Raw genomic sequence first — 124450 nt, 5'->3', positions numbered from 1 at the left:
AACTCATACAGGCCTGCTTTTCCCTCTGCGTGAGTTTCTTATGATAGCTACATAATGTATTGTCCTCTTGTACAGTGGTATTTGAAAACCATTGCAGCAGAAGGCTATGTGCCCATTTTTAAACCAAAATGGTTTCAACCCAGTTCTACAGTGTTTTTGATCTGTGCTTTCTAGAAGGAAAACATTTTCTGGCACTCTTTGTTTAAAGGGGCAGTGCAGTCAAAAACTAGATTTCCTATGTTTTACATATACAGTACCAGTCAAAAGTTTGGACACGTTCAAGGGTTTTTCTTTATTTGTACTATTTTCTACATTGTAGAATAATAGTGAAGACATCAAAACTATGAAATAACACATATGCAATCATATAGTAACCAAAAAAGTGTTAAGAAAATCTAAATATATTTTATATTTGAGATTCTTCAAGGTAGACACCGTTTGCCTTGATAACAGCTTTGCACACTCTTGGCATTCTCTCAACCAGCTTCATGAGGTGGTCACCTGGAATGCATTTCAATTAACAGGTGTGCCTTGTTAAAAGTTAATTTGTGGAATTCCTTTCCTTCTTAATGCGTTTTAGCCAATCAGTTCTGCTGTGACAAGGTGCTATACAGAAGAGAGCCCTATTTGGTAAAATAACAAGTCCATATTATTGCAAGAACAGCTCAAATAAGCAAAGAGAAACGACAGTCCATCATTACTTTAAGACATGAAAATCAGTCAATGAGGAAAATGTCAAGAACTTTCAAAGTTTCTTCAAGTGCAGTTGCAAAAAACATCAAACGTTATGATGAAACTGTCTTGAGGACCATCACAGGAAAGGAAGACCCAGAGTTACCTCTGCTGCAGAGGATAAGTTCATTAGAGTTACTAGCCTCAGAAATTGTAGCCCAAATAAACACTTCACAGAGTTCAAGTAACAGACACATCTCTACATCAACTGTTCAGAGGAGACTGCGTGAATCAGGCCATCATGGTTGAATTGCTGCAAAGAAACCACTACTAAAGGACACCAATAAGAAGAGGAGGCTTGCTTGGGCCAAGAACCACGAGCAATGAACATTAGACTGGTGGAAATCTGTCCTTTGGTCTGATGAGTTCAAATTTGAGATTTTTGGTTCCAACCTCCGTGTCCTTGTGGGATGCAGAGTAGGTGAACGGATGAATGTCACATGTGTGGTTCCTACCGTGAAGCAAGGAGGAGGAGGTGTGATGGTGTTTTGCTGGTGACACTGTCTGTGATTTATTTAGAATTCAAGGCACACTTAACCAGCATGGCTACCACAGCATTTTGTAGTGATACATTTGCACTTTTAAATGTGTTTGATTTGTAAATCTGAGATGTGCTCAGGTGTTCCGCAAGGTTCTATTTTGGGCCCACTGTTGTTCATTTTGTATATCAACAACATTGGGGATCTTATTGAGACAGCGGATGTTCATTTTTATGCAGATTATACTGTTCTTTATTCAAGAGGTAGTAGTTTATCTTTAACTTTTGAAAATGCCCAAAGAGCATTTAACATCCTACAACAGAATCTGTATGATTTAAAGCTGATTCTAAATTTGGGTAAAACAAAATGCATGGTATTTTCAAATGCCAGGCATGTTACAAATCATGTCATTGCTACATTGGATGGACATACTATAGAGCAAGTTAAAGTGTACAAATATTTGGGTGTGTGGGTTGATGATAAGCTGAGCTTCATTGTGCATGTAGAGAACTTGATAAGGAAGCTCAAACTGAGAATAGGATTTTATTACCGGCTTGTTTTTCTTTTGAGGCCAGGAAGGAGCTGGTACGATGTACATTACTGTCAGTTTTAGATTTTAGTGATGTTATACATATGCAGGCCTCAGCCACTACCCTGAGAGCACTTGATTCAGTGTATCATGCAGCCCTCAAGTTAATTTCAAATCAGAAACGTCTAACACATCATTGGGATCTCTACAGTGCTGTTGGCTGGTCGTCATTGACCTTGTGTAGGCTTAAACACTGGTATACACTGATTTATAAGGCCATATTGGGGAAAATGCCATTTTATATCTGTTCTTTTTTAGTCAGGTCAGTAAATAAATATCAATTACGGTCCCATTCTGATTTGCTTCTAACAGTACCAAAAATTAGAACAGGTCATGGTAGAAATAGTTTTAGTTACTTAGCTCCGTGGTCCTGGAATTCTGTCATGATCTAGTTTCGTTGGTGGAGTTTAAACACTTGATCGATGTATATATCATAGAAGAGTGTAATTGTTTTTAGGCCAGCTGTTTTTAGTCAAGACGTTTGTGTTTTTAATGTGCAATCTTTTTGTTGTACTGTATGTGTGTTTATAGTTTTGTTTAATGTTGTGTTAGTGTATGTAAATTGTTTTGTCTGAAACGTTGTTCCCTTTGCTGCTATTGGACCAGGTCTCTCTTGGAAAAGAGATGTTATCTCAATGAGAAAAACCTGTATACATAAAGGTAAAATAAATAAAAAAATTGTACCTTTATTTAACTAGGCAAATCAGCTAAGAATAAATTCTTATTTACAATGACGCCCTACACCCGGACAACGCTGGGCCAATTGTGCACCGCCCTAGGGGACTCCCAATCACGGCCAGTTGTGATCCAGTTGTGATACAGCCTGGAATCAAACCAGGGTGTCTGTAGTGACGCCTCATGCACTGAGATGCAGTGCCTTAGACCCCTGTGCCACTCGGGAGCAGCGGGAATGCCATTTGTGTTTCAACAGGACAATGACCCAACACACCTGCAGGCTGATGGAGTGCTGTATCAGATGACCTGGCCTCCACAATCACCCAACCTCAACCCAACGGAGATGGTTTGGGATGAGTTAAACCGCACAGCGAAGGAAAAGCAGCCAACAACTGCTCATCATATGTGGGAACTCCTTCAAGACTGTTGGAAAACCATTCCACTTGAAGCAGGTTAAGAGAATGCAAAGAGTGTGCAAACCTGTCATCAAGGCAAAGGGTGGCTACTTTGAAGAATGTAAAATCTAAAATATATTTTTTATAAGCTTCCTTCCATCCAGGACCTCTATACCAGGCGGTGTTAGAGGAAGGCCCTAAAAATTGTCAAAGACTCCAGCCACCCTAGTCATAGACTGTTCTCCCTGCTACCACATGGCAACCGGAACCAGAGCTCCAAGTCTAGGTCCAAGAGGCTTCTAAACAGCTTCTACCCCCAAGCCATAAGACTCCTGAACATTTAGTCAAATGGCTGCCCAGACTATTTGCATTGCCCCCCCCCCCCCCAATCCCCCTCTCCACACCACTGCCACTCTCTGTTGTCATCTATGCATAGTCACTTTAAATACTCTACCTACATGTACATACTACCTCAACTAACCGGTGCCGCCACACATTGACTCTGTACCGGCATCCCCCTGTATATATTGTTATTTTTTACTGCTGCTCTTTAATTACTTGATACTTTTATCTCTTATTCTTATCTGTATTTTTTTAAACTGCACTATGGTTTAAGGGCTTGTAAGTAAGCATTTCACTGTAAGGTCTACACCTATTGTATTCGGTGCATGTGACTAATACATTTTGATATGATTTGATTTGAAAAGACTGGCTGTAATTTCAGCCTGTAATAAATGTTCAGTTGAGTTTTGGCCTTGTATGGTGACACCACCATGCAGTAAATGAGTTAACACGCCAATAAAAAAGACAATTCCAAACCTCTCTGCCAATAGCAGCAAATATTCAGTTTTCCTCTCCTCACTCAGACCACTCCCAGACAGTCCTAGCAAAAGCTAAGAAGCTTAATTTAAAAAAAAAAAAAATAGTTTGAATTGAAAACAATCACAGTCCAAATGTGAGATGTTTGTTCTGAAAGGAGCTGTCAATCCATCAGATTGTAACATCTCTGAAAAAGATACTGTAACCTAATTCGGTGTAAAGATCACCAAAAATCTTAAGGTTGTGAATGATCTTAATTTGAACCCTGTAACGGAATCTGTCAAAAAATATATATATCCTCATCCTTAGGGAGGGATTTAAGTCTTCAAGGAAGGGTGCTTTTATCCAAAGCTGAGGGGCTATCTCGTGCATCCTATCTTTTTTCATCTGTTGACATTCCCAAATCCCCTTGCTGTACCTTAGATAGGCTTTTGTACAACTTCATATGGAAAAACAAGCCACATAAGATAAAAAGAGATGTTATCACCAACAGGGTTTGTGACGGTGGTCTAAATGTCTTAGACTTCACTCTCGTCAATCAGATATCAAAGGTCAAACTGGATTAAAAGGTACATAAAAAATCCTCATCGTTTCTGGAATATTATACCTCATTTTGTTTTTCAGAAGCTCAAAGGGCTTACATTTTTTACTACAATGTCCCTATATTGAGGGTAAACTTCCTGTGAAATTGTTGGCTTTTCACAAGCAGGCTTTAATGTGCTGGGCTTTGCTATATAAACACAACTTTTCACCTCATAAATGTTTTATATGGACTAATGGGTTGATATTACATGGAAACAAGATGTTATTTAACCGTATCTGGTTCTCAAAAAACATTGTCCTTGTCAGCCAATTAGTTAGTATTAGTGGGAATCTATTTACGTGGTGAGAATTTATGGAAAGATATAACTTTGAGGTTTCAAACAAGGAATATAAGACACTGTTATAAAAACTATACCTAGTGGGATAAAAGCTTTACTTCAGAGTAATGCGTACTTTGGAATATCTCCTATTGTAAGCGAGATCCAGGTGAATGGCATAGGCTTACTAGATAAGAAATTCAACAATTGTTTATTAAGGAATGTTTTCTATAGGAAGTCTATTCCCTCTGCGATATTTTGCTGTTTTTCATCGTTTGATGTAAACTGGAGCCGTGCTTGGCTCACTCCACACACATTTATGGTGACCAATAAAGTAAAGGAGATCTCCTTTCAGATTATCCATAGATTCTATCCGTGTAATAGCTTGATTTCTAAGTATATACCTGATGTTACCAGTGAATGCAGTTTTTGTGAACTAGAAACTGAATCTATTGAACACTTATTCTGTCATTGTTTACATAGTGAAGTATTCTGGGCTGATGCAAAACTATATATTGGCAACAAAATGCACACGAACTTTGAAATATCTAACTTTGACATATAATTTTACTACACTGATTCCACAATTGAACGTGAGATGTCATAAATCTCTTTATGTTATTAATAAAAATGTTTCATACACAAATCAAAATGTATGAAGAAAAAGGCCCTTTTCTTATTTAAAAAAAATCTGATTTGGAAAACTATTTAGAATCATTGAAACGTATACAGAACAACATGTCTAACACATGTATTCCCTACATGTCTGTATTTTAATTGATATAATGTGGATTTGTATTTTCATTATTTTTTCTCTTGCTTATTTGTGGAATCCCTCTGGCTGTTCTGTTTCTGGGGTTTTGCACGTTACTGTTTAATAATACAAATAATACAAATAAAATAAAGGTATTTTTAAACGGCTGCATTGGTATAATTTAGGGACAGTCCTCTCCGTGGTTTTTGTCCAATCAAATGTACGATTAACCAAGAGGTTGTCTTTCTATGGGTGGATCTTTGACATGTACATAGAGCAATGAGAGAAAGTCACTCTTGATTTTTAAAGACCAATAGGGATGAAGATGTATGTACTGAATGTAGTTATTGGTCAGAATGAATATAGACTGACACGTATTTCAACCAACTGCCATCGAAACATTCCCCTTTGTTTTGAGTAGTTTATGGTTCTGCAAGTGGGTGGGTCAACTCTGCGTGCCAGATGTGCGTTCAGTTCGCTTGAACGTTTGCTACGTTACGGAACGGTTTGTACTTAACGACTCGTTTCCCCAAAACGTTCGTGTACGTTCTTGAACAGACTTTGATGATCGTTTGCTCGCGTTTGGTGGGTGTGGCGAGGTGTGGCTTGAAGCAATGACTGACGAATTTGCGAATTTAAATGGCAGTGGCTATGCTGACAGCGTTCCCCAACCCTTCCCGACAACTGGTCGTTCAGTACGATCGTCACTAGTTACCACTCCCAGAAAGTCAGAAACCCCTCTTATTTCAACAATTTATCTTCCTATAATGTGATTTTAACCTGAACTCTAACCCTAAATTAAGAATTAAAAGCAATTATATTTATTTATGAATTGTTTTGCTATAGTCACATGTTCCGTTCAATTGAACGTTCCAAACGTAAAAGCGTACTGAACGCAGCCCAGGCAGCGGTGTGTTCAGAGCTGATGGCGGTGGTGGCGGGTAGCGGACCGCAGAACTGGCCGGTGGAGAGGAGGGGATAACGTAGTTTTTTTAGTCCACAAGTTGTGAGATCGAAAATTAACTTCGACAAGGCTTGACCAGATTACATTCACTAAATGATTTGAAACTCCCCGGCTTTGATTTCTTTATCAAGCGGGTAGCTACGTTAGTGTAGGCCTCAAGCCTCGGATAAAGTTGTCGTCTGATCCTGGGATTGGGAATCCAAGAAAGATCTCTCACGCCAGTCCCATCTCGGACAATTGGGAATCCCTGTTCGGAAACTATTGGGGATCCATGCTTGGAAGAACTAGCTAGTGGCATATGAGTGGAGTAGTTTTTTTTCTTTAAATGATTGTTTAAACGGCAGCTCCGGAGGCGTTGATGCATATTGGCAAAGTTATTAAAGGGACGAGCTAACTAGTTAATCTATCCTACAGACAATGTTCCATTGCTGCTAGCTGATTTCGCAAAGGAATGATGAATGGGCAACCGCTTGTAATGCTCGGATTTAAACAGCTGCTTGATTACCTCAGTGTTACAAATAATTCGTTTCGTTAGTTAGCAACCCTGTAAATAATAGAGCATAGAGCACTCGAACAAACATCGATTTTTATTTTGCTGTGCAGCCAGCAATCTGATTCATGGTGCGGACGGAGCACACACTCAGATGGCCAGGGTTGCAATTTATTGACATTACTGGTCAACAATTTAGTTGACCATTTACGTGTTTCTCTCATCTCTGTTTTAATTACAGATGTGTTTTTTTTTTAATCCTAGGACTTGTAGCTGAATCATAGGTTTATGTAATGTATGTATGCAGCAGTAAAGCTAAATATCTGGCATCCTTGATTTGAAGGAACTTTGCACTACTTAATTAGTGTTGAGGTTATCCCTGGTTTGGAATGGGGAATACGGTTTCATGCTGCGTGTCGCCCGAGGAGAGCCCAAAGCTACCAAGGCAACCGGTGGACCGCCACGAAGACTACCAAATAATTACGGACGTGAGTGACGACACCGGCCCGTACCTGCAGCACATCAGCGACAGAGAAGTCCCTGACGGTAGGTGTCACACACCCGGCAGCATAGCTAGGATTGGAAATATTTACAGAATGTGACTGGTTACGAGAAAGACAGAACCGGTAAGGGTTGTGTTTGGTTGGTTTCCTCCAAATCTACATTCTCATTGGCTGTGGTAGTTGAAGCAGTAGAGATGCAGTACTAAAATATACAACATCCATTTAGTCTTTTTAACACACTCTTTCTCATACACCTCCGAGGCCTGTAGCCAACTGAATTACATGCAAATAAAGTTAGGTGAGATGAGGCTATCAATTGGGAAGGAGGGGTATTTGATCTATAGCCCCCTGGTGTCCGGCCCCTCCCTCTCAGCAGGGTTTGATGTTGCTGGTTGTTTACAGCTTTAGACTACTGTTGATTTTAGGCCCTGCATTGTGTTACATTCCTGGGGTAAAACCACACACACACACACTTCCTGCTGCTGCAACACCAGGCATCGTGCACTCATCCATTCAGACCCCCAATGACTGAGAGCAGAGGAGCTCAGACTGTTGTTGCCACCATCATTGATCTCAGTGATAAGGGCATTCCACAGTACCAGCCCAACTAGCTCAGCCAAATCAAATTGTATGTCACACGCCGAATACAACAGGTGTAGACTTTACCAGGATATGCTTACTTACGAGCCCTCCCCCAGCAATGCAGAGTTAAAAAGTAAGACAAAATTATCAAACAAGGAAATGGTAACACAATAAAATAAGACTATATACAAGGAGTACCAGTACTGAGTCAATGTGTAGGGGTAGGAGGTAATATGTACATATAGGTAGGTGTAAAAGTGACTAGGCAATCATTAGTTGCCATACCAAGCCAGTCAAGATGCTCTCAATGGTGCAGTTCTAGAAACTTTTAAGGATCTGGGGACCATGAGACATTTTTTTCAGCCTCCTGAGGGGGAAGAGGTGTTGTCGTGCCCTCTTCAAATCAAATTTGATTGGTCGCGTACATTTTGTGACGTGTTTGTTTGTAAAATTGCACGACTAAGAGCTCCTCTGCAAAAATGTAAATTAATGATCGATTTATTGAGTTATCTCAGAATAATTCTGACTTTTGAGGAAGTGTATACTGGCTACAGCGTCTCAAAATGGACAAACCGTACTATTGCCTCTTTATTTATTTTTTCTTCTCGTTTTTCAAGCAAAGGTCTTTCAAGGAAATGTTTGAGCACATTCGTTCGGTTGGGATAAGCGAGTTGGGCTAAGCGCCAGTTGAACTGAAGCATGCTGACGCCTTAACATGCCAACCAGGCCTCGCCCACCCTTAGTGCTGCAAGGTATTCTCCCGGCAGGAAGACTCCAGTCCAGGGAAAGGCCAGGGAGTGATTGATGGAGGTTGGTGGAGAGTGGAGCTGTGTGGCTGGGGAGGGGAGCTGAGGCTCCATCTTATCTAGGCTGGAGTAATCCCATGATGTTGTCTGACCGACTCATCTTAGTGGATCTGATAGGCTGAATAACTTTGTGTTGCACCATGGTTTGTGTAAAAGACTACATGTTGGCTAGTCTACCTGCTAGTCGCTGCCCTATGCTCTGTATAGAACACACTGTTTGGTTCGGTAGCCTGTCTGCAGATGGGTTGGCATGACTACTCCCACTTCCTGTTTCTCAGCGTGCTGGCCAGTGTGGGAGGGGTGTAGAGTGAGGACTGTGTTTTCCACAGAGACCCCAGACAAAGGTCTCCTTGTTGCCCCCACCCTGCCAGTCCCATACCACCATCCCCACAGCCTGAGTGGGCAGGGGGCACACGCTGCCAAGCCAACCCGTCTGGCCTCGCATCCCCCTGGCCCTGCCTGCCACGTCTGATCCAGACCAGGAGCACCCAATCCCAGACAGAGGTAGCTGTTAATACGTTAGGGTAGGATGAGGCTGTCTAATAGCTCCACCTGACCATTGAGCCTGTAATGTGGTGTGGTTGCAAAGGAGGTCATCAGATTCATCTGCATCATTAGAATCCGACGCTCCTGCTGTCCAAGTGTGTTTTGTTACATAGCCTGGCTGCTGTGCACACGTACTCACTCATTCATCTATCTAACTGGGTAAAAGTAGGCCTGGGAATTGCCAGGGATCTCACGATACAATAGTATCACCATCCTTAGCTGCTGATATGTGTCAAGGTCTCTGAATGTGCTAACTGTATCCATTTTCCCCATCACTGGGTACTGTAATGGCATGCATTCCTTCCAGGTACTGCAGCACAGGGATAGTTCTAATGGTTGAGTGACATCCTGCACCATACGCTACATTATAGAACAGGTTGTGCTGATTGGTTGATATGGGACAACTCCCACAAAATACAATTTCTTGTTAATGTCATAATTCTACTGTCTGTAGCCCAGGCAGGAAATTCATAAACTTCATCTCACTCGTGGGGAGAGTCTACACATTTTTCCATGCTACTATTTGGTTTGCAACAGTTGGGGGTTATAAACTTAGCTGTCTGCCTCTGACCTGGGCAACAATGTATAATTTTACATATGCGAAGAGGCAAGCTAAGCACTGGCTGTCACCAAGCAGCACCAGGACAGTGGCTAGTTCTCCCAGTCCTGTGCTATCAACGGAAACGTCACTGTTAACATCCCCAACTAGCTTGGTTAGCTCGGGCTCACCAACCATAAGTTGTTGCCTATTGGATATTTATTAAATTCATTATTGAAGTTCTTGTCTCATCATCATTGAGTCTCTGCTAGCTATCTACATGTCAATGATTTGTTTAGCATAGCAACGTTGAATGAATCGAAAGATTAGAACCAACGACTGGGTCAACAAGAGAAAATAACTAAGAAGACCAGCCCTCTTGGGTAGCAAACTTTAGAATGTAAAAACAATTTTACGTTTTAAAATGTTTAATTAATATTTTCATAAATATGTTGGCAACATATAGCCTTCAAACCCTGGAATTATCATGTGATAACTTCTCCTCAGAACAGCCCTTGTCGGGAGTTGTCATGATAATTCCCGGGTTCTCAGGCATTATTGTTTAGGGTCAGTAAGCTACAGGTCACTGTTCTGTCTGACAGGTCTCATTTTCCACTCACCAGCTTCAAGTCAACATACTCACCTCAGGTGAACTAAGGTAGTTTACCCCATAAACAGGCGGTTTTCTGGATCACCACCTTTCCAAGTCAGGTTCTTCTGTTTCTTAGTCTGCCATTACTCTTGTTGTCTACTTTGTCTCTAATGGTCAGCGGTGTCTTTGTGTTCCAGAACTGGCCCAGGAGTCCAACCCATCAGACCATGCCCGAGCCAGCACCATCTTCCTCTGCAAGTCCCAGACAGACAGCGAATGTAAGTACTCTACCCTGGTCACAACACATCACACAGCAGAAATGATCATAACGCCATGTCAGCAAATACGGAACACATCTCAAACTCTCGTCTTACACACTTTAGCTACTTGGTATGGTGGTAAACCAACCTTGTCTCTGCTCTAGCAAGCTATGTAGAGAGATCAGTCACTTCCAGTAGCCTTTCTCAGAAGCACAATGTGACTCAGTATCATTCCTAATTTTCTGTTTTGTCTGGGTCTGTAATGGCCTATTTTGTTTTTCCTTCCAGTGCGAGACAAGAGGAAAAGCAATCACATAAACCATGTTAGTCATGTAAGTATTTCAATACGAAGTTTTAATTTTGTGTTAACCAACAATAAATAATGAATTGTGTGGGCCTACTGTGTGGGCCTACTGTGTGGGCCTACTGTGTGGGCCTACTGTGTGGGCCTACTGTGTGGGCCTACTGTGTTGGCGTGCATGTGAGAATACATCTGTAATCTAATTTTCCTCGTAACTTGGGTCACTGGAGGACAATTTGGGTCACGGGAGGATGGTCAATTTGTCATTTGGGTCTCGAGCTGAAACAGGTTTAAGAACCTCTGCTCTAGAGGACAACACCAAGCTCATGTATATGCAAATGCCACTCTGACCATCACACCTTATTGGTCAGCTCTTATAGGATGTAGCCCTTATACTGGTTGAAAAGGACAGATTGTTCCAATTTAGTGTCCCACAGTGTCTGTACAGTAACATGCTATACATGATGTCAGTGTCTGTACAGTAACATGCTATACATGACATCAGAGCTCAGTGTCTGTACAGTAACATGCTATACATGATGTCAGAGCTCAGTGTCTGTACAGTAACATGCTATACATGACGTCAGAGCTCAGTGTCTGTACAGTAACATGCTATACATGACGTCAGAGCTCAGTGTCTGTACAGTAACACGCTATACATGACGTCAGAGCTCAGTGGCTGTACAGTAACATGCTATACATGACGTCAGAGCTCAGTGGCTGTACAGTAACATGCTATACATGATGTCAGTGTCTGTACAGTAACATGCTATACATGACGTCAGAGCTCAGTGTCTGTACAGTAACATGCTATACATGATGTCAGAGCTCAGTGGCTGTACAGTAACATGCTATACATGATGTCAGTGTCTGTACAGTAACATGCTATACATGATGTCAGTGTCTGTACAGTAACATGCTATACATGACATCAGAGCTCTGTCTGTACAGTAACATGCTATACATGATGTCAGAGCTCAGTGTCTGTACAGTAACATGCTATACATGACGTCAGAGCTCAGTGGCTGTACAGTAACATGCTATACATGACGTCAGAGCTCAGTGTCTGTACAGTAACATGCTATACATGACGTCAGAGCTCAGTGTCTGTACAGTAACATGCTATACATGACATCAGAGCTCAGTGTCTGTACAGTAACATGCTATACATGACGTCAGAGCTCAGTGTCTGTACAGTAACACGCTATACATGACGTCAGAGCTCAGTGTCTTCACTGCTCTCTGACAGCCGTTCTGAAATAGAACATCACACGACAGGAAGTTGCCCCCAATCCTTTGGCTGTTTGAGTGAGGGGGAAATGCTGTAAATTACGAGGACTCGATGTATTTTGAAAGATGAGACGTTGAAGATTATAATCAATACCGTTTTGAGTCCAAATGTGCACTTCACATTTCCATATCATAAAACTCATGTGATATACAGTGTGAAGGTTCATGATCACTATGTCTGATGTATAGTTACAGGATGACATGGCGTTATACCCTGGGTTGTCCTGAACAGAAAGAGACCATGTTGGTTGTATTGTGAAGAGAATTTGCAATATTTTTCTTATGTTGCACCTACCCCAAATTTTCAAAGAATTTTCTCATGTTGCTGATTGTATCCAGAGTATTTTCAGATTTTGTTATCAACAAATGTGGCGATAAGTACAGTAACTGTAAAATGCACCAAATCAACGGTGTAATGTTTTGGATTCAGTCCTGTCAGGTGAACTGTTGTCCTCACCTTTCCTCTAATCATTTCCCATAATCCCCAAACTGTTCCCTTTTTAATTGCTGCCATGGTTATTCTTTTTTTTTATTTTACCTTTATTTAACTAGGCAAGTTTGTTAAGAACAAATTCTTATTTACAATGACGGCCTACCCCGGCCAAACCCGGACGACGCTGGGCCAATTGTGCACCGCCCTATGGGACTCTCAATCACGGCCGGATATGATACATCCTGGATTCGAACCAAGGACTGTAGTGACGCCACTTGCACTGAGATGCAGTCCCTTAGACAGCTGCGCCACTCTGGAGCCCATATGCTTTCCATAATTCTTCTGTAAGAAACATTTCAATTTAGCCCGTTCCATATAGGTGAATTCCCACCCGTGTAAGTAGTTAAGCAGAGGGTTGGCTGGGGTTATGGCTGCCTTCTTTTACACCAACCTCTAATAATATAACTAGCTAAGTGCCAAGACCTTTGACCTGGTCAAATAAAAGGCAGGGCTCCTTGCCTGCTACTATTCTGTGTGTGTTCATGTAGCTTGAGTTGACCACAATAGAACAGGCTGTAACCCCTGTGGTGTCCTGTCAGCTAGAAGACAGACACAGATAAAGAGGAGACCTGGTGAATGTTTAGCGAGTGTTCACCCTCAACTCCACCTCATCTCCTTCTCTCTGTATTATAGAGCAACGGCCAGTTTAGCCACATTTCAAACCTTTTACCTTGGAAATAGTTCATGACCCAGGAGTGACTTATTGGTGATGTCATTATTTGGCTAAGGCCACCACAGGCTAACGTTAGCATCAATTACCTCAGAAGGATTGGGTTCAACAGGGCCCACATTGGCAGCGTCTGACTTCCATGTCACATGTTTAATTTTGCAGACCTCTCCTGGCCCTCTCTCTAAGAAGTACAGTTCCTGTTCCACCATCTTTATAGATGACAGCACGGTCAGCCAGCCTAACTTGAAAAGCACAATTAAATGGTGTGTACCCACTACCTTCATATAGGCACAAACAGGAAACCTTTTGTAGTTGAACTCTGGCCTAATGAATTCTGTCTGTCTTTGTTTTCCAGTGTTACATTAGCAATATACTACCACATTAAAAACAGGTGAGTGGCAGTGTTTTGACTTGTTCAGTCTGAGTATGTACAGGTATTACTTTAAATGGGGGATCAGAAGGTGCCTTCGAGGCCTGGCAGAATGTCTGTATTGGACAGTATTTGGCTCGTAGCGGAGACATTTCCTCTGTTCCTCTGTCTCTCTCAGGGACTCAGACAGGTCACTGGACATTTTTGATGAGAAGATGCACCCCTTATCGGTGAGTGGTCGGTTCAATTTAACCATAATCCACTCAGGGTTTACAGGAAGTGAATAGCTGTTATGGGTTTACAGGAAGTGAATAGCTGTTATGGGTTTACAGGAAGTGAATAGCTGTTATGGGTTTACAGGAAGTGAATAGCTGTTATGGGTTTACAGGAAGTGAATAGCTGTTATGGGTTTACAGGAAGTGAATAGCTGTTATGGGTTTACAGGAAGTGAATAGCTGTTATGGGTTTACAGGAAGTGAATAGCTGTTATGTACTCCAAAGACCTGCTAATACAGGTTTACATCAAAACAGAGGTCTGCAGAAGATGTGGCAGTATTGGTTTCTCAGCCCTTGTCTACATCAATATCTGGCATCAGCCACCTTCCTCACTCCCTTCTAGACCTTACGCTGCAACTTGATATGCCCCATAGCACATACCACTGCTCTTAGCTCCAACTTCAGCATAGCACATACCACTGCAGGGGGAATGAAGAAGTTAGTTTAGCTCTGGTAGGAAAGTCGATATAAAACCATTAGGAAATTGAGAAATTACTTAAATGTTTCCTTATCTTGTTGGGGGGGTAGTCTTTTATGTGCTATTCAAGACATGAATGTGTGTTTTGTGTTGTCTCTGGGCTGGTATGTGTTGTCTAACACTGTCTTCTCCCTGCAGAGAGAGCAGGTCCCTGACAACTACTCTGTTATGGACCCTGAGCACAAACTCATCTACCGCTTTGTCAGAACTCTGTTCAGCGCTGCACAGCTCACTGCAGAGTGTGCCATCGTCACCTTGGTGAGGAGTTCAGTCAGCAACCATCAAAACACATACAGTTGAAGTCAGAAGTTTACATACAACTTAGTGAAATACATTTAAACTCAGTTTTTCACAATTCCTGACATTTAATCCTAGTAAAATTCCCTGTCTTAAGGTCAGTTAGGATCACCACTTTATTTTAAGAATGTGAAATGTCAGAATAATAGTGATTTGTTTCAGCTTTTATTTCTTTCATCACATTCCCAGTGGGTCAGAAGTTTACATATTAGCATTTGGTAGCATTGCCTTTTAAATTGTTTAACTTGGGTCAAATATTTCGGGTAGCCTTCCACAAGCTTCCCACAATAAGTTGGGTGAATTTTGACCCATTCCTCCTGACAGAGCTGGTGTAACTGAGTTAGGTTTGTCGGCCTCCTTGCTCGCACACGCTTTTTCAGTTCTGCCCACAAATGTTCTATAGGATTGAGGTCATTGCTTTGTGATGGCCACTCCAACACCTTGACTTGTTGTCCTTAAGCCATTTTGCCACAACTTTGGAAGTATGCTTGGGGTCATTGTCCATTTGGAAGACCCATTTGCGGCCAAGCTTTAACTTCCTGACTGATGTCTTGAGATGTTGCTTCAATATTTCCACATCATTTTCCGTCCTCATGAAGCCATCTATTTTGTGAAGTGCACCAGTCCCTGAGTTTGGAGGTATGTCTTGAAATATATCCACAGGTACACCTCCAATTGACTCAAATATCAATTAGAAGCTTCTGATAGGCTAAAGCCATGACATCAATTTCTGGAATTTTCCAAGCTATTTAAAGGCACAGTCAACTTAGTGTATGTAAACTTCTGACACAGTGAAAATTATAAGTGGAATAACCTGTCTGTAAACAATTGTCGGAAAAGTTGCTTGTGTCATGCCCAAAGTAGATGTCCTATTGTCCATTTGTGGACTGGTTGAAAAAAAATATAGTTTTAACGACTTCAACCTAAGTGTATGTAAACTTCCGACTTCAACTGTACATGTATTGTAGCTCAGTTGGTAGAGCATGGCACTTGTAATGCCAGGGTTGTGGGTTTGATTCCTGGGACCACCCATACCTAAAATGTACGCACGCATGACTAAGTCACTTTGGATGAAAGCGTCTGCTAAATTATAATGTACTGTATTATTCACTAGGTGTTGCGGGGTTGTATTAACCTACATGAGACGCTAGAATACATCTGCACTAATGCACCACCGGGGGGCAGCAGAGTAATAGAAACCATTGACGAAGTACATTTAAAAAAACATTTTATCTAGGCAAGTCAGTTAAGAACAAATTCTTATTTACAATGACGGCCTACCCCGGCCAAACCCTAACCCGGATGACGCTGGGCCAATTGTGCTATGGGACTCCCAATCACAGCCGATTGTGATACGGCCTGGAATCGAACCAGGGTTAGTAGTGAGGCCTCTAGCACTGAGATGCAGTGCATTAAACCGCTGCGCCACTCAGGAGCCCAAGTGAACAGAGCCTAGTTTCAATTTAAACAGACAGTAGACCTGCATTTGATTAATATGATTGGTCCTAATATATCAAGCATTCCTTATTTCCTGGACTCCAACCATAACAAAGTAGTATTTCTCACTTGTGTGTGTATATAGGATAAATAATCAATAACATGCCCTTTTCCCTACTGGTTTTCTATGTTCGGCACATGGTATTTCTGAATGGAAATAACCAGCTCAGGTTTATCAAAGAACTCTAACCTCACCAGGTGTACCTGGAGCGTCTGCTGACCTACGCTGAGATAGACATCTGTCCCTGCAACTGGAAGCGTATCGTACTGGGAGCCATCCTGCTGGCGTCCAAGGTGTGGGACGACCAGGCCGTGTGGAACGTAGACTACTGCCAGATCCTCAAAGACATCACCGTGGAGGACATGTGAGTGGACAGGACACACACACACTCAAGATACACCTTTCTCACTATTGTGCCAACCTAAACCGTTTGGGGGCTGGTTTGGTAGTGATTTGGGGGCTGGTTTGGTAGTGATTTGGGGGCTGGTTTGGTAGTGATTTGGGGGCTGGTTTGGTAGTGATTTGGGGGCTGGTTTGGTAGTGATTTGGGGGCTGGTTTGGTAGTGATTTGGGGGCTGGTTTGGTAGTGATTTGGGGGCTGGTTTGGTAGTGATTTGGGGGCTGGTTTGGTAGTGATTTGGGGGCTGGTTTGGTAGTGATTCATCATGACCATGTTTCAGGTGGAGAACAGATGTAGACTGGAGCCTTCTTCCCCCCTGGTCTGATAATCATTCATTGGGCTGTATTAGACTGGTACAGTCTCTAGCTCTCATCAGGGCTGTGTGAGATGAAGACCCTGCTTTGGGCACCAAAGGAGTGAAGACTTGGCCCAGAGAGGGACATTGAGGGAGGCGGAGTACTGGTTGTATACAGGATCTCCAAGCCATCAGTAGGCTGCTCCTTACTAAACTACTGGCTGAAATTCTAGTAGCTTTTAGTGGGTTGGAGTTGGCTGTTGTCTCTTAAGTTAGGTTGTTGTTGGAGTGTGTACATGTGTCAAATAAGGGGTGCTTATATTTGTCCTGTTTCACACATGACAGTGTATTATGAAATATAAATGTTTTTTTTTTTTTTTTGCATCTCCCAACTCCTTCTCAGACACCCTCAGAGTGGGGTCACGTCCAGGGTCAGCCATTATCAACGGCAACCTGGGAGAAATTGGGGTTAAGTGCCTTGCTCAAGGGCAGATTGACATTTAAAAAAATATCTATATCTGGTCAGCTCTGGAATTCTAGCTACGGTTACTGGCCCAATGCTCTGGGCTACCTGCCACCCTGTGTGTGTGAGCCTATGTCCCTCCCGCTCTTCTTTGGATTTGCAGTCTACTGTCATGTCTTTGTGAGCTGGGGAGTCTGGAGTGGCTCTCATCTCTCCTACATAATGGCAGTAGCCCTCACACACTCCATTAGTTGCCCTGGGAGACCAGCCTTCCAACACACACCCTCCAGCCACCCTGGCCCTCATGTCTCCTCTCCCACAAAGCATCCTGGATGTTGTCTCCGTGGTGACTGGCATGCAGCTCTTTTATTGTCATGGTGATAAGGATGATGAGGCGAATCTGTTCAGGAGAGACATGAAGCGAGCCGTATGGGTCTTCATTGTAGTTAGAATGAATAGGCCAGCCCTCAGTTGCTCTAGTTGGTTGAGTTGTATTTTTATATGTAATTCCTGTTTGTCCTTTTGGGTAATTACTTGGGAAAAATATATTTTTAATTTTTTAAATAATAAACATTTTAATAAGATGGGTTGAATAGCAGTCCTGTAGACCTGCACCCTTCTCCTTGCTGCTGTAAGGGAAAGACAAGGTTTTGCTATTGGTTAGACTCTCGCCCTAGTCAGTGGTTGACGACGTTACCCCTATCGTTGATCTATTTGGCATTTCTCCCTCACTCATTGTCAGGGTTGATCCTAGATCTGTGCCTGAGAGCAACTTTTTTGTTGTATTAGAAGTCTCTATTAACCGTTTAATCCGCTCTCCTTCCGTCAGGAACGAGATGGAGCGTCACTTCCTGGAACTTCTGCAGTTCAACATCAACGTACCGGCCAGTGTTTATGCTAAGTACTACTTTGACCTGCGATCTCTGGCCGAGGACAACAACCTCCTCTTTCCCCTCGAGCCACTCAGCAACGAGAGGGCACAGAAACTGGAGGTAAGGTGGTGAAGGGTGGTGGGTATGATGGTGAAGGATATGATGGTGAAGGGTGGTGGGTATGGTGGTGAAGGATATGATGGTGAAGGGTGGTGGGTATGGTGGTGAAGGATATGATGGTGAAGGATATGATGGTGAAGGGTGGTGGGTATGGTGGTGAAGGATATGATGGTGAAGGGTGGTGGGTATGGTGGTGAAGGGTGGTGGGTATGGTGGTGAAGGATATGATGGTGAAGGGTGGTGGGTATGATGGTGAAGGATAGGGTGGTGGGTATGATGGTGAAGGATATGATGGTGAAGGATATGATGGTGAAGGATATGATGGTGAAGGGTGGTGGGTATGGTGGTGAAGGATAGGGTGGTGGGTATGGTGGTGGTGGGTATGATGGTGGTGGGTATGATGGTGAAGGATATGATGGTGAAGGGTGGTGGGTATGATGGTGGTGGGTATGATGGTGAAGGATATGATGGTGAAGGGTGGTGGGTATGGTGGTGAAGGATATGATGGTGAAGGGTGGTGGGTATGATGGTGAAGGATATGATGGTGAAGGATATGGTGGTGAAGGATAGGGTGGTGGGTATGGTGGTGAAGGATATGATGGTGAAGGATATGGTGGTGAAGGATATGATGGTGGTGGGTATGATGGTGAAGGATATGATGGTGAAGGGTGGTGGGTATGATGGTGAAGGATATGATGGTGAAGGATATGATGGTGAAGGGTGGTGGGTATGGTGGTGAAGGATATGATGGTGAAGGGTGGTGGGTATGGTGGTGAAGGATATGATGGTGAAGGATATGATGGTGAAGGGTGGTGGTATGGTGGTGAAGGATATGATGGTGAAGGGTGGTGGGTATGATGGTGGTGGGTATGATGGTGAAGGATATGATGGTGAAGGGTGGTGGGTATGGTGGTGAAGGATATGATGGTGAAGGGTGGTGGGTATGATGGTGAAGGATATGATGGTGAAGGATATGGTGGTGAAGGATAGGGTGGTGGGTATGGTGGTGAAGGATATGATGGTGAAGGATATGGTGGTGAAGGATATGATGGTGGTGGGTATGATGGTGAAGGATATGATGGTGAAGGGTGGTGGGTATGATGGTGAAGGATATGATGGTGAAGGATATGATGGTGAAGGGTGGTGGGTATGGTGGTGAAGGATATGATGGTGAAGGGTGGTGGGTATGGTGGTGAAGGATATGATGGTGAAGGATATGATGGTGAAGGGTGGTGGTATGGTGGTGAAGGATATGATGGTGAAGGGTGGTGGGTATGGTGGTGAAGGATATGATGGTGAAGGGTGGTGGGTATGATGGTGAAGGATAGGGTGGTGGGTATGATGGTGAAGGATATGATGGTGGTGGGTATGGTGGTGAAGGATATGATGGAGCTTTACAGGTAGCAGAAAAGATGGCTGCTGAGACTTGAATGGTCAAAAGGGAAGTGTTGTTATTAACCAGTGCATCAGGTATGAAGCCAATGAGCCTGTGTATTGTGTTGTCCAGGCCATCTCCAGACTGTGTGAAGACAAGTACAAGGACCTGAGCCGAGCGGCCATGAGGAGGTCCTTCAGCGCTGACAACCTGGTGGGCATCCGCCGTTCCAACGCTGTGCTCTCATAGGCCAGCCACACTTCAGCGTTGTGCTCTCATTAGTCAGCGACAAATCTGTCACTCCAATACTGCTCTCTCATAGGACAGCCACACTCCAACATTGTGCTCTCACTGGACAGACACAATGGTGGAGTTAATTTCACATGGCCCTGTGCCCCGAATGGGGGAAGATTGCTCATTTTAGACTTCCATTGGTCCTTAAGTGAAAAGTCCACCCGCCTGGAGCACTGAGCCATGCAAAATTAACTGCACCAATATCTGACCTCTACAGCCCAACCAACACCCCAGGATACCTGCCACAAACCCAGCCCCTCAGAGACTGGTCGAGGCAGCACCATAGGCCCTGTCCCGTCCCAGACCCTCAGAGACTGGTCGAGACAGCACCATAGGCCCTGTCCCGTCCCAGACCCTAAGCGCAAAATAACTTCTTCACTACATAGAAAGAAGGGGATAAATACTTTTTTTTGGTGCTTACTATGTAGGCTACTAGCTGTGAAATGTACCTGTTTTTAAATTGAAAATAATTTGGAGATGGAGTATTTTAAATAAACACTAAACATGTAACAAATCATTGTCTTTCATTGGAGTGGAGATGAGAAACATGTGGGAGCGCATTGTAAACATTTTACTTTAGACATCAAATGACGCATACTCAGAAACAGATTGGTCCACAGTTTAATTCTCTAGCAGTGAGAGCTAAATGAAATGAGAGTAGGGGAGAGCTGCATCTTCAGAAATAAATCTTTCTTGCAAAATTTAGCAATGAATTTGCCACATTGAATGTAGTACACACACAAAGCTGCAGTCCAGACTACTGAAGGACGCCAACGCAGGGTAGAACTCTCACACTGAACGTCAGGAAACAGGCTAATAAATTAGACACTGGAACATTTACACACTAGTCTGGTTAGAAAAACTCTGAAGCATAACAAAGTAGAAAGGCAGAAACCAGCAACTGGACAAGGTTTTAGTTCACCCAGAGTTAACCATGTTCTAGTCTAGCTGTCCACCAGTTCATCTTGTGAGAAGTCAGTTTGATGTGTAGGCCTATGCCTGCGGGATACCTTTTGAAGAGAAATATTTTGACCATTTTGTAAACGTCTGACTCAATGTGAGTACTGACGCGGTCATTGAAAATGTATACAGAGCCGTAGGTGATGTGTCCCAGGGTTCAGTGCAGTTTACAGGTGATCGAAATCATCAAATCAAATTTATAAAGCCCTTCTTACATCAGCTGATATCTCAAAGTGCTGTACAGAAATCCAGCCTAAAACCCCAAACAGGTTTTTTTTGGCCTGGAATGGCCAAAACCTAGAAAGGAACCAGGCTCTGAGGGGTGGCCAGTCCTCTTCTGGCTGGAGATTATAACAGAACATGGCCAAGATGTTCATAAACAACCAGCATGGTCAAATAATAATAATCACAGTAGTTGTCTATCTCTACCGAAACCTGTACATTTACCATTGGGTTGGTGTGAACAGTTCCAGTGTGTACCAGCAGGGGGTGTAACACAGAACTCAGAGGGAGGCCAGGTGCACTTTGGCCATGCCTTCTCTTCTGGCCTGTGAGACTGATCTACAAACAGACAGTCCCTCTAAACCACTTTACAACATGATCATATCAAAACTATTCCAAAGCATTAAACTCCCTACAACTGCTATTAGTGTTTTCTAGAGGCTACTTTTGACCACGAGTTCTAACACAAAATACTGGTTGAGAAAAAGAGGCCCTTGTTTATTGATATACTAGTAGGCTACACATCCATCCAGTCCAGAATCTGGTCAACAGTTCGGCTAGAGATCTTCATCCTACTACTATAAAGACCGGCTAGGGTGTTCACAGACCAGTTGGTCAACCAAACTGGATTTTACCGGGCAGGATAGGGCAGATTGTACGTACTGGATTAATTGAACTGGAGCAGCATACAAACACATCCATACCACAGATACACCACACATTTACTAGATTCATACTGAATAGTGATTCAAACCACTGGGATTGCAACGAAACACAAGAAATATTTTCTTCATTCTGTTCCTAGATTTGTTTTCATCCATTAAGGACCCAGTGTCCACACTGAATAATGGTGGCATTCTGGGTAAGCAAAATCCATAGTCTTTTATAGAGCATCATATATACAGGAATAAATAGTGAGTCATCTAATGGTCCAGATGTGCAGGTTATACATCAATCCACAGTCTGACGAAAACACAACTCCCTTTTTCCCCTCAGAGAATGTTCTAGTGCCCTCAAACTCAACTCTGGCCAGCGAAGCCAGTGTCACTGCATTTTTTCGTTGTTCCCCTCTAATCAGGAACTGATTGAGACCTGGGACACCAGGTGGGTGCAATTAATTATCAGGTAGAACAGAAAACCAGCAGGCTTCAAGCCTTGTAGGGTAAAAGTTGAATACCTCTGTGGGTCTGTTGAAGTAGTGGTACTTTGCCAAGGCAACGATGAGTACCAGTTGTACCAAAGAGCTCATATGATACAAACGTCCCATTTCATTCAAAGAAATTCACTTTGTGATTTCTACAATATCCCTCTTTTCTGTTAAAAACACGTGTTCTATGTTCCATGAAAAGAGTCAGTGAGGCAGGTTTGTTGATAAATGTTGTATTTACAACCTGTGGAATGACTTGGTTCATCTCCTGGTTGTCCTCTGACCCTTTTGCTTCCAGAGAACTGCTTTATCACATTCACCATCTTGTCCAACGTCAAGGTGAGGCCCGTTCTCACATATGACAGAGCTATCACTGGACACCATTAGGGGCTCCTCTATCCTCTAGGGTCCCATTCACACGTGTGAGGGCGGGGCAGGTTTGTGGTAGGACCCTGGTGGCAGAGCTGCCCCGGGGTGTCCCGTGAGGACCGTGCTGGCCTCAATGTACATGGAGGGGGGCACGGTGGGCTTGGAGACCCAACAGGGGCAGCAGCGAGCAGTGAACCTCCTCCAGGACTCCAAGGTCTTCCCAGACCAGATCCACACCCCTGACGTGATGCCCACCACCAGACACATGAAGTACTTCAACATGAAAACGGCGTAGTCGGGCCCCAGGCCCAGCCTCTGTCTCTCAGCCTGACAGGAGCAGGATAGAGCCCGGTCCCAGCCCGGCCTGTAGTGCTGTTCGTACACCAGGCAGGCTACTACTATAGTAGCAGGAACGGTGTAAAGCACCGTAAACAACCCAATCCTGATCATCAGCTTCTCCAGTTTGTCGGTCTTGGTCCCTCCCTGTTTGATGATGCTGCGGATGCGGAACAGAGACACAAAGCCCGCTAGGAGGAACAGGGAGCCGGTGAAGAGGTAGACCACCAGGGGAGCTAACACAAACCCCCGCAGGCTCTCCAGACTCTGGTTCCCCACGTAGCAGATCCCCACCACCGGGTCTCCGTCCACAGAGCTCAGAGCGAGGACCGCAATGGACTTGACGCTGGGGATCAGCCAGGCAGCCAGGTGGAAGTACTGGGAGTAACCAGCAATCGCCTCGTTGCCCCACTTCATGCCCGCGGCCAGGAACCAGGTGAGGGAGAGCACCACCCACCAGATGGAGCTGGCCATGCTGAAGAAGTAGATGAGCAGGAAGACCAGGGTACACAGGGGTGGGCCGGTGGTGTCATACAGGATGTGCTGCTGGTCTCCGCTCCCAGCGCACGCCACCCTCTCGTGACCCGCCACTAGTCGTATAATGTAGCCCAGGGAGACAAAGAGGTAGCAGGCAGCCAGGAAGATGATGGGTCTCTCAGGGTACTGGAAGCGCTCCATGTCGATGAGGAAGGTGGCCACGGTGGTCAGGGTGGAGACGAAGCACAGGATGGACCACAGGCCGATCCAGAAGGTGGTGAAGGTGCGTTCGTCCTGGGAGAAGTAAGGGTGGTGGCAGGGCTGGGCACAGTTATCCACAGGGCCAGTGTGGACCCGGTTGTATAAGGGATGGGCGTCTTTCTTGATGGGCACCAGAGGGTCCCGACAGCGGCAGTCCCGGTCACACTCCTGGGGGGCAGGGGGCTTGGGGGCAGGCTGCCTGCGGCGGGTGCCCTTGGGGGTGGGTTTGGGGAAGGAAGGGGCGAGGGTGGTGGTCTCGCTACTGTTCTGGTCCATACACAGAGTCTCGTCTCCCAGCTGAGGCAGCTGCTCACAGCTCATCCTCTCTGGCCACTCAAAACCATACTGGATCATGAGGGGGGAGCAGCCTCGCTTGGCCCGCTCACACACAGAGCGGCAGGGGGGCAGGGGCTTCTTGTAGTCCTGCAGACAGATAGGGGTGTACATGGAACACAGGAAGAAGAGCAGGTCTGGGGAGCAGCGGATGCGGACTAAGGGCCAGAACTGATGTACCTCAAGCCCCACCTCCTCCTGGGTGTCATGGTTGAACTGGTTGGGCATGTAGGTGAGGTTGTACCCAATGCCCTTACACATGGGAACCGTGATGGGCTCGCACACTATGTCCTTGGAGGCAGCGTGCGCGAGCAGGGGCAGCTGGGAGAGGAGCAGCGCGAGCAGCCAGCGGACGACACCACACAGAGGGGGTTTGACTGTGGTCGCCATGGGGAAGTGGGATATTTCCATAAAAAGAATATAGGTAGAAAAATGACAGAAATTGCGTTGTGGACTTCAGTATTTGCTAAGCTCAGGCTTTCCTTTCATTTATGACTGCATCTCCGACATATGAAATCCCATGAGAGCGTAATTGCTCCAGCAGCATGTCCACAGTCCTCTGTTCTATAAATCACAGACAAGTTTCATCCCAGACTGCAGGACGCTCATTCTCTTCCAACAGCATGAGCACCTTTCGAATGAACCATGGTGATTGTAAATACAGCAGCCAAGATCCGAAAAACCCCGAAATAAAGTGCCAATGTTTTATCCAATAAAGCTTGTGAGGATTTCGGGAAGATGGACTATGAACACCAAGCCGACCGAGGCTCTAAATAGGTTGCATTCAATTGTAAATCATTCACCAAGCTTTGCAATTACTTGAGTTGACAATTAATTGACCCTTTCCTTACATGTCGGCCACGCGTCAATAAATGTAGTAACTGTAACCACAGGCTTAAACAAGAAGCAATTTTATATTCCTCCAGTTTGTATTCCGCATGACAGGTGAAGTCGCCTGTGCCTTGAAAAGAGGAACCCCTCTCGCCGCGTCTCTCTGAACAATAAAAGCACTTGGAAGCAAAACTGTTAGAAAAATAATCTCAATGTTTCTCTCCGCTATGGTGCCTCATTTAAAGTCCACATTCAAATCCAATTAAAACAGACGCCCCTCTTCATGCAACCGCTCTCGGGGTCTGAACCTCGGGGTAGAAAACAGGTTTCGGATAAACGTCCACTTACGCTCCTCTCGCTCCAAAGTTTGGGAAACTCGTTACTCTTTCCTTTGTCCAACCAAATGTATCACTTGGACAACCCCAGAGTCGTCTCATTCAAAACTTCAGCACTTGTTTTCCAAATTTATCTCCAATGATTGTAAGCATGTATCGCTGTGTCTCGCTACACATCTCAAAGTGCTTGCCAAAATAACTCGCTCCGCTGCCCAAGAGGAAGAGACCCCTCCTGCTGCAGAACGCCCACCTCGTCCACAGCGCCAGCCCTCGAGCACTCAGTTCTATTGACCAAGGACTGTTTGAATAGCTTCACCACGCCTACTCGCACTCCGCCGCGCTCCTTGTACCTTTTGGACTAATGAGGACCAGAGTTTGAGCTACAGCGTTGACCAAATCTGTTCATTTATGGATGACCAAAATGTACCGGATGTGGAGGGACAGGTGGCATTTGGAGACATTAACGCACCTGCACCTCAAGCTGTATACTGTATATGCACCGTGGATAAAATAAATAAATAGAGTCAATGTAGGGACAAATGAAAGGTGGGGATCATATTGAAAAGTGTTTTGACGGGTTCCTGTACTGCATAGATGTTTACCAGGGTTGGGTGGGTTACTTTCTAAATGCAATCCGTCAAAAAGTTACTAGTTAATTAACTGTCCTAAATTGTAATCAGTAATGTAACTTTTGGATTACCCAAACTCAGTAACGTAATCTGATTACATTTAGTTACTTTTATATTACTTTCCCCTTAAGAGGCGTTAGAAGAAGACCAAAATGTCTGTTACCAATTGAAAGACATCTATTGATTGCAGGATAAATCAATGTTAAAGTTTACATAGCTGGCTATATATGGATGTTAAATTTGACTTTATGGGTTGGTTATGTAGGCTTCTTCTAACACATCATTTTCTACTACATATAATAATACGATTCAATTATATCTTTACATTAAAACACTAAGTCTATCAGAATTCCAGAAATATTGGAAATATGGAAGTATAGATTAGCCAAATTGTTTTACCTGAGCATGACCCAGTGGTGATTTTAGCATGCAAATCTTGGTGGGGCAAACAAATAAAAGAATGATGCATGCCAGCAATGCCTCTATACAACACTAAACAATACATTAATTGCACTATAACAGTGCCAAACGGTGCCCACAAACTGTTAGGGCCTACATAAAGCTGTCCCAACAGCAGTCCCAACACCTTACCACTGCTACACCTGGCTATCAGGGGAACCTTGTCTGGCAGCGATTCAGCCTCATTTACTGCCTTTTTTTAAAAACATAGCTGATATGGCTGACTTGTTTAAACAAATGTGGTTTCTACTGACAATTGACATGTACAAACTATGGCATAAGAGAACGATGAGCAGATAAGATGCAATCCGATGAAGACATTAATGAGCGCGCTAGGACGGACGTTGTCAATATAACTATTTGTTCAGCACTTTTGAAATGTACAGTGACAGAATTCAGAACATGGGCCGTTCTTACAGTGTTCTCCCTGTACATCAAGTCAGAACCGTAGGATAAATAACGGGGGCATATATGCAGACATTGAAAGCTCTTACAATATGCAAAATTATTTGCATGAGGCACATGGGCTACTAACAGCTTACTACATAACAGAGCAAGTAACGTTATTACTTTCTTAGCTACAGTATACATATCTCCATGGCATATTACATCATTTATGCAGCAACATTTTTGGACTCACCTTGTGCTGTGCTCACTTCCTTCCAAACCACTCATTGTTGAATTTGCAATTTCCATAATGTTTATGTCCAATGACACCGATACGTTTTATCTATAGTTTCTCTTCATTATTTATCTTCACATGACAAGGATTGAAAAGTATTTGCCAACATATTGTAGACTTGATTCATGATGATGACTGCTAGCTAAGATTTTGAAAGTATAATGTTGACATGATCAGTCCAATCAAAGCTACTGTACATATAACGTGATTTGACGCCATTCTATCTGTGTGTGGCCAACGACCTTGAGCCTTCTTGGATGGGCACTTCTAATGTAACGCTATGACAGCAGCCAAAGGGTTCGAATTTTCGAGGCCTCCCCTTACACTTCACAATGACGTAGTTTCCCCATGAGTGACAGAACACTGAGCCAATCACGGCGCAATGCTCCACATTTTCTGCTGGCTTGCCCCACCACCACAGAAAGCACTGAGCTAGGCTGAAACACCTGTATTTTGGAGCTGCATTAGTCAAGAAAACAAAAAAGAGACAATGTTTGTATGCGGCTTTATTAACTAAATTATATATATATACATTGTTTGCAAACTGATATGTGACATGTATTAATGCCAAAATAAAAGCCTCACTTGTATTCCGTAGGCTTGGATCCGCACTGCAGCAAGACCGCATTTTTCACTGGCTGTCCACTGGTTTCAAAAACAATGATTGATAGGCAGCTTAAACTTCTTGAATTCAACCATTATTGGGTTCAAATCCACATTTAGATTTGTGAACAGCCATCCACAACAACCACAATCCGTACGGCGCAAATAGCTAAATGAGAGAGCAGCAGTGTGATTCACATCAATGCGCTATGTAGATATCAATAAGAAGTGATATCCGTATCACCGTAGACTACACCACTGCTGTCATCTTCACCTCCAAGCTTTTATTCAAGTTGGATAATCTTTGGATGCCGACAGCAGTCGCACCATTGGAAGACATAGCTTGGACTGTAGCCTACAAAAGCCTATTTGTGCTCTTTTCCCGCGATCCATCAAACACATTTGGTGTGTCATCACAGTGGTCTCTGACATCATAGTGGTCTCTGACATCATAGTGGTCTCTGACATCATAGTGGTCTCTGACTTGTTGTCAGACTCGCTCAGGTGGAACAAATTTAAACTTGGGCCTTTTTTCAATGTCGATTTGAATGTCATTGAGAAAACAGAAATGTAAAAAAAAAAAAAAAATCACAAACATCCTTTCTGAATTTAAAAGTAATCCTCGAAGTAATCATCTAGTTTTTCAAAAGTATCTGTAATTCAATTACAATATTTTTGCTGGTAACATAATGGATTACAGTTACCATTTTTTGTAATCCCTTAAATGTAATGGATAACATGTAATCCGTGAGTGTTTACCCTAGAGGTCATAATGGATTACAGTTACTGTTTTTTGTAATAGCTTACATGTAATGGATTATGGTATCATTGGTATAATAGGGATTATGGCATCAAATACATCAAAACACATGGTTTCCAGGCGTTATTATGATCTGTTCTCCCCTCAGCAGCCTCCTGTGCAAGGGACCCATTCCTGCAGCCTGAATCATCAACACACACCTGTAGAAAAAAAACATAGGTAGGGAGGTAGATTGGGAGAGAGGTTGGTAGGTAGGTTGGTAGGGAGGGAGAGAGGTTGGTAGGTAGGTTGGGTAGTTAGGTAGGTTGGTAGGTAGGTAGGGAGAGAGAGAGAGAGGTAGGTAGGTAGGTAGGTAGGTAGGTAGGTAGATAGGTAGGTAGGTAGGTAGGTAGGTAGGTAGGTAGGTCAAATCAAATTTATTTATATAGCCCTTTGTACATCAGCTGATATCTCAAAGTGCTGTACAAAAACCCAGCCTAAAACCCCAAACAGCAAGCAATACAGGTGTAGAAGCACGGTGGCTAGGAAAAACTCCATAGAAAGGCCAAAACCTAGGAAGAAACCTAGAGAGGAACCAGGCTATGTGGGGTGGCCAGTCCTCTTCTGGAGATTTTAACAGAACATGGCCAAGATGTTCAAATGTTCATAAATGACCAGCATGGTCAAATAATAATAATCACAGGCAGAACAGTTGAAACTGGAGCAGCAGCACAGCCAGGTGGACTGGGGACAGCAAGGAGTCATCATGCCAGGTAGTCCTGAGGCATGGTCCTAGGGCTCAGGTCCTCCGAGAGAGAGAAAGAAAGAGAAAGAGAGAATTAGAGAGAGCATACTTAAATTCACACAGGACACCGGATAGGACAGGAGAAGTACTCCAGATATAACAAACTGACCCTAGCCCCCCGACACATAAACTACTGCAGCATAAATACTGGAGGCTGAGACAGGAGGGATCAGGAGACACTGTGGCCCTATCCGATGAAACCCCCGGACAGGGCCAAACAGGAAGGATATAACCCCACCCACTTTGCCAAAGCACAGCCCCCACACCACTAGAGGGATATCTTCAACCACCAACTTACCATCCTGAGACAAGGCCGAGTATAGCCCACAAATATTTCCGCCACGGCACAACCCAAGGGGGGGCGCCAACCCAGACAGGAAAATCACATCAGTGACTCAACCCACTCAAGTGACGCACCCCTCCTAGGGACGGTATGAAAGAGCCCTAGTAAGCCAGTGACTCAGGGAGGGAGGGAGGGAGGTAGGTAGGTAGGTAGGTAGGTAGGGAGGGAGGGAGGGAGGGAGGGAGGGAGGGAGGGAGGGAGGGAGGGAGGGAGGGAGGGAGGGAGGGAGGGAGGGAGGGAGGGAGGGAGGGAGGGAGGGAGGGAGGGAGTTTGGTAGGTGGGTAGGTAGGTAGGTAGGTAGGGAGGGAGGGAGGTAGGTAGGTGGGTAGGTAGGGCGATAGGTTGGTAGGGAGGAAGGGAGGGAGAGAAAGAAGGAAGGAAGGAGGTAGGTAGGTAGGGAGATATATTGGTTGGGAGGGAGGGAGGGAGGGAGGGAGGGAGGGAGGGAGGGAGGGAGGGAGGGAGGGAGGGAGGGAGGGAGGGAGGGAGGGAGGGAGGGAGGGAGGGAGGTAGGTAGGTAGGTAGGTAGGTTGGTCAGTCGGTAGATAGGTAGGTAGGGAGAGAGGTTGGTAGGTAGCGAGAGAGATAGGTAGGTAGGGAGAGAGGTTGGTAGGGAGGGAGGGAGGGAGGTTGGTAGGTAGGTAGGGAGAGAGATTGGTAGGTAGGGAGGGAGGTTGGTAGGTAGGGAGAGAGATTGGTAGGTAGGGAGGGAGCTTGGTAGGTAGGTAGGGAGAGAGATTGGTAGGTAGGGAGGGAGGTTGGTAGGTAGGGAGAGAGATTGGTAGGTATGGAGGGAGGTTGGTAGGTAGGTAGGTAGGTAGGGAGGGAGGGAGGGAGGGAGGGAGGGAGTTTGGTAGGTGGGTAGGTAGGTAGGTAGGTAGGGAGGGAGGTAGGTAGGTGGGTAGGTAGGGCGATAGGTTGGTAGGGAGGAAGGGAGGGAGAGAAAGAAGGAAGGAAGGAGGTAGGTAGGTAGGGAGATATATTGGTTGGGAGGGAGGGAGGGAGGGAGGGAGGGAGGTAGGTAGGTAGGTAGGTTGGTCAGTCGGTAGATAGGTAGGTAGGGAGAGAGGTTGGTAGGTAGGGAGAGAGATAGGTAGGTAGGGAGAGAGGTTGGTAGGGAGGGAGGGAGGGAGGTTGGTAGGGAGAGAGATTGGTAGGTAGGGAGGTTGGTAGGTAGGGAGGGAGGTTGGTAGGTAGGTAGGGAGAGAGATTGGTAGGTAGGGAGGGAGGTTGGTAGGTAGGGAGAGAGATTGGTAGGTAGGGAGGGAGGTTGGTAGGTAGGTAGGGAGATTGGTAGGTAGGGAGGGAGGTTGGTAGGTAGGGAGAGAGATTGGTAGGTATGGAGGGAGGTTGGTAGGTAGGTAGGCCTATAGGTAAGGTAAACAACAGGCATGCTTTGTGTGTTGACCTAGCAGGACTGAGTCTAAACATGCATGACAATGGGTCCAACACGCAAGAACACTGCCCTGTGTTCACATGGAGGGGCTCTTCCACAAAGCATGGCTGTGTCCCAAATGGCTCCCTATTCAGTACACTCTATTCGTGCACTATATAGGGAAGATGGGGGCCATTTGGGACGAAGGCCATGTTTTCACTCGCCTGTTTCTCTTGACCTGTCTCTTTAAGGTCAGGGAACATTCATACAGGATAGGGTTGATATTTTCTCACACAACTAGATTTGCTCTCCTTGTCCTATCACTCAAACAGACTCCATCTATAACCATGGTTTGCTACTCTGATATAAACTGACTGTACAATGTTTACCTAATTGCTTTGAAATACAAAGTACACCACATACCATAGGTGTAGATAGATAGCATTAGCATGGGTGTGGTGTGGTTGATGTGTGGGTACTAGAGTATACCCCACCTACAACACTACATTGCTCAGGAGAATAGTTATGGTTTCTTTACTATGTGCAGTCAAACAAACACAAGTAGACTCTCTCTCTCTCTCTCTCTACCTCCCTACCTCTCTAAGAGTGTTGAGGCTTTCTGAAGTCCTAAGATTTTTGACTAAGACTTAACACTGAAGGAACACATTCAAACCAACCCTGACCTGCATCATTGACAAATCTGCTAACCAATGGTTACAGAGCACAGCATATCAACAGATCTGACAGCTAGGCACACCTAGTCATCAACTGCCCACACAGGCAGTGCTGCTCTGTGATCAGACAGAGTGACCCAACAACCAATCACTTGATTGTCACTTCTTCTTTCTCTGGAATCAAAACAACCACCTGAACTCACCTACAAAAAAACACACGGTAATGATTGTGGGCTCCATTTCAGTTAGCTTGGGTATGTGAACGAAATGGAGGGCTGTGTCCACACTCCTCCCTGACCCCCCCCCCCCCCCCCCTCTCTCACCACCTTCCTCCTTCCAGAACCAGGGATGAGCCTGCGTGCCCGTACAGGTGTCTACACAAAAGCCTTTATCCTACTCCTCATTCAGCCCCCTCCATACAAAACACACACACACACACACACACACAAAAGGCTGATGACACAATGTTACAAATGTTCACGTTTGTAAATCATTCTCATTTTCCAGTCTCCACTCTTCCTTCCTCTCTCTGGTTTATCCTTTATGTACAGAGACATGAGGTCAGGGTTACACAATACCAGACACAATTACTCATAAACACCCCTAATCCCACGTTTAGGGACCAACAACCATGTGTAAATCCCACATTTTGTGTGATAAAATGATGTAAACCCAATCTCATCTTTATAATAGCAGTATTTATAAGTAGGGCCAGATCTTTTCCTGGTTAGTTGACATGGTAAAAGGTAGGAAAAAAACCTGGGCCTATTTATAAAACATAACTAGGGCCAGGAATATACCCTGACTAAATGTCTCTATCCATGAGCCTGGGCATATTTAGAAGACATACAGTGCCTTGCGAAAGTATTCGGCCCCCTTGAACTTTGCGACCTTTTGACACATTTCAGGCTTCAAACATAAAGATATAAAACTGTATTTTTTTGTGAAGAATCATAAACAAGTGGGACACAATCATGAAGTGGAACGACATTTATTGGATATTTAAAACTTTTTTAACAAATCAAAAACCGAAAAATTGGGCGTGCAAAATTATTCAGCCCCCTTAAGTTAATACTTTGTAGCGCCACCTTTTGCTGCGATTACAGCTGTAAGTCGCTTGGGGTAGGTCTCTATCAGTTTTGCACATCGAGAGACTGACATTTTTTCCCATTCCTCATTGCAAAACAGCTCGAGCTCAGTGAGGTTGGATGGAGAGCATTTGTGAACAGCAGTTTTCAGTTCTTTCCACAGATTCTCGATTGGATTCAGGTCTGGACTTTGACTTGGCCATTCTAACACCTGGATATGTTTATTTTTGAACCATTCCATTGTAGATTTTGCTTTATGTTTTGGATCATTGTCTTGTTGGAAGACAAATCTCCGTCCCAGTCTCAGGTCTTTTGCAGACTCCATCAGGTTTTCTTCCAGAATGGTCCTGTATTTGGCTCCATCCATCTTCCCATCAATTTTAACCATCTTCCCTGTCCCCGCTGAAGAAAAGCAGGCCCAAACCATGATGCTGCCACCACCATGTTTGACAGTGGGGATGGTGTGTTCAGCTGTGTTGCTTTTACGCCAAACATAACGTTTTGCATTGTTGCCAAAAAGTTCAATTTTGGTTTCATCTGACCAGAGCACCTTCTTCCACATGTTTGGTGTGTCTCCCAGGTGGCTTGTGGCAAACTTTAAACGACACTTTTTATGGATATCTTTAAGAAATGGCTTTCTTCTTGCCACTCTTCCATAAAGGCCAGATTTGTGCAATATACGACTGATTGTTGTCCTATGGACAGAGTCTCCCACCTCAGCTGTAGATCTCTGCAGTTCATCCAGAGTGATCATGGGCCTCTTGGCTGCATCTCTGATCAGTCTTTTCCTTGTATGAGCTGAAAGTTTAGAGAGACGGCCAGGTCTTGGTAGATTTGCAGTGGTCTGATACTCCTTCCATTTCAATATTATCGCTTGCACAGTGCTCCTTGGGATGTTTAAAGCTTGGGAAATCTTTTTGTATCCAAATCCGGCTTTAAACTTCTTCACAACAGTATCTCGGACCTGCCTGGTGTGTTCCTTGTTCTTCATGATGCTCTCTGCGCTTTTAACGGACCTCTGAGACTATCACAGTGCGGGTGCATTTATACGGAGACTTGATTACACACAGGTGGATTGTATTTATCATCATTAGTCATTTAGGTCAACATTGGATCATTCAGAGATCCTCACTGAACTTCTGGAGAGAGTTTGCTGCACTGAAAGTAAAGGGGCTGAATAATTTTGCACGCCCAATTTTTCAGTTTTTGATTTGTTAAAAAAGTTTGAAATATCCAATAAATGTCGTTCCACTTCATGATTGTGTCCCACTTGTTGTTGATTCTTCACAAAAAAATACAGTTTTATATCTTTATGTTTGAAGCCTGAAATGTGGCAAAAGGTCGCAAAGTTCAAGGGGGCCGCATACTTTCGCAAGGCACTGTAACTAGGGCCAGGAATATACCCTGACTAAATGTCTCTATCCATGAGCCTGGGCCTATTTATAAAACATAACTAGGGCCAGGAATATACCCTGACTAAATGTCTCTATCCATGAGCCTGGGCCTATTTAGAAAACATAACTAGGGCCAGGAATATACCCTGACTAAATGTCTCTATCCATGAGCCTGGGCCTATTTAGAAAACATAACTAGGGCCAGGAATATACCCTGACTAAATGTCTCTATCCATGAGCGTGGGCTCTGCAAACGACTCAATAACATGTTCAGACTTCTAGTCAGAGGGCAAAGAGAGCATCAGTCGACTGAGAGGGCTGTGACAGGTTATAGAGGGGGTTGGGTTGGGTTGTGGCAGGTTATAGAGGGGGTTGGGTTGGGTTGTGACAGGTTATAGAGGGGGTTGGGACGGGTTAGAGAGGGGGTTGGGTTGTGACAGGTTAGAGGGGGGTTGGGTTGTGACAGGTTAGAGAGGGGGTTGGGTTGGGACAGGTTAGAGAGGGGGTTGGGTTGTGACAGGTTAGAGAGGGGGTTGGGTTGTGACAGGTTAGAGAGGGGGTTGGGTTGTGACAGGTTATAGAGGGGGTTGGGTTGTGACAGGTTAGAGAGGGGGTTGGGTTGTGACAGGTTAGAGAGGGGGTTGGGTTGTGACAGGTTATAGAGTGGGTTGGGTTATGACAGGTTAGAGAGGGGGTTGGGTTGGGACAGGTTATAGAGGGGGTTGGGTTGGGTTGGGACAGGTTATAGAGGGGGTTGGGTTGGGTTGTGACAGGTTAGAGAGGGGGTTGGGTTGGGTTGTGACAGGTTAGAGAGGGGGTTAGGTTGTGACAGGTTAGAGAGGGGGTTGGGTTGTGACAGGTTAGAGAGGGGGTTGGGTTGTGACAGGTTATAGAGGGGGTTGGGTTGGGACAGGTTATAGAGGGGGTTGGGTTGGGTTGGGACAGGTTATAGAGGGGGTTGGGTTGGGTTGTGACAGGTTAGAGAGGGGGTTGGGCTGGTTTGTGACAGGTTAGAGAGGGGGTTGGGTTGTGACAGGTTAGAGAGGGGGTTGGGTTGTTACGGGTTAGAGAGGGGGTTGGGCTGTGACGGGTTAGAGAGGGGGTTGGATTGTGACGGGTTATAGAGGGGGTTGGGTTGGGACAGATTATAGAGGGGGTTGGGTTGTGACAGGTTAGAGAGGGGGTTGGGTTGTGACGGGTTAGAGAGGGGGTTGGGTTGGGACAGGTTATAGAGGGGGTTGGGTTGGGACAGGTTATAGAGGGGGTTGGGTTGGGTTGGGACAGGTTATAGAGGGGGTTGGGTTGGGTTGTGACAGGTTAGAGAGGGGGTTGGGTTGTGACAGGTTAGAGAGGGGGTTGGGTTGGGACAGGTTATAGAGGGGGTTGGGTTGGGTTGTGACAGGTTAGAGAGGGGGTTGGGTTGGGTTGTGACAGGTTAGAGAGGGGGTTGGGTTGTTACGGGTTAGAGAGGGGTTATAGAGGGGGTTGGGTTGGGTTGGGACAGGTTATAGAGGGGGTTGGGTTGGGTTTTGACGGGTTAGAGAGGGGGTTGGGTTGTGACAGGTTAGGGTTGGGTTGGGTTGTGACAGGTTAGAGAGGGGGTTGGGTTGGGTTGTGACAGGTTAGAGAGGGGGTTGGGTTGGGTTGTGACAGGTTAGAGAGGGGGTTGGGTTGTTACGGGTTAGAGAGGGGGTTGGGTTGGGACAGGTTATAGAGGGGGTTGGGTTGTGACAGGTTAGAGAGGGGGTTGGGTTGGGTTGTGACAGGTTATAGAGGGGGTTGGGTTGTGACAGGTTAGAGAGGGGTTTGGGTTGGGACAGGTTATAGAGGGGGTTGGGTTGTGACAGGTTATAGAGGGGGTTGGGTTGGGTTGTGACAGGTTAGAGAGGGGGTTGGGTTGGGTTGTGACAGGTTATAGAGGGGGTTGGGTTGTGATAGGTTAGAGAGGGGGTTGGGTTGTGACAGGTTAGAGAGGGGGTTGGGTTGTGACAGGTTATAGAGGGGGTTGGGTTGTGACAGGTTATAGAGGGGGTTGGGTTGTGACAGGTTATAGAGGGGGTTGGGTTGTGACAGGTTATAGAGGGGGTTGGGTTGTGACAGGTTAGAGAGGGGGTTGGGTTGTGACAGGTTAGAGAGGGGGTTGGGTTGTGACAGGTTATAGAGGGGGTTGGGTTGTGACAGGTTATAGAGGGGGTTGGGTTGGGACAGGTTATAGAGGGGGTTGGGTTGGGACAGGTTAGAGAGAGGGGGTTGGGTTGTGACAGGTTAGAGAGGGGGTTGGGTTGGGTTGTGACAGGTTAGAGAGGGGGTTGGGTTGTGACGGGTTAGAGAGGGGGTTGGGTTGGGACAGGTTATAGAGGGGGTTGGGTTGTGACAGGTTAGAGAGGGGGTTGGGTTGGGTTGTGACAGGTTATAGAGGGGGTTGGGTTGTGACAGGTTAGAGAGGGGGTTGGGTTGGGACAGGTTATAGAGGGGGTTGGGTTGTGACAGGTTATAGAGGGGGTTGGGTTGGGTTGTGACAGGTTAGAGAGGGGGTTGGGTTGGGTTGTGACAGGTTATAGAGGGGGTTGGGTTGTGACAGGTTAGAGAGGGGGTTGGGTTGTGACAGGTTAGAGAGGGGGTTGGGTTGTGACAGGTTATAGAGGGGGTTGGGTTGGGTTGGGACAGGTTATAGAGGGGGTTGGGTTGTGACAGGTTATAGAGGGGGTTGGGTTGTGACAGGTTAGAGAGGGGGTTGGGTTGTGACAGGTTAGAGAGGGGGTTGGGTTGTGACAGGTTATAGAGGGGGTTGGGTTGTGACAGGTTATAGAGCGGGTTGGGTTGGGTTTTGACGGGTTAGAGAGGGGGTTGGGTTGTGACAGGTTAGAGAGGGGGTTGGGTTGGGTTGTGACAGGTTAGAGAGGGGGTTGGGTTGGGACAGGTTATAGAGGGGGTTGGGTTGTGACAGGTTAGAGAGAGGGGGTTGGGTTGTGACAGGTTAGAGAGAGGGGGTTGGGTTGTGACAGGTTAGAGAGGGGGTTGGGTTGGGACAGGTTATAGAGGGGGTTGTGTTGGGACAGGTTATAGAGGGGGTTGGGTTGGGATAGGTTAGAGAGGGGGTTGGGTTGGGACAGGTTATAGAGGGGGTTGGGCTGTGACAGGTTAGAGAGGGGGTTGGGTTGTGACAGGTTAGAGAGGGGGTTGGGTTGGGACAGGTTATAGAGGGGGTTGGGCTGTGACAGGTTAGAGAGGGGGTTGGGTTGTGACAGATTAGAGAGGGGGTTGAGTTGGGTTGTGACGGGTTAGAGAGGGGGTTGGGGTGGGTTGTGATGGGTTAGAGAGGGGGTTGGGGTGGGTTGTGACAGGTTAGAGAGGGGGTTGGGTTGGGTTGTGACAGGTTATAGAGGGGGTTGGGTTGTGACAGGTTAGAGAGGGGGTTGGGTTGGGACAGGTTATAGAGGGGGTTGGGTTGTGACAGGTTATAGAGGGGGTTGGGTTGGGTTGTGACAGGTTAGAGAGGGGGTTGGGTTGGGTTGTGACAGGTTATAGAGGGGGTTGGGTTGTGACAGGTTAGAGAGGGGGTTGGGTTGTGACAGGTTAGAGAGGGGGTTGGGTTGTGACAGGTTATAGAGGGGGTTGGGTTGGGTTGGGACAGGTTATAGAGGGGGTTGGGTTGTGACAGGTTATAGAGGGGGTTGGGTTGTGACAGGTTAGAGAGGGGGTTGGGTTGTGACAGGTTAGAGAGGGGGTTGGGTTGTGACAGGTTATAGAGGGGGTTGGGTTGTGACAGGTTATAGAGCGGGTTGGGTTGGGTTTTGACGGGTTAGAGAGGGGGTTGGGTTGTGACAGGTTAGAGAGGGGGTTGGGTTGGGTTGTGACAGGTTAGAGAGGGGGTTGGGTTGGGACAGGTTATAGAGGGGGTTGGGTTGTGACAGGTTAGAGAGAGGGGGTTGGGTTGTGACAGGTTAGAGAGAGGGGGTTGGGTTGTGACAGGTTAGAGAGGGGGTTGGGTTGGGACAGGTTATAGAGGGGGTTGTGTTGGGACAGGTTATAGAGGGGGTTGGGTTGGGATAGGTTAGAGAGGGGGTTGGGTTGGGACAGGTTATAGAGGGGGTTGGGCTGTGACAGGTTAGAGAGGGGGTTGGGTTGTGACAGGTTAGAGAGGGGGTTGGGTTGGGACAGGTTATAGAGGGGGTTGGGCTGTGACAGGTTAGAGAGGGGGTTGGGTTGTGACAGATTAGAGAGGGGGTTGAGTTGGGTTGTGACGGGTTAGAGAGGGGGTTGGGGTGGGTTGTGATGGGTTAGAGAGGGGGTTGGGGTGGGTTGTGATGGGTTAGAGAGGGGATTGGGTTGTGACAGGTTATAGAGGGGGTTGGGTTGGGTTGTGACGGGTTATAGGTCAACTCCATCTTTCTTCAGTCAACTAAGGAAGTGGATTGGAATTCCACTTAATGAATATAAAATTCCTCTTTGAAAATAAACGGCCTCTTAAATTCTTAAATTTTAATTTAAACCCAAACCGATCTACTAACTTAAGTAAAGCAATTTTTTTCTGAACAGACCAACTATCTAAAATGTAGATTCATAGGCTTTCACACAAGGACATAGGTCCAAACTAGAGGCCCCAGTCTGAATATACCATGAGGCAACAGTTGTAATTCTCCAGAGCAGCAGTACTAGCTACTCTCTCTCTGATCCAGGTCACCCGGAACAGCAGGGTCCAGTGTGCCTTTGTATGGCTGCTCAACGTCAGGGGGCCAGGGTGTGTGTGTGTCAGAGAACGGGGGGGATGGTGGAGGGGGGGGGGTTTCAAAGCCACTATTTTCCTCCTTTCACAAGCACCGACCCTCACCCCTCGCGTTCCATCCCATGTTACCCCCTCCTCCCTCTCCCTTTGCACCCATCATCTCTCCCATCGTCTTTTTCTCCTTAAACCATCTTTTGTTTTCTTTTTCTGATGGCATTTCTCCTCTCTTGTTGTCAAGGCCCTAAATGAGTCTTGACCGGCCCCCGGGCCACTGGAGAAGCACAAAGGATCGTGTTCCGCTCGCTACAGTTGAGCCATTGTGGCCGCTGACAACGCACTAATTGGCAATGACAATTAAGCGCGGTCGACACTCAGGTTCAATTTGCCTGCTCCTCAATACAAATCACAGGCAAATGAGTCAGGCGATACACAGTTTGAACACACACACATTGTTCTGTTACAGTTTTCTCTTGCCTTGTTTGGAACTTGTGGGAAGCCTGCTGACTTGCATGGTTTTGGACTGGTTGGAAAGCCTGCAGACTCTTGCCTTGTTTGTGACTGGTTGGGAAGCCTGCAGACTCTTGCCTTGTTTGTGACTGGTTGGGAAGCCTGCAGGCTCTTGCCTTGTTAGGGACTGGTTGGGAAGCCTGCAGACTCTTGCCTTGTTTGTGACTGGTTGGGAAGCCTGCAGACTCTTGCCTTGTTTGTGACTGGTTGGGAAGCCTGCAGGCTCTTGCCTTGTTAGGGACTGGTTGGGAAGCCTGCAGGCTCTTGCCTTGTTTGGGAAGCCTGCAGACTCTTGCCTTGTTTGGGACTGGTTGGAAAGCCTGCAAACTTTTGCCTAATTTGGGACTGGTTGGGAAGCCTGCAGGCTCTTGCCTCGTTTGGGAAGCCTGCAGACTCTTGCCTCATTTGGGAAGCCTGCAGACTCTTGCCTCGTTTGGAACTGGTTGGAAAGCCTGCAGACTCTTGCCTCGTTTGGGAAGCCTGCAGACTCTTGCCTCGTTTGGGAAGCCTGCAGACTCTTGCCTCGTTTGGGACTGGTTGGAAAGCCTGCAGACTCTTGCCTCGTTTGGGAAGCCTGCAGACTCTTGCCTCGTTTGGGAAGCCTGCAGACTCTTGCCTCGTTTGGGAAGCCTGCAGACTCTTGTCTCGTTAGGGACTGGTTGGGAAGCCTGCAGACTCTTGCCTCGTTTGGGAAGCCTGCAGACTCTTGCCTCGTTTGGGAAGCCTGCAGACTCTTGCCTCGTTAGGGACTGGTTGGGAAGCCTGCAGACTCTTGCCTCGTTAGGGACTGGTTGGGAAGCCTGTAGACTCTTGCCTCGTTTGGGAAGCCTGCAGACGGAACAAGGACAGGAACTAAAGGCTGAGCTCCTTTTCTTTCAACCACATTTTGTCATGTCAGCAAACTGCATGCAGAGTTCATAGTTTCAAAGTCCATTGACATTTTCAGGGATTTAATTCCTCTGGTAACTACAGTATATACATTTCCAATAACAGAGATGGAATGGTTCCATCCTCCCACTCATTCATTTCATACATTTACAGAGAGAAAACACTCATATACTTTGTGTAGTTAAAACAACCTTAAAACAAAATCTGTTTTAAATCTTAAATGGTTACAAAGCCTGTAACCCTTGTGTCCCCCAGGGAAATAAATGTGTGAGGGCTCCATTTAGAAGAGAGAGAGGACAGAGAGGACAGAGAGATGAGACTTCAACTCTGACCTGCCCAACATTAAGATCTTAATGGGTTTTGGAATCAACAGAGCGGCAAGGCTCAAGGACCCTCTAAAAACAACCCAAACCTTTCAGATCTCTCTGCCACTTCACGAAGAAAAAAAATGTGGCGGGCACACATCCACGACAGGCTGGCACACGTCCACGACAGGCTGGCACACGTCCACGACAGGCGGGCACACGTCCACGACAGGCTGGCACACATCCACGACAGGCGGGCACACGTCCACGACAGGCTGGCACACGTCCACGACAGGCTGGCACACGTCCATGACAGGCTGGCACACGTCCACGACAGGCTGGCACACGTCCACGACAGGCGGGCACACTCCATGACAGGCGGGCACACATCCACGACAGGCTGGCACACGTCCACGACAGGCGGGCACACGTCCACGACAGGCTGGCACACGTCCACGACAGGCAGGCACACGTCCACGACAGGCGGGCACACTCCATGACAGGCGGGCACACATCCACGACAGGCTGGCACACGTCCACGACAGGCTGGCACACGTCCACGACAGGCGGGCACAATCCATGACAGGCTGGCACACGTCCACGACAGGCTGGCACACGTCCACGACAGGCGGGCACACTCCATGACAGGCTGGCACACGTCCACGACAGGCTGGCACACGTCCACGACAGGCGGGCACACTCCATGACAGGCGGGCACACATCCACGACAGGCTGGCACACGTCCACGACAGGCGGGCACACGTCCACGACAGGCTGGCACACGTCCACGACAGGCAGGCACACGTCCACGACAGGCGGGCACACTCCATGACAGGCGGGCACACATCCACGACAGGCTGGCACACGTCCACGACAGGCTGGCACACGTCCACGACAGGCGGGCACACTCCATGACAGGCTGGCACACGTCCACGACAGACTGGCACACGTCCACGACAGGCAGGCACACGTCCACGACAGGCGGGCACACTCCATGACAGGCGGGCACACATCCACGACAGGCTGGCACACGTCCACGACAGGCTGGCACACGTCCACGACAGGCGGACACACTCCATGACAGGCGGGCACACATCCACGACAGGCAGGCACACGTCCACGACAGGCGGACACACTCCATGACAGGCGGGCACACATCCACGACAGGCTGGCACACGTCCACGACAGGCTGGCACACGTCCACGACAGGAGGGCGTGTTGCAGCCCATTGTCGGGTCTCCTTAGATGCCTGTGGATTACTGCCTGTCAGCTTTAGTGCTTCATCTCTCACTCTCTCCAAAGACCAGGAGAAATGGCTGCTGCCTGCCGCAGGGATGACAAGTGGAGCGTTGACAAAGTAAACTACATGGGGATTGGGGAAGAGGCCACCAGGCCAGGAGAAATGGCTGCTGCCTGCCGCAGGGAGGAAAAGTGGAGCGTTGACAAAGTAAACTACATGGGGATTGGGGAAGAGGCCACCAGAGCAGGGGGGTGGTAGGAGAGTGGGTTTCTCAAGCTTTGTGTGGACTCAGTGGTTTGCCCTGACAGATGGAACAGGGATCCCATTGGCTGCTGTATGCCCCAACCACAGATCTAGGATCAGATGATAATCCTACCATTAACCATTGGGTTGGATGAAATAATATCTGACCCTGTATTAGTGGTTCGGGGCAACTCCTATCTACTCCTATGCCAGGCTGGAGAGTTGGTAGAATGTGATACCAGGTGGATGTTGTCTCACCAATGAGGTCATGCCAATGAATTAACACAATGTCTTTAGGGTTCTTCCAGACCTTAACCTTTGAAAAGGATAGAACGAGATAACGTGCCAGCATAAGCAATATAATACAATTCAGTATTAAAAAAGGACACAAAGCGAGTGGTAGAACTCAATCAGATCCTTGGTGCATCCTCTTACATGACATTACAAGGCTGGTAGTATAGTGTGGTTTATGACAGGTCCTCTGGCTGGCTCTTGGTTCTCCTCCAGGAAACCTGATCCATCTGGAAGTTAGGTTGTAATTTGGGATTAGTGAGAGTCAAGAGTTAGTGTTTGGACCTTCTCTGGCCCTAAACCAAACCAAGACCAACCAAGCCCAATAGGAACCATCCGGACCATTAACAGAACTATAGGGGTAGAAATAGACAGAACTGAATCAGTTGTTCCACTCTGTAACCATTATTAGGTTTGTTCTGAGTTATAACCAGATAATAATGATGTATTTCATATATAGTGCATAATGTATTGTTTAACTAGGGCCATGGGGTTTTCCAGATCGTGTATGACCAGAGAAGAAACATCTCTGTGGAGGCTATGCTTTTCAACTGGTTTACTTCTCCAGCTCAGGAAAATCTTCTGTCCCTTTAGTATATCATGTCGCTGATGTGAAATGACAAGCCAGATCACAACATCACTGCCCACACCATGCTGTAGTAGTTTGTTTTATTGGCATCAGTGGTAAAAAGAGAAAAGAAGAAAGAACAGCAGGAGGAACGAGGGGTCAGGTACAGAGGTTGTCTGTTGGCTGCGATGCAGACTGAAACCAAGGCAGAACGGTCAGACACAGAGGTTGTCTGTTGGCTGAGATACAGTCTGAAACCAAGGCAGAACGGTCAGGTACAGAGGTTGTCTGTTGGCTGCGATGCAGACTGAAACCAAGGCAGAACGGTCAGGTACAGAGGTTGTCTGTTGGCTGAGATACAGACTGAAACCAAGGCAGAACGGTCAGGTACAGAGGTTGTCTGTTGGCTGCGATGCAGACTGAAACCAAGGCAGAACGGTCAGGTACAGAGGTTGTCTGTTGGCTGAGATACAGACTGAAACCAAGGCAGAACGGTCAGGTACAGAGGTTGTCTGTTGGCTGCGATGCAGACTGAAACCAAGGCAGAACGGTCAGACACAGAGGTTGTCTGTTGGCTGAGATACAGTCTGAAACCAAGGCAGAACGGTCAGGTACAGAGGTTGTCTGTTGGCTGAGATACAGACTGAAACCAAGGCAGAACGGTCAGGTACAGAGGTTGTCTGTTGGCTGAGATACAGACTGAAACCAAGGCAGAACGGTCAGGCACAGAGGTTGTCTGTTGGCTGAGATACAGACTGAAACCAAGGCAGAACGGTCAGGTACAGAGGTTGTCTGTTGGCTGAGATACAGTCTGAAACCAAGGCAGAACGGTCAGACACAGAGGTTGTCTGTTGGCTGAGATACAGACTGAAACCAAGGCAGAACGGTCAGACACAGAGGTTGTCTGTTGGCTGAGATACAGTCTGAAACCAAGGCAGAACGGTCAGGTACAGAGGTTGTCTGTTGGCTGAGATACAGACTGAAACCAAGGCAGAACGGTCAGACACAGAGGTTGTCTGTTGGCTGAGATACAGTCTGAAACCAAGGCAGAACAGTCAGACACAGAGGTTGTCTGTTGGCTGAGATACAGTCTGAAACCAAGGCAGAACGGTCAGACACAGAGGTTGTCTGTTGGCTGAGATACAGACTGAAACCAAGGCAGAACGGTCAGGCACAGAGGTTGTCTGTTGGCTGAGATACAGTCTGAAACCAAGGCAGAACGGTCAGACACAGAGGTTGTCTGTTGGCTGAGATACAGTCTGAAACCAAGGCAGAACGGTCAGACACAGAGGTTGTCTGTTGGCTGAGATACAGTCTGAAACCAAGGCAGAACGGTCAGACACAGAGGTTGTCTGTTGGCTGAGATACAGACTGAAACCAAGGCAGAACGGTCAGGCACAGAGGTTGTCTGTTGGCTGAGATACAGTCTGAAACCAAGGCAGAACGGTCAGGTACAGAGGTTGTCTGTTGGCTGAGATACAGTCTGAAACCAAGGCAGAACGGTCAGACACAGAGGTTGTCTGTTGGCTGAGATACAGTCTGAAACCAAGGCAGAACGGTCAGACACAGAGGTTGTCTGTTGGCTGAGATACAGACTGAAACCAAGGCAGAACGGTCAGGCACAGATGTTGTCTGTTGGCTGAGATACAGTCTGAAACCAAGGCAGAACGGTAGATTAACCTGAAACAGTGCTGAAGTCCAGACAGACATGGTGGTGGTTGGTGCACAACATAAATACAATAAATATTGGTCCAAAGTAACACAATGTAACAAAGGCAGAGTAAAACACTGAAGTGAATAAAAACACAGCAACGAAAAGCAGGGTGCAGTAATTCAGAAACCAAGGGCTCATGGTGCGAAGGCACATGGAAGTAAATAAATCCCTATTTGGGACTCCGAGTCCAAACAGAAAGACATGTCCAGGAGGTTTATTCCCTTTGGTTCAACGCTCTCATCAGTCCCTCAGTAGGGACAATATTGTTCACCATTTACAGTGCACAGAATCCCTGATGTTTAAAAGATCAACTCACGTTAAGAGAAGCCGTTACAGAGCGAACATCAGCCGTGTAAGAGTCTGCACTCTGACTTTAGTTATGTACATTGTACTGCATTTATGTACAGCGTTTTACTTCAAGGAACACAAGTTATATACCCTCCCTGTCCTCTCAGCACATTACTAGTTGTACATTGAGGAGCTTTGCTAGAAGCCAATTAAAATAAAACATCACATTTCAGATATATTCTCCGTTGCGTTCCAGATTGGAGTAGGCACCCTTATTCAAGCAACAGTGACCGTGGTTTTTGGCCCTCGGTCTATACAATGAACAAACAGAAACATGGTTCAATACTAAATGGGAATCTGAGGCGACGGTGCCATGATTAAAGATAGAAGCCCACACGTCAGTCTCACACAGACTACATTATTGCTGTAAGGAACACGTCAACAGGCTGTTAAGGCAGGCGAACGTACAGTCACTCAATAAATACCATTAATGAAATGTTCAAAAGCATGTACTCATTATGCATTCACACACAAAAAGAAAGGTGATTTATTACACAACACAAAAAAACAATACTGGCAAAATAATTGATTGGGCAACATGCCAAAAACGATAATGTAGCTGCATTTAAACAAGCACACCCACTTAGCTAGCTGTTAACTGGACCTTGTCTGGGGCATTAGTGCAGCTTAGTATCGCTGGCTCAGTGTCAGCCACACCAACACCCTGGCTTAGAGCCATTATCCAGTTTTCAATCAATGCAAGACATTTCCAGAAATAATATGACTTGTTACTTCAAATGTAAACCACAGGAAAACGAACACACTTACATACAAATACATGGACAAATAAACTTCCAGAACTTGGATGACCAGATAAAGGGCCCGTCCAGGAGAGATGGGACGACATGGGAAGAAAAGAGGACAGTGATAACCAGAGAAATGTATTCTAGAGAAAGCAGAGTACGACTATAAAGACCTAGTTGCATAGGGAAGACACTCAATTAGACACTCACGATTAAAGCAGAGTACCTCAAAAAGGACAAGAAACAGAGGAGAGAAAAAGGCAACAATGAAAAGAAAAATGTATATTATTGCCCCAAGTATAGTTCCGGTAATGGAAAAAAAAACAAAAAAAACAAACACACACACACACACACACACACACACACACACACACACACACACACACACACACACACACACACACACACACACACACACACACACACACACACACACACACACACACACACACACACTTGATATGGCTCCAGAGTGAGAGCAGTGAGCCATCACAGTCCCAGCTCCTGTGGGTTTGTGACGGCTTGGCTTGTGTAACAGAACTAAGCCACGCATGGTGTTTTCCCTGGACTGTAATTTGGGCCTCCTGTGGCTGAGGCCTGGGGATGTAGGGCTGACCTGAAGGAGCTTTCCCTGCTGAATATACTGGACAGTCAATAACTCCACCAGCCTCTAGCATCAGAGGACAGGACTCGTAGCCCTTATTTAACCAGGATTAAGAATACATGATATGTGAAATGACTATGACCTCAAACTCATTCTAGTTTCCTGTTAGTCTTGGACCCTTCTATTGAACATGTCCAGATAAAGAGTTGCCAGGTTAGAGCTGGGTGCACAACTGGCCCAGTGTCGTCCGGGTTTGGCCCGGGGTAGGCCATGATTGTAAATAAGAATCTGTTCATAACTGACTTACCTAGTTAAATAAGGTTAAAAAATGTTTTTTTAAATAACCAACTTCACCATCAAACTTATGGTGAGTTGGTTATTGAAGGACCGCGTTTGGGGAAACCCTGGGTTATAGAGGGGCTCCAAAGGGTAATAGGCGAGTTAAATATGCAAACGCATCCTTCAATACTGTGGCTACGAGCCCAATCTGTGGCTTGACATCTGAATTAACATGCATTGATAGTGCAAAAACATGTGAAGGAGAGGGAGGGAAAGAGAATGACGTCCAGAGAGACAGTGTGGGGAAAGGCTGGGGACACAGTATCCTAATGTAGACTTCAGATATGTAGCGAGTTGCCACATCACACCAACTGAGACCACATATAGTCCATACACACTGCATATAGTGACATCACACCAACTGAGAACACATATAGTCCATACACACTGCATATAGTGACATCACACCAACTGAGACCACATATAGTCCATACACACTGCATATAGTGACATCACACCAACTGAGAACACATATAGTCCATACACACTGCATATAGTGACATCACACCAACTGAGAACACATATAGTCCATACACACTGCATATAGTGACATCACACCAACTGAGAACACATATAGTCCATACACACTGCATATAGTGACATCACACCAACTGGAACCAGCTGTCCTTCTCATAACCAGCTGTTGAGTCACCTGGTGTGTGTGTGTGTGTGTGTGTGGAAAGGTTATCCCGTAAAGCCTTCAGGTGGTATGTTTGTGTGCCCAGAAACTTAAAGGACACATCACTGCTGTTCAGTCATCATAGTCTGTCTTCCTTTATTTGTGTGTGTAGCACTATGATGACAGAGGACACACTCTTTTCACACCACTAGCTAGCTAGCGTTTGCTCCGGTCCAACATTAAACCAACTCGGAAGTTCAAAGACATTCAAAGTTGATCTGAAGAAGCGCTCCTCTGTAGGTATAATTCTGTGGGCCTAATTCAGATCATACACGTCATAACAAGATGCCCAACGCTTCAGAGCAAGCTTCCTCAATCCTCTCTCTTCCTGATTAAACCATGCTCTTACGGCAGGCTTCCTCATCCTCTCTCTTCCTGATTAAACCATGCTCTTACGGCAAGCTTCCCCATCCTCTCTCTTCCTGATTAAACCATGCTCTTACGGCAAGCTTCCCCATCCTCTCTCTTCCTGATTAAACCATGCTCTTACGGCAGGCTTCCCCATCCTCTCTCTTCCTGATTAAACCATGCTCTTACGGCAGGCTTCCCCATCCTCTCTCTTCCTGATTAAACCATGCTCTTACGGCAAGCTTCCCCATTCTCTCTCTTCCTGATTAAACCATGCTCTTACGGCAAGCTTCCCCATCCTCTCTTCCTGATTAAACCATGCTCTTACGGCAAGCTTCCCCATCCTCTCTCTTCCTGATTAAACCATGCTCTTACGGAAAGCTTCCCCATCCTCTCTCTTCCTGATTAAACCATGCTCTTACGGCAAGCTTCCCCATCCTCTCTCTTCCTGATTAAACCATGCTCTTACGGAAAGCTTCCCCATCCTCTCTCTTCCTGATTAAACCATGCTCTTACGGCAAAATACAATTAGCTCTCAACGACTTTCCTATGCAGATCGCTTTCCCGCTCCACAGCAAGCTGCTCTTTCTGCCCTGATTGGTGAAGTCATTTAATATCCAGCTAAATGTCAAAAATATACAGTACCAGTCAAAAGTGTGGACACAACTACTCATTCCAGGGTTTTTCTTTATTTTGACTATTTTCTACATTGTACATCAAAAACTAAGAAATAACTCATATGGAATCATGTAGTAACCAAAGTAAGTAGCCACCGATTGTTTAACTCTTTTGGGGGTTACTACATGATTCAATATGTGTTTTGATGTCTTCACTATTATTCTACAATGTAGAAAATAGTCAAAATAAAGAAAAACCCTGGAATGAGTAGGTGTGTCCATTTGTGATTGGTACTGTACATATTTCAGAGGTTTAAAAAGGAACAGAAGAACCATATAAACCAGTACTTTTTGGAACTTTATTTTGCAGAGCAGAACAGTGGAATGACATTTTAAAAAACAAATGGTTCTGTTCAGAACGAAATGATTGAAAAATAATTTTGGTTCCAACCCCTGCTTCCGGTCATAGCTGTTTAAAGTGGCATGAAAAGAGTGTTTCTCATGCAGAAAGCAGAGTAGTTCCTCTCCAGTGGGTGTTGCGTTAGTGTCCATCTCTCCCAGGTGAGAGTGATGTCAGATCAAAAAGCAGGTGTGTCAGGGAGCATGATCCTTGCTTAGTCATCAACACTTATGTTACTGTGTATCCTGGCCGACTCTCTCTCTCTCTCACACACACACACACACACACACACACACACACACTTTGGTAAGAGCAGCTCTGTGGAGTGGGTCCGCTGTTTCTCTCTCTGTGTGTGATCAGGTGTCCTGGTAGGGCATTGTGAAGCAGCCTGGTGTATCGTCGTTAGGGCTCAGGGCTCCAGAAGGACGAGGGTCTCGTGTGGTGGAGCTCCCTGCGGACACAGCGTGGACATGGCTGGGCCTTCTGACGACACTCTGTATGGAACACCGCTCCGCAGACATCACATCTGGATCACACACACACCAAAATACAACAACAATCTGTGGGGATTGTAGGCTGGTCGATTTGACCAATGTCAGAAATGTATTGTAAATCAGAGGGAAAACATCACTATAGTAAAAATGTGGATAAAATGTAGTTTTAATGGCCCTGTTCAGTTCAGCCCTGACTGTCTAAGATGTACCACCTGTTGCCATCCTGCCAGGTGTCTATAGGACAGGACAGCATACTACACAGGTGGCTGTCTCTCCATCCATCATTCCATCATTCCATTCATCATTCCATTCATCATTCCATTCATCATTCCATTCATCATTCCATCCATCATGTCATCCATAATTTCATCATTCCATCAATCATTCCATCTATCATTTCATCCATAATTTCATCATTCCATTCATCATTTCATTCCATCCATCATTCCATCCATCATTCCATTCATCATTCCATCCATCATTCCATTCATCATTCCATTCATCATTCCATCCATCATTCCATCTATCATGTCATCCATAATTTCATCATTCCATCAATCATTCCATCTATCATTTCATCCATAATTTCATCATTCCATTCATCATTTCATTCCATCCATCATTCCATCCATCATTCCATTCATCATTCCATCCATCATTCCATTCATCATTCCATCCATCATTCCATCTATCATGTCATCCATAATTTCATCATTCCATCAATCATTCCATCTATCATTTCATCCATAATTTCATCATTCCATTCATCATTTCATTCCATCCATCATTCCATCCATCATTCCATTCATCATTCCATCCATCATTCCATTCATCATTCCATTCATCATTCCATCCATCATTCCATCTATCATGTCATCCATAATTTCATCATTCCATCAATCATTCCATCTATCATTTCATCCATAATTTCATCATTCCATTCATCATTTCATTCCATTCATCATTCCATCCATCATTCCATCCATCATTCCATCCATCATTCCATCCATCATTCCATCCATCATTCCATCATTCCATTCATCATTCCATCCATCATTCCATCCATCATTCCAATCATCATTCCATTCATCATTCCATCCATCATTCCAATCATCATTCCATTCATCATTCCATCCATCATTCCATTCATCATTCCATCCATCATTCCATCCATCATTCCATCCATCATTCCATTCATCATTCCATCCATCATTCTATCATTCCATTCATCATTCCATCATTCCATCCATCATTCCATCCATCATTCCATTCGTCATTCCATCCATCATTCCATCCATCATTCCATTCATCATTCCATCCATCATTCCATCCATCATTCCATCCATCATTCCATCCATCATTCCATCCATCATTCCATTCATCATTCCATCATTCCATCCATCATTCCATCCATCATTCCATCCATCATTCCATCCATCATTCCATTCATCATTCCATCCATCATTCCATCCATCATTCCATCCATCATTCCATCCATCCATCATTCCATCCATCATTCCATTCATCATTCCATCCATCATTCCATCCATCATTCCATCCATCATTCCATTCATCATTCCATTCATCATTCCATCCATCATTCCATTCATCATTCCATCCATCATTCTATTCATCATTCCATTCATCATTCCATTCATCATTCCATCATTCTATTCATCCTTCCATCCATCATTCCATCATTCTATTCATCATTCCATTCATCATTCCATTCATCATTCCATCATTCCATCCATCATTCCATCCATCATTCCATTCATCATTCCATCCATCATTCCATCCATCATTCCATTCATCATTCCATTCATCATTCCATTCATCATTCCATTCATCATTCCATCATTCTATTCATCATTCCATCCATCATTCCATCATTCTATTCATCATTCCATTCATCATTCCATTCATCATTCCATCATTCCATTCATCATTCCATTCATCATTCCATCCATCATTCCATTCATCATTCCATCCATCATTCTATTCATCATTCCATTCATCATTCCATCATTCTATTCATCATTCCATTCATCATTCCATCCATCATTCCATTCATCATTCCATCCATCATTCTATTCATCATTCCATTCATCATTCCATCATTCTATTCATCATTCCATTCATCATTCCATCCATCATTCCATCCATCATTCTATTCATCATTCCATTCATCATTCCATCATTCCATTCATCATTCCATCATTCTATTCATCATTCCATCCATCATTCCATTCATCATTCCATCATTCCATTCATCATTCCATTCATCATTCCATTCATCATTCCATCCATCATTCCATCCATCATTCTATTCATCATTCCATTCATCATTCCATCCATCATTCTATTCATCATTCCATTCATCATTCCATCATTCTATTCATCATTCCATTCATCATTCCATCCATCATTCCATCCGTCATTCCATCCGTCATTCCATTCGTCATTCCATTCGTCATTCCATTCGTCATTCCATCCGTCATTCCATCCGTCATTCCATTCGTCATTCCATTCGTCATTCCATTCGTCATTCCATCCGTCATTCCATCCATCATTCCATCCATCATTCCATCCATCATTCCATTCATCATTCCATCCATCATTCTATTCATCATTCCATTCATCATTCAATTCATCATTCCATCCATCATTCCATTCATCATTCCATCCATCATTCCATCCATCATTCTATTCATCATTCCATTCATCATTCCATTCATCATTCCATCATTCCATTCATCATTCCATCCATCATTCCATCCATCATTCCATTCATCATTCCATTCATCATTCCATCCATCATTCTATTCATCATTCCATTCATCATTCCATTCATCATTCCATCATTCTATTCATCATTCCATTCATCATTCCATCCATCATTCCATCCATCATTCCATCCGTCATTCCATTCGTCATTCCATTCGTCATTCCATCCGTCATTCCATCCGTCATTCCATCCGTCATTCCATCCGTCATTCCATCCGTCATTCCATTCGTCATTCCATCCGTCATTCCATTCGTCATTCCATTCGTCATTCCATCCGTCATTCCATCCGTCATTCCATCCGTCATTCCATCCGTCATTCCATTCGTCATTCCATTCGTCATTCCATTCGTCATTCCATCCGTCATTCCATTCATCATTCCATCCATCATTCCATTCATCATTCCATCATTCTATTCATCATTCCATTCATCATTCCATCCATCATTCCATCATTCTATTCATCATTCCATCCATCATTCCATCATTCTATTCATCATTCCATTCATCATTCCATTCATCATTCCATCCATCATTCCATCCATCATTCCATTCATCATTCCATCCATCATTCCATTCATCATTCCATCCATCATTCCATCCATCATTCCATCCATCATTCCATCCATCATTCCATTCATCATTCCATCCATCATTCCATCCATCATTCCATCCATCATTCCATCCATCATTCCATTCATCATTCCATCCATCATTCCATTCATCATTCCATCCGTCATTCCATTCGTCATTCCATCCGTCATTCCATCCGTCATTCCATCCGTCATTCCATCCATCATTCCATTCATCATTCCATTCATCATTCCATTCATCATTCCATCCATCATTCCATTCATCATTCCATTCATCATTCCATCCATCATTCCATTCATCATTCCATCCATCATTCCATCCATCATTCCATTCATCATTCCATTCATCATTCCATCCATCATTCCATTCATCATTCCATTCATCATTCCATTCATCATTCCATCCATCATTCCATTCATCATTCCATTCATCATTCCATTCATCATTCCATCCATCATTCCATTCATCATTCCATTCATCATTCCATCCATCATTCCATTCATCATTCCATCCATCATTCCATCCATCATTCCATTCATCATTCCATTCATCATTCCATCCATCATTCCATTCATCATTCCATTCATCATTCCATTCATCATTCCATCCATCATTCCATTCATCATTCCATCCATCATTCCATTCATCATTCCATTCATCATTCCATTCATCATTCCATCCATCATTCCATCCATCATTCCATTCATCATTCCATTCATCATTCCATTCATCATTCCATCCATCATTCTATTCATCATTCCATCCATCATTCCATTCATCATTCCATTCATCATTCCATTCATCATTCCATTCATCATTCTATTCATCATTCCATCCATCATTCCAATCATCATTCCATTCATCATTCCATTCATCATTCCATCCATCATTCCATCAGCTGAGCAATACATATGCATCTTTACTACATACAGTGCCTTCAGGAAGTACTCATACCCCTTGACTTATTCCACATTTGGTTGTGTTACAGCCTGAATTCAAAATGGATTAAATTGATTTCTTTCTCCCCCATCTAAACACAATACCCCATAATGGCAAAGTGCACATTTATTGAAAATGAAATACAGAAATATCAAATTTACATAAGTATTCACACCCCTGAGTCAATACATGTTAGAATCACCTTTGGCAGCAATTACTGCTGCCAAAGGTGTGAGTCTTCATGGGTAATTCTCTAAGAGCTTTACACACCTGGATTGTACAATATTTTATTATAAAAAACAAATGTGATTCCACTTTGACATTGGGTATTGTGTGTAGGCCAGTGACACAAAATCTAAATGTAATCAATTTTAAATTCAGGCTGTAACACAACAAAATGTGGTAGGGAGTTTTTCCTAGCCACTGTGCTTCTACACCTGCATTGCTTGCTGTTTGGGGTTTTAGGCTGGGTTTCTGTACAGCACTTTGAGATATCAGCTGATGTACGAAAGGCTATAATAAATACATTTGATTTGATTTTGGTAAAAGATAAGAGCTGTGAAAACTTTCTGAAAGCGCTGTAAGTATCTCAATGACTAGAAGAAAAGATGAGATTGCATCCTAAAACGTATGGAACATAGAATGGTGAAAGCATCTACTGTGTCTGAAAAGAACGACATTTAGAGTGACGGGTCAAAAGAGACAATACATTGGAATACACAATATTGTAGAGCATGATTATGGAATGCATCAGACTCAACATATCAACATATCTCATCAACAGGGGCTGTAGTAGAACAGGTTGAGAGCTTCAAGTTCCTTGGTGTCCACATCACCAACAAACTAGAATGGTCCAAAACACACCAAGACAGTCGTGAGGAGGGCACGACAAAGCCTAATCCCCCTCAGGAACCTAAAAAGATTTGGTATGGGTCCTGAGATCCTCAAAAGATTCTACAGCTGCAACATCGAGAGCATCCTGACTGTTTGCATCACTGCCTGGTACGGCAATTGATCGGTCTCTGACCGCAAGGCACTTCAGAGGGTAGTGCGTACGGCCCAGTACATCACTGGGGCTAAGCTGCCTGCCATCCAGGACCTCTACACCAGGCAGTGTCAGAGGAAGGCCCTAAAAATGGTCAAAGACTCCAGCCACCCCTGCTGCTACTCTCTGTTTATCATATATGCATAGTCACTTTAACTATACATTCATGTACATACTACCTCAATTGGGCCAACCAAGCAGTGCTCCCGCACATTGGCTAACCAGGCTGTCTGCATTGTGTCCCACCACCCACCAACCCCTCTTTTACGCTACTGCTACTCTCTGTTCATCATATATGCATAGTCACTTTAACCATATCTACATGTACATACTACCTCAATCAACCTGACTAACCAGTGTCTGTATGTAGCCTCGCTAATTTTAAAGCCTGGCTACTGTATATAGCCTGTCTTTTTACTGTTGTTTTATTTCTTTACTTACCTATTGTTCACCTAATACCCTTTTTGCACTATTGGTTAGAGCCTGTAAGTCAGCATTTCACTGTGAGGTCTACACCTGTTGTATTCAGCATTTCACTAAGGTTTAGCACTTGACCTGTTGTATTCAGCATTTCACTGTCAGGTCTACTACACCTGTTGTATTCATCATTTCACTGTAAGTTCTCTGCACCTGTTGAGTTCATCATTTCACTGTCAGGTCTACTACACCTGTTGTATTCGGCATTTCACTGTAAGTTCTCTACACCTGTTGTATTCAGCATTTCACTGTAAGTTCTCTACACCTGTTGTATTCAGCATTTCACTGTCAGGTCTACTACACCTGTTGTATTCATCATTTCACTGTAAGTTCTCTGCACCTGTTGAGTTCATCATTTCACTGTCAGGTCTACTACACCTGTTGTATTCGGCATTTCACTGTAAGTTCTCTACACCTGTTGTATTCAGCATTTCACTGTAAGTTCTCTACACCTGTTGTATTCAGCATTTCACTGTCAGGTCTACTACACCTGTTGTATTCGGCATTTCACTGTAAGTTCTCTACACCTGTTGTATTCAGCATTTCACTGTAAGTTTTCTACACCTGTTGTATTCAGCATTTCACTGTAAGTTCTCTACACCTGTTGTATTCAGCATTTCACTGTAAGTTCTCTACACCTGTTGTATTCAGCATTTCACTGTAAGTTCTCTACACCTGTTGTATTCAGCATTTCACTGTAAGTTCTCTACACCTGTTGTATTCAGCATTTCACTGTAAGGTCTACAGCTGTTGTATTCAGCATTTCACTGTAAGTTCTCTACACCTGTTGTATTCAGCATTTCACTGTAAGTTCTCTACACCTGTTGTATTCGGCGCACGTGACAAATAAACTTTTGATTTGATCTATAGCATTGGTTATGACATTTGCGCCAAAACGGGGCACCAATGTGCTTTTCCTATTTCGTTGCATTACAACCTGTAATTTAAATTGATTTTTATTTGGATTTCATGTGATGGACAAACACAAAATAGTCAGAATTGGTGAAGTGAAATGAAAAAATTACTTGTTTCACAAAAATTCTAAAAAATAAAACACTTAAAAGTGGTCTGTTCATATGTATTCACCCCTTTTGCTATGAAGCCCCTAAATAAGATCTGGAGCAACCAATTACCTTAAAGTCACATAATTAGTTAAATAAAGTCCACCACTTAGATTGCACACAGGTGGACTTTATTTAACTAATTATGTGACTTTAAGGTAATTGGTTGCTCCAGATCTTACTTAGGGGCTACTCATTTCACTTCACCAACTTGGACTATTTTGTGGATATACTGTGTGTGTATATATATATATATATATAATATATACACACACACACACACTGTATACTGTACAGTATATATATATACTGTATATTTAATATATACAGTGCCTTGCGAAAGTATTCGGCCCCCTTGAACTTTGCGACCTTTTGCCACATTTCAGGCTTCAAACAAAGATATAAAACTGTATTTTTTTTGTGAAGAATCAACAACAAGTGGGACACAATCATGAAGTGGAACGACATTTATTGGATATTTCAAACTTTTTTAACAAATCAAAAACTGAAAAATTGTTTGTGCAAAATTATTCAGTATATACAACGTTTTGGAGAAGTACAGATCAGGGTTGAGTTATAAAAAAATATCAGAAACTTTGAACATCCCACAGAGCACCATTAATATAATTGAAAGGATATGGCACCACAAAAAACCTGCCAAGAGAGGGCCGCTCACCAAAACTCGCAGACCAGGCAAGGAGGGCATTAAACAGAGAGGCAACAAAGAGACCAAAAATAGCCCTGAAGGAGTTGCAAAGCTCCACAGCGGAGATTGGAGTATCTGTCCATAGGACCACTTTAAGCCGTACACTGTGGGGATGGTGTTCTCGGGGTGATGAGAGTTTTTGTCTCACCTTCTTCCATATGTTTGGGGAGTCTCCCACGTGCCTTTTGGGAAACACCAAACATGTTTGCTTATTTCTTTCTTTAAGCAATGGCTTTTTTTCTGGCCACTCTTCCGTAAAGGCCATCTCTGTGGAGTGTACGGCTGTTGAGTGGTGGCAGTGTGGATGTTTTTCCCCATCGGCAGGGACTTGGAAACTGGTCAGAATTGAAGGAATGATGGATGGCGCTAAATACAGGGAAATTCTTGAGGGAAACCTGTTCACCTTCCAGCAGGACAATTAAAAAATATATATATTTTACCTTTATTTTACTCAGTTAAGAAAGAACAAGTTCTTATTCTCAATGATGGCCTTGTTCAGGGGCAGAATGACAGATTTGTACCTTGTCAGCGCGGGGATTTGATCTTGCAACCTTTCGGTTACTAGTCCAACGCTCTAACCACTAGGCTATGCTGCCGCCCCAAATGACCCCATGCATACTGCTAAAGAAACACTTGAGTGGTTTAAGGGGAAACATTTCAATGTCTTTGAATGGCCTAGTCAAAGCGCAGACCTCAAACCAATTGAGAATCAGTGGTATGACTTCAAGATTGCTGTACACCAGTGGAACCCATCCAACTTGAAGGAGCTGGAGCAGTTTTGCCTTGAAGAATGGGCAAAAATCACAGTGGCTAGATGTGCCAAGCTTATAGAGACATACCCCAAGAGACTTGCAGCTGTAATTGCTGCAAAAGGTGGTTCTACAAAGTATTGACTTTGGGGGTGAATAGTTATGCACGCTCAAGTTTTCAGTTTTTTTTGTCTTATTTCTTGTTTGTTTCACAATAAAAAATATTTTGTGTCTTCAAAGTGGTAGGCATGTTGAGTAAATCAAATGATACGAACACCCCAAAATACAATTTTAATTCCAGGTTGTAAGGCAACAAAATTTAAAAAATGCCAAGGGGGGTGAACACTTTCACAAGCCACTGTATATATAGCGGGCAAACTGACTGAGTGTCCAAGGTTATGTTATGAATGCTGACACAACCAGACCAAGAGAGGAGCAGGTCTCTCTCTGGCCTAGAGATCTCTCTCTCTCCCTCTGGCCTAGAGATCTCTCTCTCTCTCCCTCTCTCGCTCTCCCTCCTCTCTGGCCTAGAGCTAGCGCTCTCCCTCTCTGGCCTAGAGCTAGCGCTCTCCCTCTCTGGCCTCGAGCTCGCACTCTCCCTCTCTGGCCTCGAGCTCGCGCTCTCCCTCTCTGGCCTCGAGCTCGAGCTCTCCCTCTCTGGCCTCGAGCTAGAGCTCTCCCTCTCTGGCCTCGAGCTCGAGCTCTCCCTCTCTGGCCTCGAGCTCGAGCTCTCCCTCTCTGGCCTCGAGCTAGAGCTCTCCCTCTCTGGCCTCGAGCTAGAGCTCTCCCTCTCTGGCCTCGAGCTAGAGCTCTCCCTCTCTGGCCTCGAGCTAGAGCTCTCCCTCTCTGGCCTCGAGCTCGAGCTCTCCCTCTCTGGCCTCGAGCTAGAGCTCTCCCTCTCTGGCCTCGAGCTAGAGCTCTCCCTCTCTGGCCTCGAGCTAGAGCTCTCCCTCTCTGGCCTCGAGCTAGAGCTCTCCCTCTCTGGCCTCGAGCTAGAGCTCTCCCTCTCTGGCCTCGAGCTAGAGCTCTCCCTCTCTGGCCTCGAGCTAGCGCTCTCCCTCTCTGGCCTCTCCCTCTCTCGGCTTCGAGCTCTCGTTCTCCCTCTCTCCCTTTCCAACTCTCTGGCCTAGAGCTCTCGCTCTGCCCTCCCTCCCTCTCTGGCCTAGAGCTCTCGCTCTGCTCTCCCTCCCTCCCTGGCCTAGAGCTCTCGCCCTCCCTCCCTGGCCTAGAGCTCTCGCTCTGCCCTCCCTCCCTCTCTGGCCTAGAGCTCTCGCTCTGCCCTCCCTCCCTCTCTGGCCTAGAGCTCTCCCTCCCTCCCTCCTCTTCCTTCCTGACCTCTCTGTCCTCTCCTCTCCTCATCTCCTCTCTGTCCTCTCCTCTCCTCGTCCTGATCTCCTCTCTGGCCTCTCCTCTCCTCGTCCTGATCTCCTCTCTGTCCTCTCCTCTCCTCGTCCTGATCTCCTCTCTGTCCTCTCCTCTCTGTCCTCTCCTCTTCCTGATCTCCTCTCTGTCCTCTCCTCTCTGTCCTCTCCTCTTCCTGATCTCCTCTCTGTCCTCTCCTCTCTGTCCTCTCCTCTTCCTGATCTCCTCTCTGTCCTCTCCTCTTCCTGATCTCCTCTCTGTCCTCTCCTCTCCTCTTCCTGATCTCCTCTCTGTCCTCTCCTCTCCTCTTCCTGACCTCTCTGTCCTCTCCTCTCCTCTTCCTGATCTCCTCTCTGTCCTCTCCTCTTCCTGATCTCCTCTCTGTCCTCTCCTCTCTGTCCTCTCCTCTCCTCTCTGTCCTCTCCTCTCCTCTCTGTCCTCTCCTCTCCTCTTCCTGATCTCCATTCATTTTCAGTGAAACATCAAACCTCCCTGAGGTGAGAGAGGGCCATTCCTTCTCAGTAGCATGTCATAAGGCTCAAGCAGAAGGAGACGAGGACAGTGACTGGGACAGAGCAAGGAGGATAAACTGCTCCTCTCCAGCACGGTGCCATGTCCCTATCACCCGTGCCCCTTCCAGCTGGTGTGACTAACAAGAGACAGAGACACACTCCTCTTTACTCCATTCATTCTCGAGGATGCCATCATGATCTAAGATCAGTTTTCTGCATTACCCCGAAAAGCTAAAGGTGCGACATGCAGAAATCGCTCCGCCATTTCCTGGTTGCGGGTTAGTGGGATCCTGGTTGCGGGTTAGTGGGATATTGTGCTGATCCTAGATCTGTGCATACAGGGGACTCACCTCTTAGTAGCACTCTCCTGGAAGGGGTAGATGACCTGTCCGTTCTGACACATCTCACAGATGAAGCCCTTCTCTCTGCACTGTCTGCAGCTGTAGACATGGGAACTGGCAAACTGAATCACCTTGGAGAGGAAGGGGGCCAGCGTCCCATCTATCACCTGTAGGGACAGGGGGAGGGAAAAAATAGGACATTTTCTTAATGGCACATTATTGAATAAAATAGAAACATTTTCTAAATTCTCATTCTAAATCAACCATTCTATTTCCCATCTACATTAATTCCCTGCAGTCATATATTCTACTATAGAGAAAGAACAACAGGAGGATTTTCCCTGAGAGGACAAACAGGGTTGATACAGGTCCCAACGGGAGCCACTGCAAAGAGATGGACAAGAGTTCGTCAGGAATTCACAAAACTAATAAAGGCCCTGGGAGAAAGAACTGGAGGCTGGAGAGGCCTGGGAAGGAGGTGTTGGGGGGTAACATGAGGGGGAGTCCTTTTTTTGTGAGGGGCCGTTTTAGCAAAAAAAAATGATATGTGAACGCCATTTACTGGACTGGGGGGTGCGTAGTTAAAAACCAGCAGGGCCTTTGAATCTTGGGGGCCTGGTAGAGAGAGCATTGTGGCCCCTTTGAATGAGTCTGGGGAAGGGAAGGGGCCCGGCCTGAGTGGACCTCCAAAGAACACTGAGGGAGGCTGAGACAAGTGGCTACACCTGGCCCCGGCTGCACCAATTAAAGGGCCTGCCAGGCATTCTTCAGCCTGGGGGAGAGAAGAGAAGGAGAAAGGAGGAGAAAGAGAGAGAGAGAAGGGCAGAGGGAAGGAGAGGGTGAAGGAGAAAGGAGAGCACCCCAACCCCCCCTCCTACTGGAGATGGATACTCTGCAGGGGAGGGGGAGGTTATGTCTGGATGGTTTGGGCAGAGAAAGACATTACATCATGTAAAATGTAATGTACATCAAATATATTTTGATTTGTGTTAACACTTTCTGGGTTACGACATGATTCCATATGTGTTATTTCGTAGTTTTGATGACTTCAATGTCGAAAATAGTACAAATAAAGAAAAACCCTGGAATGAGTAGGTGTGTCCAAACTTTTGACTGGTGCTGTACGTGATTGCATACAAATGTAAGCAAAGTTTGAAATGAGTACATTTAAGTCAAATGTTATATCTGTTTGTGCTTCTTTCGGTCAATTTGCAGTCTACAAATGATTTGTCATTATGTTCTGGCCCCCTGACCATCCACTCAACACATAAATCGTCCCGCGGCTGAATCCAGTTGATGATCCCTGACCTAAAGAATGGTCTTACAACCAGGAATAGTCCTTACACAGTAACACCTCAAGCAGTGGCTGAAAACACAGCCCCCCCCCCCCCATCCCAGAGGCTGTGTTCCCTCCAATCTGGGAGAGATACAACACTGTTAATAATGCTGTTTAGAATGGTGACATGAGTCATGCTGCTGCCCACCAATCAAAGGCTGTGTGTAGTGTGGAGCAGGTAGGGAGTCAGCCAGCCAGGCCGAGCAGCCTGCCAGCCAGGCCGAGCAGCCAGCCAGCCAGGCCGAGCAGCCAGCCAGCCAGGCCGAGCAGCCTGCCAGCCAGGCCGAGCAGCCAGCCAGCCAGGCCGAGCAGCCAGCCAGCCAGGCCGAGCAGCCTGCCAGCCAGGCCGAGCAGCCAGCCAGCCAGGCCGAGCAGCCAGCCAGCCAGGCCGAGCAGCCAGCCAGCCAGGCCGAGCAGCCAGCCAGCCAGGCCGAGCAGCCAGCCAGCCAGGCCGAGCAGCCAGGCCGAGCAGCCAGCCAGCCAGGCCGAGCAGCCAGCCAGCCAGGCCGAGCAACCAGCCAGCCAGGCCGAACAGCCAGCCAGCCAGCCAGGCCGAGCAGCCAGCCAGCCAGGCCGAGCAACCAGCCAGCCAGGCCGAGCAACCAGCCAGCCAGGCCGAACAGCCAGCCAGACAGCCAGGCCGAGCAGCCAGCCAGCCCGAGCAGCCTGCCAGCCAGGCAGAGAAGCCAGCCAGGCCGAGCAGCCAGCCAGCCAGGCAGAGCAGCCAGCCAGCCAGGCAGAGCAGCCAGCCAGCCAGGCAGAGCAGCCAGCCAGACAGCCAGGCAGAGCAGCCAGCCAGCAAGCCAGGCAGAGCAGCCAGCCAGCAAGCCAGGCAGAGCAGAGCAGCCAGACAGAGCAGCCAGCCAGGCCGAGCAGCCAGCCAGCAAGCCAGGCAGACCAGAGCAGCCAGACAGCCAGGCAGAGAAGCCAGCCAGGCCGAGCAGCTAGCCAGCCAGGCAGAGCAGCCAGACAGCCAGGCAGAGCAGCCAGCGTGTCCCTCATCCCCTAGCCTAGTCCAGATGATATATGCCCCCCCTGATCAAAGCTGACACCAGGGATAATCAAGACACTCCATCATTTAGCTAAGCTGAATGAAACAACTGGCACCACACCACGCTGGGTTCTGACTGTGACTGATGCTCAGTGGACACGGAGAGAGGGAGGTTAAGGGAAACTGAGGGAGAGAGGGAGGGAGAGAGAGAGAGAGAGAGGAATTAAAGGAAGGAAAATTCATGGCGGGAGAGGTATGAATGAACAGGGGGATGCTTTAGATGGCAGTAGCACTAGGGCTCCCCGTCTTTGCCAACCAGGTGGATACATTCTCCACAGAGAAGTGACCCTCCACCCAGAGCTGGTCTGAAGAAGGGGTGCAGAGCAGAGCGGAGAGGGGCCACCGTTTATTTGTCCTGCCTACAGCTGCCTTCCTTTGCTGCAGTGTCATTGTGACTGTTCCTGGAACAAACCACCCCCAACTTTTTCCACCCTCCCCAAATCCTCCTCATCCCTCACATCCGATAAAGTCACGCCCCTCTGGCCCTGTCCCGTGCAGGGGGCTTTGTGGTCCAAACGGCTTAATCCCCTAAAACCTCTATTTAACACCCGCTACGTTATCCCTCTCTAGTGTTCCCCTGATGAAGGCCTGGAACCTCCATTAGTGATGCTAAGAAAGCCACCCGGATTACGCACATAAAGACATGGTGAGCTCTGTTTGGATAACACGCTCCCTGCCACCCCACTCACTAAACAGGATTACCACCAGCCCCCAGTGTGCAGAGAGGAGAGTCTGTCTACTAGTGAGTGACAGACTTTGATTACAGAAGACGTAGAGAGTGATTACAGAAGACGTAGAGAGTGATTACAGAAGACGTAGAGAGTGATTACAGAAGACGTAGAGAGTGATTAAAGAAGACGTAGAGAGTGATTACAGAAGACGTAGAGAGTGATTACAGAAGACGTAGAGAGTGATTACAGAAGACGTAGAGAGGGATTACAGAAGACGTAGAGAGTGATTACAGAAGACGTAGAGAGGGATTACAGAAGACGTAGAGAGTGATTACAGAAGACGTAGAGAGTGATTAAAGAAGACGTAGAGAGTGATTACAGAAGACGTAGAGAGTGATTACAGAAGACGTAGAGAGTGATTACAGAAGACGTAGAGAGTGATTACAGAAGACATAGAGAGTGATTACAGAAGACATAGAGAGTGATTACAGAAGACATAGAGAGTGATTACAGAAGACGTAGAGAGTGATTACAGAAGACGTAGAGAGTGATTACAGAAGACATAGAGAGTGATTACAGAAGACATAGAGAGTGATTACAGAAGACGTAGAGAGTGATTACAGAAGACGTAGAGAGTGATTACAGAAGACGTAGAGAGGGATTACAGAAGACGTAGAGAGTGATTACAGAAGACGTAGAGAGGGATTACAGAAGACGTAGAGAGTGATTACAGAAGACGTAGAGAGTGATTAAAGAAGACGTAGAGAGTGATTACAGAAGACGTAGAGAGTGATTACAGAAGACGTAGAGAGTGATTACAGAAGACATAGAGAGTGATTACAGAAGACGTAGAGAGTGATTACAGAAGACATAGAGAGTGATTACAGAAGACATAGAGAGGGATTACAGAAGACGTAGAGAGTGATTACAGAAGACGTAGAGAGTGATTACAGAAGACGTAGAGAGTGATTACAGAAGACGTAGAGAGTGATTACAGAAGACATAGAGAGTGATTACAGAAGACGTAGAGAGTGATTATGGACTAACGTGTGAGAGATAGAGAGTGAGAATGCCTGTGGGAAAGAGAGGCAGTCGTGTTTGAGTTGTTTTCTTTAATGCAGAAATACTTGCAATATCTTCCACGCAAAAACAGCATCATTATAATTTACCAACAGTTCTCAAGGTGACCAACATGCACCTAACCCAGTGACAGTGTAAGGGCCTACATGGGCATACTGCCTGTGTCTATGCCTGCAGGATGTCAATGTGAAAGTGTTGGTGTCTGTACTAGAGAGTCCTTGTGGCTACGACATCTGTCTGATCCGGTGTCCTGTGTGAATTTAAGTATGCTCTCTCGAATTCTCTCTTTCTTTCTCTCTCTCGGAGGACCTGAGCCCTAGGACCATGCCTCAGGACTACCTGGCATGATGACTCCTTGCTGTCCCCAGTCCACCTGGCCGTGCTGCTGCTCCAGTTTCAACTGTTCTGCCTGCGGCTATGGAATCCTGACCTGTTCACCGGACGTGCTACCTGTCCCAGACCTGCTGTTATCAACTTTCTAGAGACAGCAGGAGCGGTAGAGATACCCTTAATGATCGGCTATGAAAAGCCAACTGACATTTACTCCTGAGGTGCTGACTTGCTGTACCCTCGACAACTACTGTGATTATTATTATTTGACCATGCTGGTTGTTTATGAACATCTTGGCCATGTTCTGTTATAATCTCCAGCCAGAAGAGGACTGGCCACCCCTCAGAGCCTGGTTCCTCTATAGGTTTCTTCCTAGGTTTTGGCCTTTCTAGGGAGTTTTTCCTAGCCACCGTGCTTCTACACCTGCATTGCTTGCTGTTTGGGGTTTTAGGCTGGGTTTCTGTACAGCACTTTGAGATATCAGCTGATGTACGAAGGGCTTTATAAATACATTTGATTTGATTTGATTTGATTACTACATAGTTTGTGGCCTGCATATGCTGCATACCAGGGTATCAGTGTGGGAATCTGCCTCCCTGCACGTAAGTGTGTGTCACCGTGGCTGCTGAGCCAGTCCGGGCCAGGTCCCTCAATGCCCTTTTGTCCCCTCCAGTTGTTTGTAGGTCGTTGGCAGGACCAGCGCTGCTGCCATGGCACACAATACAATTAGCATCTACAGGGCAGTGCTCAGTCCTCCACAACAAGCCCACCTCTCCACTACCCCACTACTTTACAACAAGTCCACGACCCCACTACTTTACAACAAGCCCACCTCACCACTACCCCACTACTTTACGACAAGCCCACCTCTCCACTACTTTACAACAAGCCCACCTCTCCACTACTTTACAACAAGCCCACCTCTCCACTACTTTACAACAAGCCCACCTCTCCACTACTTTACAACAAGCCCACCTCTCCACTACTTTACAACAAGCCCACCTCTCCACTACTTTACAACAAGTCCACCACCCCACTACTTTACAACAAGCCCATCTCTCCACTACTTTACAACAAGCCCACCTCTCCACTGCTTTACAACAAGTCCACCACCCCACTACTTTACAACAAGCCCACCTCTCCACTACTTTACAACAAGCCCACCTCTCCACTATCCCACTACTTTACAACAAGCCCACCTCTCCACTACCTTACAACAAGCCCATCTCTCCACTACTTTACAACAAGCCCATCTCTCCACTACTTTACAACAAGCCCATCTCTCCACTACCCCACTACTTTACAACAAGCCCACCTCTCCACTACTTTACAACAAGCCCACCTCTCCACTACTTTACAACAAGCCCACCTCTCCACTACTTTACAACAAGCCCACCTCTCCACTACTTTACAACAAGCCCACCTCTCCACTACTTTACAACAAGCCCACCTCTCCACTACTTTACAACAAGTCCACCACCCCACTACTTTACAACAAGCCCATCTCTCCACTACTTTACAACAAGCCCACCTCTCCACTACTTTACAACAAGTCCACCACCCCACTACTTTACAACAAGCCCACCTCTCCACTACTTTACAACAAGCCCACCTCTCCACTATCCCACTACTTTACAACAAGCCCACCTCTCCACTACCTTACAACAAGCCCATCTCTCCACTACTTTACAACAAGCCCATCTCTCCACTACTTTACAACAAGCCCATCTCTCCACTACCCCACTACTTTACAACAAGTCCATCTCTCCACTACTTTAAAACAAGCCCATCTCTCCACTACTTTACAACACGCCCATCTCTCCACTACTTTACAACAAGCCCATCTCTCCACTACTTTACAACAAGCCCATCTCTCCACTACTTTATAACAAGCCCACCTCTCCACTACTTTACAACAAGCCCATCTCTCCACTACCCCACTACTTTACAACAAGTCCATCTCTCCACTACTTTAAAACAAGCCCATCTCTCCACTACTTTACAACACGCCCATCTCTCCACTACTTTACAACAAGCCCATCTCTCCACTACTTTACAACAAGCCCATCTCTCCACTACTTTACAACAAGCCCATCTCTCCACTACTTTATAACAAGCCCACCTCTCCACTACTTTACAACAAGCCCACCTCTCCACTACTTTACAACAAGCCCACCTCTCCACTATCCCACTACTTTACAACAAGCCCACCTCTCCACTACCTTACAACAAGCCCATCTCTCCACTACTTTACAACAAGCCCATCTCTCCACTACTTTACAACAAGCCCATCTCTCCACTACCCCACTACTTTACAACAAGTCCATCTCTCCACTACTTTAAAACAAGCCCATCTCTCCACTACTTTACAACACGCCCATCTCTCCACTACTTTACAACAAGCCCATCTCTCCACTACTTTACAACAAGCCCATCTCTCCACTACTTTATAACAAGTCCATCTCTCCACTACTTTAAAACAAGCCCAACTCTCCACTACTTTACAACAAGCCCATCTCTCCACTACTTTACAACAAGCCCATCTCTCCACTACTTTACAACAAGCCCACCTCTCCACTATCCCACTACTTTACAACAAGCCCACCTCTCCACTACCTTACAACAAGCCCATCTCTCCACTACTTTACAACAAGCCCATCTCTCCACTACTTTACAACAAGCCCATCTCTCCACTACCCCACTACTTTACAACAAGTCCATCTCTCCACTACTTTAAAACAAGCCCATCTCTCCACTACTTTACAACACGCCCATCTCTCCACTACTTTACAACAAGCCCATCTCTCCACTACTTTACAACAAGCCCATCTCTCCACTACTTTATAACAAGCCCACCTCTCCACTACTTTACAACAAGCCCACCTCTCCACTACCCCACTACTTTACAACAAGTCCATCTCTCCACTACTTTAAAACAAGCCCAACTCTCCACTACTTTACAACAAGCCCATCTCTCCACTACTTTACAACAAGCCCATCTCTCCACTACTTTACAACAAGCCCATCTCTCCACTACTTTACAACAAGCCCACCTCTCCACTACTTTACAACAAGCCCACCTCTCCACTACCCCACTACTTTACAACAAGTCCACCTCTCCACTACTTTACAACAAGTCCATCTCTCCACTACTTTACAACAAGCCCACCTCTCCACTACCCCACTACTTTACAACAAGCCCTCCACCCCACTACTTTACAACAAGCCCACCTCTCCACTACCCCACTACCTTACAACAAGTCCACCGTCTCCACTATTTTACAACAAGCCCACCGCTCCACTACTTTACAACAAGCCCACCGCTCCACTGCTTTACAACAAGCCCATCTCTCCACTACTTTACAACAAGCCCACCTCTCCACTACTTTACAACAAGCCCACCTCTCCACTACTTTACAACAAGCCCACCTCTCCACTACTTTACAACAAGCCCACCTCTCCACTACTTTACAACAAGCCCACCTCTCCACTACCCCACTACTTTACAACAAGCCCTCCTCCCCACTACTTTACAACAAGCCCATCTCTCCACTACTTTACAACAAGCCCACCTCTCCACTACCCCACTACTTTACAACAAGCCCACCTCTCCACTACTTTACAACAAGCCCACCTCTCCACTACTTTACAACAAGCCCACCTCTCCACTACTTTACAACAAGCCCACCTCTCCACTACTTTACAACAAGCCCACCTCTCCACTACTTTATAACAAGCCCACCTCTCCACTACTTTACAACAAGCCCACCTCTCCACTACTTTACAAGCCCACCTCTCCACTACTTTACAACAAGCCCACCTCTCCACTACTTTACAACAAGCCCACCTCTCCACTACTTTACAACAAGCCCACCTCTCCACTACCCCACAACTGGAAAAACAAATGTTTTAATGCAGCAACAAAAGGGCCTCTGGGCAGGCCCTGGGCAAACAGTACACTGCTTTAAAGATAGAAAGGCTGCTCCTAATAGGAGGTGTTTGTTGGGATTTCAATAGCAAAGAGAGCCAAGTGCACTACTGCTTTCCATGAAGGACTGGGTCTACTCTATAACTAGCCAGGGAGACGGTCTTTATTGAACCTCACTGTGAAACAATAAAAGCCAGGCTTGATGAACGAGCTTTGATTATTCAGGAGAAATAAAAGAAACAGCTTGTTAATATGGAAAGCCAATTAGCTGTAAAGAGAGAAAGGGGAGGGGGAGAGAAACACACACAGAGAGAAAGGGGAGGGGGAGAGAAAGACACAGAGAGAGAGAGAGGGGAGGGGGAGAAAAAGACACAGAGAGAGAGGGGAGGGGGAGAGAAACACACACAGAAAGAAAGGGGAGGGGGAGAGAAAGACAGAGAGATAAAGGGGAGGGGGAGAAAAAGACACAGAGAGAGAGAGGGGAGGGGGAGAGAAACACACACAGAGAGAAAGGGGAGGGGGAGAGAAACACACAGAGAGAGGGGAGGGGGAGAGAAAAACACAGAGAGAGGGGAGGGGGAGAGAAACACACAGAGAAAGGGGAGGGGGAGAGAAAGACAGAGAGAGAGAGAGGGGAGGGGGAGAGAAACACACAGAGAGAAAGGGGAGGGGGAGAGAAAGACAAAGAGAGAAAGGGGAGGGGGAGAAAAAGACACAGAGAGAGAGTAAGCTATGATAGAGAGAGATGAATAGAGAGAAAGAGAGTGAGGGAAAGAGAGAAAGAGAGAGCGCGAGAGAGAGTGAGAGGGTGAGAAGAGTGTCAGGCCAGGGGATGTAGGGAAGAATGGTGGACTTTAACACACTAGTTTTTCTGCTTGTTGATTCTGAATGTCTGTAATTAGTGAGCGGGCCAGGGTGAGGGGAACATGAAGGGGAGAGGGAGAGAGGTTGGGTGGTGCAGAGGGGGCTGGGTGGGGAAGGTGGAAGATATGGGAGAGTAGTAGTGTGGAAGAACTCCAGGTTGGGGGAGGGGGATCAGAGAGAGGGAGTGGGAGAGAGAGGCAAGAGATTACGCCAAACCAAAGTAACCCTTATCCCAATAACAGTTATTCATGCCTTCATAACAGCCTAGAAACTGCTAGTGAGAGGGCCGAGGGAAACTCTCCCCACTGTAACGAGGGCCGAGGGAAACTCTCCGCACTGTAACGAGGGCCGAGGGAAACTCTCCCCACTGTAACGAGGGCCGAGGGAAACTCTCCCCACTGTAACGAGGGCCGAGGGAAACTCTCCCCACTGTAACGAGGGCTGAGGGAAACTCTCCCCACTGTAACGAGGGCTGAGGGAAACTCTCCTCACTGTAACGAGGGCTGAGGGAAACTCTCCCCACTGTAAAGAGGGCTGAGGGAAACTCTCCCCACTGTAACGAGGGCTGAGGGAAACTCTCCCCACTGTAACAAGGGCTGAGGGAAATTCTCCCCACTGTAACGAGGGCTGAGGGAAACTCTCCCCACTGTAACAAGGGCTGAGGGAAATTGTGGTATATGGCCAATATACCACGGCTAAGGGCCGTTCTTGTGCATGACGCAACGCAGAGTGCCTGGATACAGCCCTTAGCCGTGGTATATTGATCATATACCACACCTGACTGCTTAAATATAACACAGTCTATATATATATATATATATATATATATATATACACACACTGTATGAGTGTGTATTAGTGTGCCTGTAACGGTCTGATGTTTGAAAGTGAGTGTGTCCACTATACAGTATGTGTGTAGTGTGTATTACCTGTTGCAGGTCAGCCAGTGAGTACAGGTGGATATGTTGCAGTAGGTAATCTCTGGGGAAGATCCTTGGGGGGAGAGAGAAAGACCAACATTTTGACTATTTTAGTTATGCAATTTTCTTAGAACCATAAGTCAGATCCTTTCAGAAAATGTCATATTATATGCCATTTAGCAGACTTACAGCACTATGTGTATGGGTGGCCCCACCAATAAAAAGTAGAATTCAATGGTGTGTGTCATTGTCTCTCACTGTACTGACCTGGAACAGCAAAGCTGGTGAAATGGTTTATCATATATTAAAACATGACAGGAAGGAGATGTGAGGTTCATGTTGAGATTCATAAAGGACGATAACAAAATGTACACGATGAGTCATGTCACACATACACACACACACGGACCATGATAGTGCCTGTGTAACCATGGTAACGGCGGGGCCAAATTGCAGAGAAAATGGGGGTTAATTCAATAGAATGAGAGTCAGGCTGGGGCAGAAGGGGAATGGGTGTTTAAAAGCTCTCTGCCTTATAATGGAGCGAAGTGGAGGTCTCTCTCTGCTCTCTCCGTCTCATCAGGCTCGCTATTATAGCCCTCTGCACAACACTCTCTACCAAACCTACACACACACAGTAAATCACACACACTCACCCACACCAGCTCATGTTACAGTTCAAGGATCCACAAAGTGACATAGCAAGAGACGGAGAGGTGGGAGTTGGAGTGAAAGATGGAGAGGGCAAGAGATGGGATCATATAGACTCTCTGCACTAATAACCCCATGCTGTCCCTCTCTGCACTAATAACCCCGCGCTGTCCCTCTCTGCACTAATAACCCCGCGCTGTCCCTCTCTGCACTAATAACCCCGCGCTGTCCCTCTCTGCACTAATAACCCCACGCTGTCCCTCTCTGCACTAATAACCCCACGCTGTCCCTCTCTGCACTAATAACCCTGCGCTGTCCCTCTCTGCACTAATAACCCTGCGCTGTCCCTCTCTGCACTAATAACCCCGCGCTGTCCCTCTCTGCACCAATAACCCCATGCTGTCCCTCTCTGCACTAATAACCCCATGCTGTCCCTCTCTGCACTAATAACACAATGCTGTCCCTCTCTGCACTAATAACATGCTGTCCCTCTCTGCACTAATAACCCTGCGCTGTCCCTCTCTGCACTAATAACACAATGCTGTCCCTCTCTGCACTAATAACATGCTGTCCCTCTCTGCACTAATAACACGATGCTGTCCCTCTCTGCACTAATAACCCTGCGCTGTCCCTCTCTGCACTAATAACCCTGCGCTGTCCCTCTCTGCACTAATAACCCTGCGCTGTCCCTCTCTGCACTAATAACACGATGCTGTCCCTCTCTGCACTAATAACATGCTGTCCCTCTCTGCACTAATAACCCTGCGCTGTCCCTCTCTGCACTAATAACACGATGCTGTCCCTCTCTGCACTAATAAAACGATGCTGTCCCTCTCTGCACTAATAACATGATGCTGTCCCTCTCTGCACTAATAACATGCTGTCCCTCTCTGCACTAATAACACGATGCTGTCCCTCTCTGCACTAATAACACGATGCTGTCCCTCTCTGCACTAATAACACGATGCTGTCCCTCTCTGCACTAATAACACAATGCTGTCCCTCTCTGCACTAATAACACAATGCTGTCCCTCTCTGCACTAATAACACAATGCTGTCCCTCTCTGCACTAATAACACCATGCTGTCCCTCTCTGCACTAATAACACCATGCTGTCCCTCTCTGCACTAATAACACCATGCTGTCCCTCTCTGCACTAATAACCCTGCGCTGTCCCTCTCTGCACTAATAACACGATGCTGTCCCTCTCTGCACTAATAACACAATGCTGTCCCTCTCTGCACTAATAACATGCTGTCCCTCTCTGCACTAATAACACGATGCTGTCCCTCTCTGCACTAATAACCCTGCGCTGTCCCTCTCTGCACTAATAACCCTGCGCTGTCCCTCTCTGCACTAATAACCCTGCGCTGTCCCTCTCTGCACTAATAACACGATGCTGTCCCTCTCTGCACTAATAACATGCTGTCCCTCTCTGCACTAATAACCCTGCGCTGTCCCTCTCTGCACTAATAACACGATGCTGTCCCTCTCTGCACTAATAACACGATGCTGTCCCTCTCTGCACTAATAACATGATGCTGTCCCTCTCTGCACTAATAACATGCTGTCCCTCTCTGCACTAATAACACGATGCTGTCCCTCTCTGCACTAATAACACGATGCTGTCCCTCTCTGCACTAATAACACGATGCTGTCCCTCTCTGCACTAATAACACGATGCTGTCCCTCTCTGCACTAATAACACAATGCTGTCCCTCTCTGCACTAATAACACAATGCTGTCCCTCTCTGCACTAATAACACAATGCTGTCCCTCTCTGCACTAATAACACCATGCTGTCCCTCTCTGCACTAATAACACCATGCTGTCCCTCTCTGCACTAATAACACCATGCTGTCCCTCTCTGCACTAATAACACGATGCTGTCCCTCTCTGCACTAATAACCCTGCGCTGTCCCTCTCTGCACTAATAACACGATGCTGTCCCTCTCTGCACTAACACTGAAGGGACACACAGCTCCAATGCCTCTCCTGGGAGTGTAGAGGGCCGTCACACAGCTCTATGCAGGTACCATGGAAACCTTTGTGGGAAGGGGTAGTAGTATCTATATGAATGTGAATTTGCGTGCATATACTGTATACGTGAGTTACATCTGTCCCTTCCACGCCCTCTACTTCTCATCCCGTGTCTCCCTAACCTGCCGCCACTCCCCCAGTGCTCTCTCCCTCTCTGTGTGGGTGTTTCTGATTGTGAGAGTAGAGACAGGTGTGCTGGAGGCAGAGCAGATCCCCACCAGCTGCAACCTGTTCCATAATCAAGACTAGAGGTTGACCGATATGATTTTTCAACGCAGATACCGATACTGATTATTGGAGGACCAGAAAAGCCGATACCGATTAATCGGCCGATAAAAAAAACAAATGTTATTGTAATAATGACAATTACAACAATACTGAATTAACACCTATTTTGACTTAATATAATACATCAATAAAATCAATTTAGCCTCAAATAAATAATGAAACATTCAATTTGGTTTAAATAATGCAAAAACAAAGTGTTGGAGAAGAATGTAAAAGTGCAATATGTGCTATGTAAGAAAACTAACGTTTCAGTTCCTTGCTCAGAACATGAGAACATATGAAAGCTGGTGGTTCCTTTTAACATGAGTCTTCAATATTCCCAGGTAAGAAGTTTTAGGTTGTAGTTAGTATAGGACTATTTCCCTCTATACCATTTGTATTTCATTAACCTTTGACTATTGGATGTTCTTATTTATTGTTTATTTTTTTTACCTATATTTAACTAGGCAAGTCAGTTAAGAACACATTCTTATTTTCAATGACGGCCTAGGAACAGTGGGTTAACTGCCTGTTCAGGGGCAGAATGCCAGATTTGTACCTTGTCAGCTCTGGGATTTGAACATGAAACCTTTTGGTTACTAGTCCAACGCTCTAAGCACTAGGCTACCCTGCCGCCCCTATAGGCACTATAGTATTGCCAGTGTAACAGTATAGCTTCCGTCCCTCTCCTCGCTCCTCCCTGGGCTCGAACCAGCAACACAAAGACAACAGCCACCACATCGAAGCAGCGTTACCCATGCAGAGCAAGGGAAACAACCACCCCAAGGCTCAGAGCGAGTGACGTTTGAAACACTATTAGAGCGTATATGACTGTAGTACAGAACCATGTCTTTAAACAGTATATGACTGTAGTACAGAACCATGTCTTTAAACAGTATAAATGACTGCCTGTGTTCATATGTGCATGTGTGTGTGCGTGCAGACTATCCACACCTATGCAGCAGATCTGTGTGTCTAACGTGTACTGTGTTGTGCATCCTTATGTGTGTGTGTGTGGGGTTCAGAGGTGTGTGTTAGATCAGTGCGGGCGGTGATGGCCGTGACAGGCCTCCTCAGCGCCCCCTCCAGGCCGACGGTAGGCCCAGAGGGTCCATGGACGGCCCGACGGTAGGCCCATAGAGGATCCATGGCCCATGGTAGGCCCATAGAGGGTCCATGGTTGGCCGACGGTAGGCCCAGAGGGTCCATGGCAAATGGTAGGCCCATAGAGGGTCCATGGATGGCCGACGGTAGGCCCAGAGGGTCCATGGCCCATGGTAGGCCCATAGAGGGTCCATGGTAGGCCCATGGTAGGCCCATAGAGGGTCCATGGCCCATGGTAGGCCAATAGAGGGTCCATGGCCCATGGTAGGCCCATAGAGGGTCCATGGCCCATGGTAGGCCCATAGAGGGTCAATGGCCCATGGTAGGCCCATAGAGGGTCAATGGCCCATGGTAGGCCCAGAAGGTCCATGGCCCATGGTACGCCAATAGAGGGTCCATGGTTGGCCGACGGTAGGCCCAGAGGGTCCATGGCCCATGGTAGGCCCAGAAGGTCCATGGTAGAACCATAGAGGGTCCATGGCCCATGGTAGGCCCATAGAGGGTCCATGGCCCATGGTAAGCCCATAGAGAGTCCATGGTTGGCCGGGGGAAGGGTTTAGCACCACCGGCCTCATTAATCCTGCAGTGTTTTGAAGGGCAGGGCGTTAGTCGCCGAGCGCTAATGGTGTAGTGGTAAACAGGGTCTCTAGCGAGAGAGGAGCACTCCGGGGTCGAAAACACTGCCGTAAACACCACAGCCTTCTTCCCCTTCCGGCAACCAGCTGGGATAACTCTGTAGCCCAGGGTGTGTGTGGAGTAGGAGCGTCTCAGAGCCCCACTCTCTCTGTTCGTCTCAGCCAAGACCTCAGCAAAAAAAATGTAGACCTCCACAAGTCTGGTTCATCCTTGGGAGAAATTTCCAAATGCCTGAAGGTACCACGTTCATCTGTACAAACAATAGTCCGCAAGTATAAACACCGTGGGACCACGCAGCCGTCATACCGCTCAGGAAGGAGACGCGTTCTGTCTCCTAGAGATGAACTACTTTGGTGCGAAAAGTGCAAATCAATCCCAGAACAACAGCAAAGGACCTTGTGAAGATGCTGGAGGGAATAGGTACAAAAGTATCTATATCCACAGTAAAACAAGTCCTATATCGACATAACCTGAAAGGCCGCTCAGCAAGGAAGAAGCCACTGCTCCAAAACCACCATAAAAAAGCCAGACTACGGTTTATGAGGACAAAGATCGTACTTTTTGGGGAAATGTCCTCTGGTCTGATGAAACAAAAATATAACTGTTTGGCCATAATGACCATCGTAATAAGAGGCTTGCAAGCCGAAGAACACCATCCCAACCGTGAAGCACGGGGTGGCAGCATCATGTTGTGGGGGTGTTTTGCAGTAGGAGGGACTGGTACACTTCACAAAATAGATGGTATCATGAGGACGGAAAATTATGTGGACATATTGAAGCAACATCTCAAGACAACAGTCAGGAAGTTAAAGCTTGGTCGCAAATGGGCCTTCCAAACGGACAATGACCCCAAGCATACTTACAAAGTTGTGGCAAAATGGCTTAAGGACAACAAAGTCAAGGTATTGGAGTGGCCATCACAAAGCCCTGACCGCAATCCTATAGAAAATTTGTGGGCAGAACTGAAAAAGTGTGTGCGAGCAAGGAGGCCTACAAACCTGACTCAGTTACACCAGCTCTGTCAGGAGGAATGGGCCAAAATTCACCCAGATTATTGTGGGAAGCTTGTGGAAGGCTACCTGAAACGTTTGACCCAAGTTAAACAATTTAAAGGCAATGCTACCAAATACTAATTGAGTGTATGTAAACTTCTGACCCACTGGGAATGTGATGAAAGAAATACAAGCTGAAAAATATAATTCTCTCTACTATTATTCTGACATTTCACATTCTTAAAATAAAGTGGTGATCCTAACTGACCTAAAACAGGGAGTTTTTACTAGGATTAAATGTCCGGAATTGTGAAAAACTGAGTTTAAATGTATTTGGCTAACGTGCATGTAAACTTCTGACTTCAACTGTATATATTTTTTTGAATGCCAGGAATTGATGGGGGAAATTAGCTTCTCAATTACAAATTGACAGAACAGAGAACACTGTTTTCACAGACATGTTGAGTGTTGATGTATCAAACAGAGCTAGTGTGTGTGGAGGTTGAGGAGGGGGTTAGGGAGTGTCAGAGAGCGTCCATCACCCCAGAGACAGGCCTTTTAGTCTGGGCACCCTCACATAAACACATTCCCATCATACACTCACATACTGGCCTCAGAGGAGCCTTCAGGCTACACTTCACACATTCATGCTTAACATGGACTAGGAATCAAGTCAACAAAAGGTGCTTTCAATGGACATCAGACATACAATTACCATTCCATACTCCTCCATTATGTTCCTGTACTTTTTGAAAGCGTACTTTGATGTTTCCAGTCTCATAAAACCGCTCTGTGTTCCTCCTTCATCTTCCTACTATGGTACTGCGTCATCCTTTCACTGTCTCATCCCCCAACATCTTGCCCATTGACAACCATTTTCATCTCTAGTCAAAATGGATTTAATTAACAATCAAGGCCTTGATACCTCATCCCCCTCTCGTCCATCCCTCCCCCTCCCCTGTCCATCCCTCCCTCGTCCTTACCACTCCCCCTGTCCAGCCCTCGTCCTTACCCCTCCCCCTGTCCAGCCCTCCCCTTCTACAGAGGTCCTCGGTGATATCAGCAAGGCAGCTGAACAAGTATGCTCTGAAGGACTGGAGCTTCTACCCCCCCATACAGCCTCTTCAACCCTACACTCCCCTCACACTCCATACAGCCTCTTCTACCCTACACCCCCCTCACACTCCATACAGCCTCTTCAACCCTACACCCCCCTCACTTCATACAGCCTCTTCTACCCTACACCCCCCTCACTTCATACAGCCTCTTCAACCCTACACTCCCCTCACACTCCATACCCATACAGCCTCTTCTACCCTACACTCCCCTCACACTCTATACCCATACAGCCTCTTCTACCCTACACTCCCCTCACTTCATACCCATACAGCCTCTTCTACCCTACACCCCCCTCACTTCATACCCATACAGCCTCTTCTACCCTACACCCCCCTCACTTCATACCCATACAGCCTCTTCTACCCTACACCCCCCTCACACTCCATACAGCCTCTTCTACCCTACACTCCCCTCACACTCCATACAGCCTCTTCTACCCTACACCCCCCTCACTTCATACCCATACAGCCTCTTCAACCCTACACCCCCCTCACTTCATACCCATACAGCCTCTTCTACCCTACACCCCCCTCACTTCATACCCATACAGCCTCTTCAACCCTACACCCCCCTCACTTCATACCCATACAGCCTCTTCTACCCTACACCCCCCTCACTTCATACCCATACAGCCTCTTCAACCCTACACTCCCCTCACACTCTATACCCATACAGCCTCTTCAACCCTACACTCCCCTCACACTCCATACAGCCTCTTCTACCCTACACTCCCCTCACACTCCATACAGCCTCTTCTACCCTACACCCCCCTCACACTCCATACAGCCTCTTCTACCCTACACTCCCCTCACACTCCATGCAGCCTCTTCTACCCTACACCCCCCTCACACTCTATACCCATACAGCCTCTTCAACCCTACACCCCCCTCACACTCTATACCCATACAGCCTCTTCTACCCTACACCCCCCTCACACTCCATACAGCCTCTTCAACCCTACACTCCCCTCACACTCCATACAGCCTCTTCAACCCTACACCCCCCTCACACTCCATACAGCCTCTTCAACCCTACACTCCCCTCACACTCCATACAGCCTCTTCAACCCTACACTCCCCTCACACTCCATACAGCCTCTTCAACCCTACACCCCCCTCACACTCCATACCCATACAGCCTCTTCAACCCTACACTCCCCTCACACTCCATACAGCCTCTTCAACCCTACACTCCCCTCACACTCCATGCAGCCTCTTCAACCCTACACTCCCCTCACACTCCATACAGCCTCTTCAACCCTACACCCCCCTCACACTCCATACCCATACAGCCGCTTCAACCCTACACTCCCCTCACACTCCATACAGCCTCTTCAACCCTACACTCCCCTCACACTCCATACAGCCTCTTCAACCCTACACTCCCCTCACACTCCATACAGCCTCTTCAACCCTACACTCCCCTCACACTCCATACAGCCTCTTCTACCCTACACTCCCCTCACACTCCATACAGCCTCTTCAACCCTACACTCCCCTCACACTCCATACAGCCTCTTCTACCCTACACTCCCCTCACACTCCATACAGCCTCTTCAACCCTACACCCCCCTCACACTCCATACAGCCTCTTCAACCCTACACTCCCCTCACACTCCATACAGCCTCTTCAACCCTACACTCCCCTCACACTCCATACAGCCTCTTCAACCCTACACTCCCCTCACACTCCATACAGCCTCTTCAACCCTACACTCCCCTCACACTCCATACAGCCTCTTCAACCCTAGACTCCCCTCACACTCCATACAGCCTCTTCTACCCTACACTCCCCTCACACTCCATACAGCCTCTTCTACCCTACACCCCCCTCATTCTCCATACAGCCTCTTGTACCCTACACTCCCCTCACACTCTATACAGCCTCTTCAACCCTACACTCCCCTCACACTCCATGCAGCCTCTTCTACCCTACACTCCCCTCACACTCCATGCAGCCTCTTCTACCCTACACCCCCCTCACACTCCATGCAGCCTCTTCAACCCTACACTCCCCTCACACTCCATGCAGCCTCTTCTACCCTACACTCCCCTCACACTCCATGCAGCCTCTTCTACCCTACACCCCCCTCATTCTCCATACAGGCTCTTGTACCCTACACTCCCCTCACACTCCATACAGCCTCTTGCACCCTACACTCCCCTCACACTCCATACCCATACAGCCTCTTCTACCCTACACTCCCCTCACACTCCATACAGCCTCTTCTACCCTACACCCCCCTCACACTCTATACCCATACAGCCTCTTCTACCCTACACCCCCCTCACACTCCATACAGCCTCTTCTACCCTACACTCCCCTCACTTCATACCCATACAGCCTCTTCTACCCTCCCCTCACACTCCATACAGCCTCTTCTACCCTCCCCTCCCCTCACACTCCATACAGCCTCTTCTACCCTCCCCTCCCCTCACACTCCATACAGCCTCTTCTACCCTCCCCTCACACTCCATACAGCTTCTTGTACCCTCCCCTCACACTCCATACAGCCTCTTCTACCCTCCCCTCCCCTCACACTCCATACAGCCTCTTGTACCCTCCCCTCACACTCCATACAGCCTCTTCTACCCTACACTCCCCTCACTTCATACCCATACAGCCTCTTGTACCCTACACTCCCCTCACACTCCATACAGCCTTTTGTACCCTACACTCCCCTCACACTCCATACAGCCTCTTCTACCCTCACCTCCTCTCACACTCCATACAGCCTCTTCTACCCTCCCCTCCCCTCACACTCCATACAGCCTCTTGTACCCTCCCCTCTCACCTTCTCCGGAGGTCCTCGGCCACGGCGGCACGGCAGCTGAACAGGTATGCTCTGAGGGACTGGAGCTGCTGTCTCAGGCGTAGGACTGCAGCCAGGCCCTCACAGTGTTCATACAGACACGGGTTCAACTGCTGCACATCCAGCAGGGGCTCCTCATAAACAAACTCCAGGAACTCCTTGGCCTGCTTGGACACCTGGACAGAATAGGGAGAGGAGGGGTGGGCTGTGTGTGTGTGTGTGTGTGAGGTCAAATCCTAATTTCAGAAGTGTATGTAACTAAAACTCTCACTCAGTGGGTGTTTCAGAATTTTTCTGTAGGTTTCTGAATATGTTGCGTGTGAGTGGATATGAACACATACAAGTCACTCTGGTAAATTACTCAGACGTGTGTAGAACATCACCATTCTCACCTTGTGTCTGTCGGTGTCCCAGTTGTGCAGCAGGCGGGCAGGGATGAGGAACAGGTTGTCTTGGTGACAGCTCTGGCAGTAGTACCAGCCACTGTAGCAACACACCTTGGCCTTGCCCCGCGACAACCCTACTGGCTTCTGACACCCTGCACAGAGATAGAGAGGAGATACTGGGTGAGGGAGTGTGTGTGTGTGTGAATGAGTGTATGGGTCTACAGATAAACTAAACCACCAAACACTCTCTGTATCTAGAATTCAAAACGGTGAGTGATGAAGTCTCTAATTTATTAGCTGTTATTAGACGTTGCAACAGCCATGCAGGTCAACGATTGAGCGGCTGTTGACCTCCACAGGTCAAAGGTCAGGAGATAGAAAAACAGATTTGCCATGGTTAATGATTAGAGTCCCAGTCTGCAAGACTTTCATATGTACCTCTCTCTCAATGCCACACTAACCACTTGCAACCAAGCAAACCAACATCTAGAACTACAAGGACTTCCAAAAACATCCCGATCAGTGAATCCCTCCAACCCAGTTGAAGCGGAGGTTTCCCCACTCCTCCCTGTAGTCACAATAAGAGGGGAATTCAATGCTCTGTCTTAGAAAACAGTAGAAAGGAAAGATCCTAGGCTTCTATTGATGTCCTTCAGTAGTGCTGCTATCCTCTGAAAACTCTCTGCTTTGTCTTGGTCTCTTTGTTGTTCCTGTCTGCGCTCCCCCAAACACTCTGGGCCCACGCCATGGGCCACGCTCAGAACCCAAACAGGTGACCGCGGCAACGGCAGGTGTCCCTTATCCCCAGGACGATCTGGGAGGGACGGGGCCCAGGACGCCACGGAGGAAGAAAGGAACAAGGGAAGAAGGAGATGGAGAAGGTAATGGAGGGAGAGGGGGAAGGAGCGCAGGCGGATACGGACTTGCACGCTCTTTGTCTTTTTTGGTGGAGCGTAGCGCCTGCCTCTGTACTTCACAGAGACGGGAGGGGGAAGAGATCAGACGTGGATAGAGAGAAAGAAGGAAAGAGACGGAGGAGAGAAAAAACAGAGGATAACACACCAACAGGGTCTATCAGAACAGCCGATCTGGACCGGAGAGAGGTTCAGAATTAACCTTATTCAATCGACTACAGGCTTAATTAACTGAATGGACAACAGAGACAGAATGCAATATGGAATTTTATGAAATAGTTTGGGGTATGGCCTCGTCTCCTTGGAGCCAGATGCTGATGACAGGTAGCCCTCTGCTGGGCAGCTGGTATAGAACCCCCCCCCGCTGAAAGGAGGGGAACGGAGGTCCAGGGACGGGCCTTCAGGTTATTATAGCTGGTGGGGGGGGGGGGGGGGGATGCGGAGGGTTGTCCAAGACTGTTGCTGAAAAACAGGAAGTGAGAGAACATGGGCAAGTTGACATATAAATACATCAACACTTACACCCATTGGTTGAGACAGGAAAGTGATAATTGCAAGAGCGAGGTTAAAAAGCAAACGTGCTTTATTGCGCCGTGCTTATAGGCTAAAGGTAACTAGGTAAATGACATTCAGCTGATGGCTAATAAGAGGAGGAGATTAGCGAGATGCTACGCTGATGATAAGTTTGTATTCATTCCCACTACGACCGTAGAACAGGAAACAGAGTGAATTAGGTAGTACCGCTTGATGAAGTTAAACAAGCATTCAGATCAGCCTTCCTGATTGAGCATTCAGATCAGCCTTCCTGATTGAGCATTCAGATCAGCCTTCCTGATTGAACATTCAGATCAGCCTTCCTGATTGAGCATTCAGATCAGCCTTCCTGATTGAACATTCAGATCAGCCTTCCTGATTGAGCATTCAGATCAGCTTTCCTGATTGAACATTCAGATCAGCCTTCCTGATTGAGCATTCAGATCAGCCTTCCTGATTGAACATTCAGATCAGCCTTCCTGATTGAGCATTCAGATCAGCCTTCCTGATTGAACATTCAGATCAGCCTTCCTGATTGAACATTCAGATCAGCCTTCCTGATTGAGCATTCAGATCAGCCTTCCTGATTGAACTTTTGCGAACTACATTACAAGTCTCTGTTTTCTGCTGTTTATCTGCGGAGGCTTTCTATTGGCTGTTGTTGAAGCTCTGTCAATGAAGAGGAAGTGAGACTGGCTCAACTGCTCTAGGGATACAGAGAGAAAACAAAGGGTAATAGGTCAACTAAAACACATAAAGGGCCGGTTCAAGAGTATTCCTGGACCCAGATGAAGCCTAGCACTTTTAATGGAGGGCCAAGTGTAAAATGAATCTGGGAGTTGGTTTTCCATTCCCCACTGTGGACAAAAGAGAAGTCAATGTAAAAAAACCTTACAGACCTCAAAGAATACATAAACCACAAAACCTCCCCAGCCGACATCTTAATTAGAGTAATGTCTCCCTTAAGGTCCCCTCAGACTTTGGGGACCATTAGTTTCTACTTTATTATTCTGTCAGAGGGAAAAACTTAGAACTCAACCCAACGCAATATAACAGAGGCCCCATTATAAATGAGTATGATAAATTACTAAGCAGGGACTGATGTGTGACCCTGTTTCTCTTGGAGAGAGAGACCATCTCCTCCTTATGCCTTCCTAAACCCAAACCAATATGGCATAAATACAGGGGCTGCCCTGCCACTGGCTGAGGTTAGGAGCTAGCTACGCACCAGCCAGCTACCATCAGGCACACTGGAGCTAATGTCAACTTTTTGGGGCAGGGACCCCAAGCTATAAAAAGACAGAGTTGCTGTCTTCCCCCCTCAACTCTAGTCCCCTCTCTACCATCCAACCCTGAGCCTAAGCACACACACACACCCTGGAGGCTGCAGTGCAGAGCGTACCACAGACCACGCAGTGGGGTGTCGTGTGTCGAGGCTGCCCTGTCATCAACGTAGGAGCACAGCACAAACCCACACTAACCACCCCTGCTCCATAAATACATCCACCCCCCCAGAAACCCGCTTGCTCTGCTACCCATCCACTCAACTCACAGCGGATGGATGGGGTTTAGCCATTGGGGTTTTTCTCAAAAGGGTTCCTCAGAAATTATTGATGATTGTTAAGTTACCAAATCGCTAACATCGTCGTTTACACAACTACACCTTGGCTTCTGTATGGTCTATATTCTCTGAAATAGACCAGTATCTCTAAATCTGGACCTTAACTTGTGTTGGATGGTGCGGCTCCTATACTAATGATGTGGACGATGTGGATTCCCTTAGTGAGAGTGAGATGGAAGCCAAGGCCTCCAGGGAGAATGTCCAGCCAGCAGTGAGGATGGTCAGTGCCAGTGGCCAAACGCTGTGACCCAGCTGGGTGCTGGGTCATGTGGACAGCACTGCTGATATGGTCAGTAAAGAAAACAAACAAGAAAAACCCTTGCACAAAAAATTATAATCACAAACGCATGTGGAGCTACTTCATGTGTATATGTCCTCCCCAAAGAACCACAGCTCACTAACACAGCTGGATGCATTCTAGAAGCCTTCTAAGGTAGAGTGTAGAGGGCAGAGGGACAGAGCAGTGGTGCTCATGGGAACAACATGCCCTATTGGAAATCCTGTGGGAAAGAAGAACAGGTATCAAACCATGACCCCCGCCCCTCATCTCATGCTCCCACTTGAGAGGCCACCGTAGATTAGAACAGAAACACTATTCTAATACTGAGGCCCCCCAGGCCTGCCTTCTATGGTGAATCTGTGGCCCCTGTTCCCCAGTCCCATAGCTAGAGAGGGTCTTTCTGCTCTGTCGTCCCCAGAAAGGGGCTCCCACTCAGCCACGCTTTCAACTGTCCGACGGTTTACACCTCTGTCTGTGTGTGTCTGTGTGTGTGTGTGTGCGCGCACACAGGGGGCAAAGACAAGAGGCCTCTTCTTTGATGTGTCTCATTCAACACTCAAATTAAAATGTGTGCAAAGAGAGACAGAAACGCAGAGACAGAAACACAGAGACAGAAACAGAGACAGAAACACAGACAGAGAGAAAGAGAGAGAAACACAGAGACAGAAACACAAGACAGAGAGAGACAGAAACACAGAGACAGAAAGAGAGAGAGACAGAGAAAGAGAGACAGAAACACCCATGGAAAATTGGAAAACACTAAACAAACAACAACACGGAGAATTATCTATCCAAAATGGAGATGTATGGGTAAACCACTTCTCCAATCATTTTGGCTCTATAACAAAGAACAAACAGCAAAAACATATACATGATCAAATACAAATCTTAGAATCAACTATTAAAGACTACCAGAACCCACTGGATTCTCCAATTACCTTGAATGAACTACAGTATAAAATAAAAACCCTCCAACCCAAAAAGGCCTGTGGTGTTGATGGTATCCTCAATCAAATGATCAAATATACAGACAACAAATTCCAATTGGCTACACTAAAACTCTTTAACATCATCCTTAGCTCTGGCATCTTCCCCAATATTTGGAACCAAGGACTGATCACCCCAATCCACAAAAATGGAGACAAATTTGACCCCAATAACTACCGTGGGATATGCGTCAACAGTAACCTTGGGAAAATGCTCTGCATTATCATTAACTGCAGACTCAGTGAAAACAATGTACTGAGCAAATGTCAAATTGGCTTTTTACCAAATTACCGTACAACAGACCATGTATTCACCCTGCACACCCTAATTGACAACCAAACAAACCAAAACAAAGGCAAAGTCTTCTTATGCTTTGTTGATTTCAAAAAAGCCTTTGACTCAATTTGGCATGAGGGTCTGCTATACAAATTGATAGAAGGTGGTGTTGGGGGTAAAACATACGACATTATAAAATCCATATACACAAACAACAAGTGTGCGGTTAAAATTGGCAAAAAACACACATTTCTTCCCATAGGGCCGTGGGGTGAGACCGGGATGCAGCTTAAGCCCCACCCTATTCAACATATACAGTGGGACAAAAAAGTATTTAGTCAGCCACCAATTGTGCAAGTTCTCCCACTTAAAAATATGAATATTACAGGCCTCTCTCATCATAGGTACACTTCAACTATGACATACAAAATGAGAAAAAAAATCCAGAAAATCACATTGTAGGATTTTTTATGAATTTATTTGCAAATGATGGTGGAAAACAGAGAGACAAACACAGAGAGAGACAGAAAGAGAGACAGAAAGAAAGAGAGAGACAAAAGCACAGAGCGGAATAGTAGAGAATGCAGTGAACACAGTGAGCGCATGGACAGTGCAGTTCTCTTCTCAGTTCTCCTCTCCTCCTTGTCCCTACAAAGCCCTCTCCTCTGCGGACCCTGTGAATCCACACAAGCTGAATGACCAGGGTCAAGCAAACTTTGAGAGGAACCTGGGGGTACATTCTGCACCCCATTGAGGGCTAGTGGTGGTATTGGGGGGGGTCTCAGGCTTCAAACGAACACCGGCCACAAAAGAACAACCCTGTGTTCCTCCATGTGTAATTTGCTGAATAAATATTGCTAATTAAATACTGGTTCAGTATGGGTTTGATGTGAACAATCACTTGTCGTGGAAGGGGGTGGGGCTCGCATATGCATATGTGGTGCAATTCTATTCAGTTGAAACAAATTGACGAAGACAACACACTGGTCTTTCATGGTGAGTCCTGCATGACAAGATATAGACCAGTGTAGATGATTGTATAGATTGGCTAATATACAGCGCATTCTGAAAGTATTCTGTTATGTTATAACCTTATTCTAAAAGGATTAAATGAGACATTTTCCACATAAATTTACAGAAATGTTTGCAAACTTAAAAACAGAAATACTTTACATACATAACTATTCAAACCCTTTGCCATTAGACTCGAAATTGAGCTCAGCTGCATCCTGTTTACACTGATCATCCTTGAGATGTTTCTACAACTTGATTGGAGTCCACCTGTGGTAAATTCAATTGATTGGACATGATTTGGAAAGGCACACACCTGTCTATATAAAAGGTCCCACAGTTCACAGTGCATGTCAGAGCAAAAACCAAGCCATGAGGTGAAAGGAATTGTCTGTAGAACTCTGAGACAGAATTGTGTCGAGGCACAGATCTGGGGAAGGGTACAAAAACATTTCTTCAGCATTGAAGGTCCCCAAGAACACAGTGGTCTCCATCAATCTGAAATGGAGGAAGACTCTTCCTAGAGCTGGTCGCCTGGCCAAACTGAGCAATCGGGAGAGAAGGGCCTTGGTCAGGGAGGTGACCAAGAACCCCACTGTATGTCACTCTGACATACAGTGGGGCAAAAAAGTATTTAGTCAGCCACCAATTGTGCAAGTTCTCCCACTTAAAAAGATGAGAGAGGCATGTCATTTTTACCATAGGTACACTTCAACTATGACAGACAAAATGAGAAGAAAAAAATCCAGAAAATCACATTGTAGGATTTTTAATGAATTTATTTGCAAATTATGGTGGAAAATAAGTATTTGATCACCTACAAACAAGCAAGAGTTCTGGCTCTCACAGACCTGTAACTTCTTCTTTAAGAGCCTCCTCTGTCCTCCACTCATTACCTGTATTAATGGCACCTGTTTAAACGTGTTATCAGTATATAAGACACCTGTCCACAACCTCAAACAGTCACACTACAAACTCCACTATGGCCAAGACCAAAGAGCTGTCAAAGGACACCAGAAACAAAATTGTAGACCTGCACCAGGCTGGGAAGACTGAATCTGCAATAGGTAAGCAGCTTGGTTTGAAGAAATCAACTGTGGGAGCAATTATTAGGAAATTAAAGACATACAAGACCACTGATAATCTCCCTCGATCTGGGGCTCCACGCAAGATCTCACCCTGTGGGGTCAAAATTATCACAAGAACGGTGAGCAAAAATCCCAGAACCCCACGGGGGGACCTAGGGAATGACCTGCAGAGAGCTGGGGCCAAAGTTACAAAGCCTACCATCAGTAACACACTACGCCGCCAGGGACTCTAATCCTGCAGTGCCAGACGTGTCCCCCTGTTTAAGCAAGTACAGAGATCCTTGATGAAAACCTGCTCCAGAGCTCTCAGGACCTCAGACTGGGGCGAAGATTCACCGTCCAACAGGACGACCCTAAGCACACAGCCAAGACAACACAGGAGTGGCTTCGGGAAAGGTTTATGAATGTCCTCGAGTGACCCAGCCAAAGCCCGGACTTGAATATCTATGGAGACACCTGAAAATAGCTGTGCAGCGACGCTCCCCATCCAACCTGACAGAGCTTGAGAGGATCTGCAGAGAAGAATGGGAGAAACTCCCCAAATACAGGCTCTAATCTCTGCCAAAGGTGCTTCAACAAAGTACTGAGTAAAGGGTCTGAATACTTATGTAAATGTGATATTTTATTTTTAATACATTTGCAAAAATGTCTAAGAACCTGTTTTTTGCGTTGTCATTATGGGGTATGGTGTGTAGATTGATGAGGGGAAAAAACTACTTAATCCATTTTGGAATAAGGCTGTAACGTAAGAAAATGTGGAAAAAGGTCAAGGGGTCTGAATACTTTCCGAATTCACTGTAGTGCATTCAAATAGTAGTATTCATCTGGCCAGTTAATATAATAGATGCATACAGGTCTTAAGTTCAATATTCATCAAGAACTGATACATTGAATGTGTTCAGCCAGGCCAGAACATTTTTGAGAATGTTGTTTGTGGTTCATGTGAGTAAGTAGCTTTGAAACACCAGGCCAAAATTCCTCATGACAAACCCTTGCTCTAACAATGATACTCAGGGAAAGGGACAGGGCAAGGCAGGAGGGAGGGAGGAAGCTATCAGGGAAAAGGACAGGGCAAGGCAGGAGGGAAGAAGTTACCAGGGAAAAGGACAGGGCAAGGCAGGAGGGAGGAAGCTATCAGGGAAAAGGACAGGGCAAGGCAGGAGGGAAGAAGCTACCAGGGAAAAGGACAGGGCGGGGCAGGAGGGAAGAAGCTACCAGGGAAAAGGACAGGGCAAGGCAGGAGGGAGGAAGCTATCAGGGAAAAGGACAGGGCAAGGCAGGAGGGAAGAAGTTACCAGGGAAAAGGACAGGGCAAGGCAGGAGGGAAGAAGCTACCAGGGAAAAGGACAGGGCAAGGCAGGAGGGGAGAAGCTACCAGGGAAAAGGACAGGGCAAGGCAGGAGGGAAGAAGCTACCAGGGAAAAGGACAGGGCAAGACAGGAGGGAAGAAGCTACCAGGGAAAAGGACAGGGCAGGGCAGGAGGGAAGAAGCTACCAGGGAAAAGGACAGGGCAGGGCAGAAGGGAAGAAGCTACCAGGGAAAAGGACAGGGCAAGGCAGGAGGGAAGAAGCTACCAGGGAAAAGGACAGGGCGGGGCAGGAGGGAAGAAGCTACCAGGGAAAAGGACGGGGCAAGGCAGGAGGGAGGAAGCTACCAGGGAAAAGGACAGGGCAAGGCAGGAGGGTAGAAGCTACCAGGGAAAAGGACAGGGCAAGACAGGAGGGAAGAAGCTACCAGGGAAAAGGACAGGGCAAGGCAGGAGGGGAGAAGCTACCAGGGAAAAGGACAGGGCAAGGCAGGAGGGGAGAAGCTACTAGGGAAAAGGACAGGGCAAGACGGGAGGGAAGAAGCTACCAGGGAAAAGGACAGGGCAAGACAGGAGGGAAGAAGCTACCAGGGAAAAGGACAGGGCAAGGCAGGAGGGAAGAAGCTACCAGGGAAAAGGACAGGGCAAGGCAGGAGGGAAGAAGCTACCAGGGAAAAGGACAGGGCAAGGCAGGAGGGAAGAAGCTACCAGGGAAAAGGACAGGGCAAGGCAGGAGGGAAGGCAGACAGGAAGATTCAACACAACGATTGTTTTTGGTTAATTCTGTTGTTGCATCTTTCTATCCATTGTGCTCTGGCCTCTTCTACAAATTCCTAGTCCACTAAGTTGCTGAGGCCTGATGGGTAATTAGGAGACATCAGAGCCCAGCTGAAAGGAGGGTGCACATGCTCCCCCCCAGAGCCCTTCACACAGGCACAGGAGAGGGGCCAATCCACCATCTATCCTTTGTGGGGGGAGGGGGTAACAAATTGGGACATGGGGGGTGTTGGGCGGTGGGGCGTTGGGGGAATAGAAAAGGCACAAGGTGCTCAATCACAGACCCCAAATAGACAGAGAGGCGAGTGGCAAAAGCTACAGTAATGGGGACCCCCAAACCCCCTCCTACACTCCCTGGACATTGTGGTCTCTGTCAGACCCCACAATGGTAACTTCCCCCCTCTGTCAGACCCCACAATGGTAACTTCCCCCCTCTGTCAGACCCCACAATGGTAACTTCCCCCCTCTGTCAGACCCCACAATGGTAACTTCCCCCCTCCGTCAGACCCCACAATGGTAACTTCCCCCCTCCGTCAGACCCCACAATGGTAACTTCCCCCCTCTGTCAGACCCCACAATGGTAACTTCCCCCCTCTGTCAGACCCCACAATGGTAACTTCCCCCCTCTGTCAGACCCCACAATGGTAACTTCCCCCCTCCGTCAGACCCCACAATGGTAACTTCCCCCCTCCGTCAGACCCCACAATGGTAACTTCCCCCCTCCTTCAGACCCCACAATGGTAACTTCCCCCCTCCTTCAGACCCCACAATGGTAACTTCCCCCCTCTGTCAGACCCCACAATGGTAACTTCCCCTCTCTGTCAGACCCCACAATGGTAACTTCCCCCCTCCGGCAGACCCCACAATGGTAACTTCCCCCCTCTGTCAGACCCCACAATGGTAACTTCCCCCCTCTGTCAGACCCCACAATGGTAACTTCCCCCCTGTCAGACCCCACAATGGTAACTTCCCCCCTCTGTCAGACCCCACAATGGTAACTTCCCCCCTCTGTCAGACCCCACAATGGTAACTTCCCCTCTCTGTCAGACCCCACAATGGTAACTTCCCCCCTCTGTCAGACCCCACAATGGTAACTTCCCCTCTCCGTCAGACCCCACAATGGTAACTTCCCCCCTCCGTCAGACCCCACAATGGTAACTTCCCCCTCCGTCAGACCCCACAATGGTAACTTCCCCCCTCCTTCAGACCCCACAATGGTAACTTCCCCCCTCCTTCAGACCCCACAATGGTAACTTCCCCCCTCTGTCAGACCCCACAATGGTAACTTCCCCCCTCTGTCAGACCCCACAATGGTAACTTCCCCCCTCCGTCAGACCCCACAATGGTAACTTCCCCTCTATGCTCCCCCCCTCTCTCTAACTTCCATTATCTCTCTCTTCCACTATCTCTCTCTTCCACTATCTCTCTCTTCCACTAGCTCTCTCTTCCACTAGCTCTCTCTTCCACTAGCTCTCTCGTACTCTGTCCCTGCCTTTGCCTGCTGTCCTCACGCCCCCTAATCCCCCTAAATGAGCCCTGGTGGCCAGAGATATTTGTTTGGGGAAAAGTGATTAAAGTGTAATACAACAGACTGGCCCCTGACTCTCTGTCCTAAGATAAGTGACTGACAAGACCAAGCAGTCAAAAGGAAACTGGCACGCTACCAAGGAGCCAGGCCGGGACAGAGAGAGAGTTGGACAGAAAGAGGGAACAGAGAAAGAGAGAGAGAGAAAGCGAGAGAGAGCGGGACAGAGAGAGAGAGACTAGAGTTCAGTGAACACAGTGAGAGCCTGAGAGACGAGTGAGTCTGAATGAACGAGAAAGGAAAAGGGATAAATGGGGAGAGAACATAATAAAAGAGGTGTGTGAACAGAGCATGGAAAAAAGCTGTATCCAGCTGTTATTCTAAGCTTGGGTCTCGACACGCCTCATTCAAACACCTCTGCAGCCAAAGCGAACAGAACAGAGCCTCTGAATCAAACAATTAGCTTCCGCATTGACCACAGCATCCCGGCCGCCTGGCCGCCTGTCTTTGATTCTAAAAAGGGATTTTTTCCCTCTCCGCTTTATGCCGGCCAATTATTGTCAGGTGCCCGCTCTCCTTGTTCAGAGGACCTTTCAGATGGCATGCATTAATAGAGGACTGGTTACAGAAGAGGAGGAAAGCACCTCATTCATCCCTCTCAGTGAGCACACATTTCACACCCAGAGAGACCAAACACAGCGCCGCCATGGTTCCATTTACTGAGCTGTCTGTCCGTCAGCTTGTGAAGTCTCTCTGTATCTGGTAGTGACATATCAGTTAGGGTCCAGAGGCTGACGACACAAACAGATATAGTGGGGAGTAGGACATCTCTAGGGGGAATTATGAACTGTAGCTATATCTCTAGATGACAATTTACAGTAAGTTGCTCTTATAACTGTGTACTATTTACACTAGTATCAACATTGTAATAACGTGTTGTTACATAGATAGTACTTGAGTAATTGCATTTCAATTGCATAGTAATGGAACTCATATATTACAGACAGGCCATAGTGAATACTAAAACATTTACCACCAGACAATGGCCAGTGTGTGTGTGTGTGTGTGTGTAAGGTGTTAATTTTGGGGAGGTGTCTGTGACCCCAAGTAGTGTAACAGATGACTGATCTGAGCTCAAAAGAACTGATGGTGGTGGGTGAGAGACCCAGAAACCATGACCCCCCCAGCCGCCATTTTGAAGCTAACCACAACAAAGCTGCTTTGTCACCGCACAGGACTCTGGGGAATACCATGGAAAATGAAGACAAACTAAAAAAGGATCTGTGTTTGGGTTGAGGTTCAGACTAAAAAAAAATCTGACGTTCTATCAAGTGTTGCTTTGGAGAGCTGCAGTCCGCTTGTCTGTGTTTGTTTGATTGTTTGGAGGGAGGGAAAGAGGAACGGTGAAGGATTCAAGGACACTGGTCTTACTCAGGTCTGGACATGCCGTTCAAGTTGGCGTCGTTAAACGTGGTGAAATGTGGGTTGATGAACAGATAAGCCGCACCCACCCGCACACTTCCTTGTGTAACCTCAAAGGGGTTAAGAGGTCGCAAAGGTCAAGGTTGACGAAGAGGATAAGGGACGAGTCCTTCTGATAGGGTTTAGGATATTATGCACCCATTGGCTAATGTCACACTGGACTTCTTCAACAGGGCCTATGCTTATCTCTGTTTGTGTGTTCTACTTATATTGGACTCAGAGACAAGACCTGCATTGCACCATCTGACAGTCCTTAGATAGCTGACCTCCCTCCTAACCTCCACTGAATTATACACAGAGATGACATGAGATGATTATACACAGAGATGAACTGCATCTCAGTTATAGAGGCGTCACTACAGATCCTGGTTCGATTCCAGGCTGTATCACAACCGGCCGTGATTGGGAGTACCATAGGGCAGCGCACATTTGGCCCAGTGTCGTCCAGGTTCGGCCGTCATTGTAAATAAGAATTTGTTCTTAACTGACTAAGTTAAATAAAGAAAGAAAAACGTATACAATCCTCGGGACATGTTTCCAGACCACTACTAACCCTCCGGTAGTGAACATATTTATGTGGACACCTGCTCATCAAACATCTCATTCATGGGCATTAATAGTGGGACCCCCCCTTTGCTGCTATAACAGCCTCCACTCTTCTGGGAAGGCTTTCCACTAGATGTTGGAACAATGCTGCAGGGACTTGCTTCCATTCAGCCACAAGAGCATTAGTGAGGTTGGGTACTGATGTTGGGCGATTAGGCCTGGCTTGTAGTCGGCGTTCCAATTCATCCCAAAGGTGTTCGATGGGGCCAGTCAAGTTCTTCCATAACAATCTCCACAAACCATTTCTGCATGGACCTTCGCTTTGTGCACAGGGGCATTGTCATGCTGAAACAGGAAAGGGCCTTCCACAAACTGTTGCCAAAAAGTTGGAAGCACATAATCATCTAGCATGTCATTGTATGCTGTAGAGTTGATCTATTTTATTTAACCCTTATTTTACCAGGTAAGTTGACTGAGAACAGATTCTCATTTACAGAAACGACCTGGGGAATAGTTACAGGGGAGAGGAGAGGGGATGAATGAGCCAATTGTAAGCTGGGGATGATTGGTGCAGCTGTAGAACCTTTTGAAGATCTGAGGACCCATGCAAAATCTTTTCAGTCTCCTGAAGGTAGGTTTTGTCGTTCCCTCTTCACAACTGTCTTGGTGTGTTTGGACCAATCTAGTTTGTTGGTGATGTGGACACCAAGGAATTTGAAGCTCTCAACCTGCTCCACTACAGCCCTGTTGATGAGAATGGGGACGTGCTCGGTCCTCTGTTTCCTGTAGTCCACAATCATCTCCTTAGTCTTGGTCACGTTGTGGGTGAGGTTGTTGTCCTGACACTACATGGCCAGGTCTCTGACCTCCTGCGTCCATATAGGCTGTCTCGTCATTGTCGGTGATCAGGCGGTGACACTGTTGTGTCATCGGCAAACTTAATGATGGTGTTGGAGTCATGCAGTCATGAGTGAACAGGGAGTACAGGAGGGGACTGAGCATGCACCCCTGAGGGGGCCCCGTGTTGAAGAACAGCATTGTGGATGTGTTGCTACCTACCCTTACCACCTGGGGGCGGCCCATCAGGAAGTCCAGTTGCAGAGGGAGGTGTTTAGTCCCAGGGCCTTAGCTTATTGATGGGCTTTGAGGGCACTATGGTGTTGAACGCTGAGCTGTAGTCAATGAATAGCATTCTCACATAGGTGTTCCTTTTGTCCAGGTGGGAAAGGGCAGTGTGGAGTGCAATGGAGATTGCATCATCTGTGGATCTGTTGGGGCGGTATGCAAATTGGAGTGGCTCTAGGGTTTCTGGGATGATGGTGTTGATGTGAACCATGACCAGCCTTTTGAAGCACTTCATGGCTACAGGCGTAAGTGCTACGGGTCGGTAGTGTCATGACGTTGGCCTGGGGGATAGGCTTATGACCGTCATAAATACCTCTTCCCCCTTTTTCTCTTCTCTAACCTACTGAGGTTACATTTAAAAACCCCTTGGTTAACATAGAGATTCTGGGAACATTAGTATGTGGGGCGAAATGAACTATATTCTGGTAATCCGACCAATTGAACATATGCGGTGGTACTTAATGAATATGATGTCAGTTCGGTTGTCATCTGAGACATTCTCATCAATGATAAGATGACATAAAGTCTAAACATCAGAGTTATCAGATTCACATGGAATTGTTGTTCAATTTAAATGTTTGAATATGAATTATTTGTGATGGGATGAAATGTGATTTTAGCTTCTATAATGTGAGATTCGGATTTTCATAAGTTAGGGCTGCTCAATCAGTGGCCCTCCCCTGTGAAGGGACAAAGGCTGTAAAACTTTTCAAACACACCCTCCTCTTCCTTCCTATATTAGCACTTGACTACAACATAACTATCTGTTCCGCGGATGTGAGATGACAGTCCCATGTAAGAATGGTTCAGGAAAAAACTACAGAACGAAGCCAACATTAGCATGAGCTTTGGTTGCGAATGGTATGAACTTTGAACTCTTATTCACGACAGAAGTGATACCTCCTAGCCGTTGAGTTAGCGACCGCAGCTGCGGTATGTAAACAGCTACGGAAAAATACAGATGAAAACTAGGTAGGTAGTGTGGTCTACAGTTTATCATGAGATACTCTACCTCAGGCGAGCAATTGCTCGAGACTTCCTTAGATATTGTGCACCAGCTGTTTTACAAAAATACATAGTCCGCCACCCCTTGTCTTACCAGACAACGGTGTTCTATCCTGCCGGTACAGCGTATAACCAGCTAGCTGTATGTTGATAGTGTCGTCGTTCAGCCACTTCTCCGTGAAGCATACGATATTACAGTTTTGAATGTCCCATTGGTAGTTTAATCTTCCGCGTAGGTCATCTATTTATTGTTCAAAGATTTCACATTCGCTAGCAGAATGGAAGGAAGTGGGGATTTATTCGATCGCCTATGAATTCTCAGAAGGCAGCCTGCCCTCCGGCCCCTTTTTCTCCACCTCTTCACGTAAATCACAGGGATCTGGGCCTGTTGCCGAGAAAGCAGTATATCGTTCGCGTCGGCCTCGTCAGACTTTGAAAAAAAGTATTCTGCCAGTCCGTGGCGAGTCCAGAAGTTATTTTCGGTCATAAGAGATGGTAGCGGCAACATTATGTACAAAATACGTTTTTTTTTTAATTAAAAAGTTACAAACAACGCAAATAAACTAACAAAAAAAACACAATCAGGTAAAACGTCTGCCTTCTTCTCTGGCGCCATCTTACAAGGGGCCCAAACCATGAGAAATAGCCCCAGACCATTATTCCTCCTTCACCAAAACTTTACAGTTGGCACTATGCATTGGGGCAGGTAACGTTCTCCTGGCATCCGCCAAACCAACTGTGCAATTTTTAAGTAAAGAATACGTAGTAGGTGAACAATGGATAAGTAAAGAAATAAAAACAACAGTAAAAAGACCGTGAAAATAACAGTGGCGAGGCTGTAACAGTATAGAGGCTATATACAGTAGCGAGGCTATTTACAGTAGCGAGGCTATAACAGTAGCGAGGCTATATACAGTAGCGAGGCTATATACAGTAGCGAGGCTATTTACAGTAGAGAGGCTATAACAGTAGCCAGGCTATATACAGTAGCGAGGCTATATACAGTAGAGAGGCTATAACAGTAGCGAGGCTATATACAGTAGCGAGGCTATATACAGTAGAGAGGCTATAACAGTAGAGGCTATAACAGTAGCGAGGCTATATACAGTAGAGAGGCTATATACAGTAGAGAGGCTATATACAGTAGAGAGGCTATATACAGTAGAGAGGCTATATAACAGTAGCGAGGCTATATACAGTAGCGAGGCTATATACAGTAGCGAGGCTATATACAGTAGAGAGGCTATATACAGTAGAGAGGCTATATACAGTAGAGAGGCTATAACAGTAGAGAGGCTATATACAGTAGAGAGGCTATATACAGTAGAGAGGCTATATACAGTAGAGAGGCTATATACAGTAGCGAGGCTATATACAGTAGAGAGGCTATATACAGTAGAGAGGCTATAACAGTAGCGAGGCTATATACAGTAGAGAGGCTATATACAGTAGAGAGGCTATATACAGTAGAGAGGCTATAACAGTAGCGAGGCTATATACAGTAGAGAGGCTATATACAGTAGCGAGGCTATATACAGTAGAGAGGCTATATACAGTAGAGAGGCTATAACAGTAGCGAGGCTATATACAGTAGAGAGGCTATATTTAGGCACCAGTTAGTTGGGCTAATTGAGGTAATATGTGGATGTAGGTATAGTTAAAGTGACTATGCAAAGATGATAAACATTGAGTAACAGCAGCGTAAAAGAGGGGTTGGGGGACACAAATACACACACACACAATGCAAATAGTCCAGGTAGCCATTTGGCATGGATCTTTCCATTAACAGAGATATGTAGGTGAACCATTATGTGGGGTGTGAAGTGACAGGATATTCTTCTAGTGAAGAATGTGTCACTTTATCACTGTGTGTGTGTGTGTGTGTGTGTGTGTGTGTGTGGTTGGTAAGAGGTGCAGGTCTCTACCTGCACACCGGAAGCTCTGGGTGGTCAGGCCCTTCTCCACAGCCAGGCAGGTGAGGATACTGAGGAAGCTGGTGGTGACTGACTGTCTCTTGGCCCTCTGGGTGTCCCTCTGCCTCCTCTCCCTGGAGGGCTTGCTCCTCAGCAGACTCCCCGTCGACACTGTACCCGGCTGGGCCTGGCCGGAACCCTGTCCCTCCTCACCCTGGGGCCTCTGGGCTGCCACGGCCATCTGCAGGGCCTCCATCCAGTCCTGGGCTTTGAGTTGGCTCTCAGCCCGCAGACGGAGCACCTCGCTGGGGAAGACGCCTTGGAAGCAGCCAGCGCTCACCCCCTCGGCCTCGTCCCTCTGCACGGCCAGGCAGGAGGCCAGCGGGTAGTGGAGGACGGGCTCAGACACGGGCCCCCAGCCCTCGGTGGGAAAGGCCTGCAGCGTGGAGCGACTCAGTACGAAGGTGAAGGCCCTCCAGTTGTTCTGGTCAGTCAGCTGGTGGAGGATCCCAGCCTTGAGGACATCCGTACAGCAGTGGGTGAACAGGGGCAGGGCCGTGGGCCGGGCTGGGAGGAGATGGGAGCAACCAGGGGCCAGGGCAGCCTCAGCAGGACCACGGGGATCTGGTCTGGTGTCGTGACCTCCAGAGGTAACGGAAGATGACGAGGAGAAGGCTGGAAGACACTCTGCATTTTTGTGGGCGGGCTGGGCAGCCAGTACTCTCTCCCAGATCAGCCTCCTCCAGTCTAGCACCTCCCACTGGCAGGCGGCACGTAACTGCAGGCGAGTGGAGCTGTTGAAGAAGAGGGTCAGTGAGTGATCTTTTAACACATTGCTATGAGAGAAAGAACATTACAAAAAAGCTTCAATTACAACTTATTTTCAAGTGAGCGCAGGCCATTTTTTTCATGTTTATGTGATTGACAAACATTTAATTTATATTTATTCAGGAAGTCCTGTTGAGGTCAGAAGACTTATTTTACAAGGGAGACCTGGCAAGAGGATAAGAGTTGAGAACCATGGTTTTCTTCCTTTACCTGTTGAAGAAGAGGGCCTGGAGGACTCGCCCGTCCTGGGGCGGCTGGGACTGGCTGACCCCCTGGCAGTGGGACAGGGAGTAGGCGGTGCAGAGCTGGCGGTTACCGCTGCTGTCCAGGCTGTAGACGCGCAGCTCACATGGGGTAAGCTCTACGTGACAGACGCTCCAACGACCCTTCTGACCCTCACGATGCTCCAGGGTACCCTGTTTCACCACACTACCGCTGCTGTCCTTACGGCCTGCAACAAAAACACAGTATATTCAGCAAAAGGATCATCTGCGGAAGACACAATTTAATATACTAAGTATATACTAATAATACTAACTAGGACTACATTTATTAGGCCTAACTTATATTTAATACCATATAGACTACTGGAACAGGTTACAAGTAGAAGCCAACTGCCTTTGAAAGATTCAGAGGGCGGATAAAATAATAGAGATTATCTGATGGGGTGGGGGGCAGTCCATTCAAATGGCCCCACACACTACTACCACTCACAGAATGTCTCTGCAACAATTTCATTTTATTATCTGCTCATTGGATCAATAACCTTGGCCTCCATTTGTCAGTCAGCACTCAGCAGTGTTCTCTTAGCTAATATACCACATAGGACGTTCATTCTCCACTCATTAAAGTCACATCTTCAAAACATAGAATTCCCAGCTTATTAAAAACCACAAATCAAACGCAACACATCACTAAGAGCAGGGTCTTGGACCTGTCTAGCCTATTCAGGTTCAGCTTACTTAGCAGGCTTTTTCACCTAAAATGAATAAGCCTAATATGCAATTCCACCCATTTGAGGGTAACAAATCTGATAGCACTTTTATATACAGTACCAGCCAAAGGTTTGGACATACACTTAAAGTCTGAAGTTTACATACACTTAGGTTGGAGTAATTAAAACTTGTTTTTCATCCACTCCACAAATGTCTTGTTAACAAACTATAGTTTTGACAAGTCGGTTAGGACATCTACTTTGTGCAATACACAAGTAATTTTTCCAACAATTGTTTACAGACAGATTATTTAACTTATAATTCACTGTATCACAATTCCATTGGGTCAGAAGTGTACCGACACTGCGCCTTTAAACATCTTGGAAAATTCCAGAAAATGATGTCATGGCTTTAGAAGCTTCTGATAGGCTAATTGACATAATTTGAGTCAATTGGAGGTGTACCTGTGGATGTATTTCAAGGCTTACCTTCAAACTCAGTGCCTTATTGCTTGGCATCATGGGGAAATCAAAAGAAATCATCCAATACCTCAGCAAAGGATTGTAGACTTCCTCAAGTCTGGTTCATCCTTGGGAGCAATTTCCAAATGCCTGAAGGTACCACGTTCATCTGTACAAACATTAGTACGCAAGTATAAACACCATGGGACCACGCAGCCATCATACCGCTCAGGAAGGAGACGCGTTCTGTCTCCTAGAGATGAACGTACTTTGGTGCGAAAGGTGCAAATCACTTCCAGAACAACAGCAAAGGACCTTGTGAAGACACTGGAGGAAACAGGTACAGAAGTATCTATATCCACAGTAAAACAAGTCCTATATCGACATAACCTGAAAGGCCGCTCAGCAAGGAAGAAGCCACTGCTCCAAACCGCTATAAAAAAGCCAGACTATGGTTTGAAACTGCACATGAGGACAAATATCGTACTTTTGGAGAAATGTCCTTGAGTCTGATGAAACAAAAATAGAATTGTTTGGCCATAATGACCATCGTTATGTTCGGAGGAAAAAGAGGGAGGCTTGCAAGCTGAAGAACACCATCCCAACCGTGAAGCACAGGGGGTGGCAGCATCATGTTGTGGGGGTGCTTTGCTGCAGGAGGGACTGGTGCACTTCACAAAATAGATGGCATCATGAGGACGGACAATTATGTGGATATGTTGAAGCAACATCTCAAGTCAACAGTCAGGAAGTTAAAGCTTGGTCGCAAATGGGCCTTCCAAATGGACAATGACCCCAAGCATACTTACAAAGTTGTGGCAAAATGGCTTAAGGACAACAAAGTCAAGGTGTTGGAGTGACCATCACAAAGCCCTGACCTCAATCCTATTGACAATTTGAGGGAAGAACTGAAAAAGCGTGTGCGAGCAAGGAGCCCTACAAACCTGACTCAGTTACACCAACTCTGTCAGGAGGAATGGACCAAAATTCACCCAACTTATTGTGGGAAGCTTGTGGAAGGCTACCCGAAACGTTTGACCCAAGTTAAACAACTTCAAGGCAATGCTACCAAAAACTAATTGAGTGTATGTAAACTTCTGACCCACTGGGAATGTGATAAAGAAATAAAAGCTGAAATAAATCACTCTCTACTATTATTCTGACATTTCACATTCTTAAAATAAAGTGGTGATCCTAACTGACCTAAAACAGGGAATTTTTACTAGGATGAAATGTCAAGAATTGTGAAAAACTGAGTTTAAATGTATTTGGCTAAGGTGTATTTAAACTTAAATTTTCTACACTGTAGAATAATAGTGAAGACATCAAACTATGAAATAACACATAAGACTGTTGGGAGCGCATTCCAGGTGAAGCTGGTTGAGAGAATGTCAAGAGTGTGCAAAGCTGTCATCAAGGCAAAGGGTGGCTACTTTGAAGAATCAAATTTTTTTTAACACTTTTTTGGTTACTACATGATTCCATAAGTGGTATTTCATAGTTTTGATGTCTTCATTACTATTCTACAATGTAGAATAAAGTGGAATGAGGTGTGTCCAAACTTTTGACTGGTACTGTATGTATGCATGCATGCATGCATGCATGCATGCATGCATGCATGTATGTATGTATGTATGTATGTATGTATGTATATATATATATATATATATATATATATATATATATATATATGTGATTTTTGGGGTATTTTTACCCTTTTCTCCCAATTTCAAATGCGATCTTGTCTCATCGATGCAGCTCCCCAACGGGCTCGGGAGAGGAGAAGGTTGAGTCATGCTTCCTCCGAAACATGACCCGCCAAACCGCACTTCTTAACACCTGCCCACTTAACCCGGATGCCAGCTGCACCAATGTGTCGGAGGAAACACCGTTCAACTGACGACAGTAGTCAGCCTGCAGGCACCCGACCCGCCACAAGGAGTCGCTACAGAGCGATGAGCCAAGTAAAGTCCACCCCGGCCAAACTCTCCCCTAACCTGGATGACGCTGGGCCAATTGTGCACCGCCCTACGGAACTCCAGGCCATGAACGGTTGTGACACAGCCTGGGATCGAACCCAGGTCTGTAGTGACGCTGACCTAGATATTCGGACCTGGACATGCTCTGGTAAACAACGTGTCAAAAGTGCCATCTACCACAGCATGTCCAGATCCAAATGTCCAGGTCAGAATGTCCAGGTCAGAATGTCCAGGTCAGCGGGGCTAGCTGTAAAAGTACTTCCTCGGAGGTCAGCAGGAAGAAACCGCATTGTTACCGCTGTGCCCACACAGAGAATCAGGAGAAACTGACTCATCTGCAGCACACACTCTCTCTGCTCTTCCATTTCTTTCACTCCTTTCTTTATATACCTCCTTTATTAATCTCATCTCTCAGCTTCCTGCTCAGTGGATATGGGTTTTGACTTGTGCTATTGGCTGCACATAGGGTGCAGACGGACTGGGGTGAGACTCCATCTACCTACCAGTGGCCCCGGAGCAGAGGGACCGGGGTGAGACTCCATCTACCTACCAGTGGCCCCGGAGCAAAGGGACCGGGGTGAGACTCCATCTACCTACCAGTGGCCCCGGAGCAGAGGGACCGGGGTGAGACTCCAAATACCTACCAGTGGCCCCGGAGCAGAGGGACCGGGGTGAGACTCCATCTACCTACCAGTGGCCCCGGAGCAGAGGGACCGGGGTGAGACTCCATCTACCTACCAGTGGCCCCGGAGCAGAGGGACCGGGGTGAGACTCCATCTATCTACCAGTGGCCCCGGAGCATTGCCCCATGAGACAGATAGGAGATGTTTTCCTTATCTGTAACTCTCCAACTCACTCTAGGCCCAGAATATCATATCAGGGAAACACAACTCTAGGCCCAGATTATCATCTCAGGGGAACAACTCTAGGCCCAGAATATCATATCAAAGGAACACAACTCTAGGCCCAGAATATCAGGGGAACATCTCTAGGTCCAGAATATCATCTCAGAGGAACAACTCTAGGCCCAGAATATCATATCAGGAGAACACAACTCTAGGCCCAGAATATCAGGGGAACATCTCTAGGTCCAGAATATCATCTCAGAGGAACAACTCTAGGCCCAGAATATAATATCAGGGGAACACAACTCTAGGCCTAGAATATCATATCAAGGGAACAACTCTAGGCCTTGAGGGTTGCAAAGTATACTTGTGTTTATCCTTATCCTTATCAGAAACCTAGTTACACCCGGGTTAACAGGTGTTAGTGTAGTCCTTGACCAATCAATGATAATAAGTGATAATCAATTGGCAGGGATTAAGACAGTTCATTTCAGTACATCCCTGTGCTAAGCTTTAGTGTCAAGGCCGCCACACACTTCACACAAACGCAGCGATGGAAAGTCGTTTTCACACATAGTTCTACGTACCCCTGTGTGGCTCAAATTTTGGAATGGGACTGTATACAACGCTCTGTCGCTCTGTTTACATGGAGTGTGTAGCAGCATTTACTGTTACCAACCACTGTTACTCCCCTTCAGGGGGCTGTCTGTCTCACCCAACCTCCTCCCTTCAACGCCATCAATCGAGGCCGATGGCAATTGAGGTTGTGGGCTAATTTGTCTATGTTTGTCAGGGTGAGAGGACCAGATGCCAAGAGCAAAGCCCAGGGCAGACGACCAGACCGCTGTGCTTTGGCTTTCAGGAGCCACTCAGGCAACGGTGGGGGGTGCTAGGGGGCTCGCCTGTCCCCCTGGGCTTCAAAGACTCCCGTGAGCATGTGGGTGCGGAGCAGGTCACTGTTCATTTCACGCTACAGAGGAAGCAAGGCACACGAACATGACTCAATTAGCAGTCTGCGCTTTGCTCTGCTTTGCTCTGCTTGGTCAACCAACAACGGTCTAGCCCTACAATGTCCTACACCACTGAATTCAACTGGCCTGTCCTGGCCTGTCCTGGCCACCTGATGCGATAGCGTTGCTGAAACGTCACAGGGTCTTAACATTAACGTGATGTGAATGGTCTGGCCCAGAGGCAGGTGAGGAGAGGCCATCTTATGAACTCGCTGTTGGTGTCTGAGCCGTCACTTCATATTATACTCAACTTACAATGGTGCCTTGTCCCCTAGTGATAGCTTAATAGCTTCACTAGATGAATTAGCCTAATATGTTTTTTTAAACGCTTATAAAAACAAGGCTAAATGTGGTTAAATGGACAACGGTCCCCTTCCCCCCTAGTTTCCTTTCCTTCCTGCTTTTTTAATAACGGAGGTAAAGAAGGGTGGTGGTGTGTCCCAGGGTTCTCCACAAATCATTTTTTAAATTCTTTATTTGTTATCATATAAGGCTGTTAGAGGTGTTAAACGCCCCCCTCCAGCGTACTCAGCAGCACCACCTTGTTAAAAATAAATCCTGGGGAGAATCCTGTGTCCCATCCATCTTACTGCACAAAATCATTGACAGACAAGGTGTCACTGAGTTTCACACTTGCATGCTAAACTAAACTCTCTTTAGGGACTAATAAATATGTGGATGCAGTGGAAACTCGATTGGGATTCAGCCTCCGATCGGCAGTCGACACGCTCAGGGGAGTTTGGAGCAGAATTAGTGTGTCAGTGTGCTCTGTTCAATTACACCTCCGTCGTGTGTCGTGACATCATGCTCCGGTAACGCTGTGAGACATAAACAAGCTAACTTTATGCCACACAGCCTCGGGCCCAATTGCCTCAACCCTGCTGTCAAAACGCAGAACTAGGATATCAGTCCACCCAGAGATGTAATCCCACTAAAGGCGTCAGCATGCTTCAGTTCAGCTGGAGGCTAGCCCAACTCGACAAGGTGAACCGAACGAGTGTGCTCGCATACTCCATTAAAAGACCTTTGCATGAAAAATGAAAAAAAAAAAAGCAGCAATAGTACTGTTTGTCCATTTTGAGATGCCGTAGCCAGCTTCCTCAAAAGTCAGACATTTTTGCAGAAGAGATCTTAGTCGCGGAATTTTACATCTAAGTAGATGTTTGGTGCAGTATTTCTCAATGAAAAATGTGCATGAAAACGAGTCGTCTCTCATTGAATGACAAAAAAAGACGATGGAAGAATCCCCACTGTTGACCAATCACTGACGAAGGGGAATAGAGTTTGGCTCTGAAATTGCCTCTAGAAAACATTGTGTGCCTGAACAACCCTCATCGAAGTCCTAAATGAACAAAAACGTCACACAATGTCATCATAATATATGCACGAACTCTTCCGAAATGTTTCAGCCGGGAAGCAGCTACCTTTTACCGCCACTGACCTCGTTCGTCTTTCAGTCACCCACGTGGGTATAACCAATGAGGAGATAGCATGTGGGTACCTGCTTCTATAAACCAATGAGGAGATGGGAGAGGCAGGACTTGCGGCGCGATACGAGTCAGATATAGAAAGGACTTCAATTTTAGCCTTTGGCAACGCAGACAGCTCGTGGGCAGTGTGGGTGCAATAATTGAATAACATGGATTTCTACATTTATTTTGCAACGCTTCTGCGCAATACCCTGACTACACAGCACGTGTGTAGAAATCCATGTTATTCAATTATTGCACCCACACTGCTCGCGAGCGTCAGCATGAGTGAAGGATGCTTTGTGCGAAATAGGAAGCCGATTCTAGATTTTGGATTGGAGATGCTTAACGTGAGTCTGGAAGGAGAGTTTACAGTCTAACCAGACACCTAGGTATTTATAGTTGTCCACATATTCTAAGTCAGAACCGTCCAGAGTAGTGATGCTGAACGGGCGGGCAGGTGCGGGCAGCGATCGGTTGAAGAGCATGCAATTAGTTTTACTTGCATTTAAGAGCAGTTGGAGGCCACGGAAGGGGAGTTGTATGGCATTGAAGCTCGCTTGGAGGTTAGTTAACACAGTGTCCAAAGAAGGGCCAGAAGTATACAAAATGGTGTCGTCTGCGTAGAGGTGGATCAGAAAATCACCAGCAGCAAGAGCGACATCATTGATGTACACAGAGAAGAGAGTCAGCCCGAGAATTGAACCCTGTGGCACCCCCATTGAGACTGCCAGAAGTCTGGACAACAGGCCCTCCGATTTGACACACTGAACTCTATCAGAGAAGTAGTTGGTGATCCAGGCGAGGCAATCATTTGAGAAACCAAGGCTGTTGAGTCTGCCGATAAGAATATGGTGATTGACAGAGTCGAAAGCCTTGGCCAGGACGATGAATACAGCTGCACAGTATTGTCTCTTATCGATGGCGGTTATGATATTGTTTAGGACTTTGAGCATGGCTGAGGTGCACCCATGACCAGCTCTGAAACTAGATTGCATAGCGGAAAAGGTACGGTACGATTCGAAATGGTCGGTAATCTGTTTGTTGACTTGGCTTTCGAAGACCTTAAATCAAATCAAATCAAATTTTATTTGTCACATACACATGGTTAGCAGATGTTAATGCGAGTGTAGCGAAATGCTTGTGCATCTAGTTCCGACAATGCAGTAATAACAAGTAATCTAACTAACAATTCCAAAACTACTGTCTTGTACACAGTGTAAGGGGATAAATAATATGTACATAAGGATATATGAATGAGTGATGGTACAGAGCAGCATAGGCAAGATACAGTAGATGGTATCGAGTACAGTATGTACAAATGAGATGAGTATGTAAACAAAGTGGCATAGTTTAAAGTGGCTAGTGATACATGTATTACATAAGGATACAGTCGATGATATAGAGTACAGTATATACGTATGCATATGAGATGAATAATGTAGGGTAAGTAACATTATATAAGGTAGCATTGTTTAAAGTGGCTAGTGATATATTTACATCATTTCCCATCAATTCCCATTATTAAAGTGGCTGGAGTTGAGTCAGTGTCAGTGTGTTGGCAGCAGCCACTCAGTGTTAGTGGTGGCTGTTTAACAGTCTGATGGCCTTGAGATAGAAGCTGTTTTTCAGTCTCTCGGTCCCAGCTTTGATGCACCTGTACTGACCTCGCCTTCTGGATGATAGCGGGGTGAACAGGCAGTGGCTCGGGTGGTTGATGTCCTTGATGATCTTTATGGCCTTCCTGTGACATCGGGTGGTGTAGGTGTCCTGGAGGGCAAGTAGTTTGCCCCCGGTGATGCGTTGTGCAGACCTCACTACCCTCTGGAGAGCCTTACGGTTGAGGGCGGTGCAGTTGCCATACCAGGCGGTGATACAGCCCGCCAGGATGCTCTCGATTGTGCATCTGTAGAAGTTTGTGAGTGCTTTTGGTGACAAGCCGAATTTCTTCAGCCTCCTGAGGTTGAAGAGGCGCTGCTGCGCCTTCTTCACGATGCTGTCTGTGTGAGTGGACCAATTCAGTTTGTCTGTGATGTGTATGCAGAGGAACTTAAAACTTGCTACCCTCTCCACTACTGTTCCATCAATGTGGATAGGGGGGTGTTCCCTCTGCTGTTTCCTGAAGTCCACAATCATCTCCTTAGTTTTGTTGACGTTGAGTGTGAGGTTATTTTCCTGACACCACACTCCGAGGGCCCTCACCTCCTCCCTGTAGGCCGTCTCGTCGTTGTTGGTAATCAAGCCTACCACTGTTGTGTCGTCCGCAAACTTGATGATTGAGTTGGAAGCGTGCGTGGCCACGCAGTCGTGGGTGAACAGGGAGTACAGGAGAGGGCTCAGAACGCACCCTTGTGGGGCCCCAGTGTTGAGGATCAGCGGGGAGGAGATGTTGTTGCCTACCCTCACCACCTGGGGGCGGCCCGTCAGGAAGTCCAGTACCCAGTTGCACAGGGCGGGGTCGAGACCCAGGGTCTCGAGCTTGATGACGAGCTTGGAGGGTACTATGGTGTTGAATGCCGAGCTGTAGTCGATGAACAGCATTCTCACATAGGTATTCCTCTTGTCCAGATGGGTTAGGGCAGTGTGCAGTGTGGTTGAGATTGCATCGTCTGTGGACCTATTTGGGCGGTAAGCAAATTGGAGTGGGTCTAGGGTGTCAGGTAGGGTGGAGGTGATATGGTCCTTGACTAGTCTCTCAAAGCACTTCATGATGACGGATGTGAGTGCTACGGGGCGGTAGTCGTTTAGCTCAGTTACCTTAGCTTTCTTGGGAACAGGAACAATGGTGGCCCTCTTGAAGCATGTGGGAACAGCAGACTGGTATAGGGATTGATTGAATATGTCCGTAAACACACCGGCCAGCTGGTCTGCGCATGCTCTGAGGGCGCGGCTGGGGATGCCGTCTGGGCCTGCAGCCTTGCGAGGGTTAACACGTTTAAATGTCTTACTCACCTCGGCTGCAGTGAAGGAGAGACCGCATGTTTTCGTTGCAGGCCGTGTCAGTGGCACTGTATTGTCCTCAAAGCGGGCAAAAAAGTTATTTAGTCTGCCTGGGAGCAAGACATCCTGGTCCGTGACTGGGCTGGATTTCTTCCTGTAGTCCGTGATTGACTGTAGACCCTGCCAGATGCCTCTTGTGTCTGAGCCGTTGAATTGAGATTCTACTTTGTCTCTGTACTGGCGCTTAGCTTGTTTGATTGCCTTGCGGAGGGAATAGCTGCACTGTTTGTATTCGGTCATGTTACCAGACACCTTGCCCTGATTAAAAGCAGTGGTTCGCGCTTTCAGTTTCACACGAATGCTGCCATCAATCCACGGTTTCTGGTTAGGGAATGTTTTAATCGTTGCTATGGGAACGACATCTTCAACGCACGTTCTAATGAACTCGCACACCGAATCAGCGTATTCGTCAATGTTGTTATCTGACGCAATACGAAACATCTCCCAGTCCACGTGATGGAAGCAGTCTTGGAGTGTGGAGTCAGCTTGGTCGGACCAGCGTTGGACAGAACTCAGCGTGGGAGCCTCTTGTTTTAGTTTCTGTCTGTAGGCAGGGATCAACAAAATGGAGTCGTGGTCAGCTTTTCCGAAAGGGGGGCGGGGCAGGGCCTTATATGCGTCGCGGAAGTTAGAGTAACAATGATCCAAGGTCTTTCCACCCCTGGTTGCGCAATCGATATGCTGATAAAATTTAGGGAGTCTTGTTTTCAGATTAGCCTTGTTAAAATCCCCAGCTACAATGAATGCAGCCTCCGGATAAATCGTTTCCAGTTTGCAGAGAGTTAAATAAAGTTCGTTCAGAGCCATCGATGTGTCTGCTTGGGGGGGGATATATACGGCTGTGATTATAATCGAAGAGAATTCTCTTGGTAGATAATGCGGTCTACATTTGATTGTGAGGAATTCTAAATCAGGTGAACAGAAGGATTTGAGTTCCTGTATGTTTCTTTCATCACACCATGTCACGTTGGCCATGAGGCATACGCCCCCGCCCCTCTTCTTACCAGAAAGATGTTTGTTTCTGTCAGCGCGATGCGTGGAGAAACCCGTTGGCTGCACCGCTTCGGATAGAGTCTCTCCAGTGAGCCATGTTTCAGTGAAGCAAAGGACGTTACAGTCTCTGATGTCCCTCTGGAATGCTACCCTTGCTCGGATTTCATCAACCTTGTTGTCAAGAGACTGGACATTGGCAAGAAGAATGCTAGGGAGTGGTGCACGGTGTGCCCGTCTCCGGAGTCTGACCAGAAGACCGCCTCGTTTCCCTCTCTTTCGGAGTAGTTTTTTTGGGTCGCTGCATAGGATCCACTCCGTTGTCCTGTTTGTAAGGCAGAACACAGGGTCCGCGTCGCGAAAAACATATTCTTGGTCGTACTGATGGTGAGTTGACGCTGATCTTATATTCAGTAGTTCTTCTCGACTGTATGTAATGAAACCTAAGATGACCTGGGGTACTAATGTACCCTAATGTACCCTGTAGAAAGGCAGGGTAGGATAGATATAGGTCTGTAGCAGTTTGGGTCTAGGGTGTCTCCCCATTTGAAGAGGGGGATGACCGCGACTGCTTTCCAATCTATGGGAATCTCAGACGATACAAAAGAGAGGTTGAACAGGCTAGTAATAGGGGTTGCAACAATTTCGGCAGATAATTTCAGAAAGAAAGGGTCCAGATTGTCTAGCCTGGCTGATTTGTAGGGGTCCAGATTTTGCAGGCTCTTTCAGAACATCAACTGACTGGATTTGGCAGAAGGAGAAATGGGGGAGGCTTGGGCGAGTTGCTGCGGGGGGTGCAGGGCTGTTGACCGGGGTAGGGGTAGCCAGGTGGAAAGCATGGCCAGCCGTAGAAAAATGTTTATTGAAATTCTCAATTATAGTGGATTTATCGGTGTTGACAGTGTTTCCTAGCCTCAGTGCTGTGGGCAGCTGAGAGGAGGTGCTCTTATTCTCCATGGACTTTACAGTGTCCCAGAACCTTTTTGAGTTTGTGCTACAGGATGCAAATTTCTGCTTGAAAAAGCTAGCCTTATCTTTCCTAACTGCCTGTATATATTGGTTCCTAACTTCCCTGAAAAGTTGCATATCACGAGGGCTATTCGATGCTAATGCAGAACGCCACAGGATGTTTTTGTGCTGGTCAAGGGCAGTCAGGTCTGGAGAGAACCAAGGGTTAAATTTTTGTAATGGGGCATGCTTATTTAAGATGGTGAGGAAGGCACTTTTGAAGAATAACCAGGCATCCTCTACTGACGGGATGAGGTCAATATCCTTCCAGGATACCCGGGGCCAGGTCGATTAGAAAGGCCTGCTCGCTGAAGTGTGTCGTGATCGCGTTTGGTGTAGGGGGACAAAATAAATGTTTGCACGTGTAAGGCTTAAACAGTTCCGTGTAAGGCTTAAACAGGGACGTGACGATAAACACTGTAGCAGGGGCCAGGGTGTAATTTGGGGGGAGGTTTGTACCGGGAATAGGGAGAACTGGTTAGGTCAGCTCACTTAGCTAAACCTGCCAAAGACATAAAGGGCAGATAGGGACTGCTCTAGCAATTATCTTACTGTACTGACTGACTGCCACGCCCAGACAGACCAGCGACTGGGACAGCCAATCATAACAACAAGTGCCATTTTAGAACTTTGGCCTTTAAAGAAGCAGATGTTGGACCCCCTGGTGATTCCTGGACACCATGACAGACAGACCCAAAGAGGTCAGGAATAAAGTAAACATCCCTAACATAGAGTTAGTTAACATAGAGTTATAACATAGTTAGTTAACATAGTATTTTTTTTTTCACCTTTATTTAACCAGGTAGGCTAGTTGAGAACAAGTTATCATTTACAACTGCAACCTGGCCAAGATAAAGCATAGCAGTTTGAACAGACAACAACAAAGTTACACATGGAGTAAACACTAAACAAGTCAATAACACAGTAGAAAAAAAGAGAGTATATACATTGTGTGCAAAAGGCATGAGGTGGTAGGCGAATAATTACAATTTTGCAGATTAACACTGGAGTGATAAATGATCAGATGGGCATGTACAGATAGAGATATTGGTGTGCAAAAGAGCAGAAAAGTAAATAAATAAAAACAGTATGGGGATGAGGTAGGTAAATTGGGTGGGCTATTTACCGATGGACTATGTACAGCTGCATAGTTATAACATAGTTAGTTAACATAGTTAGTTAACATAGAGTTATAACAGAGTTATAGCATAGTTAGTTAACACAGTATTGCTACTTGCACATCATCATCTGCACATCTATCACTTCAGTGTTAATTTGCTAAATTGTAATTACCTCGCTACTATGGCATATTTATTGCCTCACCTCCTTACTCAATTTGCACACACTGTAAATATACTTTTCTATTGTGTTATTGACTGTACATTTGTTTATGCCATGTGTAACTCTGTGGGGTTTTTTGTCACACTGCTTTGCTTTATCTTGGCCAGGTCGCAGTTGTGAATGAGAACTTCTTCTCAACTGGCCTACCTGGTTAAATAAAGGTGAATTAAAAAAAAATAATATTACGTGAAGATACATATATTAAGTCTTGTATTTAATTCTGTGGCGTCCCTAATTAAATCAAAAGCCAAAATAATAGAGATTCATTAGATGAATGAACCAATGGAAAGACCATTTAACAGCTAATAAAGCTAGGCTATACATTCAAATCCCTGAGGTACATGTCTGGTCTAATGTCTTCAGAGGACAATATAAAACCTTACAGAGTAGAGTGGTAAATGATGTAAAACCTCTACAAGCACTAGAACACTGACAGCTGAAGGCTTAGTGACGCCTGCTCGCTCTCGCCTGCCGAAATCAACTGATCCATCAACATTAGCGTGTGTGTTGCTGAGGAAATCAGTAAATGTCACCCTACGGGGACTCAGCAGCAGTGTGTGGGCTGGGCTCGTTATGGGGGAACAGCTACCAGTGAGACAGAGTGAAAGCATTCTTGCATGCCAGTAGCTCCAAAGCCTCCTTTCCCTGTTGCATCCAATGTGAAAACATGAACTGCAGTGGAAACCCATGTTATTCAAGGTAGTGGGGATGTCATGGTTCTCTCTCTTAGCAATTAAACAGATATGCTGAGGTTTGTCCTAAGAAGAGATGGGCCCTAGCCTAGGCCTACCTACACACTACACACGCCATGGAAATATGTTACAGGGCACGAGAGGATACATTTAGGCTACAGTGTATGAAAGCATTGCCAACCGTAACGACTGGCAAAGAGCAGTATGTATTCTGATGCAAAGTGCTGTTGAATGCAGCCCATGCTTTTACTGTCCTCTTGTGTAGCCCAACTATCCATCCCTCCTCCCTGCCCAGAGCCAACTAGGGCCTTTTCAGTCATATGCTAATCCTTCCTAATACGAGGGATAATTGGGCCACTCTCTCTCCTTATTTGGGTCTGTTTGGTGACAGAATGACATCCTATTATGGTCTTTGGTGAAAATCTTCACAATCACATCCCTAAACAAACACAAACAGGCAGACTAAACAATGCGTCAGGGAGGTTGGTATTATTCACCACATCCTGACTGGTCACTGCAGTGGAAACTCAGTTCCATCAGAATAAAATGCTGGCTGCTGCAGTACAGCCTAGGCCCAATTGTTTTCTGTAGGACACTGAAATCATCTTCATAACGTGGAAGTGGAAGCTAGTCCCGGGCTTAATCTAGTCTCTGACACAGAGGACAAGTGTCATGATAACATAAGTACTAAAACTGGGCGATAAATGACCTGAGTTGATGTGATAACTATAAATAGAAATATATGTTTATAACAATGTGAACTACAGTTTGTGTTTAATTATCCTTTAAACTACTACAACTAGTTTGATGGTTGTAGCCATCAATTGTCCCATTTAACAATCACCCATATTAGCACACTTATTTCATTTCAAACTTTACATTTCTCTAGTATAGGCTACTTATCGTAATAAACAATATCAGTACAATGCGATAAGTGATCGGTGTGTTCGGCGTCCATCATTTTCGGTTTATCGTCCCAACTCTAAAGCACGTCATGACAGCCTATTTAGCAAACATTTTGAAGATTTGTTTGAAGCTCATAGACACTGACATTGATTTGAGTATCAACCAATAATAAATAGGCAGTATGTCCTTATCAGCTAACCAAAGAAGGACACACTCTCTCCTTCCTGCCTTACCTTCTTCTCTATGGTCGTTGAGAGCCATGTTCTTCAGCGTATTCTTGTCCACAGCAGGCAGGCCGTTAGCGTTGTCCATGTAGGACGGCCGGTAATTAACATCAGACCGCGAGCGGTTGTGGCCTTTGTTAAAGGCGGCGTTAGAGGAGGTGTTGTTGGTGTCCTTGGTGTGGGCGGCCAGGTCATTAGTGGAACGAGCACGGCTCCTTTTCCCCTGCCTCAGAGCCAGCACGCTGAAGGCCGAGGGCTGGTCAGCCCAGGCCACGTTATGCGGGGATACCTCGGTCCCCTGCTCCCCAGCCAGCAGGCCCCACACCCCGCTAGAGCTCAGCTTCCCCAGGGCTACAGACATCTCCTGCAGCTTGGGGTGGTGCTGCCTGGGCTGCCGGACCCCCTCCCCTCCCTGGCCTCCACCTCCGTCCAGGCAGTGTAGGAAGTCCTCAGTGGCCTCCAGGGAAGGGCTAATGTCCTCTACCTCCTCCATGGTGCTCCTCGGCTTGGCCCCGTGTGGAGGCTGTTAGGGCAGGCGGTTCTCTATGGGGCTGGGTGGTTCTCTGGGCAGGGGACGATCCAAGCGGCTCTGGACCTCGCAGCTGAAGCATCTGCAGTCTGAGCCCCAGAGGGAAGCCGTGTTCCTCGAGGGTAGGAGGCTTCTTCCAGGAAAACAATTCCTCGTTAACACAGCTCTGTTAATCAACTAGCTAGAGGCGGACACTCTTATTGAGTTTATGATAGCTCTGGCCTTTGCCAGAAATTCTTATGACACAGTTTTGGGCTGGCACTGCTTTTCTTACACAGGCTGATGGCTCTCTCTCTCTGTGTGTGTGTGAGTCAGCTCTCACATGAATCCACATGAGGATGTGTGTAACAAAGAAGAATGCTCCTCCTCCACATTGGATGATGATGATGATGCCATCAAAAGGACACAATGTGAGGCTTCACTGTGTCATGGGACAGAAAAGGGAACAGAAAAAGGAAGCATGTCAGGGTTGATTATCAGAACGTAAGAAAACACTGAACAGCGTGAAGATCAGACATGTTTAGCAATGAACAAGGCTTAGCAAGCATAACATTTCCTGATCTCATCAAACAACATAGGCATTATACAGTTGACAGATAACAGTTTACAAACACTATTGTAAATCAAAGACAATTACCTCCAATCAATCAGCTACCCTCAACCATCGGATGCTCCCTCGGCTGTTCGGATCAACCCGGGTAGAGGGAGTAAATGGAATAGCCTAGCCTAGAGGGAGGGAGGTGAGGAGAGGGGCTGAGGTGGGGGGGTGAGGTAAGGGCTGGGCGATATATCAAATTCATGTTTTAGCACGATGTTCCAAATGCCTGTAGCACAACAATCAAGTTGAATTAAAAATGTGATTATGTCTGCTTGTTTTCATATCTTTTTGGTCTCGTCTCCTTCGCTCCTTCTGTGCTGTGCACCTTCCCATTTACACACACACCAAGCCACGCCTCCTGCCACTCACAACAAAGATGAGAGATCACTTCTTCCTCTCTGACAAGCGGTTTCAACTCGCTATATTCATTTGAGGTTTGGTCGAAGAGAATCGGACATATGGTCAGGTAGTGTATATTATCCGGAATCCTGTCTGGGAAAAAAAAAATCTAGATATTATTTTTAGGCCATGTCACCCAGCCCTATGTGAGGGGGTGTGGTGAGGAGGTGGAGGTGGAGAGAGGGATGAGGTGGAGGGAGGGATGAGGTGGAGAGAGGGATGAGGTGGAGAGAGGGGGATGAGGTGGAGAGAGGGATGAGGTGGAGAGAGGGATGAGGTGGAGGGAGGGGTGAGGTGGAGGGATCAAGGAGGGCAGCCAGGCCAGATGAGGCTGTGCTTAGGAATGTTGTTGTTGTGACAACAAGCCCCTGGGGGAGCCCTGGGCAGGGTGTAACTCTGCAACTCCATGTACAACTCCAGGTACAGTAGCTACAGGAATCTGTCTCATCAATGAGTTCACTGCATCCAATGAAACATTGTCATCATGGCTATGTTCATAGCAAATTATCATCTCACAGACAATCATCCTGCACTAAGGAGAACGACCAGCTCAAAACTAGAAAAACATATTCAACTATCCCCAAGAGCACGTGTAAAAAAATAAACACATCCTGGTGACCTAGTGCATGACTGTCAGAGTGACCTAGTGCATGACTGTCTGAGTGACCTAGTGCATGACTGTCTGAAGCAAGCAGCAGCACCAGCAGCAAGGAGCAGCAGTGTGTCCTCACCTTCCTCAGCAGACTGGCAGGTGTGACACAGAAGCACACTGTCTCTCCTCACTGACGGTCTTTTTATAGCCCTCTCACACAGCAGGCATCATATCTTCCCTCATTGCAGTAGCTAGGACAGGTGTGTGTGTGCATGTAGTCTACACATCTGTATATTATCTATTCATTTGACATGAATGGGGTAACTAACTCTGGTGTAGTTAACAATTCATTGATCAACACAAGGGGACAGCGCTGTCAAGACAGGTGCCTTGCGTATAACTTCTGACAACAGTGCAGCATGTAACGCAATCAATGCAGCTATCCTAGCAAGCTAGTAAATTATCGTTTTACATATACACCCAGACCAGCTACATCCTAGTTCAGTGGTTCACTAACATAGTTAGCTAGCTAGTTCCAAGCTAACACCGAATATCGGTTCACTTCTAACATTCGTCGTTGACACAATACTTAGTAAAGCTTGCCTACCAAGCTAGCGAGATAAACGGCTCCGTTAGCTAGCAGGTGCGAGTGTCCATCATCTAGTTAGCAACGTCAACTAGCCTCCCATCCTTGAACAATGTCATTTCCATTCTAGCGGTAAAAACCATCTAGCTACACGCGCAAATATGTATCTATATTTGTTAATATCATTGTTCGGGAAAAAAAATATGCTAAATAACCACAAACTCGGTGTCGAAAGAATAATTAATAAGTCTCGACTCACCTGATTCTGTTTACAAATATATAATTTTCTGGTCCGTCAGAGAAAACGTTCACCGGACAGAACTGATAGTTCCTTCGTTAAATGTTCCGTCTCTTGCAACTTGTGTGAGTTGGCCATGCATTCTGGGGAAAGGGTGTCCTGATTCTCAACCATTCATTTCCCCCAGATCAGTTCAGAGAAATTACTGTAGAGAGTTGTCAATTCTGCAATAACATGGGATTTATGATTGATTCTATAAGTAATAATACCATAGTATGGCACTACTAACATGATCATTCTGGTGTAATTATAATCTCAACATGGATGGAAACAGCATGATCATTATTACACAAGTGTGTGTAGCAATAATAATTGAGGAACTTTTGGTGAATTGACAAACCTTTCAGTTACTACATCTGTACCTAATTTATTATACATCCCTATGTCTCATTGTCCCCTTGTGTTTTGCACGAAAATCACATAGCTTTTTTGTAACTGAACATTTAAAGTCCTTTTAAATTACTCCAACCCTGTTCCATACCCATTCCCCAACGTCACACAAATTAACCTACAGTTGCGGCAAAACCAATATAATACTAATTTAATGACGAAGGCAGGTGACAGCAGCAGAGACCACATATCAAACTGAAAATCCTCCAACAAAGGTCATAAAGACATGTCTCTAATGACGAATCTGAGTGGAGGGGTGGAGGAAAGGGGGGTGAGCAGGGAGAGAACGGAGCATATTTTTTTCCTAATGGGGCAAAGCTAGCGGTGCTTGAAGCTACCCAGCGTCCATTGTGCTGACCCTACAGAAAGAGAAACATTGGTCTCTTTCAGGCCAGAGAGAGAAACACAGTAATTATCGTGGGCTCTCTCGGCTAAACATGCAACCACCCCTCATTCGGTCCCTCAGAGCCCCCCTGTACCCTTTCTATGTGCTTATTGTCTAGGCTCGTTTAAAAAAGTCCTTCTCTAATGAAGGAGGAGGGGGCCCTGCCCGGGCTAATGGGCTCAAATATGTTCCTCTCCGGAGCATTGTTGTGGGATAATGGCTCTATGAGCCCCAGCTGTAAACTTGCAGACGCCATATTGTGTATGACCTACATAGAGCTGCATGTGAACTCTTGCTAAATGCTATTTGTCCCAGCAAACTCTCCTCTCTTTTATTTTGTTCTGAGAGGAGAGTCAATTATGGCAGTCAGCAATTGGGCCTAGCTGCCTTTGGTAGAGATGCAGGAGGAAGCAGAGAGGGACTTATAGTTGGATACGTCTTACAGCTGTAATACTGTAATGTATAAATGCTTTCTCAAATGGGATGTACAAATAAATAGAGAAATATAGTATGATAACCTCAAGGACACCAGGGCATTTAACACAATGATATAACATGTAGCACAAACACTACTAACATTGAATGGTATTTGTTGCTTCATTCGGATACTCAAAATAAATGTTAATTTTCCAAATAAAGTAGAAATGCTCATTTGTCCCATATTGATTACATATATTTGCGGAGTACAATGTCCTGGTCAGTGACGTTGTAATATTATTTGTCATCTTGCTCCAGGAAAGACACAGCAAACCTTTCAATCTAAGTGGATAGGAGATTGACATTGCAAATAAGGTGCCGTCAACGTTAAGAACAAAACCATGTCTATCCATATCCTCTCAAATTTTTTACATCTAACAGCACTCTCTCCCTCTCTCGTTCCCTGACCTACGAACTCCACTCTCCCGCCCTCTATTTCTCGTTTCTCTCTGTCTCTCTCCCATCCATCTACCCCTTTATTTTGATTATATCCTCCTGTACTGATGACTAAATTATGATTGGGTTTAAGGATGGCAATGCTTTCATCTGGCCAGTGTTGTTCTGCTCTCTCCCTCTCCAACACAAAAGGCCCACTACCTCTGCTCTGCTCCCCGCTTTTGAAGAGTAGAGTGGCTGTTGGGTCCCCATGGAAACTGCAGCGAGGAGGCCTCTTATGGCCTACCTACTGGAGCAAGGTGTTCTCATATCAGAACAGAGACAAAGTTTAAACACAGACAGACAGACAGACAAAGAAAAACACAGCTCTTATCTTATAAATCTTTGGACAGGAAGTGATTTCAGGAGAAATAGGTTCAATTTGTCTTTGTATTCTGATCAGTTTTCTTTATATTGGAATGGCCTTTTTTTTGCCAGAATGTGTTTTTGATAGGTAATGCTAAGTCCTTTAGACATCCAGTACATTTCAATCCTAGGTAAAAAAGTCAAACAGAACAATCATGTACCATTATGTTGCCATTGTATGTGCTGTACCATAGCGCTTGTATAGGGCATGGTATGTTATAATTAAGCAATAAGGCACGTGGGAGTGTGGTATATGGCCAATATACCATACCTAAGGGTTGTTCTTATGCACAACGCAACGCGGAGTGCCTGGATACAGCCCTTAGCCGTGGTATATTGGCCATATACCACACTCCCACGTGCCTTATTTCTATTATAAAACTGGTTACCAACATAATTTGAGCACTAACAAGAAATGTTTTGTCATACCCGTGGTATACAGTCCGATACACCACAGCTGTCAGCCAATCAGCATTCAGGGCTCGAACCACCACTGTTCTTAGGCGTTGTGATTAAGAGCAGCCCTTAGCAGTGGGATATTGGCCATGTACCACACCCTCGTGCCTTATTATTTAAGTATCATTCATATAGGATATCAGAGTGAGGATTGACAAAGACTGCTTTGAAAGGCAGCCAAATGTGTAGCAATAAACATTTAGGACCACAAAACTAGAGATCCTGAATGTGTTCAAAGCACAGACTAAACCAACACGGTGTCAACACACACTACATGACCAAAAGTATGTGGACACCTGCTCATCAAACATCTCATTCCAAAATCATGGGCATTAGTATGGAGTTGGTCTCCCCTCTTCTGGGAAGGCTTTCCACTAGATGTTGGAACATTGCTGTGGGAATTTGCTTCCATTCAGTCACAAGAGCATTAGTGAGGTTGGGCACTGATGTTGGGCGATTAGGCCCGGCTCGCAGTTGGCGTTCCAATTCATCCCAAAGGAGTTCGATGGGGTTGAGGACAGTGCAGGCCAGTCAAATTATTCCACACCGATCTTGATAAACCATTTATGTGTGGGTGATATCGTCAACTTGTTTGCCTTGGGGTAAGTTGTGCCAATGGCCACCATACCCCATACAAATGACTATAATTTAGTCAGTTTTATGCAGTATTTTGCAACATGTAGTGCATTTCAGATGCACTCCAGATAGTGCATTTGCATTGTTTCAAAGCAGACATCGTCATTCCCCAAGACGGGAAGATATCCATTAGAGCAGCAACAAGTGAGGAAAACAGACAATGACATTGAAGGGATTCATTGACAAAAAAAAAGTTAGCTTAACATATCAAGAATCTTCTGACCAGTTTCATGGGCTAAGTAACCTGAAATGCAGAGAACTTGCCTACAAATTGGAACATTGAAACAACATTCCAGACAAAGAGTAAGTGATATTGAACTGAGAGATCTTTATCTGAATGTAGGCATACATTTAAGATATACAGTATACCACACCCCTTTTCCATGAATTCAACTTTGACCTACCAGCACCATCACACGATATCAGCACCCACTTACCCCAAGGAACCTCAATTTACATAAGTTGCACCGAGACCACTTTTTTTTTGAACAAGCAATGTTTTCAAAGCTTGTGTACATGAATTCTGATTATTTCCAGGGATACACATCCTGAAATACATGTAGATATCTTTGTTAGAAATAATACTATATTTACCACGACGTAGTGATGCCGAATGTAAAAAATAAAAACAAGCCTCAGAACATCAGGCTTCCTACAGTACAGAGACGGCCATCTCTATGGTAGTCTCTTACTGCTGTGGGCCTTGTGAATATAGACCTTTTTAGATATCATTTTTTTGCTGGAAGTTCTTTAAGACTGACAAATGAGTTTTGGTTCAATACCAGCTAATATGTTTACTCCCTCAGAGTTGATAGCTTATGTGGGGCTTCTTGATCTATGTTGTCCCATCCATCCAGCCAGGTTCTAAAAATAGTAACCACTGTTCCTATTCGCAGCTAACAATCCTGCTCTTTCAGTGGCAAGTGATCCATGTGGAGCCTCAGACTGGTAAAATGAGACTTCCTTCTCCCAGACAAAATCCAATTACGTTGGGACAATAGTAGCAGCCCTACAGGCGTTGATACCTTTTTGGAAGCCTTGGTTCTCGCCATCTTCCATTGGAAGTCTGAGTGCCTCCGTTTCCTTTCTTTTCCTCTGGGTCTATCCACCCATCGCCGCTTGCGCTAGGATTAACCATGTGGATTCCATCTGGTGCAGAAAAGCTAATCATGCCAAGGGTGCTCCTGACTGTGTACATGTGGAAGGTGCATCGCAGTAGGCCTATACTCCATGTGGACATACCATAGTCAGTGCTTTAGAAGGATTTGAGGGATGTTGTGCTGCAACTGATAATATGTTGGATACAGTCACTTGTCATATCTGCATGAAATGGAAGAAGCTAAGATGTATTACACCTGATGAACAATGTCACTCAGATTACAATGGCACCATCTGGTGGCAAACTGTAAGACACTAAAATCTTCCAAAGTGTTTTTTGTAAGACCGTGGCACTAGATAAAGTTTTACAACACAACATTTATGGGGTAATAGAAAATAAATACTGAAAGCACTAGACAATTTTCTCCAAAACCCATTTATTGAGTTGATATTCTGACCACACTGTCGAGTACAAACCTGCATCCCCTGGTTGTGTGTGCTTACTGGCAGAGGAAGGTACTTGGACACTCGTTTCTGTATGGGGGGGGGGGGTAAGGTGTTGTGTGTTTTTAATATCTTACGACCGCTTCCATAACCACAAACAGGGAGTGAGTGATGCTAGTATTGCTTTGTGAATCAATGACACCAAGTCAAGACGGTCAAAATCTAAACAGGCTACAGTAGTTGTCACGGCATAATTAATATAATGGTGTGACAGACTGAAGTCACGTTACATAAGACAAGGCAACAGAAGGGTAAGATCACCCTCAGGCAGGACTGGCGATCACTGCTCACTGACCGACCACACACACACAAAAAATAAAATACAACCATAGGGGGACCTTAGTGCAATTAGCGTAAAGAACACTGGTTATTTCTGTGTCCATCATTCATTAAAAACAGTCATACGTGGCAGAATTATAAACACATATTTCACTAGGCGATTGCTTAAAAAAAAAAAATCACAATGCTTGTGGATCTCAAATTAGGATTCAGGCCACTTAGATTGGCTGAGTGTTACCAAAATATATGGCTAGACCATAGTGGTAAGTCATCAATGGAGAAGAGGGCCTCACATCAACAACCTGCCCAGGGACTGCGGTTGAAAATTAGTCGGCTGGCTAAAACCAGCACTTTTACTGAAACGTTGATTAATGTGCACTGTCCCTGTAAAAATACAAATAAACTCACCCTACATCTGAACCCTACATATAGTAAAACATGGGATTAATAAGCACTTTTCAAGGACCAAAGTCTCTAAACAATTGTAAACAAAAATTTTTAAAAAAAAGAACGTTTACAAAAACATGAATAAAGAGCGGGGTGGGCTGAAATAAGAGAGATGTATCAGTGTATGGGGAGGGAGGGTTGGGGTTAGGATACAAACCTGGTTTAGGGTAAGGGGCATGTGGGTTGGTAGGGGACAAGAATGTCAGAGGTGGGGGGGGGGGGGGGGGGGGGGGGGGGCAAGGTGGTGAAGGGCTTTGTAGGTCAGAAAGAAGAGCTTGTAATCAATGCGTTGAGAGACAGGGAGCTAATGAAGTTCACAGAGGAGATGTGCTACCAGTACTTAGTGTGGGTGAGGGGGTCGGGCTTATGGAGGGAGCTTGAGTTGACGCTAGAGAGTAGTGAGTTGCAGTAGTCAAGACAGGAGGAGATGGAATGCGTGTTTCAACGGCAGGACAGGTGGACCTGGCTTTGGCAATGTTGCGGAGGTGGAAGAAGGACAATTTGACAGTCTGTCTGTCTTATGTGATGGTCAAAGGAGAGGGTGAAGCCAAGGTTGTGTGTGTGGGGGGAGACAGTGGTGTCAATCGCAAGATTACCAACTTTGGTGAAGATGGATTTGGAGCCTATGAGTAGGAGTTCCGTTTTATAAATGTTTAGCTTGAGGAAGTGTTGTTGCCATGTTTTTATTGCCGAGAAAGGAAATTCAATGTGGGTCGAATAGGGATTTGGTGCCGAGGTGATCTGGGTGTCACCTGACCAAGGAAGATGAAGAGTAAGGGGCCCAGCACAGTACCTTGGGGGACACCCTGTGTGACTGCAGTGGCGTCTGAGGTATGGCCATTGAGGGAGATGTAGTGGGTCTGGTTTATGAGGTATGATTGTCGCCAGGAAAGTGCTGTACCCTCAATCTGATGACTCAGTGCTAAAAGCGGCACTCCGGTCAAGGAGAATCAGGATGTTAAGGGCACCAGCATCAGCAGAGGTGAGGTCATTCACAACTTTGAGTGCAGTTTCAGTACTGTGGTGGAAACCAGACTGAAGGGGCTTGAATTAGTTGTTGACTAGCAGGTGGGTTTGAATTGGGAGGCCACAGTCTGTTCCAGAGTCTTGGAAAGGAAGGTTGGAAATTGTGCAGAAAGATGGTGGTGTCCGTTCCTGGCATTTTTAAGATGGGGGGAGGAGTGCCTGCAGCTGTTCTGTAGTTGGAGGGGTGAGATCCGTGGGCGAGGTTGATGGTGTGTGATATGGACAGAGGGCAGGCAGGCAGGCTTTAATGAGAACAGTAGGGAGAGGATCCAGGGATGGACAGAGAGCAGACAGGCTTTAATGAGAACAGTAGGGAGAGGATCCAGGGATGGACAGAGAGCAGACAGGCTTTAATGAGAACAGAGCAGTGATGAGTAAGTTGTGTGAAGTGTATTTGTGAGCTTTTCCTTGAAAATAGCTGACGGAAGGAGTTGCAGGGGAATTGGGGGAGACAGAGCAGTGTTGACTTGGGCAGCTAGTTCATCAGGTGAGTTGGGGGCGTGGTCAAGAGGCAGAGCTGATGGCATTAGAGTTGTAGGGGGTCAACAGCTTTTATGATGCAGAAGGAGTTGGTCTGTATTGTTGGGTAACATTGGAACAGTCCAGAACAGTAATGAAATAAGAGGCAAGTTGAGTTTAATGAGTCCACATGAATACTCATATTGCCAAGCAACAGCAAGCATGGGGAGAGTGGGACAGCAATGGCAAGTAGTTTAGATAGGAATGATTCATTCGCTTTGGGAGGACACCCCTCCCCCCCCCTGGACAAGACACCTCCTTGAAGCAGACAGACTGCTTGTGGAGAAAATGATTAAGTCTCAAGGGTCCTAGGTCTTCTAGAAGCTCTGGTTGCGTTCTGGGCAGACAGTCCCCCTTCATTGGTTCAGTGTTGGCCGGGGCCCATAGTCCCTGCTGTCAATAGTGTGTGTGTTTAAAGTTGGGAGATGAGGTGATCACAGTTTGGGTTGGTTGGACATCTTGGTCTTCAGGTTCTCTGACAGTTTATCCAGGAACTCAAAGGTGTTCAGGTAGTCTGAGCGTTTGGTACTAAGGGAGAAGATGAAGGAAAGAAAGACCGTTGGAGTCAGTCTAGTTTCAGAGTCAGATTTACTGTGCGTATGTATGCATGCTACTCACTCTGCCATGCCTTTGATACAGATAGCCAGATCCTTGGTCATGAAGCCAGCCTCGATGGTCTCCACGCAGACGACCTCCAGGGCCTCAGCAAACACACGCAGCTCTGCGTTGTTGTCCAGCTTCGCCCGGTGCAGCAGCCCCCGCGACCAAGCAAAGATGGACGCTGCGCACACACACACACCACGTTAGAGACATGTCAAAACGTTGAGCTCTTTTCCTAGGTCCTCGTGTTGCCTGTGTTTCTCTGTGCTGTAATCAATAGAAAACACAGTTTCTATTGGACAAATTCAGGTAGGTCCCTCCCAGTTTGGTGTAAGAAACATTTTGCAACATAATCAGTGTAATGAATACACCCCTGCTACATGCAGATCTACATCCAGAAGTGGAATGAGCTGAATGGTTTTTAGAGCAGGCGTTATCAGTCGGAGACCGAATGAAATAGAACATACATTGTATCCGTGTCTAATTTACCGATGGGGTTGGTGGATGTCTCCTTGCCCTGCTGGTGCTGTCTGTAGTGGCGCGTTACCGTGCCGTGGGCCGCCTCCGACTCCACCGTACGACCGTCAGGACAGATGAGCACACTGGTCATCATACCAAGGGACCCATAACCTGGGGTACACACAGATATTAAATACATATGTCACAAAGTACTTAACAGCCAACTGGATATAAGCGCTCAGGGACAGTAGTGCCAAGACAAAATATAAGCATTATCCTGTGTTCTGGAACTAAAAGGCATTCTATTGAGATAGTCTTAAAATATTCCTTAAAATACACAAATTCAAAAATGGACTAGCGTCTGGACTACATCAGAGTACACTAGACTGGACTAGCTGGTCTTACCTTGGGCTACAGAGTCAGACTGGACGTCCCCATCGTAGTTCTTGCAGGCCCAGATGAATCCGCCATCAGACTTCATAGCCTGAGCCACCATGTCATCAATCAGACGATGCTCATACCAGATCCCCTTCTGCTCAAACTTAGAGCGGTACTGCCTGGGACACACAGGAACAGGTCTGAGAACAGGGTTTACACACCTAAACCTCGTACTGCCCTTTATAAAGGAGTCAGAAATAGAAAATATGCATTGTAGGTGGGGGGCTTGTCGGCCAATTACCCTTTATCGTCAACCATACATTGTATGTGACTCGTGTGTATCGTCTACATGCTGAAAAAATATATTGTCAATAGGGAAAATAAAGATTTACTCGACAATTAAATGTCTGAGGCCAGGCAGACATACTTTTCATAGATCTCCTGGAAGATATCTTTGAAGCGTCCGTCGTACTTCTTGAGGATGGTGTTCTTGGTGCTGAGGTACAGAGGCCAGGCTTTTTGCAGCCCCATCTGGAAGGAGCTGTGGGCAAAGTCCCTGATGGAGCTGTCTGTGTTGTACATCCCCAGAGCCACACCACCTGAACCTGGAGGACAAAGACGCATCATTCTCATGAAGATACTGTACACTCACATGAATACGCCACACACACTAAGACAGCCACCTCCCCCCTCCCCCATTTTGCAAACAGAGCAATGGAGCCAACCTTAATCACACCCTCTAGTTAATCAAAATGCTGTGTTTGTCTACAGTATGTGCAGTAGAGGGAGGTACACAGCTGATTTATCATTCAGAGTTAAATCAGATACTGCCGTTCTCATATTGTAATATTTACACAGCAAACATATGTAAAGATTGTCATATTGACATACACAGGCTGGCACCATAGGCTAACAATATTATATAACAGACAAAATATATTCTGGACATTATTTTCCCTTACA

The 124450-nt window shown here is 46.2% G+C and overlaps 4 protein-coding genes across 7 annotated transcripts in view; 1 reads left to right on the top strand and 3 right to left on the bottom strand.

The window, feature by feature from the left end:
• The first annotated feature begins 5997 nt into the window (after positions 1-5997).
• On the top strand, positions 5998-21682 carry LOC139380889 (cyclin Y-like 1). 2 transcript variants are annotated; one of them, XM_071124037.1, is made up of 10 exons: positions 5998-7303; positions 10522-10602; positions 10873-10916; positions 13501-13601; positions 13694-13729; positions 13887-13938; positions 14601-14720; positions 16455-16621; positions 18245-18407; positions 19915-21682. In XM_071124037.1, the coding sequence occupies exons 1-10, from the start codon at positions 7147-7149 to the stop codon at positions 20029-20031; spliced, it is 1038 nt and encodes a 345-aa protein (XP_070980138.1). In that variant the 5' UTR covers positions 5998-7146; the 3' UTR covers positions 20032-21682. The 2 variants fall into 2 exon arrangements, with proteins under 2 accessions (XP_070980138.1, XP_070980139.1); XM_071124038.1 differs by having other exon boundaries at positions 6206-7303; positions 10873-10907; positions 19915-20590.
• A 1013-nt stretch (positions 21683-22695) lies between these two features.
• Positions 22696-24715, bottom strand: LOC139380888 (frizzled-5-like). The gene has a single exon (XM_071124035.1). The coding sequence runs from the start codon at positions 24590-24592 to the stop codon at positions 22820-22822; it is 1773 nt and encodes a 590-aa protein (XP_070980136.1). The 5' UTR covers positions 24593-24715; the 3' UTR covers positions 22696-22819.
• Positions 24716-48807: 24092 nt separating this feature from the next.
• On the bottom strand, positions 48808-112523 carry LOC139380892 (pleckstrin homology domain-containing family M member 3-like). The gene is given in 9 exon segments (XM_071124043.1): positions 48808-49105; positions 49107-49224; positions 59773-59930; positions 69954-70017; positions 79548-79741; positions 79958-80103; positions 96355-97136; positions 97381-97621; positions 112040-112523. Coding segments are annotated over 9 exon segments (2238 nt in total). The 3' UTR covers positions 48808-49054.
• Positions 112524-119695: 7172 nt separating this feature from the next.
• LOC139380893 (isocitrate dehydrogenase [NADP] cytoplasmic-like) overlaps positions 119696-124450 on the bottom strand; it is a 15378-nt gene continuing 10623 nt past the window's right edge. For 2 of the 3 annotated variants that reach the window (XM_071124044.1, XM_071124045.1), the window contains exons 5-9: positions 123915-124092; positions 123515-123666; positions 123140-123280; positions 122669-122831; positions 119696-122578 (exon numbers count right to left, since the gene is read on the bottom strand). In XM_071124044.1, the coding sequence (XP_070980145.1) occupies positions 122485-122578; positions 122669-122831; positions 123140-123280; positions 123515-123666; positions 123915-124092 (728 nt within the window). In that variant the 3' untranslated portion in view covers positions 119696-122484. Of the gene's footprint in view, positions 122579-122668; positions 122918-123139; positions 123281-123514; positions 123667-123914; positions 124093-124450 lie in introns of those variants that run through there. The other variant, XM_071124046.1, reaches the window with a different exon arrangement.

Source organism: Oncorhynchus clarkii, chromosome 22 (genome assembly GCF_045791955.1).
Source record: "Oncorhynchus clarkii lewisi isolate Uvic-CL-2024 chromosome 22, UVic_Ocla_1.0, whole genome shotgun sequence".
NCBI lineage: Eukaryota > Metazoa > Chordata > Actinopteri > Salmoniformes > Salmonidae > Oncorhynchus > Oncorhynchus clarkii.
Note: the sequence above shows the minus strand (reverse complement) of the source record. Positions and strands in the feature narration are given on the sequence as shown.

Coding starts and splice junctions, on each gene's coding strand:
- LOC139380889 (XM_071124037.1), top strand. CDS start 7,147: ATGGGGAATACGGTTTCATGCTGCGTGTCGCCCGAGGAGAGCCCAAAG. Junction 10,917..13,500: donor ACATAAACCATGTTAGTCAT/GTAAGTATTTCA, acceptor TTAATTTTGCAG/ACCTCTCCTGGCCCTCTCTC. Junction 18,408..19,914: donor AGAGGGCACAGAAACTGGAG/GTAAGGTGGTGA, acceptor TGTGTTGTCCAG/GCCATCTCCAGACTGTGTGA.
- LOC139380888 (XM_071124035.1), bottom strand. CDS start 24,592: ATGGAAATATCCCACTTCCCCATGGCGACCACAGTCAAACCCCCTCTG.